Below are 140,628 nucleotides of genomic sequence, written 5' to 3'. Positions count from 1 at the left end.
ATACTTTGAACAGACAAATGAAGTAGTTAAAATTCCTGACAGCTGATCTATAATTTAGGACACTTTCAGTTGTACCTAAACTATGTGCTAAAGGGCTAATAATATTCCTACTTATAAAGAATCTCAAAGAATTGATAGTAAAAGGCAAACAACTCAAGTAGGAATGGCAGGACATGTGAGGGTAAGTATCTAAATGGGAAGTGTCAGTGGCTAGAAACTCCTAGAAACCTAACTTTCCTTCCTGGTAATTAGGAAAATGTACATGAAAACAAAAATGAGATTCCATTTCCCCTCAACAGATTGGCAAAGATGAAAAAGAACAGCCCTCTTTACTGGCCATGAGAATAAGGGAACACAGACCTTTTTCTGGGGCAATGGGGAGAAACCTCGTTTTTAAAATCCCAGCTTTTCATTCTGAACTGTGCTTAGCGTTGTTTCTAGGCACTTTATAAATGTGTGAACATTCTGAATGTCCATCACTTGGAGAATGTTTTAATTAGTTATTATGTATTTAATAGTATGCTGATGAAAAAAATGGTTAGAGCCGCGTGAATTATCTCAGAGGAATGCCCATGACGTACTGTGGTAGAGAAATCAAGTTGTGTATGGTGTGTCTCCACTTGTGTTTCTTAAAAAGGCATACAAACAGCCTCCCTCCCCAAGAAGTCTCTATGTATATATTAAGATAGAGGTGGGTACAGACAAACTTTCAATATTGGTTATCCTGGAAGGGTGGGCCTAGCGAGTGTCTGTGTGGTTTGCTCTGTTCCCATGAACTTGAAGTGCCTTTGTAATAAAAATAACCTGATATTTGAGAGATTAGCAGCAGCTCCCTAAGTTAAAGGAGCAGAAGGTAGGCAGCGTAGACGTGGTCCTGCCCTAATTGGACTGTGGTGTTTTCTACTTCTCTAATGTGTGGTGCCGATGAGTGGCCCACCTATGGAGGTCACTGTGTTTGAGGGGTGAAGACAAATGAGATTTAATAGTGAAAGACACTGAAATGCACACTCCTGGCCTCACGAAAATACCCAGATGTTCTCTATTTGATGCAGGTGACGAAAGCTCCCGAGGAAGCCGCCTCCCTTCCCAATGGCGACGTGGTAGGAGAGGCGGAGAGCTCTGCAGAGGTAAGGGCCGCGAGCTGGAGCTCTCTTCGGGACGGCCACCGCGCCTGTCTGTCTACCTGTCCCCGTCTGTCTCTCTACCTGCCCATCTGTCTGTCTAGCCACCTATATGCCTGCCTGCCAGTCTGCCTTCTTTCCTTCCATGTCTGTCTGTCTACTTCACCTAGCTGCTCTTTCTTCTATCTTTTTAAATAGCCTCCCTCCATCCAAATCCTAGCCTCCCTCTGTGCAAATCAGAGACAACAAACCCTGTAAGTATCGACTGTTTTGAATTCTCTTCATAAGCCCTAATGAGTGATGGCGACTCCTCACTCCTGGGATGTGCTGGGCCACTGCTGCCATCGAAAGTGGCCTTGTAGGTAGACAGGAGGTCTGAGTTTGCGTCCCTTCTGCGTCATGTTTCTCAAGAAGAAGTCCACAGCCAGAGTCGCTGGGCCTCCCTTGGGAGCTTCCCAGTGTTAGTGACACCTTGGGTTTCCTTTATGACCAGGGGGCAGAGAAAACCGAAGAAGGTGGAGAAACCGAGGCGGAGAAAGAGGGCAGTGAAGACGCGGGCACCGCCCCCGAACCTGCAGAGAAGAATGTAAGTGTCGTGCAGTGCTCACAGTGCTAAGGGGAAGCTGGGACAAGGGCTCTGATCAAGGCTTCCGTAGCTCGCTGTCTAGTTAGGTTTGTGTTCTCTGTCAGACAAAGGCCCTCACGTTCTGATTGTGCTTCATGACAGATGCTACCCTCCAGCACCCAGGAGCCCTGCCTGCTGGGAGACAGAGCTGAGGACTGGGCATATTGGGGAGATGCTGATGGGAACCCGGGGATGAAAGGGGCCTTTGTGGAGGGAAACTGACATTCAGCTCAAGGCCCATCGGGGAAAAGCGGGTCCCAGCGAGTCCAGGGCGTGGGCTCTCACTCTGGGGGGTTCTCTTTCTGGGCTCAGGATGGCAAGTGGAGTGGGGGAGGAGGGGAGGAGGTGGGATGGATCAGGAAGCTCTGAGCTAAATGGGGTCCGAGGGGCTACTTGTTCATGGAATTCAGGAAATGGGGTTGGGGCCCAGGCGAGAGGGAGGCCCTGGCTGCCCTGGAAGGCAGCTGGAGCGCAGGCATCACACCCCACTGGGGCTCCCTGTAGGACGATTTCAGTGGGGACACCAGGAGCACTTTATCAATGCTGGAAACATTGCAACATTGTTCGTGTTGGTGACTGGCATTTATTAAGGTAAAATTATTTCAAATTGTATTCCTTTAGAAGATTTATTTATTTATTTGAAAGGTAGAGTCACAGAGTGAGGGAGAGACAGAGACTGAGATCTTCCGCCCACTGGTTCACTCCCAAAGTGGCCACAACGGCCAGGCTGAAGCCAGGAGCCAGGAACCCGGAGTTAACCCAGGTCTCCCACATGGGTGCAGGGGCCCAAGCACTTGGGCCATCCTCCACTGCTTTCCTAGGGTTGTTAGCAGGAAGCCAGGTTGGAAGTGGAGCAGCCGGGACTCAAACCAGCTGCCGTATGGGATGCCAGCTCGCAGGTGGCCGCTTTACCCGCTACGTCACAGCGCTTGTCCCTCAAATTGTATTCTTTTCTTCGTCTAAAATCACTGAAACCTGGTTGTAGTTTCATCCTGTTCCACTTCTTCCGAAACTGGCCTTGAACTTTGCTTTTTCAAAGGCAGCTCCGGGGAGCTTGCAGATCTAAGGCCGAGTCCCTGGGGCGACCAAGGATAGAGAGAAACCTCGCTCCTGCCTCTCCCCTGCACCTGCCTGAGGCCAGCTGTCCGCTCAGGCCACAGTGGGCCGCCCTGGGTATCCCCTCACGTCTACTGCCCGCCACTCAGCACCGCTGACACCTGCCCTCCGCTCCGGCCATGCACTGTGTCAGCAGCCTGCTTCCCTGGCCAGGTTCCCAGCAAAAATAGCTGCTGTGAAAGCTTCCAAGGGCCCCGCCCCCGGAGCTGCCCCTTCTCGCCTTCTCAGAACAGGGGGTGCCATGGCTCTAAGATGCCTGCATCCTGAAACACGTGCTTGCTCCCCTGTGTGCCAGGAGCAGTCCAGAGCTGGGCCCAGTCACGCAGGCCGTTCTAATGACCTTGCACAAAACACTCTGTCGGTAGAGTTACCTGCCAATCATAAAAGTCACTGTACATAAGCGGCATTTAAGGATCTGCCTGACGGAGGTTGTGGAATTCAGGGAGCTAAGTTTGGCAGTTTAAGTGCTTTTAAAAATGAATATAGCTCACCTTATGCCCAGTGGGACTGGAGGCAGAGGTAGGGTTACGTAGATGCCTCCGCTCAGTGTCTTAGTGACAGATTGAGTGCTGCCACATGCCAGGCAGAGTGCCAGGGGCTGGGGAGGAGCAGAGAGACGGGCAGCAGCTCTGCTGGCCCAGAGCAGGTGTTCTGGGAGGGGTAATGCCCACAGGGCTTCGCAGCCTCCTCGACCTTTTGAGGTGAAGTATTTCTAGAAATTCACAGAGCAGTTCCTTTCTCTAGTTAGCATATCCCTGAGAAGTTACTGCATTCAGCTACTGTTAGAGACAAGGTCCCTCTGGAACTGCTGTTAGCGGCTCTGTGAGAGCGGGAACGAGTGGTCATTCCTGGGGGACCCCACTGCCCTCTGGGCTGGCTGTAAGAACCATGACACCGTTGTTGATTTATTTAAAGCTATGCTTTAAATATTAAATGAAGATATTTATTTGAAAGGTGGAGTGACAGAAAGAGGGAATGAGAGAGAGGGAGAGAGGTCTTCCATCTGCTGGTTCTCTCCCCAAACGGCCACAACGGCCACAACGGCTGGGGCTCTGTCAGGCTGAAACCAGGAGCCGGATCTCCCTCTGGGTTTCCGACGTGGGTGGCAGGAGTCCGTCTTCCCGGCTTTCTCAGGTGCCTGAGCAGGAAGCTGGGTAGAAGCGGAGTAGCTGGGACTCCAGTGGCACTCAGATGTGGAGAGTGGGATTCGAAGCAGCAGCTTAACCCGATGTGCCGCAGTACCCGTTCCCTGATTCCACTTCTGCTGGTACCTTGTGAATTCCTCTGCTTCAACTGGATGCAAATAAAAATAATTGAACCTGGAAGAACATAAAACTCTGCACAATTAATGATTCTGTGCTGCAAACAGTGAATTTTATTCTGATCCCATGTGGATAAGAAAGTTAATGTTCTTCGAGGTCCAAAGTGTGATCAGCAGAGTCCGTGGGTTTGTGCCTGCAGTCATTACCAGCGTATTTCTCGCACTTATACCTTCTTTTCTGACAGTGGCTGTGTGCTGGAGGCCCCCAAATGGAAAAGACACAGGCCTTGCCCCCAGGGAGCGCACATGCAGACTGGGGAGGCAGATCAGGCAGTGACAGGCAGGGACAGGCAGATCAGGCACAGGGACGGATACAGAGGCCCCTGACTCACCCTGATGGCTCAGCGCAGCCTTCTCTGGGAACCGGATTCTGAGCAGTCTCCTGCAAGGCACTGCCAACCTGAGAGAGTTGCACATGGGGCTGACGCTGTGGCGCGGTGGGTATAGCCTCCATCTGCAGATGGCGTTGGTTAGAGTCCTGGCTGCTCTGCTTCTGATCCAGCTCCCTGCTAATGCCTGGGAAAGCAGCAGGAGATGGCTCAAGTGCTTGGGCCCCTGCACACAAGTGGGGAGACCTGGAAGAAGCTCCTGGCTCCTGGCTTTGGATTAGGTCCAGCCATTGTGGCCATTTGGGTGGTGAACTAGAGGATGGAAGACCTCTCTCTGTGTCTCTCTCTCTCTTTCTTTCTCCCTCTCTGTCTCTCTCTAATTCTGTCCTTCAAATAAACAATAAAAAACTTAAAGAAAGAAAGAAAGAAAATTGTATGTGATCTAGGCTGGCTGGAGAGTAAGGGGAGGGACAAGGCCAGAGGAGTCAGCAGATGGCTGACCCTGCGTCCTGAGAAGATGGGAGTTTCTGGATGCGAGGGCCGCACGGTGCCTCTGGTGCAGTGTCCAGGGCAGACTGGGCTGGTGATCACGTGGGGATGCCTTCCAGCCAGCAGGGCAGCACTGATGGTGGCGTGCTGGGTGGGACAAGAATGGGCAGGGCCAGGCCGTCTTCAAGAGGTGCAGCCCATTCATCCCTGTGAAGGCAGGACCTGAATTTTGTAACCAGAGCCAGACTTGGTTTCCCTGGACATTATTTTAGCCCTAACCCTCGGTGCATCGTCAGCAGGGGCATCTTGTGAAAAGATGACTTTGGAGAGTCCCATGGCTGGAAAGATCCTCATGTCCTGGCTGTGTCAGGTGCCCATGTCCAGTCTCAGAAATCTGCAGGTGTTGTTCTTGCACTGGCTCACGCCGTGGGCTAGGCCAGGAATGAGAGCTGTGCTGGATCCTACCCCATGACTTGCCCTGTCTGCTTTTGCCTTCTTTTTATTTTTTCTGAAAGACAAATTTATTTGAAATGCAGAGAGAGAGAGAGAGAGAGAGAGAATATCTTCCATTTGCTTGTCTACTCCCCAGGTGGTTGCAGCAGCCACAGCTGGGGTAGGCTAAAGCCAGGAGCCAGGATCTCCATCTGCACCTCCCATGTGGGTGGCAGAGGTTCATCTGCTGCTGCTCTCCCAGGCTCATTAGCAGGTTGCTAGCAGGAAACCAGGATAGGAAACTGAGGAGTCAGGACTCAAACTGGCGCTCTGATCCGGGATGCCAGTGTTGCAGGTGGCAGTTTAACCCACAGTGCCACAACGTCGTCCTCTTGCCTTCTCTTACCCTGGTGACGCAGGGATGCCACCGAGTCAGGATCAGCAGACTCCCCGAGTCCTGGCTGTGTTGTTTACTTGTCTTGTGACCTGTGACAGATGAGTTAACTCTGTGGTCCCAGTGTCCTCTGCTGTCCAAAGAAGGGGCAGGGAGAGAGGGTGTGAGTGGCTCCAAGATCCCAGGAGCTCCCTGACCTTGCTGTAAGGCCTTAGGAGTTTCTAGAAGCTGTTCGGAGGACCCTACCTCTCTAAGTAGTTGCAGCACAGTGGCCCCAGGGAGCTCTGAGGTAGGGCCATTTGGGGAAGGGACAGAAAAGTTTTTATTGGGGCCGGCGCCGTGGCTCACTTGGTTAATCCTCCACCTGCGGCGCTGGCATCCCATATGGGCGCCAGCTTCTAGTCCCAGCTGCTCCTCTTCCAGTCCAGCTCTCTGCTGTGGCCCGGGAAGGCAGTGGAGGATGGCCCAAGTGCTTGGGCCCTGCACCCGCATGGGAGACCAGGAGGAAGCACCTGGCTCCTGGCTTCAGATAGGTGCAGCGCTGGCCGTGGCAGCCATTTGGGGGGTGAACCAACGGAAGGAAGACCTTTCTCTCTGTCTCTCTCTTTCACTGTCTATAACTCTGTCAAGTAATAAAAAAAAAGGAAACTTTTTATTTCCTTCTTAGAGTTGCATCTCCAGGAGAGACAACTTGCTTCTGTCACTTCAATCTAGGGAAATGGAAATGGCCGTGGGCTGATGGTGTGGGAAATGGAGACTTCACCCATTCCTACCTCAGAATTTTTTTCTGTTACGAGAAATCAGTGTTTAAATACCACATAATTCATAAATGATACAGTTTTCAGTAGAGGGGTAGTTTTTGATCTGCTTTTATTAACTGGTTCAAAGCCAAAGGAAGGTCATGCACAGGAGGGCATAAAGGCAGGAAAGCATTTTTGTTCGGATTTCGCACTTGGTTTCCTGTACAGTATGGGTTTCACTCCATAGCTCTGAGCATCTTTGGTATTCTTTGCATATAGAAACAAAACTATAGATATTTTCACTCTCTCAGTGGGTGAGTGTGGAAAAAAATTCACTCCTATAATGCTCTGAGGGCTTGAGATACTTGTAATACATGAAATAATTAGGATCACTCAGTGTTCTATCTTTGCTGCCTACGTATGGTATGGTCCCTTAATGTGGTGTTCATTCTGATGAGCTTCTATTAGTTTGCTTAATTTTCAGATTCAACTTAAAGCTTGCTTAAATTCCTATATTTTCTTTCCTTTTGACTTCTGGACCTAAGGAGGAAGAGGGAGAGAAAGCCACGGAAGAGGTACGTCTGTCTTTGACGTTGTGATTAATTGGTGCCCTTGCTCGTCATTAAGCAGAGGGGCTGATGCGAACCACACTCCCAGAAAATCCTCTTGCAACCTGCGGAGGAGGGAAACGCGTTGGGGATGAATCTGTGTGAGGGAGGTGCCTGGAGATATAAGGGCTCGGCTAAAGCCTCCTGCTGTCGGGGGTGCGGCTGGCCCCGTGACACCTGGAAGTCTCATGTCCCGCTGGGATGTGGCCAGTGGCTGCAGGACTTCTGGTGGGGGTCCCTCCAGGAAGAGCAGGATGGACTGGGATGGATTTTGAACCTGCCCCCCCCCCCGCCCCAGCTGCACAGGAGGGGACTTCAGGAAGTTCGCAGAGAGATGGAGTCAAAAGATAAAGCATACTTTTTTCATAATATGTATTTTTCCATGAACTTTTTAAAGGCTCCTCTTATAAATTCAGTAATATAAAGAGTTTAAGAAAGAGGTGTCTCAATCACCATCAATCAAGGTAGGATAAGAGCAATTAAAATACAAGAGAATAAAATTACACAAAGATAAGAAATTAAGAATTGTATAAAACAGGAAATAAGTATGAAAAAATTAGGAGTGCGGAGGATACGACTTAGAAGTACAATGAAAACAAAACAGAAATGAGGTCAGTATAAAAGCTACAAAGGGTGGGTGGGATCTGACCTGGCAGTCAGCACGCAGGTCAGGACATCCGTGTCCCACACGGGAGGGCCTGGCTCTGGCTCCTGACGCAGCTCCCTGCTCCTACAGACCCCAGCAGGCAGTGGTGACGACTCAAGTGCGTGGCTTCCTGCCATCCTCTTGCAAGACCTGGACTGAATTCCTGGCCACTGGCTCTGGCCCTCGTCGGGAGTTGGCAGTGGCTCTAAACTCTATTTCCCTCAGTTCTCTCTCTTTCTGTGTCTACGCCTCCCAAATAAATAAAACTGAAATAAATAAATGAATTTTAAAAGCTTATTAAGGGTAAAATGTAAAGGAATACATTTTTTCTCCAGTGCTTACAATTTAACATGCTTATTTATGTCACAGAGTTTGTACTTAAGTTACAGCCAGCATCCCTGAGTACAGCTGAAGACTTGCTGTTCCGTATTGGAACCGGAGGTTACTTGAGCAGCTGACGAATTAAAGTGATACATCTTAAAAACAGAGGCCTAAAAACTTTATTTGAACTTGAAACATCTGTTTACTCTTTTAGGTATAGGGCAAAGACTGTTTTCTTAAAATACAAGAACAGAGATTGGAATGATCTGTTGTTTCTCTTATTTTTTTTTTGAGATTGATTGATTTATTTGAACGTCAGAGAGGGAGAGACAGAGACAGAGGAAGAGATCTTGCATCCACTGGTTCACCCCTGAGGTGGCTACAATGGCCAGGGCTGGGCCGGGCAGAAGCCAGGAGTTTCATCCAGGTCTCCCAAGTGGGTGTCAGGGGCCCAAACACTTGAGTCACCTTCTGCTGCTTTCCCGGCTATTAGCAGGAACTGGATTGGAAGTGGTGCCTCCAGGACTTGAACCGACGACCATATGGGATGCTGGCATCATAGGCAGTGGCTTTACCCTCTGAGCCACAACACCGGTCCCATTCTTTTCTGATTTGAAAACTTTAATTATTTGTATTTGTGTGAAAGGCAGGGTGACGGAGAGAGACGTGCAGAGAGAGAGAGAGCTCTCCTCTCTGCTGCTTCCCTCCCCGAGTGCCCACAACAGCTGAGGCTGAGACTGGGAGCTGGAAGCCCAGTCTGGGTCTCCTAAGAGGGCGGCAGGGACCCTAGTGAGTGTCGCCTGCTGCTTCCCAGGAAGCTGGACCGAAGTGGACTGGGGAGTGCAGGTGCTCCAATATGGTATGCGGGTGTCATACCCACAGAGCCAAATGCCTGTCCCCGCCTGTTGTTTTCCTAACGTAAATAGGCTCATTTGCCTGTCTAGAAATTCCAGTTTTGGTTTCTTTAAAACAGAGCAGAATTTTAAAGACAATCATAAAGTCATCTAGATACATAAGCTGTCTGGACTTTGTGAATTCTGACACTCCAGTTTTGTTGACACATAATTTGATGACAAATTTATTGTTAAAGATTTATCTGAAAGAGTTATAGAGAGAGTAAGAGCGAGAGTTGAGAGCAAGAGAGAGAGAGAGAGAGAGGGAGGGAGATCTTCCATCCACTGGTTCACTCCCAAATGGCCACAGTAGCCAGGGCTGGGCCAGGCTGAAGCCAGGAGCCAGGAGCTTCCCAGGTCTCCCACGTGGGTGCAGGGGACCAAGGACCTGGGCCATCTTCCTCTGCTTTCCCAGGCCACAGCAGAGAGCTGGATGGGGAGTGGAGCAGCGGAGCAGCCCGGACTTGAATCCGTGCCCATATGATGGATGCTGGTGCCCCAGGCAGTGGCTTATCCCACAATGCCACAACAATGGCTCCTTGATGACAAATTTTTAAGTTGATTTAGATGTGTTGAGTTTTCCTAAAGCATTCCACTAAGTCCACATAGAAAAAAATGTTCTTTCCCTACTCTGTGTGTTCTTTTCCCTCACTGTGTGTGTGTGATTTTTGGCATGTGTTGTATGGTGAGTGGGTTGTGTGATGTGTGTATGTATGCTATGTGGTGTGTGGTATGTGCATGTATGGTGTATGTAGGTGGTTTGTGGTATATATGGTGTGTGGTCTGTATGGTGTGAACATGTGTGGTGTGTATGTATGTAGTATGTATGGCATGTGTGGTGTGTGGTCTGTATGGTGTGAACATGTGTGGTATGTATGTATGTAGTATGTATGGCATGTGTGGTGTGTGGTCTGTATGGTGTGAACATGTGTGGTGTGTATGTATGTAGTATGTATGGCATGTGTGGTGTGTGGTCTGTATGGTGTGAACATGTGTGGTGTGTATGTATGTAGTATGTATGGCATGTGTGGTGTGTGGTCTGTATGGTGTGAACATGTGTGGTGTGTATGTATGTAGTATGTATGGCATGTGTGGTGTGTGGTCTGTATGGTGTGAACAAGTGTGGTATATGTGTGGTATGTAGGATATGTAGTGTGTATGGCATGTGTGGTGTGTGGTATGTGAGTGTGTCTATGGTGTGTGGGTGTGTGGTATGTGGTATGTATCGGTGGTTTGTGGTGCATGTTTGGTGTGTGGTGTATATGGTGTGTGTGTGGTATGTATGTGTGATATGGCATGTATATGGTGTATATGGTATGTGTATATAGTATGTGGTGTATATTACATGTTTATGTTGTGTGCCATGCATGGCATGTAGGGCATGTGTGGTATGTATATGGTATGTGTATGGTGTGTGTGATATGTATGTGTGATATGTGGTGCGTATGTGTGTAATGTGTGTATAGTATGTGGTGTGTGTTGCATGTGTATGTTGTGTGGCATGTATGGTGTGTAGGGTATGTGGTATGTGGTATGCATGTTGTGTATATGATGTGTGGGTGTATGGTGTATGGTATGAGTGTAGTCTGTGTTGTATGGTATTATGTGTACAGTACATGGATGTGTGTATGGTATGTGTATATATGATGTGTGGTGTGTGGTCTGTATGGTGTGTATGATATGTTGTATGGTGTGTATACTGTGTGATGTGTATGGTGTGAGCTGTGTGTAGTGTGTAGGGTATGTGGAGTGTATGGTGTGTCCTGTGTATGGTGTGCATGGTGCATGTGTGGTGTGTAGGGTGTATGGTATATATGGTGTGTGGTGTGTGGTATGAGTGTAGTATATATGACATATGGGTGTGTGATGTGTTTGTAGTGTGTGTTGTGTGGTATATATGTACAGTATATGTGTGGATATATAGTATATGGTGTGTGCTGCACATGTGTGTACAGTATGTGGTGTGTGTGTGGTACAAGTGTGAGGCATGTGGGGTGTGGTGTGTGTATGTGTGGTATGTGGTCTCTGCATAGTGTGTGGTGTGTATCTGGTACATGTGTGTATAGGATGTGTGTGTATGGCACATACATGTGGCATGTAGGTTGTGGTGTGTGTATGTGTGGTATGTGGTCCCTGCATAGTGTGTGGGGTGTGTATGGTACATATGTGTATAGGATGTGGTGTGTGTATGGTATATGTATGTCATGTAGGGTGTGTGGTGCATATATGTGTGGTATGTGGTCCCTGCATAGTGTGTGGGGTGTGTATGGTACATATGTGTATGGGATGTGGGGTGTGTATGGTACATATGTGTATGGGATGTGGTGTGTGGATAGGATGTGGTATGTGGATAGGATGTGTGTGTATGGTACATGTGCGTATATTGTGGTGTGCATACAGTGTGTGTGTGTATAGGATGTGCTGTGTGTATGGTATGTGTATGTATAGGATGTGGTGTGTGTATGGTACGTGTGTGTATAGGATGTGGTGTGTGGTACGTGTGTGTATGGGATGTGCTGTGTGTATGGTATGTGTGTTTATGGGATATGGTATGTGTATGGTACCTGTGTGTATAGGATGTGGTGTGTGTATGGTACATGTGCGTATAGGTTGTGGTGTGCATACAGTACGTGTGTGTATGGGATGTGGTGTGTGTATGGGATGTGGTGTGTGTATAGGATGTGTGTGTAGGATGTGGTGTGTGTATGGTATGTGTGTGTATAGGATATGGTACGTGTGTGTATAGGCTGTGGTGTGTGTATGGGATGTGGTGTGTGTATAGGATGATGTGGTGTGTGTGTATGGTACATATGTGTATAGGTTGTGGTGTGTGTATAGGTTGTGGTGTGTGTATGGGATGTGGTGTGTGTATGGGATGTGCTGTGTGTATGGCACGTGTGTGTATAAGATGTGCTGTGTGTGTTGGGTGCCAGGTGGGGCTCCCTCTTCTCGCTCTGAGGTGCGTGTTCTCTGGTCCTTGTGCCTCGGGTGCTGCGTGTGTGGGTGACAGTGCTTTTCTCTTGGAAGGAGTCGGAGGAGGTAGCGGAGGAGGAGGGTGCAGAGGCGGAAGCAGAGGAGGAGCCGGGAGACGAAGGAGAGGAAGACTCCTAGGCCTGCACTCACTCACTCACCGTTCCCAGGTAACTGCAGGGTGAACAGCTTGGCCCGGCCCCTGGGTTAGCTTCCTGGGTAGGAGGGCTGCTTGTCTCAGGCCACGTGTCCCTCCGAGACCCCATCTGCACTCCCTCCCAAAGCCATCGAGCTGTGGTGGCTGGGATTTTGGGGGAGAGGCTGTGAGACCAGGGCGGGCTTGTTCCTGCTCGCTCCCTCCTCCTCCTCGTGGCCTCTCTGACCAGGCACAGAGGGCGCTGCTGTCAGTGAGAGGAGGAGGAGGAGGGTGATAGCATCGAATGACGAGCATGACAGGTCTTGGGGACCCGGGGCGCTTGCACAGTGGGGGCGGCGCCCGGGCAGAGTGCATGGTAGCCATGGGAATGTTGCCTTGTCATTAGAGCGAACTCGAGGACAGTGATGTCAGGGCCGTTAAAAGGGTGCTTTAGACTCTTTCATGAGGGCCCCAGACCTCCGGTGAGGAACGTGAGCGCGGGGCAGGGGCCAGCTGGCCTGCAGGGGCCGGCGGGGGTGGGGGCACCCCGGCATCCAGCACTGGCTCGGTGGTGGAGCTCGGCCCTGCGTGGACTTACCGGCAGCAGCGCTTTGTGTTGCAGAGACGCTTGGACTTGGGGGTGGGGCTGCCCTTCTGTGAAACGCGGATACCCCCAAAACGCCCCGCTGTATTATTAGGGCGCCTCAGAGCTGGTGAGGGTGGCTGTCCCCCTTTAGGACTGGGCCATAAAGCTTTGATGACTCGTTAAAATCCCAGAGCAAATCAGCCTATGACTGGCTGTGTCCCCGAATTCTCTCAGCTGTCTCCTTTAGGGCCAGCTGATGGTCCTGTGGGGTCTCGATCCCATTACTAAGGGATCCATTTTTGAAAAAAATAAAAAAAAGAAAGAAAAAATAGCAGCTTATTTTAAGAAATTCTTCCTGAAGAGGAGGGGAAGTGGAAACGTGCTGGGAACAGGAACGGAACCCAGCGAAACCCACGGGAGGAGACCCCCAAGTGATGTTTACATCGGCCGCTGGCCCCTGGCTGTGAGGCTCTTTAAAAGTCCTGCCATTGTGAGTCACATTGTAGAAAAAAAAAATAATAATAACAGGTGTGACACAGCTGAGAGCATCGTCCTCGTGGACAGCTGGCTTCAGAGGCAGCGCAGGTCGGCAAGGCACGGCTGGGGGCCACGTCTGCCCGCTCCTCGCAGGGCCCCTGGTCGTCTGTGGTGAGGCCCGAATGCCGGACAGCGCCCGAGTGAGCTGGGTGGCCCTGAGCCCGGAGACACTCAGTAGCCTTTAAAAATGCTGCCTGCACAGCCAGGCATTCTGCAAACCGCCCACTGCCGAAGGCAAAACCGTGTCCCGGCCCCAGCCATAGACAGCGCTGGCGTCTCACTTGGAAAGATGGGTTCCGGCAGAACTCAGCAGCCAAAAACGCGGGCAGAATCCTCGTTCGGAACTGGAGGCAGAAATGAAATTGCTGCTTGGGTCCCCGGAGAACAAGGCTTGGGATTCCGTCTCTGCAGAGGCTGCCGGTTACAGGTTCAGCATCCCCCTGTCCCCTCCAGCTACCAGCCTGTGAAATTTCCTCTCCGGCCTGGAGCTATAAAGCCGGTCTGGATTTTCCCAGGAAAATGCAGCAGGGAAGCTGCAGCTGCAGGTGCTGGCTTGATACCTGTTAGCTCTGAGAAAGGATGCCAGCCTGGCTCAGTTTTCCAGGGGAAAAATGTGTTTTTCCTGCCTTGCACTGGGGAGCAGAGGATGAGTACTGGTTTAAAGGTATGGGGGGGGGGGGTCCAGGATGCTTGAGAACAGAAGTGTTTCCGATTCTGGGTGATTTGCACGGACCTCACCGGTTGAGCATCCCTTTTCTGAAAACCCCAAATGCCCCCAGATCGGAAAAGGACGCCTTGGGTTCATTTGCAGCATTTTGCATTTGGGCGCTTCAGCTCAGGGCTCCTCAGCCTGCCCTTGCCTTTGACGTGTGTTAAATCCTGGAGGTCATGTCTTCTGTCTCTAACACCCTCTCCCTCACCCTTCCCCTGTCTTTCAGAAACCCCAAGCCACGAAGCAGCACCTCACACGCCTCCCCTCAAAGCACACGCAGTGAAATCCTTGGGCCGGAAGCCAGCACTTGGGGTTTGCTGAGGACGTGTGCCCCCACCCCCATCATGTGCTAGATGCACTTGAATCCACCTACGCACTCCTGTCAATCTGAAACTCAGTGTGACGGCGACAGACGCGTGGCCTCATGTGCCTGTCACTCTTGGCTTCATTGCTTAATATTTTTTTTCCTCTGCATGATGAGGTTTTCTTGTTCATGCTCTGAAACCCTGCCCGGAGGCTGCAGACCTCTGGGGGACCCCCGGCAAAGCACTTCTTCATGCCTGCCTTAAGCTCCGTGTCTCAGAGTTAGCTTGTGAGAAGGATGCGCCTTCCAGAGAACAGCCAGCTAAATAAAGACGAATGGCACCTCTCTCGTCCCAGGGGGCGTCCTTTCTTTGCTCTCCGTCCATCCACCTGCGGCGGCGCCTGCCTGCCCACCCTGGAGGGCTGTTTGTGCCTGCCGTGATGATTCACCCGTCCACACTTTCAGGCAGCTCCGATCGCTCGTCCCATCAGGCTGTGCCGCAGACGCACCGCCGTCCACTTTGTCCTCGTAGCCTCCCTGCCCCCTTGTCCGCGTGGAGGGGGTGCTGGGTGTGTGTGTGGGGGGGAGGGAGGCATTTGCAGCCTGGGGCCTTTGCATACTTCTGAGCTGCAGGGAGCCGCCGCCGCCTGTGTCTGGCGCCACTGCGGACTTGCAGTCATGGCTGCTGCATGCCATGCCCGGGATTGTAGTTTTGCCTCCGATGGCCAGGACTGTGTGCTCCGCATCCGCACGTCCAGCTCCCGCGACGGCACCCCAGGTAGGTTTGGCGGCGCCGCTGTGCTCACCTGCCCCGCCTTGCCGGTCAGGAGCTGTTGTCTCTGTCTGGGAAGTGTTTGTGGCTGGCCCTCCTCGCCTTGCAGATCTCCTTGCAGCAAAGGCTGCTCTGTGTCACTGGGGAACCCGGTCTCTTGGCTGTGCCTTTCCCTCTTTCCTGGCCGTTATGGAAATCCACAGGGGGTGCCATGAACTCTTCCCCTCCTGAGTCCGCCTGTTGGTGTGGCAGCTGAGCTGTTTGTGTCTTCTGGGAATGCAGGCTAGGGTCGCACAAGTCCAGTGACCTCGGGAACTCTGCGGGCAGCCCTTGTCTTGTTACCATAGTAACAGGAAAATACATCTCAGGTGCTCTTTTCCCCAATGTTGAAGTCGTCTACTTTAAAAACATTCCTCCCCCTGCTGAAAATAAGGCAGAGGGCTGCAGAAGTTCATATAATTAAACATTAATTTCTATTTTTGTTTCATTATTTCAAGTTATGTCTTATCTAAAAAGCCTGCATTTTTTTTTTTTAAATCACAAAAATCCCACACACAAAGAGGCCTTAAGCTTTTTGCTGTGGCTTAGGGCTGATTTTGAGCCTTTTTGTGGGGAAGGAGAATGGAGATGGATTTGGCTAGATGCCAATTTCCCTCCCATTGCTCATTTTTTTTAAGTGAAAACAAGTATTTGTGCTAACAATAAGCAAAAATAACAAACCAGACCACTTATTTAAATCAAATGAATCTTTTCTCATACTGTCTGCTTTCCTGTAGTTGAAAATTAGCATCCTAGGAGAGTATATTTATTTGCATTTCATTTTCTTTAGGGCATCATTGAAATGCAAAATCACTTAGATCAATAATGCCGAGCAAATAGTCTCTGTCCTCGTCTGGTTTCGGTTTTGAGAGTCTCCCGGCCTCAGTGCTCGGTGGAAATGTGGGGACGGTGATGCTAGAACGTAGTTATGCAGTGCGGTTAGAAAACCCACCTGGGATACTTCCAGAAGTGAAACGCATTGGAATCAGGGAGAAGCAACCGTTCAGGAGAAAGCCCCATGAATAGGCAACATAATTTTGCAGAAAAGAAAGGAAGAAAAGAGACATGGAAGAAGCTGATGCTGATCGCAAGTTGAGGTTCAAGGGCTTGGGTGGAAGGCGGTGTCTCTTCTGCTGTTTTAATTTCAGAGAGCAACACATTCCTTTGTGTGTTCCAGCCGCGGAGCCCTAAGAGCCCTTCTCCCTCCTCTGTGGGCTTACATCTTCCTCTGTTCAGGAATCCTGCATCCCCTTCGTGTTGGGGATGGCTCGCGCTCCTCCTTGAGCTCGCGCTGTCTCCTCGATTACAGGTCAGAGGCACAGGAAGACCCCGGAGTAGACTGACTGCAGAGGTTCTTGGGGAATATTTCCAAACTTTTCCTTTGAAAACCGGTTTGACCCTGCAACCTGTGCAGGTGTGCGGGTGTCCTGTCTCTAGCGTGTGGTAATAATAGAGAATGGCCAGCAGGTGGTGATAAAGGACAAGCCTCTCCGTGTGGCGTCGCTGCCTCCAGCGGCCCTCTGGCCGCGTCCTAGAGCCCGGCCACTGTAAGTTAAAACTGGAAGGCAGCACGTGTTACTTGTCAATGAGACAGAGAAGGAGCTCCAGTGGGCAAATTAATTAGTGTATGGTTTATAATTCTCTCATATAAGGTAATTTATTTTGGGCAACATATGAAGTCTTTTTTTTCTTTAAGATTTATTTATTTATTTGAAATGCAGTTACAGAGAAGCAGAGACAGAGAGAGAGTCTTCCATCTGCTGGTTCACTCCCCAGTTGGCCACAACAGCCTGAGTTGCACTGATCTGGAGCCAGGAGCCTCTTCTGGGTCTCCCACGTGGGTGCAGGGGCCCAAACATCTGGGCCATCTTCTACTGCTTTCCCAGGCCGTAGGAGAGAGCTCAATTGGAAGTGGAGCAGCCGGGACTCAAACCGGCACCCATATGGGATGCTGGCACTGCAGGTGGCAGCCTTACCCGCTGTGCCACAGCACTGGCCCCACGAAGTCTTAAAAGCTGTTAGAATCAGTAACTGGGGGGAGGACTTTGGCACCGTTGTTGTGGTGCTGCTCGGGGGTCCTGCCTCCCGCCGTGGAGTGTTTGGGTTTGAGTCCTGGCCCTGCTTTGACTGAAGCTCCCTGCTGATGCAGACCTGGAGGCAGCAGGTGATGGTGCAGGTCTGGGCGCCTGATTTCAGCCTGGGCCAGCCCCAGCCGTGTGGGGCTTTGGGGAGTGAACCAGCGAATGTGAGAACTCTGCGTGCCTCCGTCTCTCTGCCTTCCAAAATCAAATAAATGCAAACGTTTTGAAAAGCAACAAAACCCCCAGTAAGCGGCGAGAAACACATCCCGGTTTTCTTTCTCTGCAAGGAGCAGAGTCAGCTTCTCCAGCCTTCTGCTTGATTAAAAAGGACATCTAAAGCTTGAGATAGGATTAGGCCAAATCCACCAAAACGCAGCTTGCAGGCTCAGTCAGAGGGGTTAACACAGGGTTCCCATGGTACCGGGGGGGGGGTGGTGGAGACAGGAGGCCGGAGGGAAACTGTGTCCGAGGCCTTCCCCTGGGGTTTCCTGAGCCCCAGCAGGGTCTCAGTGGGTGTGATCAAGTTAAGATGAGGTCATTAGGGTGGGCCCCATGTCCTTATCCAGAGGGGAAAATGTCACTTAGGGAAGCAGGACGCACAGGGAGGCAGCAGCCGCAAGCCCAGAAGACCAGGGATTGCTGCTGCCCCGGCTCCTGGAGAGGCCAGGGCGGGGTCTCATGGGGTCTCGGAGTGAGCGCCGCCCTGCTGGCTGACTTGATTCCCGGGGTCCATTCCTGCGGTCCTCAGCCCTCCAGCCTGTGGTGCGTGGTTACAGCAGCCCCAGGACACCTGCGCACCTGGCTCTGTGGGACTTCTCCTTTCCTGCCTGGCCCTCTGCGGTGTTGCGGCCTTGTCTTTCTCTTCTCGGCCTTTAGATAAGCGTGTTTCCGAAGGGCCGGTCTGGGACTTTCTGTTCTGTACCTGTGCGTCTCCACTTGGCGACTTCCTCCTTTTGGTGGCTTTGCCATAAATGCTGAAGATTCTCTTGTCCTCATGTGTGTTAGACTCCGAGTGGCAAGGGAGGGGACACCCTCAGACCACCTTTACCGCAGGACGCTTACCCCGTCACACACGGTCGGATGGCACTTGCAACAGCAGAAGGTGACCCGTGTCGGTGAACCCTGTGTGCTGTTGGTGGCACCCTCGCTATGGAACCCAGCGTGGAGCTCCGGAAAAAAATCGAAACGAGAATGACCATGACTCAGCAATTGCACTCCAGGGCTTTAACCCAACAGTGCTGCCAGCAGGGTGTGGAACAAGCCTTCGAGCGTCTAGGTTCTTAACGGCACAAGTCGCAATCGCTAAACAGTGGCAGCAACCCCAGGGTCCCACGTTAGACAAGGGAGGACACGGCGTGGTGGCGGGTTGTGCAGCTTTCAGAGGAGGGAGACCCTCTGGGTGAGCCGGGAGGACCCTGTGCCGCGTGCAGTGAACCAGCGCAAAGATGATGCCCCTGTGGGTCTGCTTAGCCCAGGTCCCCAGAGTGGCCACGCTCAAAGGCAGACAGCAGGGGCCGTTGTTGTGCAGGGAGTGTGGGGTTTCTGCAGGATGAAAAGACTTCCAGTGATAATGACCATAAAGACCAAACAAGGCTACAAAGACCTACTGTGTGTGTGTGTGTGTGTGTGTGTGTGCAGGGGGTGAGGGGGGCTAGGGCAGACTTCAGAGCCCAGAACTCAGGAGGCCCTCAAATGCGTCTACTGCAGCCATGGTTCAGAGTGTCCACTGCACGCCTCCCCCTGGATGTCCCTCGGGTCCCGCGAGCTCAGTGAAGCCAAACACCCAGCTCATCTCCATTGCCAAACCTTGATGCGCTATTTCTGTTGAGATTAAACTCAATCTTCCAGCCATCGCACTTTCAGCCTTGGTACTGTCTGAAAAACATGTTCTTCTTATTAAAAAAGTAATATGTGCTCATAAAACTTTTAAAGAAAATACAGACAAGTAAAAAGATAAGCATAAAATCATCTAAAATCTCTCTGCCTGGAAACAACCGTTAATATCTTTTTATTGCATTTTGCCATTATTTTTCTACACACTTGTTCATCTGTTTAGAAATTGTCTTTTGCAAATTTATTTTTATCTGACTCTGACTGTTTTCTCCTGTGTCGCTCCCCCTCTTCACGGAAGAACGACACAGGACCCTGCGCTGTTCTTTCGTCTGCTCGGCCCTCCCCGGGTTTGCTGCTGGTTCTTCCCGGGTTGGCTACTGTCCCTTCCACCTCCGTGGAAGGGCAGTTCCCCCTGCCACATTCCCCACTTCCGCAGGGGAGCAGCACACCACCGGCCGGCTCTCTCGGGGGCTGCACAGGTGTTCCCCTTAGATGTTCCTCTTAGATGTTCCTGGTACATGCCGTCTCTCTCCTCCTTTATAGTCCTCCTCCGCCAATCCCAACTCGGCTGCCCACACGCCGAGTACGCTGCTCTCCTCCAATCAGGAGCAGGATCAGCTCCTGGAGGTCATCACTCAAGTTGGCAAGAGGCAGCTGCATAGAAGCTGTTTTCTCCTCTCCCAGCGCCATATTGTGGGAGAGCAGATGCATAGAATAAGTCTTAATTCCAGTAACTCAGTCCAGTCCGGGTTGCTCCCCACAGATCCCCCTTTCTTTTTATTTTTTGGCGTTGATACGCGCCTGTCTTCGGTGCCCCACGGCACACACTCTGCTCTGCTTGCTAGAGTTACCCACAGGTGCTTACAAGTCCTATCAATCAGGCAAACCGAATCCGGGTCCTCTCTTCGCCATGTTGTGAGGAGGTTTTTAGGCGCTGATGCGTGCCTGTGTTCGATGCCCTGCAGCGCCTGCTCTGCTCTGCTAGAACTGCCTGCAGGTGCTTACAAGCCCAATCAGGCAAACTGAACCCAAGCCCTCTCATTGCCGTCTTGTGGGGAGACTTATTGGTGTTGATAACATGCCTGTCTTCGGTGACCTGCAGCTCATACTCTGGTCGAGCTACCTGCTGGTGCTTACCGCCTTACTAATCAGGCAGACCGAATCCAAGCCTTCTCATTACGGTATTGTGGGGAGACTTATTGATGTTAATTCGTGCCTGTCTTCGGTGACCTGCGGCGCATAAGCTGCTAGCCGCCCGCAGGTGCTCACCACCTCCCTAATCAGGCAGACCGAATCCAAGCTCTCTCATTGCCATGTTGAGGGAGGCCTTATCTTTCTCCATTTCTCTATCTCCGGGCATTCCTATCTCTCCCATTTTACTTTTATCTACCAGCATTTCTATTTCTCTCATTTTACTTCTAAAACTTCTGTTTCTCTTATCCCTGCGGCTTCCCGGCGCCCGCCCCGAGGCTGCTTCTCGGCACCTCGCCCCGCGGCAGCTTCATGGCTCTGCACGGCTTCCCGGCGCCTCGCCCCGCCGGCGCCCACCCCGAGGCTGCTTCTCGGCACCTCGCCGCCCCGCGGCGGCTTTCCGGCTTTGCGTCGCTTCAGCCCGCGCCTCTCTCATCTGCGTGGCTCAGCTTCGCGCGCTCCGCGGTCTCCGCCCTTCGCGTCCGCACCACGGCCTCGCGCTAGCCCCACGTTCCCTATCTATTCACGCCCCATGCTCTCTCTGCACACGGCGGCTTCCGCGAGTCACACAGCCCCAGCTCACGTTTCCGCCACTAGTATTCAATCTAAGTTCCCCGGGCTAACCTGGCGAATTCAACCTAGCTCATGCGTCTGCGCCTTTCGGTCTGGCTTCCCGTCCTTTGCTCCCCGGGCTAATCTGACGGATTCCAACCTGGCGGCCCACGTCTCTGCCTCTGGTTCCAGATTTTCGCCTTTTGCCCCCCGGGCTGACCTAAAGAATTCCAAACTGGCTTACGTTTCCGCCTCGGCCTGTCCCCCATGGCTTCAATTTCCCCAACATTTCTCTCTACCCGGTATATTTCCCCAAGTCCTCTTCCAACAATATTCCTCCCTCATTTCTCCTGGCTTCTCCCCACAGTCCGTATCCAAGTCTGTCTGTTCTAGCTTTCACTTTCACTTTCGACCTCCTAGCTTCCCCGCCATAGTCCGCATCCGAGTCTAAGTTTCTTCTTGCTTTCACTTTAAATCCTAACTTCTTTCCCACAGTCCGTATCCAAGTCTATGCCTAGGCTTTCAATAGCTTCTTCCGGCACCTTTCTCGTCCGGCTTTCCCCTAGGCTCTTCGCTAGTCTCTCTCTCCGGTATTTTCCACTTCTTCCCGTTTCTTCCCTCCTAAGTTTCCTATCCGAGTCACGGCACCATTATGTCGCTCCCCCTCTTCACGGAGGAGCAACACAGGACCCTGCGCTGTTCTTTTGTCTGCTCGGCCCTCCCCGGGTTTGCTGCTGGTTCTTCCACCTCCGTGGAAGGGCAGTTCCCCCTGCCACATTCCCCACTTCCGCAGGGGAGCAGCACACCGCCGGCCGGCTCTCTTGGGGGCTGCACAGGTGTTCCTCTTAGATGTTCCCCCTAGATGTTCCTCGTGCATGCCGTCTCTCTCCTCCTTTATAGTCCTCCTCCGCCAATCCCAACTCGGCTGCCCACACGCCGAGTACGCTGCTCTCCTCCAATCAGGAGCAGGATCAGCTCCTGGAGGTCATCACTCAAGTTGGCAAGAGGCAGCTGCATAGAAGCTGTTTACTTCTCTCCCAGCGCCATATTGTGGGAGAGCAGATGCATAGAATAAGTCTTAATTCCAGTAACTCAGTCCAGTCCGGGTTGCTCCCCACACTCCTGTAATTAAACCGTCTTCAGCAATATCCTATTTACTGCTATGTAACAGTCTATTGTGTGAATGCACCATAGGATCTAAAAATCTCCTAATGCTGGGTTGAATTTTTGAGATCGATTACAGCGCTGTGGAGAAGGTCTCTGCAGTGTGGTCCTTCTTTGTATTCATAATCAATTCCTTAGGAGGAACTCGCAGAAGTAAAATGATTTGCAAGATTAAAAGGCATGTAAATTTCTCGGGTACTCATTTTAATTTCCCTTCACTATTCTTTTAATTCCTTTGTTAATTTGAGAGAAAAAGATACTTCATTATTTTTTCAATTTGCATGTCTTTATTAGTAAAGTGGTTGCGTGTCTTAGCTGTATTGATTGCATATTTTTGGTGTTTTCCTTCTGTGGCAACTGACTTTCCATGTTCTTTGCCTGTTGTTCTTTCTCTAACACTTTCTTCCACTGTCCTTAGCCCCTCTTCCAGATCTACACAGCATGTCCTGTGTGTTAGCTAGGGCTCTTCAGAGAAACAGACCAGTAAGATACAAACACACCCCACACCACACACACACAGATCCTACACAATACACACCCCACACCTTCCCCCAACACACAGTGTGTCAGCGTTCATGGAAAAATGGATTTTCTTTTTAAAAAACATTTCCTTCCTTCCTTCCTTTAAAAGGTAGAGTTACAGAGAGACGAGGAGAGACAGTTTTGTTGACAAATAATTTGATGGCATATTTATTTTTAAAGTTGTATTTATTTGAAAGAGTTAGAGAGTGAGAGCGAGAGTGAGAGAGCAAGAGAGAGAGGTCTTCCATCCACTGGTTCACTCCCCAGATGGCTGCGACGACTAAGGCTGGGCCAGGTGGAAACCAGGAGTCAAGGGCCAGAAGCTTCTTCCGGGTCTCCCACGTGGGTGCAGGGGCCCAAGCACTTGGGTCATCTTCTGCTGCTTTCCCAGGCCACAGCAGGGAGCTGGATCGGAAGTGGAGCAGCCAGGACTCAAGCCAGTGGCCATACGGGATGCCTGCAGTGCAGGCGGCTTAACCCGCTGTGCCACAGTGCTGGGCCCTTCCTCATTCGTTTTTTAAGCCACAGAACTTGTCCAGATGGAAGTGCAGTATAAAGATCAGAGGCAGAGCTGCCCCAAGTGCAGTTTACAGAGACCTTGAACCCCAAGAAGACCCACTTTTGAAAACCTTGGGCTAAATTATGCGATCAAAAAACCAGTTCTACTGAGATTCACTTTCCGGGGCAGCAGGCAGCCACTTTGAGCGTGCAGTTAGCTGGGTTCTGACAAGCGTGTGTGTTCACCAGTATTAGGGCCGGGGGCGTCTCCCGCATCCGGTGGGGTCGTCTTGCGGTGCTGTGCGGCCTTCCTCGCCCTGCACCCCGGCGGGCGCCCGGTGCTCTGCCCCTGCTCCATCCCGCCTAGCCTTATCCTGTTCTCGAGGGTCGCATAAACGAGTAAGGGCTCCTGTGGTGTCTGCTTCCTCCCCCAACGCACGATCTTTGAGCCGTGGCGGCACCATTGCGGTTTTGGCAGCTTGCTCCTTCCTGTGGCTGTGGCCACCCGGCTGGGGTGGGCTCGCTCTTCACCCCGCTGCTCAGGGGTTTGAATGCAGTGTCCGGTCTGGGAGGCGTTTGAAGGAATCTTCCAGGGACATCCGCACAGAGTCTTTCTGTGTACGGATGTCTTTACTTCCCCTGAGCAGTTACCAAGTGGGGAGTCCAGGTTGTAGGTTGCTGAGGGCGAAATCTCCAGCCCACTCGTTTTTGTGACCCAGAGCTCAGCGCCTTGGGCTCAAGTGTCAGCAAAGGGAAGGAATCCACACTGAATCTCCCCTGCGCCAGGTGCTCTGGAAGGAGTCACTTACAGGTTGTTGAGTGGCTGGCAAGTGGCACCCGGCGAGCACAGGTTCTAAGCCCTACCTTGGAGACCTCCTGTGTACTTTTTTTAAAAAGATTATTTATTTATTTATTTATTTGAGAGGCAGGGTTACAGAGAGAGAGAGAGAGAGAGGGTGGGAGAGAGGGAGAGAGAGAGAGACACCGAGAGAGATTTTCCATCTGCTAGTTCACCCCCCAAATGGCCTTAACAGCTAGAGCTGGGCCTATCTGAAGCCAGGAGCCAGGAGCTTCTTCCGGGTATCCGACGTGGATGCAGGAGACCAAGGACTTGGGCCATCTTCTGCTGCTTTCCCAGGCCACAGCAGAGAGCGGGATCGGAAGAGGAGCAGCCGGGACTTGAACTGGCGCCCGTATGGGATGCCGGCGCTGTGGGAGGGCGGAGGCTTAGCCCACTACGCCGCAGCGCCGGCCGCCTCCTGCGTGCTTTCAATCATCTCTGCTTTACCTCTGGTACCGACTGCAACGTGAGCGCTGGGTAACCCACTGTCATACTCTGCTGGGAAATGATGACAAGGCGGAAAAGCCTGCCCAGCTTCAGTATGGGTAGAGTTTTTTGGTTTTGAATATTCTTGGTCCACGGTGGTTTGAATCCACAGATGCGAAGGAAGGGCCATGTGTGCTGAGTCCTTCCAATAACCGCAAGACCTGAGTGTTATCTCGACAACATTTTACTCCTGGAAGTAGGCTGCCTTGGCGGGCGCAGCCAGGAGATGGTAGAACCAGGAGTCAAAGAGAGAGCTGGCTTCCACAGGCCACGTCCACCTGTTTCTACCGTTCGTGGCTGCCTGGCCAGGCAGCTGAGTCCTTCCGCTCCGCGAGCGCCTCGCTGGGGCCCGCTGAGCCGCTGCGCCCACAGCAGGGCCAGACTCTGCTGCGGTGAGGTCGGAAAGCCAGTCTTTCGCTCCGGGGCCCGGCCGGGGCACTTTGCTGGATCACTTCCTATGCAAAATAGCATCAGCGGAATCCAAGCACACTGGCCTGCGGTTCTTGTGGAAGTTTTGGCGAATTCTCTGGCTCATCACGCGCGGACTTGAAGCAGAAGAGCCTTCCCGCGGGGCCCGGGCCTGTGTGCAGCCTGGAATCTTTCCAAGGAGAAGAGCTTATTTATTTATTTATTTATTTGACAGAGTTAGACAGGTTAAACAGTGAGAGAGAGCGACAGAGAGAAAGGTCTTCCTTCCGTTGGTTCACCCCCCAAATGGCTGCTACGGCTGGATCTGAAGCCAGGAGCCAGGTGCCTCTCCTGGTCTCCCATGCGGGTGCAGGGCCCGAGCACTTGGGCCATCCTTCACTGCCCTCCCGGGCCACAGCAGAGAGCTGGCCTGGAAGAGGAGCAACCGGGACTAGAACCGGTGCCGCAGGTGGAGGATTAACCAAGTGAGCCACGGCGCCGGCCCCCGAGAAGAGCTTTGAAGGGAGCCAGTGTTCTCGGAGACTCCATCCATCCACGCCCTCCAAGTGCACCGGGAACAGCTGCTGGCCGCAGCTGGGACACGCTGGCTTGTCCATGCGAATTAACCCAATACTGAACTACCTGTCTTGTAGGTAAACAGTCCGTGGCCCTGGCTTCCCTGCAGGGTCGCTGTTCTCTCCAGCATCCCAGAACCCAGCAGGCAAAGGGTTATGCAGGCATCTCCTCAGGGGCCTCCTGGACCTGCCCAGGGCCTTGGCCACCGGTTGGCCAGACTGGTGGCTCGGTCTGAATGAAGCTCCTGTCTCAGTGTGACCTGCAAACCAGGAATGTACAGGCGGCTCGACCATACCAGAATCCAGAATTCTGTGGAGAATGGAACAGGAAGATGTTTATTTTGGTGCAAAAATATTTGAAATCCGTGCATGCTTTTCTCATAACGCACGTTTTCCTGAGCGTTTCGAAGGCCCTTTATGTGCGTGAACTTCAACATGTCTTGCACCCAAATAAACATAAATTAATGACTTTTTGCACGCAGCTTTTGAAGTACTCTTGTATTATCTCACTGTCAGTATGAACAAAGTCATTTTTGGCTCTTCCCAACTCAAACGCATGCTTCCAGCAGAGACAATTTGGTTACAGTCTGTTTGCAGACTGCCTGGAGTAGGGGAGGAACACGGTGAGTTTTCCAGACCTTGCGATTCTCCTCTGAGAGGGACTCCCGGGACACAAAGCAGACGATACGAGGGAAACAGAGGTGTGTTAGTGTGCATGAGACGGGACTCGCTCTCCGAGAGCTGGGTGAGAATCCAGGGTACCAGCCTCAGCTGGAACAAAGACGAAGGGGCCGGGCAGGAGGCCAACCAGGAAAAGCGGGTGCAGGGCCCGCGGTTTCCTGTGCAGGTGGCGCGGCGGGCGCGCTGCTCCAGACGCCCAGGCTCACCCTTGCCTCCGGACCGTGCCCTCTCTGCCTCACACTCCCCGCCCCCGACACGTGGGGCTTGTTGGGTCACCTCCTTTAGGGGTCTGCTCAGTGTCCTCTTGTCACAGAGCCCCCCACCCCGGGGCCACGCAGTTTACCATGGGATTCTCTTACAAGGCTAGAGTACCGTGTGGTTACTGCTAGCACCACCCCTACGTGTCTACACCCAAGAGAGGCAGGAGCCGCCACGCACACGGGAATCCCCGGCATCACTGCCGGGACACAACTCAAACGCCGTTCGCGAATGAACACGCGCTGTGCTTACAATGGGCTGCTATTCCGCCACCGTGGGAACGAAGTGCTGACGCGTGCTGTGATATGGTGCTCATGGAGAGAGGCCCTCATGGGGTCCCAGGGACGTGGAGTGTCCCCAGTGAGCAAGTGCAGAGAGACGACAAGCAAGTGAACGCCAGCCTGGGCCTGGGGGCGAGGAGGCAGTGAGAATGACTGCCTGCCGGGTGCTTTCTTGTTGGGGGGTGGGGGGGTGTCCTGGGGCTGGCGCTTCCACCTGCGGCGCCGGCATCCTGTGTGGGTGCTGTTCCTGTCCTGGCTGCTCCACTTCTGATGCAGCTCCCTGCCGCTGCGCCTGGGCAGGCAGTGGAAGAGGACCCTGCACCCTCGTGGGAGACCTGGAGGAAGTTCCTGGCTCCTGGCTTCGGCCTGGCCCAGCCCTGGCCGTTTTGGCTATTTGGAGAGAGAATCAGTGGATGGAAGACCTCTCTCTCTCTCTCTCTCAATAAAATCAATCTTTAAAAAATGCCCTGGAGGTAGACAGTGAGGATGGTTCCAATAATTCTCTTTTAAAAATACTAAAAAAAATTGATTTCCATTATTTAAAAAGGGTGAATTTTTATGAATTCTATTTCAATAAAATAGTTATAAGGAAAATTTGAACTTATTCTTCTGTAAGATCTTTGTGTCCAGGAAGACACTGAAAAAATGGGAGGACTTTGAGAAGTTTGTGGCAAATGGAATGAAAATTTATTTGGGTGCAAAAAGTCTTGAAATCGAAGCATAGATTTTTCAGAGTGCGTTTTCTCAGAACTTCTGGAAGAATCCTCATTCATATGGCTGTCTACATGTGTTTGCCCCCTAATAAACTTGTTTTTTGTTCTATTTTCCACAAACTTTTTGAAGCACCCTTGTCCTAAGGTGACTTGAGCGTATGTGGTTGTAATGTACACGGAGACTCCGTGTTATTCCTTTCAGGTGTGCTGCGAAATCAGTCAACACACTTATGGACTCTTCCTTGATGCTTGGGTCCAGGCCCCGGCGTCCAAGCGCTCGTCTCCACAGGCCTGCTCAGGCTGGCATGACGGAAATGACGGAGGCCGTGAGTGCCTGTGCTTGGGCTTTGGTATTCTGGCCAGCAGGAATCTTGACTAGGGAAAGCGTTTGATATGTGCGGATGTGAGGGTCCACTTGCAGCAGTCTCTATGTTGTACTTCAAGTGCCCGCTCTTTCTCTCTGTCTCTCTCTCTGTCACACACACACACACACACACACACACACACAGGTGCAGGTACCCGTGGTTGGATCTGTCACACACACACACACAGGTGTGGCACACATGGTTGGATCTGTCACACACACACACGCAGGTGCGGGCACCCGTGGTTGGATCTGTCACACACACACGCAGGTGTGGCACACATGGTTGGATCTGTCACACACACACACAGGTGCAGGCACCCGTGGTTGGATCTGTCACACACACACACACAGGTGCAGGCACCCGTGGTTGGATCTGTCACACACACACGCAGGTGCGGGCACCCGTGGTTGGATCTGTCACACACGCACGCAGGTGCGGGCACCCGTGGTTGGATCTGTCACACACGCACGCAGGTGCGGGCACCCGTGGTTGGATCTGTCACACACACACACACACACGCAGGTGTGGCACACATGGTTGGATCTGTCACACACACACACACACACACGGGTGCAGACACACGCAGGTGGGTCTGCCATTCCAGATCCTGAAACGGCACAGCCAGCTTGCTCTTGCAGTCAAGAAAGGAACTTTGGTTCTTAGTTGGTGTCTTTGGCCTCGTGGTTAAGATACTGGTGGAGACGCCCACACCCACATCCCAGTACCCTGATTTCACTCCTGGCTCCAGCTGGGAGGCAGTCGGCGATGGCTCCAGTACCTGGGTCCACACCACCCGCTTGGGAGACCTGGACTGGTTTTCAGGCTCTGGGTGCCAGCCTGACCCCGCGTTGGCTGTTGCAGGCATTTGGGGAAATGAGCCAGCAGATGGGAGTTCTCCTGTCTGTTCAGGCTCTCTGACAAAGAATAACAAATAAAATATTTTAGAGAAATGACTCAGTGAGAGATTTAAAAAATCAGGGCGGCGTTGCTTCCGCAGGCACTGTTTGGTAACCTTTGCTCCCCGCCTTCAGGCTCAGGGCGGCACTTGCACTGGTTTCACTAGGACGGTGAGCCATGGAGCAGTCTCGGCAGCCCTCCTGTTGGCGGCGCGCTGGAGAGTGGGCGTGGAGCAATCTGCTGTGCAGAGACGGTACGGTAGAGATAGAGCAGGAGGGTGTGACGGGCAGTGCCTAAGACACCCCAGCCAGAGCCTGGTTTGGCTTCCCAGGTGATATTTGGGCTGCAGCGGGAGGGGGTCAGGTGGACTCCCTCTTTCAGTCCAACCGCAGGATGGTGATGAATTCCGGGGTGAGTGGGGGTGGGCTCTGTGGGGGTCGTGAGCGTCTCCGTGTGGCCGTCAGGGTTGCGCCCAGGTCAGCCCACGCCTGAAGCGCCCGAGTCGCCTTCCCCAGCCGTGTGCGAGCAGAGCAGGGAGCCGCAGCTGCTGCGGGCGCGCTCCCCCTGCCTGGTCGCTGCTTCTTCCTCCCGCTGCCTCCTCTGCCTTACTCCCTCTCGCCTCCCCCTGCATTTCCCCTTCCCTCCCTCCTCCCTTCCAGCTACCACCTACTGAGTGTCTGCTGTGTGCAGCGCTTTCTCCACAGGCTCCCATTCAGTCACACGACCGGCATTGCTGGCCCTGTTTCACCACCAGGAGACTGACACGCAAACATAGGCTGAAGCTCTCCCAGCAGGGAAGAGCCGCTGCATGCGAAGCTGGCATCGCCAAGGGCTGCTCCACTTCTGATTCAGCTCCCCGCTAGTGCACCTGGGGAAGACTGAGAGACCCAGGTGGGGCTCCAAGGGCTTGGCTTTGGCCTGGCTGAGCCCTGGTGAGTGCAGCCATTTGGGGCAGTGAGACAGCAGGTGGAAGACCTCTCTCTCTCTCTCTCTCTGTCTTTCTCTCTCCCCCTCTCTCTCTCATTCTGCCTTTCAAATAAATAATCCTTTTTTTAAAAATGGGGGAAGCGGCCGGCGCCGTGGCTCACTAGGCTAATCTTCCACCTTGCGCTGCCGGCACACTGGGTTCTAGTCCCAGTCGGGGTGCCGGATTCTGTCCTGGTTGCCCCTCTTCCAGGCCAGCTCTCTGCTATGGCCTGGGAGTGCAGTGGAGGATGGCCCAAGTGCTTGGGCCCTGCACCCCATGGGAGACCAGGAAAAGCACCTGGCTCCTGGCTTCGGATCAGCGCGGTACACCGTAGCGCGCTGGCTGCGGCGGCCATTGGAGGGTGAACCAACGGCAAAGGAAGACCTTTCTCTCTGTCTCTCTCACTGCCCACTCTGCCTGTCACACAGACATACAAAATAATAATGGGGGAAGCTGGGTGTGATTGTGACCAATACACTAACTGGAGATGCTAATAACAGGGGAAGTCGGGTGCGGGAACATGGTGCTGTTTCACAATTTTTGTTTTGTAAATTTCAAACTATTCTAAAATGAAAATTTAAAAATCAGAAGCTCATGCTTCTAACTCATTATTTACTTTTCCAGTGGGTTCATTATGCAGAGAAAAAGCTCTCCATTCCCCGCTTTGTAGGTTTGCAAAACCCCAGGAACGCACCTGCTGTGGGTGGATTTGTATGCCCGTGGATGGGGCCAGCTGAGCCCCCGAGCTCCAGCAAGGCGTGGGCCCTCACACGCTCTGTGCTCCGCGTGGCTGCGCAGAGGCCCAGGTTCTGAGCCTAACTGCTGGTGGGGCTACTCCAGCAATGCCTGACAAGGAATTGATGTCTACAAAAACAAAAGTATTTTTAAAAATGGGGGCTGCCCTGTGGCACAGCAGGTTAAGCTGCCGCCTATGACACTGGCATCCAACATGGGACCTCTGGTTCTGCCCCACTTCTGATCCAGCTCCTTGTAACGTGCCTGGGAAAGCAAAGGAAGAGGACCCAAGTGGGAGACCCGGATGGAGTTCCAGGCTGCTGGCTTCAAGCCACTGTAGCCAGTTGGGGACTGAACCAGTGGGTGGAAGACCTCTGTCTCTCTCCCTTTCTCTCTGTTGCTTTGCCTTTCAAATAAATAAATAGATCTTTAGGAAAAGATTCTGTAATTTTTTTACTGTTACGTATATCAGTGATGCATGTTTCCCTATGGAAGTAACTTGTTTCAGGACTCCCTGGTGGGAAGCTCCCCCAGGACACAGGATCGACACAACACAGGGACGTTTATGGAAAGGCGCAAATGCCACGTCCTCAGGCCACACCCGGAGCCCAGGCCGGGAAGATCCACGCTGGTGTTCCTGGCGCACTCGAGTGTGGTCTGAGGCTCGGCTGCTCTGAGGCCAGGGGGCCCGAAGGTTTCTAACCCAAGAATAAAACCACCAGAAACGCAGGAAGCCGGGGTGCTGAATGGGGCCTGAGACCTGGCGATCTGGTGCTCACGGCAAAGCCCCTCACGGTGTGGCAGTCACAGGGACTCCCCATATCCTGTGCTCGTCCGTGCGCGTTGCAAACACGTGACCCTGACAACGGGTAACGCAGGAGGTGGCTCAGCCTCGCGCTCCCTTTGTCCCTGCAGCTCTGGAGGCGCTGCCTGGTAACCATGGCAACGACACTGCCACCGACCCAAGGCACTGGGGTCCAGAGGCTCATTCCGGCAACAAGGGCTTTTCTGTGCACCAGTGGGCACGGGAACGCTGCTGCCCGTGATGTGGTGGGGGACCAGCCTTCGGCCCGGGGACCCACGGGGCACCAGCGTGCCACTTCCCCCTTCACATGCTTCATTGCTTAAGTGCGGGCGATGGAAGCCCAGGGCAAAGCTGACGCGGGTCCCCGCACCGCCCAGGCCGCCTGGCCTGCACTCTGACCTGGCTTCCTGGACCTGCCTACCAGGTGCGTGGAGCATGTTCCCGCAACAGTCGCACGCACGCCTGGGACTCCGGGAGGGAGGGTTGAAGCCATCGTTTCAAAGGAGTTTGCTTTGAAGTCGCCGCAGTGACTGGGAACGCTGCCCTTCCAGGAGGCAGTGGCTGAGTTGACTCTGTCGTCTGTCCCTCCACGGCGAGTCCTGAGACGTCTCTGGCTCCCGGGCTCCCTGAGGGTGGTTAGAGTCGGCCAGCCGCGTGGACACACTCAGGACAGAATACAGCCCCTTAGTGAAGGGCCGGGGCTGGCAGCCTTGAGTCCGGTTTCACTCTGCGATCTAGAGAAAGCCAGTGTTCATTTGGAGAACTTAGTGCCGGGAGAAAGGGGTCTGGATCCCGCTTCCTTTGGGTCGGTGACAGCAGCTGCTTGGAGGTTTCGAAGGCAAAGTCCTAAGCCTGGCGCTTCGATCTCAGTTCTTATTTTCTGGGTGAAGAATCCAACCTCTTTTGTGGGTGATTCCTTAGTTCTAAGATGAAGCTAAAACCCTCATTCCAGAGCTCGGAACGCCGTGAGAGGAGATGATTCATGTCACACACTCAGCTCCGGGACCGCTCCGCGCTCAGCACGGTTTTCTGGACGGAGTGCTCCACTCAGCGGCTCAGGTAGGGCTCCGCTGTGTGTGTCCGTCTTTGGAAGGCATCGTTCTACACGGATGTGATGCTGGAGGGGTACAGTTAGCCCGTGTTGGCGTGGGTCTGGAGATATTAAAGATATTAGCTGAAACCTCCCAATTTAAAATTTTTACAAATGTATTTGAAAGGCAGAGAGAGAGAGAGAGAGAGAGAGAGAGAGAGATCTATGCCCACAACAGCCGGGGCTGAGGTCAGGAACTGGGAGCCCCATCCAGGTCTCGTATGTAGGTGACCATCTCCCAGCTGGTTGAGCCATCACTGCTGCCTCCTAGGGTTCGCGTTTGCTGGGAGCTGGAATCAGAAGTGGAGCCAGGACCCGACCCAGACACTTCAAATAGGATGCAGGCGTCCCGAGCGGCTTCGCCAAGTGGAGCCAGGACCCGACCCAGACACTTCAAATAGGATGCAGGCGTCCCGAGCGGCTTCGCCAAGTGGAGTCAGGACCTGACCCAGACACTTCAAATAGGATGCAGGTGTCCCGAGCGGCTTCGCCAAGTGGAGTCAGGACCTGACCCAGACACTTCAAATAGGATGCAGGCGTCCCGAGCGGCTTCGCCAAGTGGAGTCAGGACCTGACCCAGACACTTCAAATAGGATGCAGGCGTCCCGAGCGGCTTCGCCAAGTGGAGTCAGGACCTGACCCAGACACTTCAAATAGGATGCAGGTGTCCCGAGCGGCTTCGCCACCGCTGCGCCCGCAGCCCACCCACCCTAAACTTCTGGATGTTAAAGATCGTGATGGGATTTGCTGTGGGGTTGGTGGGCCACTCTGCTTCCTACGCAGCCTGCTCCTCTGGGGCAGTGGGGGGGATGTGGGGGAGACAGGTGCATCTTTCCCAGGTGGGGCAGGTAGCGCACGCGCCTCCGTGTGCTTGCCTGAGGTGAGCAGGCTGAGCAGCTGCCCGCCTGGGGCCTGCCCAGGAGAGTGAGCCAAGGGCGAGGGGTTGCAGACGGGGCCCGGGCGCACCCTGCCTGGCCCCGGGACTTAGAACCGTGGTGCCGATGTCTGACAGCAGGGTGGCCCGGGGCTCTCACTCAAGGCAGAAAGCATTCGAGCGTCTGACTTTGTCTCCCGTGGACGGCTTGGGCTTTGGTTTCTTTTTCTTTCTTTTTTATTTATTCATATGTAGCTCATAAATACCATTTGGAACCTAGGATTTCTTCCCACGGTACCCGCCCTCCCACCCACTCTCCCACCCCTCTTCCCTTCCCTCCCCTGTTTAGTCCAAGAAAGAAAAATAAAGAGAAAAATAAATAAATAAATAAAATGGAAATTGGCTCTGGTTTCTAAAGTCACAAGAGCAGGGCCTGCCAGGGGCTTGTGGTTTCGTGTTTAGGGCTCCAGCGTCCGGGAGAAGGGGCGGGGCCTGCCTCCTGGCTCCTCTACCTTGCAGCTGCCTGATCTTGGGCGATGGCACTGGGTGACCTCAGTGTCACCAAGGAGCCAGGGCGCATCTCAGTGTGGTGTGCGAATTCTCTGAAAACACGCTGCACGTGCCTAGCACGGCCGCAAGTAGGCGTGTGGTCCCTCGTGGTGCGTGGGGGCCTCCGACTGCCCCCGCTCCTGCCTGTAGCCCTGACTCAGGTGAGCTCCCTGTGGGCTGGGCAGGCGGTTGGGGGCTGTGAGATTTTCTCTCTCTCTCTCTCTCTCTCTCTCTCTCTCTCTCTCTCATTTCCTCTCTCTGTGACTCTGTGTCTATCACTTTCTGCCCCTCAGGGGTGTAGCAACAAAGCCATAGGACACAGGCACATGAAACCACACTCCAAAAACAATCAATTAACCATATCCCAGTGTAACGACCATCCAGAGAAGGTCAAGCACGTCCTAGAAGTAAAGGCCCGGACGTGTGGGGTTGTCCATAACCAGGCTCCCGAGGGCAGAATCTGTAAGTCTGACCAGATCCACCGTGACTTCCCATCCACCGTGACTTCCCAGGTGAGGCTTCAGTGGCAGTGGCACCTTTGAAACCATCACACACGAGCAGGCGTGGGCCGTGGTGGCTGCGGCGCCAGCGGGGACGCCAATCCCTGTCTGGGTCCCTCTGATTGGGTTCCCGGCTCTGCTTCCAGGTCCAGCTCCCTGCTGACAAGCATGCCGGGAGGCAGCGGGCGATGGCTCAGGTCATGGGTCCCTGCACTCATGGCAGACCCAGACGGAGTTCTCAGTTCCCGACGTTGCCTGGCCCCGCCCAGGCTGTCTCCAGGTCTGGGGAGGGACCCGGTGGACGGGAGCTGTCTCTCTGTTTCTCAAGTGAAACAGAAATTATATATAAACTTGGTACATGCTTGGGATAACAAAACTACACAGAACAAAATGTCAAAATTCCCTTCTCTCTGGTCTTTCCTCTAGTGGTTAGTGCCCAAGATCAGGCAGCTGCAAGGTAGAGGAGCCAGGAGGCAGGCCCCGCCCCTTCTCCCGGACGCTGGAGCCCTAAACACGAAACCACAAGCCCCTGGCAGGCCCTGCTCTTGTGACTTTAGAAACCAGAGCCAATTTCCATTTTATTTTTTTTCTTTCTCTTTATTTTTCTTTCTTGGACTAAACAGGGGAGGGAAAAGGAAGAGGGGTGGGAGAGTGGGTGGGAGGGCGGGTACCGTGGGAAGAAATATTTAATTATTAAGAAATTATTAGGATAATTAACACCAGTAATGCAAATAGATTTCACTTTTAATAAATTATTCAGCTATTAATATAGTTCTTGCATATTATTTTAGAATTCAAGTATATGTACTTACTATAAGTGAAAAAGCGAGTTATAGACTATATAAGAATATAGTATACCATGATAGTGTATATGTGGGATTATACATAGTTTCTTTTTTTAAAAGATTTATTTGTTTATTTGAAAGGCAGAGTTACAGAGAGGCACAGACAGAGAGAGAGAGAGGTCTTCCATCCGCTGGTTCACTTCCCAATTGGCCTCAACAGCCAAAGCTGTGCCAATCCGGAGCCAGGAGCCAGAAGCCAAACTCCCCAGTTGACCACAACAGCTGGAGCTGCGCTGATCCAAAGCCAGGAACCAGGAGCTTCTTCTGGGTCTCCCATGTGGGTGCAGGGGCCCAAGTACTTGGGCTGTCTCCTGCTGCTTCTCTAGGCAAATTAACAGGGAGCTGGATAGGAAGTGGAGCAGCTGGGACTCCAACCAGCGCTCGTACAGCATGCTGGCACTGCAGGCAGAGGCCTTACCCTCTACGTCACTCTCCAGCCCCAGTTTGTACATTTTTAGTACATTCCTTAGATAACACTGTAGCTGGATCCCAACCCACAGTGTACAAGGGTCTATCGACCATGACTAAATTAAAATCTTTTTCAATGTTGAAAGTAAATAGTATTTGTTATTATTATTTTTGTCTTAATTTCTTTCTGTGTCACTTTGAAAATCCTTTCTTATGCTGGTTGGCCATTTTAATTTCTTCTCTGTGAACTACCTCTTTTAATTTCTGTTTTTCCCCCCTTGGGCGGCTCCTTGCTGATTCATAAGAGCTCCTTTTACAGTGAAGATATAAGCCTTGGTTATTTCCGGCTATGTGTACTGAAAATAGCTTAATTGCTTGGCGTGTGTCTTACGTCTTGGTTCAGCTGTGTTTATTGCTTCTCATGCAGAAGTTCTAAAGGTTGTTTTTTCTCCCCTTCATTTGAGAGGCAGAGATATACAGAGTGCATCTCCCATCCACTGGTTCTCCCTCCAAATGCCCACCACAGCTGGGGCTGGGCCAGGCCAAAGCCTGGAGCCTGGAACTCATGGGTGGCAGCAACCAGAGGACTTGAGCCATCATCCGGGGCCTCTCAGGGTGCACACCAGCGGGAAACTCATCGGGGAGGGAGCCCAGGCACTCTGATATGGGCTTCCCGACCACCAGCCAATGCCCGCCCATCAGCCCCTTTTACACTTTGTGGGATCAGTACAATCTTTAACTTGTAAGGGAGCAGAGCCCTTTCCCAAGGCTGGCCTTGCATGACCTTGGTGCCAGAGTTGGGGTGTTGGACCACTATGGCTGCCAATCTATTTTAGGGCAGGAGGTCTCGCAGGCATCTCTCCGCCCTTCCGGTCAGTTCCGCCAGGCGTGGGTGAGGTCGCTGCAGGCGTTGGCGATGCCGGTCCGCTCCACGTGTTGAGTGCTGTGCCTGGCCTTGTCCCGGTTACAGGGCAAATTCTAGGTGACCCGGCTGCCTGGTGAAAACCCCAAAGGGCAGGTGTAGCAGGGCAGCCTCTCGGATGCCTCCGCTCTCCTTGGGCACCTGGACGAGTGTTCAGGAGACGCCCGGCCCCTCGGTGGTTCCACAGGACTTGCTCTCGAGGGACACAGAATGGGGTTAATGAACTGCACTGGTGTGCACTGGGCGCTGGACAAGCTTGGCCTGGCCTTGAGTTATTCTTTCCGATTGATTGCTTGCTTCAGGTTATAGCAGGTTTCCACGACGGCTCAAATCAGCTTAATGTCTCCAGGTCATTTAATCCAACTGTGTTTGGTTCCTAGGTAGCAGGTGACTTCCAACAGCAAAACTGTGTTTTGTTTTCTCACCGTGTTGGAGAGCAGGGTCGGCCGCACCCTCCGAATCTCCGGGCAGGAGGGGCCCTGTCTCTTCCGGCTTCTCAGCTCAGGCGGCCCTGGCGTGCGGGCCCCCGTGCAGTCTCTCCCTGTCCCCACAGATCCTCCCCTCCTGCAAGGGCACCAGCCATGGGCTTTGCAGGCCTCCTTGAGACAAGGACGCCTCATCTCGCGATCCTTAACCCAGTCACACCCACAAAGACCTCGTCTCTACATTACATCACATTCTGAGGTTCCAAGGGGGACATGAATTTTGGGGTGACATCATTCAATCCACTGCCCCAGCTGTGGCAAATGATCTCAAATACTCAGTCAACTGTAGACGAATTGTCCATGCTTCTGACAGCATCAGCCGTGAGTCGCGGGCAGACAGCTTACTCTGCTGAGACGAGAATGTGAACCAGCGCCACGCGCTCCCAGAGCTGTCTCGAAAGGAAATTCACCACCAACAGAACCTCCCCTAAAACGCAACGCATGCTCACTAGAGCTCTTGGTCCCAGATCCTTGGTCACACCCCATAGACAAGTGGATCCTTCATTGCTTGTGTGACCTTGGCTGAGAGTCCCGGAGTCCTTATCTGAAACGTGGTGATGGCGTCGGGATCTCTTTACTGGGGCTGTGCGTTTGGTGCGGCGTTTGGCCTGTTGTCAGCGCTCAGCGGAGGCCGGGCTGAGACTGTTTTCGCGTGGAGGAGGGAGTGCAGCACAGTGCAGCAGTGAGGAGTGGGCACGTGCCGGAGTCCAGCTCCAGCAGGTCCAGGGGTCCCGAGGGTGTGGGAGGCGTCGGCGACACATGGACGAGGGCCCCACACAGAGAGGAGTCGGCTGGATCTTATTCTCATGACTCCCGCTGGGTGTTACCAACTTCGCCAGCATTGGCAGAGGGCGAGAGGATGTGGCGGTCACGGTGGCTCCCTGTGGCGGTGTGGGATGGCTGCTCATGTCCTCATCCCTGCCAGCTCGCCGGGGCTCTCCCTGTCCTGGGAACCCTGGGCTTCTGTCACCGCTTGCCAAGGGGATGTGACCCCGATGACTCCTCCCGGGGAGCAGCCGTCTGCTCCTGTGTGAGCTCCTGGCTCTGAGGACCCTGGGACGGAGTGGAGTCTGTTCTCACAGCTCCGCACCGCACAGCTGCCCATCCAGCTCCCTGCAGCCCCGCCCTCCTCCTGTAGGACCCCCGCCCCCAGCTCTCCCCTCCGTCCGGGCTCCCCTCTCTGTCCTTTCCCTCCTCCCTGCCCCCGCCTGCCCCCTCTCCTCCCCTCCCCCCACCCGTCTGTGTCTTTCATTCTTACTTCAACCCCAGGGTCAGAGGGCTGAGTCAGTCACACCGTTGGTTCTCGGCACATTTTCAGCACACTGTGTGCGAGGGTCTTCCCTGTTTCAATTCACTTTTTTATTTTTATTTTTTGACAGGCAGAGTGGACAGTGAGAGAGAGAGACAGAGAGAAAGGGCTTCCTTTGCCGTTGGTTCACCCTCCAATGGCCGCTGCGGCCGGTGTACCGCGCTGATCCGATGGCAGGAGCCAGGTGCTTTTCCTGGTCTCCCATGGGGTGCAGGGCCCAAGCACTTGGGCCATCCTCCACTGCACTCCCTGGCCACAGCAGAGAGCTGGCCTGGAAGAGGGGCAACCGGGACAGAATCCGGCGCCCCGACCGGGACTAGAACCCGGTGTGCCGGCGCCGCAAGGCAGAGGATTAGCCTAGTGAGCCGCGGCTCCGGCTCAATTCACTTTTGTTTTACTTGTTTTAGATTTATTTATTTGACAGAGAGAGAGAGAGAGAGACTTGAGAGAGACTTGAGAGAGACAGAGAAAGAGATCTTCCATCCACTGGGTCACTCCCTGAATGGTGGCAGTAACTGGGGCTGGGCCAGGCTCATCAGCAGAGGGGTGATCTGAACTGGAGCAGCCATGACTCGAAGTGGTGCTCCCACGTGGGATGCGGTGCTGCAGGTGGCGGCCTAACCTGTTGTGCCATAAGGCTGGACCCCCTTTAACTTCCTTTTGCAGTAGCAGCAACCATCACCAAAGCTTCCCTCCCCTCCCCTCCCCCTCCCCTCCCCTCTCCCCTCCCCTCCCCTCCCCAAGCCTGTGATTGAGTGTGTGACATTGTTATATGTTCTTGTAAAATGGGTCTCACTCTTTTGTAGTCATTTAAAAACAGGCACAGGTTATCACGCCGTAAATCTGTTTCTCATTTTCTCCAGCAAGTGACCTGTCAAAGATTCATCTCCACGAATGTGCACGTCCCTTCAACCCGCTACTCCCCTATTCCTGGAGGGACGTGTCCCCCATCCTCTGGCCCGGCTCCCTGTCCTGCAAGGGAGCTGCCTGCCGCTTCTGTGATGTGTCCCCACAAGGGGCATGCCAGCGTCTCTGTAGCTGCCTCGCATCTCTGGGCCCTGGGGCTGCAGGGACTGGTTTGTCCATGCCGGGCCAGCCTGTGTTCAAGAATGACTCCTACTTCCCTCCCACCGGCGGGCACAGTTCCAGGGTCCCCACATCCCTGCCAACGCTTGGCGTCAGCCGGCATTTGAATTCGTGCCAGTCATATAGGTGTGAAGTGATTTTCTGCAGTATTAATTTGTGTGTCTCTGACCGCTAACGATTCTGAGTGCTTCTCCCAGTGCTGCCGCCTTTCCCAGCTTGCTCCGCGATAAATTGCTTCTTTCTCTCGTTTTACCAGTAGGACTGCTGGGATTCTCCTGTTGGCTGCAGGGGTTGTCCCCTTCTAAGTTTTTAAAAAGGATTGTTGTTTCTGCATGTGAGAAGTGGATCTCCCATCCACTGGTTCGCCCCACAAGTGCCCATCATGGCTGGGACTCGGCTGAAGCTGAGAGCTGAATCCGGGTCTCCCACGTGGGTGGAAGGAACCCAGGGACTTAAGGCATCACTGCTGCCCCTGGGGAAGCTGGAGTCAGGAGCTGCAGCCAGTGGTGGGACCCAGGGACTCTGATGTGGGATGTGCGTGTCTGCACCACTAGGCCACACGTCCCGTCCCTGGCTCTCCATTCTTATGCCCTGTTGATTTTATGTATTGAAAAATCTCCTTGTCTGTTGTGTAGTATCTTTGTCCTTCATTTCCAGGAAGTCACATTTATTAATGTTTTTGTACACTTGAAGTTTTAAGAAGCCTGCTGCCCTTGTAAATCATAAAGGAATTTTTTTTTTGACAGGCAGAGTGGACAGTAAGAGAGAGAGAGGGGGGAAAGGTCTTCCTTCCGTTGGTTCACCCCCCAAATGGCTGCTGCGGCCAGCGCACTGTGCTGAACTGAAGCCAGGAGCCAGGTGCTTCTCCTGGTCTCCCATGGGGTGCAGGGCCCAAGCACTTGGGCCATCCTCCACTGCACTCCCTGGCCACAGCAGAGAGCTGGCCTGGAAGAGGGGCAACCGGGACAGAATCCGGCGCCCCGACCGGGACTAGAACCCGGTGTGCCGGCGCCGCAGGTGGAGGATTAGCCTAGTGAGCCGCGGCGCCGGCCGAGAAATTCTTTACCGTCTCCTTGTGCTGACTCCGTAGCGTCCCTTCCTCGAGCGGGCGCTGCGTTCGAACAGGACCCACCGTAGTGGTGCACAGGTGGGACGCAGTTGCGATCGCCTTCACCCGCTGACGGTTCCCCCCACCGTCTACCAACCACTGCTTGTCCCTGATGAGGCTTCTGACTGCTTTTCTCCGCGTCAAACCCCCTGGGAGTCAGGGCTTCCTCTGCCTCCTGTTCTCTCTTTGATGTATTCATATGAGATACCTCAAAAAGCTCAGGAAAGAGGGAAATTGTTTTTTAGAAAGCTTTTATTTAATAAACACAAATTTCATAGGTACAACTTTCAGAACACAGCAGTTCTTCCCCCCCACACCTGCCCTCCCACCCCCAAACTGTCCCTCCTCCTGCTCCCTCTCCCATCCCATTCTTCATTAAGATTCACTTTTTTAAAAAAAGATTTTATTTATTTATTTGAGAGGTAGAGTTACAGACAGAAGGAGAAACAGAGAGAGGCCTTCCTTCCGTTAGTTCACTCCCCAAATGGCTGCAACGGCTGGAGCTGGCCTGACGCAGCTTTGGCCCACCCCTGGACCAGAACTGCCCTCTCCCGACCCAGGAGGTGCACATGGGACACACGTGGGACTCTAGGGAGGTGCACACGGGACACAGGCATCGACACTGTGTTCAGGTCCCCGTTGTCTTAACCACATGGAGCTGAAGATGCCACCGCGGTGGAGAGCCGGCTGCGCTTAATCGGGGTGCGACTTTGTCTCTGTGCCCTGCACAGGTGGACTGCCACACACTCCTTGCCTGTGCCCTTAGGGCAGAAGGGGCTGGGGAAAAACACACAGCACCCCTTAAATTCAGGACCATGGACACGGGCGGCCCGTCCAGCCCTGCGGCCAGGCCGTGACACTGTGCCTGCCTGGTCCGTTCGCTTTCTGGGAGTCTCCTCTCTTCTCGGGGTCCCTGTCGCCTGTTCCTAGCCGATGCCCTTGTTTCTTGCCAGAAAGCACAAAAGGGAACATTGCCGAGACGCGTTGTCTGTGCTCCTGGAGTGGACAAATGCACCTGCCTGGGTCTGGGGCCGTCCTTGCTGCCGACTCCGGCACGTGGCTGCGTCTGCCTCCCTCCCTCTGCACCCTCACTTCTGCCGTCCTGTCTCGGTCGGTGCCACGTCTTCTCCCGTCTCTTAAAGCAATGCCAGTGGCTCCCATGCTCCTCCCTGGCTGCCGTCAGCTTCCTTCCTTCCTCTTAGAACAGAGCCTCCCCACCCCCAACACTTGTCCCGACTGCCAGTGCCTAATTCCTTTCCTCTCATCCCATTTTGTGGGTCAACATTTTGTTTTGGGATAATCTTAGAGTAACACAGACGTCGCAGTGGTCATCTCAGTCTGTGTTGAACCCGACCCAGCTGAGCATGGCTTCCTGCGCCTCTCCTTGGCTTTCAGGCCCTCACCTGCAGGGTTTCTCCTGTCTGTCTCGCCAGCTGCCCCTTCGTGGATTGCTCCTCCCCTCCGGGGGTCTCGGTCCAGGGTCTTCTCCTCTTGGTCTACACCCGCTCCCTCTCCTGCACGCACCTGGCTTTCCGTGGGAGTGACATGCACACGACTCACACCTTCTTCATCTCCACTCCCTCCACACCAGAACTCCAGACCCCGGAGTCCCACCTGCTCCCTGTGCTCCCCGTGGGGATGGCTCGTGCACAAAGGGACCAGTCCACAGGACCGCTGGCAGCCTTGCCCCGGGCCTGCCCCCCCACCCCCCGCCAGCCTCATTCTCCGGTTGCTCCGGCCTCTTGCCTGCTTCTGTTTCCCTCCCAGCGCACAGCTCACTGGTCAGGAGCCCAGCAGCTGACCATGTTGTACCGTCTCTCGGGCACCCTCGGTCACCCGTGCTGGTTCACTTCCCAGATGGCCGCAAGGACCAGCGTTGGCCCAGGCTGAATTCCCTGCTTTGCTCTTTGTCATTTGCTTGGAAGGCAATATTATTTTAATTCTCTGTCACGGAGAGATGCAGGGAGATTTGCTGATAGCAGCTTCCATCTGACCTTCTCCACAACGCGAGCTCACGGAGCGCTCGCCCACAGGAGTGAACCAACGTGGGGGTTCTGCTGGCTGTCAAGTGTGTCTGGTGCAGTGATGTATTTGGGGGCGAGGAAACATTCCTGGGTGGTCTTTGGATCCAGAGGATCCACTGGGACCTGGTCCTAATCAAAGGCTCTGTGTTTTTTTTTTTTTTTTTTTTTTTTTTAACCTGATGTCTAGAAGCGTCTACTCTAAGTTGGGGAGGTCATGGCAGTTCCCTGGGGGCCAATGTCATCTCGGACAGCGTCCATTAGCCTTGAAATGCTCAGGAATTTCTTTCTCTGGTGTGTGCTCACTTGAGAAAATGACCACAGATCCACTTGGAGAAGGACCCGGGGAGTCATGTTGCACATACGCCTTGGTGTTGGAGGGTCTTTCCTTGTGGGTCTTCTACCCTCCTTTAGTCAATGGGTCCTGGGACGGGGAATGGCCCAGGTAGAGAAACTGGGCAGGATTGTGAGGTGGCCCAGGTAGAGAAACTGGGCAGGATTGTGACTTGTTACTGTGGTGGCTGCCTCTGACCTTCTGTTTATCTGTCTTGACTTGTTTTGGTTGTATACACTGAGCAATGCTTGCTAGCTGCCCAGCTGTCTTGCTTTTGGCAATGCCAGTCCTATTTACCTCTCTTTTATGTGTCTTGCTTTTCATGCACTCTCAAGAACTCTTTGCCTGCGTATTACAATTTTGTTATGAAATATTCTTGTTTTTGTTTATTTCTAGATGTTTTATGCTTTCAGTTTCATTTTTACCTTGGATATAGGGTTATTTGGGAAGGTGTTTATTAATTTCTTCTATTTTAAATGACACTTTTCACATACATTTTTAATTCCATATTTGTGATATAAGATGCTGTTTATAAAAATCGCCCCTTAAAGTTTTTTATAAAGCTTTTATTTATGGCATGAACATGGGTGCTTTAAAATTATTTAACAAGAGAAGGATCTACATTGTGTCCATGTTGGTTAGTGTATATGTACTTTCTACACCTATCTCTTAAGTTGAGTGTGGCGGTTACACTTGTTGTGTACTGAGAATACCACCTGGCGCGTCGTAAGCACAGTGCAGGTGTACTAAAATGTGTGCTTTTAATAGGCATTTGTGTGCTATGCTGTAGGACGCATAAAGGTTATATTTTCTCTATGGATTCTACCACATTGCAACGTGACCTCTCTCTTGCCTTGTTAATGCTTTTGACCTTGAATCCCAGTTTATCTACTATTAACCATGCCACTCTAGCTTTCTTTTTGTTCATCTTTGTCTTATACATTTCCATCGCTTTATTTCAATTTTTCTTTCGTTTTATTGTGCTCTTATAAATAATACACACATTGCTATATGGCTAAGTAAGCCCCTGCTGGACCCAGTCCTCCAAAAGATAGCAACAATCAACTCTGGACCCCAAGGCAAACAAACAAAGCAAAAACAAATCAGTAACCTACATCTGAAGGACAACGAGGAGGGGCAGACGCAAGCTGCTGCGGTCAGATCTGACATGGGCGACGAGAACGGCACGGGATCAGTTTTGCATTTCCAGGGCCCTTAGCATGAGAATTGGCCTAGCTGTGTGAGCAGGACAAAAACTCCAATGAAAGTTCCTTATTCTTTCCCACCTGAAGAATCAGAGGATAGATTTTGGTGGAAATCACAGCCACGAGGGGCCACATGGCAAGCCCTGGAGAAGACAGAGCTAAGGAGGGATAAGCCCAGTCTGGCCATGAACTTCAAATTCCCGGCTGACCCCTGAACCACACATCTGTGGGACACATCCCAGCTGAGCAGAAAAGAATGACCTGAGAGATGAGCTACACTCCGAGTCCAGAGAATTGATGACTTGTTAAAAACAAAAACAAAAGCAAAAACAAAAACAAAGAAACAAACGAAAAACCAGCTTTGTTGAGAGGAATATGAAGGGGTCTTCACAAAGCTAATGGAAAGTGAACATTATGGAAAAAAAACTCCATAGATTTCAAAACAGTTTTTGCATCCAAACAAGCTTATCTTTTCCATTTTTCCTCATTTTTTGAAGCACATTTGCATAAAGCACTCAGGCCCCAGAACACGGCTCACCATGGCCAGAATACAAGCCACAGTTCTTTGGAACACTTTCTTTAAAAAAAAAAAAAAGATTTATTGGGTCCGGCACTGTGGGTAAAGTCACTGCCTGCAGTGCCAGCATCCCATATGGGTGCCGGTTCGAGTCCCAGCTGTTCCACTTCCAATCCAGCTCTCTGCTGTGGCCTGGGAAAGCAGCAGAGGACAGCCTAAGTCCTTGGGCTCTTGCACTCACATGGGAGACCTGGAAGAAGCTTCTGGTTCCTGGCTTTGGATCAGCACAGCTCCAGCCATTGCAGCCATTTGGGGAGTGAACCAGTGGATGGAAGGTTTCTCTCTCTCCCTCCCTCTCTCTCTCTCTATCTCTCTCAGCCTCTCTGTAACGCTCTGCCTTTCAAATAAAGAATTAAATATATCTTTTACTATATATATATATATATATATTTATTTATTTGAAAGGCAGAGAGTTACAGAGGGGAGGGAGAGACAGAGAGATCTTTCACCTGCTGGTTCACTTCCCAGATGGCCGCAAGGACCAGCGTTGGCCCGGGCTGAAGCCAGGAGCCAGGAGCCAGGAGCCAGGAGCGCCATCCCAGTCTCCCTGTGAGTGCCGGGGCCCAAGCACTTGGGTCATCTTCCACTGCTTTCCCAGGCCGTTAGGAGGGAGCTGGATCACGGAAGTGGAGCAGCTGGGACTCGAACCAGTGCCCATGTGGGATGCCGGCGCTGCAGGCGGTTTCACCAGCTACCACAACCCCCGCCCTCTTCGGAGTGTTTTCACGTGCTTACTTCCCTTCTCACAGCCTCTGAGCTTCCTGAGCCTGTTGACAACCCGACTTCACTGTCGCTCACGTTTCCTTCCAGACCCGCTCCTCAGCAGTGGCAGCCGACGGGTCCACCTGCGCCCCACCCCCGAGACCCGGCTGTGCCTGGGCATGCGCAGGTCTCACAGCTCCCAGGGGTGCCATGTGCACAGGGTGGAGGCGACGCCAGGCCTGACCTTCTCTCCCGTCCTCTCGGGTAAGGGCAGCTCCCTGGGGCCTGCTCTGCTCCCAGCCAGCCCACGTCCACTGCTCTGCCCAGGCAGGCCACCTCTGCTGAGCCTGCCAGGACACTGGGCAGCGTGGGGTGGGGCGAGAGGGCTCTGCCTGCCAGGCCCCTCCTGCAGCTGCAGCACAGCGCCTGGGGGGAAGGAGGAGGAGGTTTCCCTGCGCAGGCGCGAGATGAGGGCTGCAGGCGGAGCTGCCCCAAGTTCAGCTGGGAGACCCCGGCACCCCTCCTCCCACCTGCCCTTCCCGTGTGGTCTTCTGTTCTTTCTGGAGCCCCTCTCACCCACACGTGAGGCACGTGAGACCTCCCACGTCCGACGCCAGACTCCTGCCGTCCGCTCCTGGCTTCCCTTCCTCTGTGTGGGATTTCCCAGTGGGTGCGTTTCCCTCTCTGGTTTCCTTGCGCTGCAAGGTGGACCTCAGCGGCGCCCGTTCTCTGTGCTGCTCGTCCACTGTGGTTTGAAATTGGAGAATTCCAGACCAAGTTCACGTCTCTTAGGATTCCCACAGATGCTCCTCCACGTCTCCTTCCACCTCTTCCTTGTGCGCTCCTTGGGCGGAAGGCACTGTGGTCAGCTTGGTGCTCCTTGGGCGGAAGGCACTGTGGTCAGCTCGGTGCTCCTTGGGCCAAAGGCACTGTCGTCTGCTCGGTGCTCCTTGGGCGGAAGGCACTGTGGTCTGCTCGGTGCTCCTTGGGCCGAAGGCACTGTGGTCAGCTCTGTGCTCCTTGGGCGGAAGGCACTGTGGTCTGCTCGGTGCTCCTTGGGCGGAAGGCACTGTGGTCTGCTCGGTGCTCCTTGGGCGGAAGGCACTGTTGTCTGCTCGGTGCTCCTTGGGCGGAAGGCACTGTGGTCAGCTCTGTGCTCCTTGGGCCGAAGGCACTGTTGTCTGCTCGGTGCTCCTTGGGCGGAAGGCACTGTGGTCTGCTCGGTGCTCCTTGGGCGGAAGGCACTGTTGTCTGCTCGGTGCTCCTTGGGCGGAAGGCACTGTGGCCTGTTCAGTGCTCCTTGGGCCGAAGGCACTGTGGCCTGTTCAGTGCTCCTTGGGCGGAAGGCACTGTGGTCAGCTCTGTGCTCCTTGGGCCAAAGGCACTGTGGTCTGTTCAGTGCTGCTTGGGCAGAAGGCACTGTGGTCTGCTCGGTGCTCCTTGGGCGGAAGGCACTGTGGTCTGCTCGGTGCTCCTTGGGCGGAAGGCACTGTGGTCTGCTCGGTGCTCCTTGGGTGGAAGGCACTGTGGTCTGCTCTGTGCTCCTTGGGCCGAAGGCACTGTGGTCAGCTCTGTGCTCCTTGGGTGGAAGGCACTGTCGTCTGCTCTGTGCTCCTTGGGCGGAAGGCACTGTCGTCTGCTCCTTCCTGTGCTGGGAAGTGCTGTGCTTACTTGCAGATTTTGCCATTGCCAAAGTTGTTTTCAAAAGGAGTTCACTGATTTTATCAGAATTGAGTATCAAAGCTTTTAGTCACGAATACCTTTCAGAGAAAAATGCCGTTATCCAAATCCACCATCCATGCCTACTCAGCAGGGCTGGAGGTGTCCGAAGCACAAGCCCATCTCCCCGAGGGGAAGCCACCGTGAGTCCGACCGAGGGGGCTTTGAAGCCTCCTTCTGGATGCCAGGGATCCTGTGGTGAGGTTTGGAAGTGGGGATGTGCTGTGGGTCTCCCCAGGCTCGGATGTAGAAGCCCTGGTCTCAGCACTTCTGGGGTCAGGGGCTTTACCACGCTAAAATGCAGCATGCAGGGTGTCCTCGGATCCAACGTGCCTGGAGGTCTTACAAAAAAAAGGGGAATCTGGAGACAGACTGACATACCATGCACACCTGAAGGCAGCCATCCATCCCACCCCAGGGGAGAGGCCTGGGACAGGTCCTCCCTCTCCACCCTGGAGGGGATCCGGGACCTGCGAGGATCTGGGACAGAGCAAACAGAACCACTCTACACAAGGCTGTGAACGAGAGCCTGTTGCTTAAGGCCCCCATGGGGGGAACTTTGTTATGACAGCTCTAGGCCACTCCACAGGATGACTGACAACGTCAGAGCTGTTTACAAAGACTCATGGTCCACGATGCGAGTGATGGCGAGGAAGAGGGAGTCTCTGTGTGTGGCTGCATCAGCACAAATGCACGTTTACACAGTCTGATTCTGTTCGCCCTTTCAACAGGGGGAACGCACCTGCCCCTCCGCAAATGACCAGATGGGAGCTCAGCGGCCGTCCCCTGTGCTCCGTGGAGGTGGCTTCTGCAGCAATACGATGAGGAGCTTCTTCAGTCTCTCCCCCGGGGTAGGTGTCCTGTGGGCCGAACAGCTTACTTATCAACAGTTTTGTCAGCGTTGGTCTAGAACATTCTGTTTGCCATCTCTGATGCTTCTGATCTCTCTGTCCCAAAACCACATTGGAGTTTTTTAGATACACTAACGACTGCAGTGGAGAAAGCTTCCCATCTCAGGGGACACACACACACACACACACACCTCGCTGTGGTTCGTCTCTGTGTGGCGGTAGGAGGCATTCGCAGTACTTGGGGCAGGTGTGGAAGGTCTGGATGACTTCACAGCAGGAGTGGGTGCTTTGGTGCAAGTGTGGGAACAACCACGCACTTCTCTGCTTTCCTCCCAAGAATCCCTTTTACCTCCTGATGATGACAGAGTGGCTTCCTACTTGTGAAGCTCTTGTCCTAGACATTTTGAATGTAGTCTGTTATCATCAGCCATGGCTCTCCAAATTATTTTTTTGTCCAAATTATTGTCTCCTGTCTGGACATAATTTTCCCTGCTTACTTGATTTTTCTATTCTCTTTATTCTTATTTATTTATTTTTGACAGGCAGAGTTAGACAGAGAGAAAGAGACAGACAGAAAGGTCTTTCTTCCATTGATTCACCCCCTCAAATGGCCGCTGTGGCCGGCGTGCTGTGCTGATCCGAAGCCAGGAGCCAGGTGCTTCTCCTGGTCTCCCATGTGGGTGCAGGGCCCAAGCACTTGGGCATCCTCCACTGCACTCCCGGGCCACAGCAGAGAGCTGGACTGGAAGAGGAGCAACCGGGACAGAATCCAGTGCCTCGACCAGGACTAGAACCCAGGGTGCTGGTGCCACAGGCAGAGGATTAGCCAAGTGAGCCGTGGCACCAGCAAATTCTCTTTATTCTTAAAAGATTCTAGAATTCAGTTGCTCTGACTGCAGACTCTTGAAAGAGATATTTTCTCACAAGGAATTGAAGACTTGAACAAACAAAATTATTTAAAACTTGTGTTTATACTGAGGGGAAAAATGTTTAGATACGTTTAGAAGTCCACAGGAATATTTTTAAGACAAGATTTGAGGAATAACAGGCAAAAAGTGGAAGGAGCTGGTGTTTGACCCAGGTGAAATAAGGCAGGGGGCCGATGAGAAGTGGGTCGGGGTGACATGGGGCCCAGAATGGGGGAAAATGAGCTGGAAGAGTTTTCCAGAATTTCTGCTAGCCCTGCCCCTTAACTCCACTCACCTAGATGCCAGTGCAGTACGCCTGCTTTCCCATGGTGCACCTGTCTCCCACATTGGAGAAGGCACCTCGTTGATTACATGTACATAGAGCTCCACCCAGAGATGCCATAAAATTTTCCTAGAGGAACTCACACACACTAGGCCCCACCCAAACTCCTTCCCTTGTATGTTCAATTAGGGCACCATCCCTACCCCCACAGAAGGGACCACTGGATGTGGGAGCACCCCCCAAGTATCTCTCCTGTTGGGGTTGCCCCAACTCCTGCCTGAGTATATGTCCACTCTCACTTTAAATAAATTCTACACTTTCCATACGTCTCTGCTTTGAAGATTCTGTAATACAAACTGGGGAGCACATTCCTGCCACAAGAGGCTGAGGGGGCAAGCGACCAGGAGGTGCAAGGTCTTGGAGGAAGATGCTCTGGCCCAACAGGACGAACAGAGCAAACAGAACCACTCAATCTCTATTTTTTCTTTTTCTCAGATTAATTTATTTGAAAGGCAGAGTTACACAGAGAGAGGAGAGGCAGAGAGAGAGAGAGAGAGAGAGAGAGAGAGAGGTCTTTCATCAGATGGTTCGCTCCCTAGATGGCCGCAATGGCAGGAGCTGTGCCAATCCGAAGCCAGGAGCCAGGAGCCAGGAGCTTCTTCCAGGTCTCCCATGCGGGTGCAGGGGCCCAAGGACTTGGGCCATCTTCTACTGCTTTCTGAGGCCATACCAGAGCTGGATTGGAAGTGGAGCAGCCAGGACTAGAACCGGTACCCATATGGGATGCCGGTGCTTCAGGTTAGGGTGTTAACTCACTGCGCCACAGCACCAGCCCCTCAATCTCTGTTTTTTCAAAGAGGGTCTTCTGGATGGAAAAAGTAGGACAATAAAGGACGGTGGACACGGGGTCTCGGGAGGTCAGAACGTGCAATGGGCATTTACCTCGCAAGCTGAGCCTTCAGTCGCAGGGAAGTTACATCCCTGAGTGTGTCCCAGAGCTTCTACAAGTGCTTGTGATGTTCATGGACACAGCCAAGGGCTCCACAGACCAGGAAGTAGCCTGTGGGAGTTTTGCCCTTGAGAGGGTCAGCAGTGGTCTAGGTAGGGCAGTCCCTGGTGGCTTCTGCAGTGGTGTGGGAAACAGATGGCTTCTACCATTTACCACTGAGTGCTGGCATAGGTTCCTGGTGTACACAGTCACTACCAACCAGCTTTATCTTCCTTCTTGTTCATAAGTGGTGAGTTTAGGAATACTTTATGCATGTCTTCAGCTCATAAAACAATTGAAGTTTCTCTTCGGAGTGTTCTTGGATAAGGTGGAGGAGTGGGGAAGTAAGTCTACATGCTAGAAGATGGATTCTCAACTGTGGAAAGACTCTCTTTAAATATGAGAGGTTTTCAAAAAGTTCATGGAAATTGCATATTGTGAAAAAATTACACATGGACTTCATTTTTTTTTTTGGCACCCAAATAAACGGAACTTTCCATGAACTTTGGGAAGTTCCCACTTAGTTAAGGACAAGGTGTCAAGATTAAGGGGGTTGAGCTCTTGACCCACACGTCTCTGTCCCAGGCTTGGTTTGCTGTCACTTATACGGAGGGAGACTTAGTAGGTTTGCTTATGAGAAGCCAGATATCCCTGCAAGCAGGCATTGTAATTTGTAGAAATTCATGTGCTACATGAGGTCTTTGCTAATAGCTTGTGCTTAGTGGCTTATCAGCAAATATTTAAGTGAATAAATGACAAATCAGGGTGCCCATGAATTAAATTTGCAAATTTGGCAAAGACAAATGGAAATCCCCATTGATACTCAAGAGTAACACATTTCTCTTAATATTGGAACCTTTGCCAGAAGCAAGGATCAGATTAAAAAAGAGTGAGTATAAATTTCTGTAATTGATTTCTTTTTTCCCCCCAATTGCATGTGCTATGCACATGAGGAGGAACTGGAGACTTTACTGAAACGTAGGTTAAAGATGGGATAAGAGGCAAAGCGATGAAGTTCAGTTTGCACTGGTGGAAAATGGTATCTGCTTATTTCCATCATGGTCTGTGATGCGCAGACCACACCTAGCGTGTGCGGTCCGTTGGTATGTGTGACATTCTCAGAAGGGCTGCCAAGACTGGACCAAGTCCTAAAGTCGAAAACCATCATATTGTGGAAGCAGTTAGAAGGAGGAGGAACATTAAACCATGGAAAAGAGAAATTTAGGATGAACTTGGAGCCGGAACAGTGTGCTAGATTAATGCTCAGCTGGCCCCATCTACAGGCTCCTGGCGTTGGCCTGGTCCAGCCCTGGCTGTTGTAGACATTTGGGGAGTGAACCTGAAGATGGAAGACCTCTCTGTATATCTCTGCATCTCTGCCTCTCAAATAAGATGAAAATAAACAAATAGAAATGCTTTAAAAAATAACTCTTCTTGGGAAGCCCACCAGCTTTGGAGTGAGGTGAGACCAGGCTGAAGCAGCCCAAGCCACTGGTGATGAAGCTGCAGGAAGAGCCTGGAGGGAATCCAGCTTGGACCCCTGTGGGGGTAGTGTACCTCCCAACTAGAGGAGAAATAAAAAGGAGGGGCACGTTTCCCATCAGAAACCCTACAGGCTGAGAGAATGATGAGATACACTCCAAGTCTGAAGAGAAAACTACTGTCAGCCTAGAATACTATACCCCATACACATCTCATTTGTGAAGGAAGGTGAAATAAAGACCTTCCATCACAAACAGAGAATGAAAGAATTTGTCACCACCTGTCCAGCCCTACAAAAGATGGTTAAAGATGTGCTAAACACAGACACATGGTCATCACTATGAAAGAAGGTAGAGGAATAAATCACCAGTAAAAGTACAAAGGAAATCCTAAGTAAAAAATAGGAATATTTATAGAAAAATGGCATGGCAAGTCCATTACTTAGCAATAGTCACCTTGAATGTAAATGGTCTCAACTCCCCAGTTAAAAGACACAGACTGGCCGAATGGATTAAAAAAGAAACCCATCTATCTGCTGCCTACAAGAAACACATCTCACCACCAACGACACACACATTCTGAAAGTGAAAGGATGGGAAGGTATTCCATGCTAACAGAAACCAAAAAAGAGCTGGTGTGGCCATCCTGATATCAGACAAAATAGACTTTAGCAGAAAAACTCTTAAAAGAGACAAAGAGGGGCACTATGTAATGATTAAGGGATCAATTCAACAGCAAGATGTAACTATTGTAAAGGTATATGCATCTAACTACAGGGTATCTGGCTATTGAAAAGAACTGTTAAGGGATCTAAAGGGAGACATAAAATCAAATACAATAGCAAAGGGGGACTTCGATACCCCACTTTCAGCAATGGATAGATCAACCAGACAGAAAATCAGCAAGGAGACAAGAGTTAATTGACACTGTAGACTAAATGGACCTAACAGATATCTACAGAACTTTCCACCCTACAGTTGCAGAATACACATTATTCTCAGCAGTGCATGGAGCTTTCTCTAGGGTTGACCACATGTTAGGCAATAAAGCAAGTCTCAGAAAATTCAAAAAACCAAAATCACACAATACCTCTTCTTGGAACACAATGGAATGAAGCTGGAAATCAGCAACTCAGGAATCTCCAGAACATACGCAGACACGTGGAGGCTGAACAACATGCTCCTGAATGAACAGTGGGTCATAGGAGAAATCAAAAGAGAAATTAAACAATTTCTGGAAACAAATGAAGATGACAACACAACATATCAAAAACTTATGGGATACAGCAAAAGCAGTGTTAAGAGGAAAGCTTATAGCAATAGGTGCCCACATCAAGAAATTGGAAAGGCACCAAATAAATGAGCTATCAATGCATCTCAAGGATCTAGTAAAACAACAGCAAACCAAACCCAAAACTAGTAGGAGAACAGAAATAATTAAAATTAGAGAAGAAATAAACAAAATTGAAACAAAAAATACAAAAGATCAGCAAAACACATATCTGGTTTTTTTGAAAAAAATAAACAAAATTGACACAGCATTAGCCCAGCTAAATAAAAAAAGGAGAGAGAAGATTCAAATCAATAAAATTAGTGATGAAAAAGGAAATACAACAGCAGACGCTACAGACATAAAGAATCATCAAAAATTACTACAAAGAGCTGTATGTATGCCAACAAACTGGGAAACCTAGAAAAAATGGATAGATTCCTGGACACATACAACCCATCTAAATTGAGCCATGAAGATACAAAAAACCATAACCAACATCAAAATTGAATCTGTATAAAGACCTTCCCAACAAAGAAAAGCCCAGGACTGGATGGCTTCACTGCTGAATTCTACCAAACGTTTAAAGAAGAACTAACTCCATTTTTTTCTCTAGCTATTCAAAACAATTGAAAGGGAGGGAATCCTCCCAATTCTTCCTATGAAGTCAGCATCACCTTAATTCCTAAACCCACATAATATGCAACTGAGAAAGAGATCTGCAGACCAATTTTCCTGATGATGCAAAAATCCTCAACAAAATTCTAGCCAAAAGAATCCAACAACACATCATAAAGTTCACCTACCCAGACCAAGTGGGGTTTATCCCTGGAATGCAGGGATGGTTCAACATTCACTAATCAATCGATGTGGTACATCACACTAACAACTGCAGAACAGAAATCATATGATTATCTCAATAGATGCAGAAAAAAATCATTTGATAAAATACAACACCCTTTCATGATGAAAACTCTAAGCAAATTGGATATAGAAGGAACATTCCTCAATATAATAAAGGCAATTTATGACAAACCTATGGCCAGTGTCCTATCGAATGGGGAAAAGTTGGAAGCATTCTTGCTGAGATCCGGAACCAGACAAGGCTGCCTACTGTCACCATTGCTATTCAATATAGTCCTGGACATTTTAGCCAGAGCTATTAGGCAAGTAAAAGAAATCAAAGGGATGCAAATTGGGAAGGAGGAAGTCAAATTATCCCTATTTGCAGATGACATGACTCTATATATAGGACTCCACTAAGAGACTATTGGAACTCATGGAAGTGTTTGGTAAGGTCACAGGATATAAAATCAATACACAAAAATCAACAGCCTTTGCATACACAGACCATGCCATGGCTAAGAAAGAACTTCTAAGATCAATTGCATTCACAATAGCTACAAAAAAATAAAATACTTTGGAATAAATTTAACCAAGGATGTCAAAGATCTCTATGATGAGAATAACAAAACTTTAAAGAAAGAAACAGAAGAAGATACCAAAAAAATGGAAAAATCTTCCATGTTCATGGATTGGAAGAATTAATATCATCAAAATGTGCACACTTGCAAAAGCAATTTACAGATTCAATGCAATATCAATCAAAATACCAAGGACATTCTTCTCAGATGTAGAAAAAATGATGATGAAATTCATATGGAAACACAGGGGACCCCGAATAGCTAAAGCAATCTTGTACAACAAAAATAAAGCTGGAGGCATCATAACCAGATTTCAAGACATACTACAGGGCAATAATTTTTTTCTTTTTTTTTTTTTTTTACAGGCAGAGTGGACAGTGAGAGGGACAGAGAGAAAGGTCTTCCTTTGTCGTTGGTTCACCTTCCAATGGCCGCCGTGGCCAGCATGCTGTGGCCAGTGCACTGTGCTAATCCGAAGGCAGGAGCCAGGTGCTTCTCCTGGTCTCCCATGGGGTGCAGGGCCCAGGCACTTGGGCCATCCTCCACTGCACTCCCGGGCCACAGCAGAGAGCTGGCCTGGAAGAGGGGCAACCGGGACAGAATCCGGCGCCCTGACCAGGACTAGAACCCGGTGTGCTGGCACCGCTAGGTGGAGGATTAGCCTATTGAGCTGCGGTGCCAGCCACTACAGGGCAATTATAATTAAAACAGCCTGGTACTGGTACAGAAACAGATGGGTAGACCAATGGAACAGAATAGAAACACCAGAATTCAATCCAGGCATCTACAACCAACTTATATTTGACAAAGGAGCTAAAATCAATCCCTGGATCAAGGACAGTCTCGTCAACAAACTGGATTTCCACAGGCAGAAGCATGAAGCAAGACCCCTACCTTACAGCTTACACAAAAATCCACTCAACATGGACCAAGATCTAAATCTATGACCTGACACCATCAAATCATTAGAGAGCTTTGGAGAAACCCTGCAAGACATTGGCATAGGCGAAGAGTTCTTAGAAAAGACCCCAGAGGCACAAGAAATCAAAGCCCATGAGAGCATTTCAGGGATGGAAAGACAAGACACCGAAGCTAAAAAATGTCCTACGTGAAGGATCTCTGAGACACCAGTGGAAAGAAGTGCTCATCAAAGAAGGAGGTACCTTTCTCTGAAGGGAGGAGAGAACTTCCACTTTGCTTACAGCCCCGTCTAAATACTGATGGAGTTTGTGGATTCAAAAGGCTTCCATAGCCTTGGCAGTTCATGTCAAGAGCCTCGGGTGATCACTGACATCATACATAAGAGTGTTAATTGTTAAATCAACAAGAGTCACTGTGCACTAACTTCCCATGTGGGACCTCTGTCCTCAAAGAGTTGTATTATAATTATGTCTAAGTGCGCCCAAAAGATGTATCATTCTTAGGTGCTTTGTAAAAGTTAATTAGTTTCTAAAAAAAAAAAATAGAAGTGAAATTAACTTTAAAATACGATGACTTTGAACAGCCCTTTTTTGACTGTTGAAGAACAGTTTTTTTTTTACTGTGCAAATTGTTGAACTCTTTACTTAGTATAGAGTTGGTCTTCTGTATATAAAGTTAATAGAAAATGGATCTTAGTGGAGAATGGGACTGGGATTGGGAGAGGAGGGAGGAGGAGGGTTAGGAGAGTGGGTGGAAGGTGGGTATAGTGGGAAGAATCCCTATATTCCTAAAGTTGTACTTATGGAATGCATGAAGTCTGTGTTCCTTAAATAAAAGGTTTCTTTGGGGAAAAAAAAAAGCTGCAGTAGAGAGAAGAGCCGGGCTCACCCCGGCGTTCCCGTGCCCTTTGTTCCCGTGACTCTGTAAGACGCGGGCTGGCATTTTCCCAGTGTTTCCGTGAGCTGAGGCCCAGGCACTTGGAGGCACTTGGCACAGCCACACAGCTAATGATGGCCCAAGCCAGGACGGGATCCTGTGGGTTGTCCTCCCAGGGCACCCCTAAATCTTGGGGAGAGAGTGACTGTCAAAGCAGACCGCTAGGACCCCCGCAGGAGTGAGCACAAATCAAGACATTTGCAGAAATGAGAAAGACGACTGATAAAAAGCACGGATCACGTAAAATAACCAACAAAGCCAGGGCTGATTGTGGGTGATAGCGGTACAGGTGCGATGCGGTGCAGGATCACAGGGCCCGGGACCCTGGGGACACTGGCCCTAGCTGCCAGTGACACCTGCACCCCCCAGGGGGACCAGAGAGCCTGATTGACTGTGAAAGTCACGGAGGCCTCATCGAATTTCATTGATAACCAGCCAAGAAACGGAAAGAAAAAGGATCACTTTCACACCGGACCAGGGGGCGAAAGGACGCAGATGGAACCTGGTTTACCTGATTCCCATTCTGACAAAACAAAGCTGCCATGATCTCTTCTCCTGGGTTTTTATTATTGGGTGTGGGTCTCAGGTGCAGGGGGAGGGTGCCATGTGTCTGGCTTATGTTAGCGGAGTTAGCCTGCTCAGCACACCCACCAGGGGACCAGAAGCCAGGCTCAGGGAGTTGCGTAAGCTCTCACAACCGTCCAGCTTCTACGGGGCAGGAAATAGCGTCAAAGCCCACTGTTGTGACTGCACCCCGGAGGATCTCTGCTTTACGGAGGTTGCCAAACGCCCGAGGAGCAGAGCTGCCAGCCCCGAGTGTGGCCGGATCAACAACCTTGCCTGTGTGTCTTGCTCTTTGGGGAGACCCTTATGAAACACAGGGCACAGATTTGTTTAAAATCCGGGGCTTCTCCCCAGGGTTCATCCTCAGCTTCTCAGGCAACCGGTGCTACCGTGTGAGGGATCCGGGACCTCCGCCGCCCCTCCCTTATTCCATGTAAAGAAGCAGACAAGGGGCTAGCGTTGTGGCGCGGCGGCTAAGCCACTGCCCAAGACGTTCCCATCCCACGTGGGCGCCGGTTCGTGTCCTGACTGTGCCACTTCTGACCCAGCTTCCTGCTCACACGCCTGGGAAAGCAGTGGACGATGGCCCAAGTGCTTGGGCCCCTGAACCCATGTGGGAGACTTGGATGGAGTTCCTGGCTCCTGGCTTCGGCCTGGCCATTGCAGCCATTTGGGGAGTGAACCAACGGATGGAAGATCTTTTTCTCTGCCTTTCCCTCTCTCTCTGGAACTGCATTTCAAGTAAATAAATAAATGTTAAAAAGGAAGGAAGGAAGGAAGGAAGGAAGGAAGGAAGGAAGGAAGGAAGGAAGGAAGGAAGGAAGGAAAGCAATGGGGCCAGCTTTGGGGCATAGCAAGTAAAGCTGTTGCCTGTGATGCTGGCATCCCATATAGGTGCTGGTTCAAGTCCCGGCTGCTCCACTTCCAATCCAGCTCCCTGCTAATGCACCTGGGAAAGCAGCAGAAGATGCCAAGTGCTTGGGCCCCTGCACCCACGTGGGAGACCTGGAAGAAGCTCTTGGCTTCTGGCTTTGGCCTGGCCCAGTGTTGGTTGTTGCAACCTCCAGGGAGTGAACCAGCAGATGGAAGACCTCTCTCTCTCCCTCTCTGTAACTCTGCCTTTCAAAAGAAACAAATAAATCTTAAAAAAAAAAAAGATGCACTGCCGGCATCCCATATGGGCACCGGTTCTAGTCCCGGTTGCTCCTCTTCCAGGCCAGCTCTCTGCTGTGGCGTGGGAGGGCAGTGGAGGATGGCCCGAGTGCTTGGGCCCATGCACCCGCATGGGAGAGCAGGAGAAGCACCTGGCTCCTGGCTTCGGATCGGTGCAGCTCCGGCTGTTGCGGCCATTTTGGGAGTGAACCAACGGAAGGAAGACCTTTCTCTCTGCCTCTCTCTCTCTCTGTCTGTAACTCTACCTCTCAAATAAATAAATAAAAATCTTTAAAAAAAGGAGCAAATTCTTCTTACATGGAATCTGTGGGAGTCCCTGAAGTTTTCGCCGAGGACCCTCAGTGACCACAGGGCATTTGCACTGTGATGGGTGCTTTGTGCAGGGGGCTGATGCACTGTCAGAAGGGCAAGCCTCACCTTCAGCACTTTCCCGAGAGAAAGCCGAATGTACTTCAAAAGTTCGTGAGAAACGGAATGAAAGACAAGTTCATCTTGGCACTCCCCACATTGAAATCTGAGCAAATGAGGGGTCTCAAAACATTCAGACAAATGCACATTATGAAAAAAGACCATGCACAGTTTTTAATATTTTGGCAATAAAGTGAACATCTTTTTCATTCAATTTCTAGAAATTTTTAAAAAGTGAGAACTAGATCAGAAGCAGAGCAGCCGGGACCCGAACTGGCACCCGTGTGGGATGCAGGCAGCACAGGCGGAGGCTTAGCCTGCGAGGCCACAGCGCCCTCCCTCCTCCCCAGCCACTGTGGCTAATCTTAATATTTGTAGTTAGCAACAAAGGATCTAAAGAAGTCTCCATCTGCATTTTAACACGGTCAGCTCTGTGTCTCAGCCCAGCCTCATTCATTCATTCACCCATTCCTCACCGACCCTGAATCCAGCCCCCCACCCCAGCTGTGCAAATGGCTCAGTCAAGGTGATGCGTCTGCCCTGGGCAGGTCTTTGCCCGTGGATTTGTCTCACCGGTCCTCCTGTTTTGCTGGCACGTGTTTTTACTCAGTGTCCTCTTTCTCCTTGACAAGTTGCAGAACCGCCTGCGCTTTGCAAAGTGCACTGTGCGGTGTTTGCTTTGCTGGGACTTCTGGCCCCGCAGGCGGTCTGACCTGCTGGGCTTCTGGCTGAGCGCTGCCGTGGGTTGTGGGTCGCGGAGCAGGTGGCTGACTGAGCAGACGGTTCGGGCTGACTTCTGTCCTCACAAGGCCGCAGCTGTGGGGGGCCAGCAGCGAAGGTGGAGGCTGTGGCACGGCTCACGGCGTGGTCTGGTGTGTGGAGTGTGGCAGGCTCAGCCAAGTCCACATCCGTCCAAGGGAAGCAGGCTGGGAGACAGATTGGAGTCAGAGCATTTGACCTTCAGATCTGGACTCTGCCCCTGGGCAATGACTTCCGAGCACGCGGACCCTCCCTTGGCCAGGGGTCAGCTCAGCTTTCACCGATGCCTGTTGTATCCTGGTTCTGCCTTGCCGAGCATTTGTGTTCTCTTTACCACGGAGTCGAACCAGAGAGACGACTGGCAGTAAGCTGGCCCTCTTTTTCCTGGCACTCTTTCCTTCTAAAGATTTTTATTATTTGAAAGGCAGAATTAGAGAGAGAGAGAGGAAGATACAGAGAAATCTTCCATTTGCTGGTTCACTCCCCAAATGGACAGGGCCAGGCTGAAGCCAGGAGCCAGGAGCTTCATCCAGGTCTCCAACTTGTGTTCAGGGGCCAAGGACTTGGTCCATCTTCTGCTGCTTTCCCGGGCATATTAGCAGGGAGCTGGATCGGAAGTGGGGCAGTCAGGACTTGAACCAGTGCCCATATTGGATGCTGGTATTGCAAGTAGAGGCTTATCTTGTAGCACCACAATGCCAGCCCCCCTGGGCACTCTTCAATGATGACAAAAATGGAGACGCTGGGCCCTGCTGACTGCTTGAGGTATCCGCCAGTGGATCAGCGTCCTGGCCAGCTTGATGACAAGGAATGAAGTCCCAATGGTACCAGCAGGTGCGGTCCCTGGGAAGCGGAGCAGGGGGGGTTAGGTCAAGGTGCACCTGTAGCAGCAGGTGCTCAGTGCCCCTGCCAGGCTGCCCCTCAGGCCAGCACTGAGCCGATCACTTTGCAGTCAGACATTAAAGACGCGGCAGGCTCCGCCAGTGGGGAGCCTGGTGCGGGAGCACGGTATAGCTCCTGTGTGCTTCGATGTGAGACAGCACACACACACCTCAGAGTGCTGGCGGACCAGTGGCCCTCACAGATGGCCCTGCGGTGCTCCCCACGGCTGTGAGTACAGCGAGTGACGTGGCGACAGGGAACTTGGGGCTGCAGGTGGAGTTGCCCAAGCTGGTCAGCTCGTAGGGACTTAGGGAGATGAGCCGGGGTTAGCCTGGTGGGGCCAGTGGAGCCGCGAGGGATCTAAAAAGCGCAGCAGGGAGCTGAAGGGAGGTGACAGCACGAGAGGACACAGCGGCCGGTGCTGGCTTTGAGGATGCAGGAGGAGCCATGAGCCAAGGAATGCAGGCAACCTCTGGAGGCTAGAAAAGGCAGGGAAGTGGCTCAGCCTCCGGGAGTCCAAGGTCCCTCACCCAGCTGGCACCTCGACGTTAGCCCTGTGAGACCCTGTGAGATGTCTGACCCCAGGAAGTATTATAACTCATTTGTGTTATCCGGTGCCGTGGCTCACTAGGCTAATCCTCCGCCTAGCGGCGCCTGCACACCGGGTTCTAGTCCTGGTCCGGGCGCCAGATTCTGTCCCGGTTGCCCCTCTTCCAGGCCAGCTCTCTGCTGTGGCCAGGGAATGCAGTGGAGGATGGCCCAGGTGCTTGGGCCCTGCACCCCATGGGAGACCAGGAAAAGCACCTGGCTCCTGGCTCCTGCCATCGGATCAGCGCGGTGCACCGGCCGCAGCGTGCCGGCCGCGGCAGCCATTGGAGGGTGAACCAACGGCAAAGGAAGACCTTTCTCTCTGTCTCTCTCTCACTGTCCACTCTGCCTGTCAAAAAAAAAAAAAAAAAAAAAAAAAAAAAAAACCCAAAAAAACACATTTGTGTTGTGTTTTTTAACAATTTACTTATTATTTATTTGCAAGGCAGAGTTACAGAGGGAGAGAGCGAGAGAGTGTCCCTCTGCTGGTTCACTCCTCAGATGGCCACAATGGCTGGGGCTGAGTCAGGCTGAAGCCAGGAGCCTGGAGCTCCATCCGGGTCTCCACATGGGTGCGGGGGACCCAAGCACTTGAGCCATCCTCCACGGCTTTCCCGGGTGCTTTAGCAGGGAGCTGGGTGGGAAGTGGAGCAGCAGAAACTTGAAGTGGCACCCATCTGGGATGCAGGCGCTGCACGTGGAGGCTTAACCTCCTAAGCCGCAGTGCCGGTCCCTGTGTTGTTTTCAGGACTAGGTTTGTGGTCATTTGTCGCTGTGGCCGTGGGGAAGGATGACACTTTTCTATGGGGGGAGAGCATGGGGCTTAGACTCAGGCAGATCTGGGTGTGCACCTTGCTTTTGTCTTAGCCAGCTGCCCATTCTTGGGTAAAAACAAAAAACCAGAACCTTTCCTAGGTCCCAATGAGCGTGACATTTTCTTGCAAGTGGGAAAGTTAGCGTTATTTAGCTGCCAGTAAGAAGTTAGTGATAATCAAATACAAAAAGCTGTGCTCTCGGCAGGCAGGGATGAGACCAATCGTGTGCACGGTTCCTCAAAAGAAGACAACTGGCTGGCCACTGGGCAAGAAATCATCACTTTCCAAACTCCAGACAGGAATTGGCGGTGTGGCGTAGTGGGTAAAGCCATCGCCTGCAGTGCCGGCATCCCTTATGGGCACTGGTTCAAGACCTGGCTGCTCCACTTCCCATCCAGCTCTCTGCTGTGGCCTGGGAAGGCAGTGGAAGATGACCCAAGTCCTCGGGCCCCTGTATTACATGGGAGACCTGGAAGAAGCTCCTGGCTCCTGGCTTTGGATCAGCGTAGCTCCAGCTGTTGTGGCCATTTGGGGAGTGAACCAGCAGATGGAAGCTCTCTTCTCTCTCCCCCCCCCTCTTTCTCTCTCTAACTCTACCTTTCAAATAAATAAATAAATCTTTAAAACTTTCTAACAAGAGCCAAGTGTCAGACAAGCGATGTGCTAGTGCTGCTACAGTGTTTTACGAGCCTTCCTCCTGTCCCTCCACGCCCTGCCACGGGGTGACCCTGGGAAAGGAAGGCACATTCCGTCCTTCCAACTGTCCTCTTGGCTCAGTTTGTTCCAGAATTAGGATGGCCAGAAAAGTAAGAAGTAGAGCTGTTGGGACGGCATTATGATATAACAGGTTAAGCTGCCGCCTGCGACGCTGGCATCCCCTGAGTCCTGGCTGCTCCACTTCTGATCCAGGTTCCCGCTAATGAGCCTGGGAAGGCAGTGTAAGATGCCCACGTGCTTGGGCCCTGCATCCCTGGGGGACCTGGCCCAGCCCTGGCTGTTGCAGCCATTTGGCCACTGAATTTGTGGAAGGAAGACCTCTCTCTCTCTCTCTCCCTCTCCCTCTTTCTCTGTAACTCTAAATAAATCTTAAAAAAAATAGAATGTCATGAAGGAGAAAAATTGAGATGTGAACAAAATGCATATATAGATTTATTATGTTCAAAAAAGATGTATTCATTATTTGAAAGAGAGAGAGGGAGACAGAGAGAGAAAATGAAAAGAGAGAAAGTGCTTCCATCTACTGGTTCACCCCTCAGTTGGTAGAAATAACCTGGACTGGAGCCAGGAGCCAGGAACTCCGTCTCCCGTGTGGGTGGCTGGACCCCAGGCACTTGGGGCATCTTCCAGTGCCTCCCCCGGAGCTGTAGCAGGGAGCCAGAGCGGAAGCAGAGCAGCTGAGACTCAAACAGGCGCTCTAACAGAGGATGATGGCATTGCAAGCACGCCTAAGCTGCCGCGCCCTAACGCTGGTGCCAACAGCGTCGGAACGAGTGTAGGTGTGCGTCGCTGTTGGAGTGGGAACATCACAAACTGCCTTGCGGATCGTCCGTGCTCGGCTGTAAATCAGGAAGTGTACTGCGATCATCCTCAAATGGAAGCAGTCTTTCCTGAAACAAACTGATTGGCAGACAGTCGACTGTCGACTGTCAGGTTGGTACAGGCGCATGCACACCCTCCCTCTCAGCCTGAAGCAGACAACCACTGATCCAGAATGGGTTCCCGGGGCTTGCTTCTTTTTTTTTTTTTTTTTTAACTTTTATTTAGTAAATATAAATTTCCAAAGTACAGTTTATGCACTACAATGGCTTTCCTTCCCCATAATTTCTCTCCCACTCGCACCCCTCCCATCTCCCACTCCCTCTCCCATTTCATTCACATCAAGATTCATTTTCAATTCTCTTTATAGACAGAGATCAATTTAGTATATATTAAGTAAAGATTTCAACAGTTTGCACCCACACAGAGCATAAAGTATAAAATACTGTTTGAGTATTTTTTTTATTTAGCTAATATAAATTTCCAAAGTACAGTTTATGGATTACAATGGCTTCCCCTCCCCCTATATTTTCCCTCCCACTTGCACTGCTCCCATCTCCCACTCCCTCTCCCATTCCACTCACATCAAGATTCATTTTCAATTATCTTTATATACAGAAGATCAATTTAGTATATATTAAGTAAAGATTTCATCAGTTTGCACCCACACAGAAACACAAAGTGTAAAATACTGTTTCAGTACTAGTTATAGTATTACTTCACATTGGACAACACATTAAGGACAGATCCCACATGAGAAGTAAGTACACAGTGACTCCTGTTGTTGACTTAACAATTTGACACTCTTGTTTATGGCGTCAGTAATCTCCCTAGGCTCTAGTCATATGAGTTGCCAAGGCCATTGAAGCCTTTTGAGTTTGCCAAGTTTGATCTTATTCCGACAGGGTCATAGTCAAAGTGGAAGTTCTCTCCTCCTTTCAGAGAAAGGTACCTCCTTCTTTGATGGTCCCGTGGGATCTCACTCGCAGAGATCTTTCATTTAGGTCTTTTTTGTTTGCCAGAGTGTCTTGGCTTTCCATGCCTAAAATACTCTCATGGGCTCTTCAGCCATATCCGAATGCCTTAAGGGTTGTTTCTGAGGCCAGAGTGCTATTTAGGACATCTGCCATTCTATGAGTCTGCTGTGTATCCCGCTTCCCATGATGGATCGTTCTCTCCCTTTTTGATTCTATCAGTTAGTATTAGCAGACACTAGTCTTGTTTGTGTGATCCCTTTGACTCTTAGACCTATCAGTGTGATCAGTTGTGAACTGAAATTGATCACTTGGACTAGTGAGATGGCATTGGTACATGCCACCTTGATGGGATTGTATTGGAATCCCCTGGCATGTTTCTAACTCCACCATTTGGGGCAAGTACGATTGAGTATGTCCCGAATTGCACATCTCCTCCCTCTCTTATTCCCACTCTTATATTTAACAGGGATCACTTTTCAGTTAAAATTTAAACACCTAAGAATAACTGTGTGTTAATTACAGAGTTCAACCAATAGTACTAGAACAAAACAAAAAATACTAAAAGGGATAAAGTATTACATTGTACATCAACAGGACAAGAGCTGATCAAGTCACTGTTTCTCATAGTGTCCATTTTATTTCAACAGGTTTCCCCTTTGGTGCTCAGTTAGTTGTCGCGGATCAGGGAGAACATATGATATTTGTCCCTTTGGGACTGGCTTAATTCACTCAGCATAATGTTTTCCAGATTCCTCCATCTTGTTGCAAATGACCGGATTTCATTGTTTTTGACTGCTGTATAGTATTCTATAGAGTACATGTCCCATAATTTCTTTATCCAGTCTACTGTTGATGGGCATTTGGGTTGGTTCCAGGTCTTAGCTATTGTGAATTGAGCTGCAATAAACATTAATGTGCAGACAGCTTGTTTGTTTGCCAATTTAATTTCCTTTGGGTAAATTCCAAGGAGTGGTATGGCTGGGTTGTATGGCAGGGTTATCTTCAGGTTTCTGAGGAATCTCCAGACTGACTTCCATAGTGGCTTGACCAGTTTGCATTCCCACCAACAGTGGGTTAGTGTCCCTTTTTCCCCACATCCTCTCCAGCATCTATTGTTGGTAGATTTCTGACTGTTAGCCATTCTAACTGGGGTGAGGTGAAACCTCATTGTGGTTTTGATTTGCATTTCCCTGATTGCTAGTGATCTTGAACATTTTTTCATGTGTCTGTTGGCCCTTTGGATTTCCTCTTTTGAAAAATGTCTATTGAGGTCCTTGGCCCATCTCTTAAGTGGGTTGTTTGTTTTGATGTTGTGGAGTTTCTTGATTTCTTTGTAGATTCTGGTTATCAACCCTTTATCTGTTGCGTAGTTTGCAAATATTTTTTCCCATTCTATCAGTTGCCTCTTCACTCTCCTGACTGTTTCTTTTGAGGTACAGAAACTTCTCAATTTGATGCAATCCCAAATGTTAATTTTGGTTTTGACTGCCTGTGCCTCCAGGGTCTTTTCTAGGAAGTCTTTGCTGGTACCTATATCTTGCAGGGTTTCTCCAATGATCTCAAATAATTTGATGGTGTCAGGTCATAGATTTAAGTCTTTAATCCATGTTGAGTGAATGTGTAAGGTGAAAGGTAGGGGTCTTGCTTCAGGATTCTTTCTTTTTTTTTTTTTTTTTGACAGAGTGGACAGTGAGAGAGAGAGACAGAGAGAAAGGGCTTCCTTTGCCGTTGGTTCACCCTCCAATGGCCGCCGCGGCCGGCGCACTGCGCTGATCCGATGGCAGGAGCCAGGTACTTCTCCTGGTCTCCCATGGGGTGCAGGGCCCAAGCACTTGGGCCATCCTCCACTGCCCACCCTGGCCACAGCAGAGAGCTGGCCTGGAAGAGGGGCAACCGGGACAGAATCCAGTGCCCCGACCAGGACTAGAACCTGGTGTGTTGGCGCCGCAAGGCGGAGGATTAGCCTATTGAGCCACGGCGCCGGCCGCTTCATGATTCTGCACATGGAAATCCAATTTTCCCAGCACCATTTATTGAATAGACTGTCCTTACTCCAGGGTTTGGTTTTAGATCCTTGATCAAATATAAGTTGGCTGTAGATGTTTGGATTGATTTGTGGTGTTTCTATTCTGTTCCATTGGTCTATCCATCTGTTTCTGTACCAGTACCATGCTGTTTTGATTACAACTGCCCTGTAGTATGTCCTGAAATCTGGTATTGTGATGCCTCCGGCTTTGTTTTTGTTGTACAAGATTGCTTTAGCTATTTGAGGTCTCCTGTGTCTCCATATGAATTTCAGCATCATTTTTTCCAGATCTGAGAAGAATGTCTTCAGTATTTTGATTGGTATTGCATTGAATCTGTAAATTGCTTTTGGGAGAATGAACATTTTGATGGCATTGATTCTTCCAATCCATGAGCATGGAAGATTTTTCCATTTTTTGGTATCCTCTTCTATTTCTTTCTTTAAGGTTTTGTAATTTTCATCGTAGAGATCTTTAACATCCTTAGTTAAGTTTATTCCAAGGTATTTGATTGTTTTTGTAGCTATTGTGAATGGGATTGATCTTAGAAGTTCTTCCTCAGCCGTGGCATTGCCTGTGTATACAAAGGCTGTTGATTTTTGTGTATGTCCTGCTACTTTAGCAAACTCTTCTATGAGTTCCAATAGTCTCTTAGTAGAGTTCTTTGGATCCTCTAAGTAAAGAATCATATCGTTTGCAAAGAGGGATAGTTTGACTTCTTCCTTCTCAATTTGTATTCCTTTAATTTCTTTTTCTTGTCTGATGGCTCTGGCTAAAACTTCCAGAACTATGTTAAATAGCAGTGGTGAGAGTGGACATCCCTGTCTGGTGCCAGATCTCAGTGAAAATGTTTCCAACTTTTCCCCATTCAATAGGATGCTGGCCGTGGGTTTTTCATAAATTGCTTTGATTGTATTGAGGAATGTTCCTTCCATACCCAGTTTGCTTAGAGTTTTCATCATGAAAGGGTGTTGTATTTCATCAAATGCTTTCCCTGCATCTATTGAGATAATCATATGGTTTTTCCTCTGCAGTCTGTTAATGTGGTGTATCACGTTGATTGTTTTGCGAACATTGAACCATGCCTGCATGCCAGGGATAAATCCCACTTGGTCTGGGTGGATGATCTTTCTGATGTGTTGTTGCATTCTATTGGCCAGAATTTTATTGAGGATTTTTGCATCTATGTTCATCAGGGATATTGGTCTGTAATTCTCTTTCAATGCTGCAACTTTTTCCGGCTTAGAAATTAAGGTGATGCTGGCTTCATAAAAAGAATTTGGGAGGATTCCCTCTTTTTTGATTGTTCTGAATAGTTTGAGAAGAATTGGAGTTAGTTCTTCTTTAAATGTCTGGTAGGATTCAGCAGTGAATCCATCTGGTCCTGGGCTTTTCTTTGTTGGGAAGTCCTTTATTATTGTTTCAATTTCTGTCTCAGTTATGGGTCTGTTTAGGTTTTCTATGTCTTCCTGGTTCAATTTAGGTAGGTTATGTGTCCAGGAATCTATCCATTTCTGATAGATTTCCCTGTTTGCTGGCATACAAGTCCTTGTAGTAATTTCTGATGATTCTTTTTATTTCTGTAGTGTCTGTTGTTATGTTTCCTTTTTCATCTCTGATTTTATTGATGTGGGTCTTTTCTCTTCTTTTTTTAGTTAGTTGGGCCAGTGGGGTGTCAATTTTGTTTATTTTTTCAAAAAAACAGCTCCTCGTTTGGCTGATTTTTTGTAATTTTTTTTTTGATTCAATCCTGTTAATTTCTTCTCCGATTTTAATTATTTCTCTTCTCCTACTAAATTTGGGTCTGATTTGCTGCAGATTTTCTAGATCTTTGAGATACATTGATAGCTCATTTATTTGGTGCATTTCCAATTTCTTGATGTAGGCACCTATTGATATAAACTTTCCTCTTAACACTACTTTTGCTGTATCCCATAAGTTTTGGTATGTTGTGCTGTTATCCTCATTTACTTCCAGAAAGTTTTTGATTTCTCTTTTGATTTCTTCTATGACCCAGTGTTCATTCAGGAGCATGTTGTTCAATCTCCATGTGTTTGTGTATGCTCTAGGGATTCCTGAGTTGCTAATTTCCAACTTCATTCCTTTATGGTCTGAGAAGCTGCATGGTATGATTCTAATTCTTTTGAATTTGCTGAGACTTGCTTTATGGCCTAGTATGTGGTCAATCCTAGAGAAGGTTCCATGTACTGCTGAGAAGAATGTAAATGCTTTCTGTGTAGGATGAAAAGTTCTGTATATATCTGTTAGACCCATTTGGACTATAGTGTCATTTAAATCTAATGTTTCCTTGTTGATCTTCTGTCCTGTTGATCTGTCTATTTCTGAGAGTGGAGTATTGAAGTCCCCCAGTACTATTGTATTGGGGTCTAAGTCTCCCTTTAAGTCCCTTAACAAATCTTTTAAATAAACAGGTGCCCTGTAATTAGGTGCATATACATTGATAATCGTTATATCTTCCTGTTGATTTGATCCCTTAATCATTATATAGTGCCCAGGGCTTGCTTCTGTGGGGCCAGCCCAGCGGGGTCAGGGTTCTCTTCCGACTTGTCGGACTTTCGCCCCCACCCCCGTTTCTGATAAGCAGAAGAGCACGCACACGTGCCGCTGTTGCTGCAGTAAAACCTGGGGCGTGTGAAACAGCTCAGTTGTCGTCACTCCTCCTCTAGGACGTGGAGGAGCCGGTATCCCGTTACCTAATGACCGTCCAGGGAGCCCCAGAGACACTCTAGGCATGGGGGCAGCTTCCCATGTGTGACTGTAAACTCGCAGCCTGATTTTGCAAAACAGCACTCAGGTGATTTCTCAGGACAGATTGGCCAGGGAACAAGGAATAGGTGTTAGCTGGATGTCCTCACTCACAGGGTGAACGTTCAGCATTTAAAATGAACACGGTGGGCACAAAAATAACTCAAATTAGTAACAGCAAGAATTCAGATGAGTGACAATAAAAATTCAGAGGAGTAACAATAAAAATTCAGATGAGTAGCACAATAATTCAGATTAGTAGCACAATAAAAATTCAGATGAATAACAATAAAAATTCAGATTAGGAACACAGTAATAATTCAGATTAGTAATACAATAAAATTCAGATTAGTAGCAACAAAACTCAAATTATTAGCAATAAAAATTCAGATTAACACTAAAATAAAATTCAGATTAGTAACACAATAATAATTCATATTAATAGCACAATAAAAATTCAGATTGCTAGTGCTTGCTAAGGAAGAATACTCATGTTTCATCTAAAATACCTAAGACACATACTTCCAGTGCTGGCCAATAAGGGTTCAGCCTGGTAGTTTCTTACCTTTTAAATATCTAGTCTCTGGGGGCCTGCACTGTGGAATAGTGGGTAAAGCCTCCACCTGTGATGCCAACATCCCATATGGGCGCCTGTTCAAGTCCTGGCTGCTCCACTTCCAATCTACCTCCCTGCTAACATGCCTGAGACAGCAGCGGAAGATGGCCCAAGTCCTTGGGCTCTTGTACCCATGTGGGAGACCCAGAAGAAACTCCTGGCTCCTAGCTTTGGATTGGCCCAGCTCCAGCAATTGTGGCCATTTGGGGAGTGAGCCAGTGGATGGAAGACCTCTCTCTCACTCTGTCTACCCCTCCCCCTCCCATAATTCTGCCTTTCAAATAAGTAAATAAATCTTTAAAAAAGTCACACACATACACAAGAAAGATTTATTTTTATTTGATAGGCAGAGTTATAGGCATACACATTACAGATCTTCTCTTTGCTGGTTCACTCCCCAAATTGCTGCAACAGCTGAGGCTGGGCCAGGCTGGAGCCAGGAGCTTCCTCTGGGTCTCCCATGTGGGTTCAGGGGCCCAAGAACTCAGGCCATCTTCTACTGCTTTCCCAGGCCACAGCAGAGAGCTGGACTGGAAGAGGAGCAGCTGGGACTAGAACCGGCGCCCATATGGGATGCCAGTGCCACAAGCAGAGGGTTAACCTACTGCGCCACGGCGCCGGCCCCACAGGTGGCCTCTTAATCCTCAACGCTGCCCCCTGCAGCTTATTTCTAGCACAGATTATATCTAGAAAATCTGGCCAGAACACAAGAAACAATTATCTGACGGCTCTGAAAAAAAGTGGCAGGGACATTCGGCAGAGGGCGCAGAGCCTGAGGAGGTGGCCCACACGAGCCTTGTTTTCTGATCCGTGGCCTGGGTGGTCCTCGTCGAGGCTGGTGGGGGAAGATGCAGGTAGTGCACACTGGAAGAGAAGTCCCGGTTTTCTGGTTAGAGTGCCTAGGAAGGGGGGCGCCGCGAGCCTGGGCCTGGGGGATCAGCCATTCACTTTCCCCCCGCAGTTTCCGTCCTGGCCGTGTCTCAAGCTGTGGCTGCAGTGGGAAACCACCCGGACACAGCACGGGCAGCTACACAGGTGAGAGGAACCACGTCTTTGTGGCCAACAGGAGGTGGGAAAAGCTTCCCTGTGTCCCAAAGACTGCTTTTTCCTTCTCCTTTCCCTCGCCACCTTGCCCTGTGTAGAGCCCCATCTGCGCAGAACCACACAGCAGCGGCACGAGCAGCTCAAACTGGGGCAGAAGTTTGCTTTTCTGGACAGAAGAATCGGAACGGGGGAAGACATAGAGAAGTGGAGAATGCGGAGATGATTCTGCCTGAAAGCTGAGCTGACACTGAATCTCCAGGGCCAGCAAGACAGAACTTGGGGTTTGCATGGGTGTGAGCAGGTGCGCAGGCTGCTACAGGAATGCAACCACCCACACGCTCCAGGTGGGTTTCATCCGACCCCGAGTCTCACATCACAGCATCCGAGACACAATACACGGGATGCGATCGCTCCACACACAGAGAGCCAGGGAAATGTGACCCATTCTCGAGGCAAAACACAGTCAACTGATGCCAACTGTGAGAGCCCCCAGATGTTGGAGTTACCAAAGACACTAACACAGCTATTATAATGATACTTCATGCAGTAAAGGGAGTGCTCCTGGAATGAGTGGAGACTTAGACATGCTCAGCAGAGAAATACAAAGTGTGGGGCACAGTCCTTCGCCACCTAGTGAGGGGAGAGACTGAGAAATGCATCACTAGGTGATTCCACCCTCTTGGAACATCGGAGGGTGCGTTTGCACAAACCTGGCTGGTATAGCCTACTGCACACCTAGGCTGGAAGGTCTAGCCTGCTACCGCTAAGCTACACCCCTGTGTGTCGCATTCCTGTACTGAGCACAGGTAGCTGGGACACAACGGCAAGAGATTGCTTCCCGCCCATCACAAGGGCCGAAGCACAACGGCGCCAACACGCCGGTGATGGCAAGACACCGCATCACTTCCATGCCGCTGGCGGGAATGCAAGCTGGAAGCGAGGCGTGAGGTGACATCCTTCCCGAGAGGTGCAGGGGGTTCAGGTTCACGTTAGCTGAATGCATCTTCAGGATCTTAACAAGCATGGAGCCAATGCTGGCACAAGACCAGCGAAGCCAGCACAGGAAACGCAAGGGGCTCAGACGAATTAACGGAGCTTCCTGAGCAGGCAAACCCAGGTCAGCCGAATGTTTACTGAGATGTTGTGTAAATCGGAACACACTACCGTTCACCAAGAGGAAGATTACCAGAATGATCTAAATTTTTTTTTTTTGACAGGCAGAGTGGACAGTGAGAGAGAGAGACAGAGAGAAAGGTCTTCCTTTGCCGTTGGTTCACCCTCCAATGGCCGCCGTGGCCGGTGCACCGCGCTGATCCGATGGCAGGAGCCAGGTGCTTTTCCTGGTCTCCCATGGGGTGCAGGGCCCAAGCACCTGGGCCATCCTCCACTGCACTCCCGGGCCACAGCAGAGAGCTGGCCTGGAAGAGGGGCAACCGGGACAGAATCCGGCGCCCCAACCGGGACTAGAACCCAGGGTGCCGGCGCCGCTAGGCGGAGGATTAGCCTAGTGAGCCGCGGCGCCGGCCAGAATGATCTAATTTTTAATGTTTCATCTTGATTAAAAATATTACTTGAAAAATCTCTCGGTCTCATCCTGTATGTACCTCTGAATTGCTAACGTAATGAGTCAGCTGCATTCCTTCTTATCTCACAGCACAAGCACAACTAGCCGCGCTGCTCAGTCAGCTCCAGCTGAGGCTTTCCGCTTGCTTCCAGAAAGGCAATCTCAGGAAGAACTTTTACTCAGACGAACCAAAACATGTGGAGCTTAGCAGTTAACTTTTAAAATTATGATGATTTTTTTCTTTTTAAAAAAAAAGATTTATTTTATTTATTTGAAAGGCAGAGTTAGAGAGGCGGAGGGGAGGAGAGAGAGAGAGAGAGAGAGAGGTTTTCCATCTGCTGATTCACTCCCCAAATAGCTGCAACAGCTGGGGCTGGGCCAAGCTGAGCCAGGAGCCAAGAGCTTCATCCGGGTCTCCCACATGGGCACTTGGGCCATCTTCCACTGCTATCACAGGGGCATTAACAGGGAGCTGGATCAGAAGTGGAACAGCCGGGGGCCGGCACCGCGGCTCACTAGGCTAATCCTCCGCCTTGCGGCGCCGGCACACCGGGTTCTAGTCCCGGTCGGGGCGCCGGATTCTGTCCCGGTTGCCCCTCTTCCAGGCCAGCTCTCTGCTGTGGCCAGGGAGTGCAGTGGAGGATGGCCCAAGTGCTTGGGCCCTGCACCCCATGGGAGACCAGGAGAAGCACCTGGCTCCTGCCATCGGATCAGCGCGGTGCGCCGGCCGCAGCACGCCGGCCGCGGCGGCCATTGGAGGGTGAACCAACGGCAAAGGAAGACCTTTCTCTCTGTCTCTCTCTCTCACTGTCCACTCTGCCTGTCAAAAAATAAATAAATAAATAAATAAATAAATAAAAAGAAGTGAAACAGCCGGGACTTGAACAGGTGCTCATGTGAGATGCGCGTGCTGCAGGTCAGGGCTTAACCTGCCGGTCCCATATTATTATTATTATTATCAAAAGATATATTTATTTATTTATTTACTTATTTTAAAGGCAAAGTGGAGGAAGAGAGGGAAAGACTAAGAGATATAGAGAAATCTTTCACTTCCCAAGCGGCTGAAGCCAGGAGCCAGGAACTCCATCCCAATGTCCCACGTGAGTGACAGGGACCCAAGCACTTGGGCCATCCTCTGCTGCTTTCCCAGGTGCATTGGCGGGAAGCTGCATCAGGAGTGGAGCAGCCGGGCCTCAGATTGGCACTGCGATATGGAATGGCAGCACTGCAGGTAGCAGCTTAACTCTGCACCACGACGCCAGCCCCAGGAGTTAACTGTTTTCCCCGTTGGAAGCTATTTTGAATTCATAAGTGCTGAAAAACCTCTAGAAGGCAATTAGCACAAGAGACTTTACTATCTGACTTCTCAGTTTTCTCCTGTTGAGTGCTGCCTCTGCCTCCTGGGACTAGAGGTCCCTAGAGCCTGCAGATACTTCACTGTAGAAAGGGAATCGCTTCATTAAGGGGTCACGGGGGGCACGGACCTCGCAAGCTTCCCCACCCCATGCTGAACCCACAAGACACAGAGGGCATCGCCTTGATGGCTGAAAGACGGACCAAGTTCAGGACGGGGGCAGGTGCCGCACTTCTGCTGATGCATCACAGACCACCACGGCCAACCAAGACTGGAATGTCAGCGGGCACAGTGCCAGAGTGAGAGGACGGCCAACGGGACTCACGGGCGACTCCTGGGCTGCGGTCACTTGGGCAGCTTTGCTTCAACACAAAAAGGGCAGAGAACGGGGCTGGCGCTGTGGCGGAGTGGGTTAATGCCCTGGCCTGCAGTGCCGGCATCCCATATGGGCACCGGTTCGAGACTCGGCTGCTCCACTTCCAATCCAGCTCTCTTCTATGGCCTGGGAAAGCAGTAGAAGATGGCCTAAGTCCTTGGGCCCCTGCATCCACATGGGAGACCTGGAAGAAGCTCCTGGCTTTGGATTGGCGCAGCTCTGGCCGTTGCGGCCAACTGGGGAGTGCACCAGGGATGGAAGACCTCTCTCTCTCTCTCTCTCTCTGCCTCTCCTCTGTGTGACTCTTTCAAATAAATAAATAAATCTTAAAAAAAAAAAAAAAAAGGGGCAGAGTGCCCAGGGCTCTCCAAGGCAGTAGGTGTCAGGGTAGGAGGGCCCGGAGACTGCCTACTCATCCAGGGCCCCTCCCCCCGGAGACTCCCCCAGCTGTGAAATAACAAAGCAAAGACCACTGGTGACATGGAGTTGCCTGTCCTGTGTTGACAAAGAAGGGCGAGCACGAGAGAGCGGAGCCGGTGGTGCAGCGTGGCGGGGACTTGGCAGCCGCCTGATGCAGCTCGGGTCCGGGGGTTGCTGCGGGGGTAGCCTTGGCTGTGATTAACACAGAAATGCCCGGGTCCTGAGTTCGGTGCCCTCCACGCGGCCGGGAGCCTCCTGGAGCACAGAGCGGCTCTGCCTCCCGCTGTCTTCAGAGGCAACCTCGCCCTGCAGGTGATGGACTTGCCACCTCCCCAGACCTGGGGAGCCAATTCCCTGGAATCTCGCTCTCTCACTCTCTCCACATCCTGTCGCTTCTGTTTCTCCCAAGGGCGCGGGATAGTACAAATGCTTCACTGAGTGGGAAATGCGGGGGCTTTGACCACCAGGAAGGGGGGAGTTCGCGGTGGTCATGCTGAGGAAGCCTGTATTTTTGTCTCCCAGGGGGGATGAAAGGACACCACGGGCTGTGTGCTATGGGTCAACAGAAGCCACGTGACTGTTGGTGCAGGAGACCGTCTTGCTGGTAGAAGTCGGGCTGTGGACCTGAACGTGGGAGGTGATGCTGGCTTATGCGAGCAGGTGCAGTCTAATCACAGGGGCCCTGAGAGGTGAGAGAGGCAGGGGAGTGGCAGGGCGAGAGGGACGTGGCCTGCCGTCCCAGCTGGAAGACGAGATAGGCCATCAGCCAGGGAGGGCTGGCGCCCTAGAGGCCGAGAACAACTCAGCCACCGGCCAGCAAGGAACAGGGGTCCAATGGGGTCTGACTCGCTGGTACCCCTCTTCACCCTCTACCTGGCGGGGGCCTGCAGAGATAAAATACGACGTCCCTTCTGATGACTCCTTGCAGGTGCTGCTGGGCGGGGGGACAGCATGTGTCTGCTCCCATCCAAAGTTCTGATTCACTCTTCCTTGATGATTCTATAGCTGTACAATGGCTATAGGAGAAAAGGACTAGACTAAAAGGAAGACAACAAATTCCTTTTTTAAAAATATTTATTTATTTGAGGGGCCTGCACTGTGGTGTAGCAGGTAAAGCTGCCACCTGCAGTGCCAACATCCCATGGGTGCTTGTTCAAGTCCGGGTTGCTCCACTTCCAATCCAGCTCCCTGCTATTGTGCCTGGGAAAGCAGTAGAAGATGGCCCAAGAGGCCTCTGTACCCATGTGGGAAACCCGGAAGAAGATCCTGGCTCCTGGCTTCAGATCTGCTCAGCTCCAGCCATTTGGGATGTGAACCAGTGGATGGAAGAGTTCTCTCTCTCTCTCTCTCTCTTTGCCTCTCCCTCTCTGTAACTTGGCCTTTCAAGTAAAATAAATAGATCTTTTTTTAAAAAAAATCTTGATAATTTCTTTTAAGATTTATTTATTTGGAAGTCAGAGTTACACAGAGATAGAAGGAGAGGCAGAGAGAGAGAGAGAGACAGAGAGAGAGAGAGGTCTTCCATCTGCTGGCTCACTCCCTAGTTGGCTGCAACAGCCAGAGCTGCGCTGATCTGAAGCCAGGAGCCAGGAGCTTCCTCTGGGTCTCCCATGTGGGTGCAGGGCCCCAAGGACTCGGGCCATCTTCTACTGCTTTCCCAGGCCACAGCAGAGAGCCGGATCAGAAGGGGAGCAGCTGGGACTAGAACTGGCGCCCTTATGGGATGCTGGCACTATAGGCGGCGGCTTTATCTGCTATGCCACAGTGCTGGCCCTGATAAATAAATCTTTAAAAAAATTATTTATTTAAAAGGCAGAGTTTCAGAGAGAGAGAGAGAGAGAGAGAATTTTCCACCCACTGATTCACTGACCAAATGCAACAGCCTAGGCTGGGCCAGAGTCAAGTCAGGAGCCTGGAACTCCATTTGGGTTTTCCACATACGTGGCAGGGGTCCAAATACTTGGGCCACCTTTTAAAAATTTTTTTTTTATTAAAGATTTAATTTATTTATTTGAGAGGCAGTGTTACAGACAGAGAGAGGCAGAGACAAAGAGAGAGGCCTTCCATGTGCTGGTTCACTTCCCAAATGGCTGGAGCTGAGCTGATCTGAGCCAGGAGCCAGGAGCTTCTTCCAGGTCTCCCACATGGATGCAGGGGCCCAAGGACTTGGGCCGTCCTCCACTGCTTTCCCAGGCCATAGCAGAGAGCTGGATGGGAAGTGGAGCAGCCAGGACTCGAACCAGCCCTCACAGGGGATGCCGGCACTGCAGGAGGCAGCTTCACCTGCTGCACCACCACGCAGGTCCCAGACTCGCCACTGTTCTCCTCTGCTGCACTGATGTCTTTTAATGTCGAGCTGGGTCAGAGGTCCTCGAGGCACGGGGGGTTCAGATGACCTTTGGCCCTTGTTCACCTGCCTGAAGCCTCAGTTCAGGAACTCCAGGTGTTACCAGCTGAACTGTGCCTCGTTCCCAAAGTCTTAAAATGCGCTCACCCCCAACGTGGAATATTGGGAGCTAATGAAAGTAACTGAAGTTACAAGGTGAGGCCTTAACCTGAGGAGCGGTGTCCTTATTGGAAGAGAGAGAGACACCGGAGCTTGCTCTCTCCCTGTCTCTCTCTTGTTGCTGAGCAAGGGAGAAGGCCACGTGGGGATGTGGGCCATCCACAAGCCAGGACCAGAGCCTCGCTCCAAACCAAATTTTCCAGAATTGATTGTTGTCTTCTAAGCCACCCGGCTGTGGTGCTTTGTGGGGGCTTCCTCTTTGGGCACGAGGCTAGGGACACCCCTGGCCCAACCTTTGCCTGTGCTTTCCTGGAACGCTGAGTCTGTCAAAGGCTTCAAGCTTCCTCTGTCACCAAGAGGCCATCACGCTATGGCCGCCCAGTCCTCCTCTTCCTGCCTCCCCTTCGCTCTGCTCCCTCTCTTCTTGCACACGAGAGATGCCCTGCCCCAACTCCTGAGCCCTGTGAATGTGCCGCCTGCCGCGGCAGGAGACTTTGCCGGTAGAAGTCGGGCTGTGGACCTGAACGTGGGGAGGCGATGCTGGCTTATGCGAGCAGGTGCAGTGTAATCACAGGAGCCCTGAGAGGTGAGAGAGGCAGGGGAGTGGCAGGGCGAGAGGGACGTGGCCTGCCGTCCCAGCTGGAAGACGAGATAGGCCATCAGCCAGGGAGGGCTGGCGCCCTAGAGGCCGAGAACAACTTGGCCACCGGCCAGCAAGGAACAGGGACCTCCTTCCCACACATCTGAGCTCTGCCAACAACCGGAGCCACCCTGGGGGCGAGGGCCTTCCTCTCGCAGCTGCGGGCCAAGCCTCGTAAACCCAGGCTGAGTCAGTGAGCTAACATCCCTCGGGAACCAGGAAGCGGGACCAGTCTGCTCTACACACCCTGCGTCTTCTTCCTGCTCCGCGGCCCATCCCGGGGATGGCGAGGGGCCCAGGAAAGCTCCAGGTAGGGCCGTGGGGCAGTCGGTCCTGCGGCCTGAGAACCGGGCTGCGTCTCTCCTCTCCCAGCTCCCCTCTGACGGCACCTGCATTCACACGATCATGGCTGATGTCTCATTCATTCTGATATTCGATCCCCGTGACCCACCAGGGGCAGTCCCCGGAGCAGAGCAAAGGGGATGTGTGGTCGACTTATTTGAAAGATCCCTGGGGACGGTCCCTTGCTTTCTAAGTTAGCTTGCGGCCATGACTGGTGAGCCTTAACTTTCATCTTTCTTGAACATGGATATTTACTTACATTGGCGAGTGCAGATTAAAATCGCACCTGTGCCGTCTCTGTCTTTGTGCCTTCTGCTTTGACGCCGTCTGGTCTGAGTCATGATGTATGATTTGCTTGAAGAAACTTTAAAGCTTTGTTGTGCTTTAGTTTATTTTTCTCTTTTAAACTTATCTTCTTGGCCCAAGTCCTTGGGTCCCTGCACACATGTGGGAGACCCGGAAGAAGCTCCTGGCTCCTGACTTTGGATCAGCATAGCTCTGGCTGTTGCGGCCATCTGGGGAGTGAACCAGCGGATGGAAGACCTCTCTCTCTCTCTGCCTCTCCTCTCTCTGTGTAACTCTGACTTTTAAATAAATAGATAAAAAACCTTAAAAAACTTTTTTATTTCCACCTTTACAAACTTTAAAAATGATTATTTAATTAGTTATTTCAGAGGCTGAGCAACAGGGAGAGAGAGAGAGAGAGATAGAGGAAGAGATGTTGTACCTGCTGGTTCACTCTCCAGATAACCTTAACAGCCAGACCAAAACCAGCAGCCAGGAGCTCTGAACTCCATCCAAATCTCCCTCGTGGGTGCAGGAGCCCAGGTGCTTGGGTCATTGTATGCTGCCTTCCCAGGCAGGTAAGCAGGGAGCTGACTCAGAAGAGCTGAGACTCGAACCCACACCCTGGAATAGGATGTTGGCGTCTCACGTGGCAGTTTATTCCACTGCACCACAGCTGGGCTCTGAGCTGGTGTACAGAGTCCCAAGGCCAAGGCCCAGTGTTGACCAGAGACGAGGAGATGCCTAAGAGCGAGACAGTGGAGTCAGGGTCCCCATGCTGGGAGGAGGCAAGAAGGAGAAACACACAGAGGGACACACACACACAGGTCTTCCATCCTCTGGTTCACTCCCCAAATATCAGCAACAGCCAGATGAGGGTGAGGCTGAAGCCAGGAGCCGAAAGCTCCATCCGGGTCTCCCACATGGATGACAAGGACAAGAGCACTTGGGCCGTCCTCTGTTGCCTTCCCAGGTGCATTAGTAGGAAGTTGGATCGGAAGTGGAATAGCCAAGACTTGGAACCGACATTCCCGTAAGTGGTTGCTTACCTTGCTGTGACACAACGCCGGCCTCCTTTGCCTAATTTCTGGGTTAAGATTTCTCACGGGTGTGTCTGTATGGGAAAACACACGATCTACTCGGGTCTGGTACTCTGTGGTCTTAGGCATCCGCTGGGGGTCTTGGGCTGTCTTCCCTGAGGGTAGGAGGGGCCTCTGGCCCTTCTGGATTCCTGAGCTCCTGAGGCAGGTCAAGTGTAAGGGCTGTCAAGATGGGGGCTGTGCGCCCGCTGGGCCTGCAGAGCCCTCCAGAAAGGACCGGGCTGAGCACGCGACTGGGCGGCTGCTGCTTCTGCCAGGGCCTCTTCAGGATGCCACCTCTAGCACAGGAGACAGGTGCTATGAGACGAAGAACGTTCCGTTGAGAGGTCGGAGAGTGTAGGCATTAAACGCTTAACCCATTTTCTCCTGCTGCAAGGTTAATGCCCTGTCACGTTAGGGTCCCCTTTTCTGACATGAACACCATGGGTGTGGACAAGGCTGGCTACTGGCCTGGCTGGGGGATCTCAGTGAATTGCTTTGGTCTCTCTGTCCACCGCAAAGTTCGCTCCGCCCTCTCGTTGGCTCGGTTCCCTAAAACCATTGCTTGAGCTCCAGTGCTTGGACAGTCCCGCTCTCGGAACCCTGCTTCCTTACCGAGGGAGCCCCTCGCCGGCTGGGGACGGCTCTCGGAACCCTGCTTCCTTACCGAGGGAGCCCTTCCTTCGCCGGCTGGCGACGGTCCGAACCAGCGGAATGCAGGCGGGCGTCCTGCACCAGCTCAGGGCTCCTGACCTGACCGAGTGAGGCTCCCGACAGGACGCAGTGCTCAGAGCCGCACTGCCCAGCGCTGCTGCTTTGCAGCAGATGAGCAAGAAACTGCTCTGGGGACGAAATGATATCCAAAAGTCCTCCCATGTGACCAGGGCCGGAAGTCAGCGACGCGATCAAGAAAGAGCGCACCCCTCAAATACGAATCAGATCCGGGGTGTTCGTGCAGAGGCATGCGAGGGGCTCGCTGCCTGTCCGGGGCTCCCGTCCCTGTCCCTGGCATCCTTTCCTGGGGGTTCCCAGGACAGCTGCCCCTCACCCTACTTTATGGGGCTGGACGTGGCTGTCTCCAGCAGGGTTATGGCTGCCATAGCCACTGCCCCCCACTGAAAGGCATCTACTGTGTCCTAGCCCGCAGTCTTCCATCCATGCTGCCTTCCGCAAACCGCACTCCGGTTCAGCACAGCTTTTGCACGGGTGAGCCTGAGGCAGTGGCGCCGGCTGTGCCCAGCTAGCGATGGGCGTAAGAAACCAAAGCACAAAATGTGTGCAGACGCGGGAGGTCAGTCTAGCGGGGACAGCAGCGGGCAGGCCGGGATGTCCTCAGCAGCCACTCGCGCACTGCCTGGCCCTTAAACGCCGTGACGCCCCGCGAGGCTCAGGGACCCAAGTCACGACGTGAAGTTTTCTTTCCTGCAGTGAGGTGGCAGTGAGCGGATGGGGCAGCCCCCAGGAGTCACGTGGCGAGGGACAAAGTCACTCACTGAGCCAGGGAGAGGAGGGGGCATGTGCCACAGGCTTTGATGGCTCAACAGGAGCTTAGGGGGAAGGGAAGAGTGGGCAGCACAGAGCTGAGCGAGGCTGGGCAGTGCGGCTTGTGACAGCGGCTGTGCAGTGCCTGGCGCCGGGGTGAAGCGGAGTGGGCACCTTGCACGCTCCTTCACGCGTGCACCCCTTTGGACAGGAGCAGTAGAGACGCATGCACGGGCCTGCTGGGACTGGGTCAGATTCCAGTGACCGCAGAGCTCGGTGGGAAGGCCGAGGAGGAAGAGGGTAGCGGAGTGTTTTTCATTGATGGGGAGAACTGTACCCGGGTGGAAGCAGGAGCTGGACTCACGACACCTGCTTAGGGAGAACTGGCCGGTTTGGGGACGGAATCGGGGAGAGGACAGACGGGGGCTTCTGCTCCCGCTGTCAGGATGGACAGTGACTCTGTGCACCAGACAGGCCATCGTGGGAGGTCCTGCTGGCCAGGGGGAAGCTGGTGGGAAGGACCCACACCTGTCTGCTGCGTTTCATCCCTTGTCCTGCCTTCGACTGGGTATCGTGAGCCATGGTCATCGTTGGACAGTCTCTCAGGGACAGGAACTTGGCCCCCCGTGTGTCCAAGCTGCCAGCAGGAGGTGTGTGGCCTGGCATGACCCGCCCATGTGTTCCTTCTGGCAGGGAAGTGTTGGTGCCGGCGTGTCCACCTCTGTGCCTCCTGTACATGGGGCTGGTCCAGGGCCAAGGGATGGGGTCTCGTGCAGACGGGTGGATTGAGTTTCCTGCTTTGTCCGTTTTCCATTGCTATAACTGAGCATCACAAACTGGGTGATTGATAAAGAATCAAGGTTTACTGAGCTCCTGGCTGTGGCACCTGGGAGGCCCAGGGTTAGGGGTCCATATCTGATGAGGGCCTTTCTGCTGGTGGGGACCCTGCAGAGTCCCTGGGGGTCACAGCACATCCCATGGTGAGGGGGGTGCATCCAGGAGACAGGCAAACTGGCTTTCCTAAGTGCCCACCCTGAAGACCACTCATTAACCCACTAAGCCATCAGCCCGTCAACCTGTGGTCGAACCTCATGAGTCACTCAACGCTTCAAGGCCCCACTTCTCGGCACCTCCCAGTGGGGATTAAACGTAGAGGGGGCTGCGCGGCCCACAGCACAGCTGTCCCTCTAGCTTTGTCTCGGGCGGGGCTTGGAAGATGCTTTCTTCCCTGGCTCTCCCAGCGGGTGCGGCAGGGTTCTGGCTCAGGGGAGAGCGATTCGGTTCCCGGTGCTGGCGTCTCCTTCCTGCCACTCACCTCTGTTTCCAAGCACAGCAGCTGTTTCCAGCCTCGGGGACCTGGGGGTGGCGTGGCAGCTCCACTAAGATCAGGAGCACACGGCTCCCCTGGCGGGTCCCAAGGGCCTCCCACAAGCTTCCTCTTGTCCCTGTTTGTGAACTTGATGGTCAGGTTGCCAGTGGGGCTCAGGTAATGGCAGAAATGACAGGAGCAGTAGAGTTATCTTTTTATGTCTCCTGGACTCCGCTTCCTTTAAACACGCTCACCCAAGCAAGGGGCTTGAAACTTAGGTACCACGACACTTTCTTTGAAAAAATGGGCGCCAGGCCGGCGCCGCGGCTCACTTTGCTAATCCTCCGCCTGCGGCGCTGGCACCGCGGGTTCTAGTCCCGGTTGGGGTGCCAGATTCTGTCCTGGTTGCTCCTCTTCCAGTCCAGCTCTCTGCTGTGGCCCGGGAAGGCAGTGGAGGATGGCCCAGGTGCTTGGGCCCCAGCACCCGCATGGGAGACCAGGAGAAGGCTCCTGGCTTCTGGCTTTGGATCGGCACAGCGTGCTGTAGTGGCCATTTGGGGGGTGAACCAACAGAATAGCCTAACTAGCTGTCTAACTCTGCCTGTCAAAAAAAAAAAAAAAAAAAAAAAAAAGAAAAGAAAAATGGGCGCCATTTCAAGCAAGTTTGGAAAAGGCCGTGGTCAACATGCCTCTCCTGATCACTCACAATTCGTGATGAAGGCTCTGAAAATGTCCGCATTAAAAATTATGTAGACCCTGGACTTTTTTTTTTTTTATTTCTTTCTAAAGGTACTTTTGGGGGCTGGCATCGTGGTGTATTGTCTTAAACCAACACCTGCAACACCAGCGTCCCGTAAGATTGAGGGGTGGAGTCCCGGCTGCTCTGTTTCTGATCCAGCTCTGTGTCCCTCCCAGGGAAGGGGCTTGGTTACAGTAAGACAGTCTCGGTCCCTGCCTGTGGACCCATTAGTGGGAAAGGCAGACGTCGAAGGACGAAAAACCCGAGTTGTTCAGTATTCAGCAAGCTCAGGGCGCCACAGGAATTCCCCGCCTTTGGACAGCCCATTTCTCCACCACGGGACAGCACCCCTGTGTTCACACTCATTGTGTGGATGAGAAAACCAAGGGGTGGGACCAGCCTAGCGTGAGGAGGTGACAGAACCAGGTTGAGGCGGGGGTGGGAGTGCTCCTTACCCAGCATCCCCACTCCCACCTTGGCTTGCAGGCTCCATCCTGACAATTCCAGGAGGGTCTTTGTTTTCACAGACCTTAGAATCAGCTTCCGGTGAGACCCTCAGAGCTCCTGGAGACGTCAGCCCCAGGTGACGGGGACTCCACCGGGGCTGGAGACACAATGAAAAGCTTGCCTGCGGCTGAAAGCCAGTGCGTACTTTCAAGTGGACTTGGGTTTTTCACGCTCTGTGAAATGGCCTTTTTCTGGAATAATCCACAAATTTAAAAATATGTGAAAATTAAATTAAAAATAAGGGGCAAGCCTTGTGTTGCAGAGGACTAAGCTGCTGCCTGCGGCGCCAGCATCCCCTGTGAGCACCAGTTCGAGTCCTGGCTGCTCCACTTCCCATCCAGCTCCCTGCTATGCCCTGGGAAAGCAGCAGAAGACGGCCCAAGTGCTTGGGCCCTGCACCCATGTGGGAGGCCTGGCTCCTGGCTTCGGCCTGGCCCAGCCCTGGCCATTGTAGCCATTTGGGGAATGAACCAGCAGAGGGAAGGTCTCTCCCTCCCTCCCTCTCTCCACCCCCACCTTCCTTCCTCTCTCTTTGCCTTTCAAATAAATCAATAAGTCTTTTGAAAACACCGTACTGATGCAAGTTTATACACTGAGTGCTGTGCTTTTCTTTGGACCTCAGAGCTGGTTTTTAGAGATGCCCGGGGGCCACCCAGAGGCAGCCCCTCCATTAGTCCGACCGGCTGTTAACCAGCGCAGGCTTCCCTTTGTGGTTCCACTCTGAACACGGATCTTTGTTATCTGGGCAGGTGTAGTCCTGATACGGGGCAACTGGGCAGGAAGATCAGGGAGGAAGCCATGAGCTGGATTTCTGCTCCACTCCCTGTCAGTCCAGTACGCGGTGACTCACCTGCGTCTCACCCCGGACGAGGAAGGAGGAGATGCCATGATGGCCATGAGGAAGTTAAATTCCCCGTGGAGGCGCCATGAAGCCCCCAGAAAGCCTCACCCACACTAGACCCCGCCCTGTTTGTATACTCAATGAGGGCTCCACCCCCATCGCATAAAAGAGACTGATGACGTGGGAGGGGCCCTGCTGTCTCTCTAGACCATGCTTATGGCTCCTCCTCTGGCCTCCTCTGTCCCCCTCCTCTGGATCGCACATGGCAGGGGTCTCTCCTGTGGGGTGGCCCCCACTCACGCGAGAATGCATATCCACACACACACACACCTCTCTCACTTTCTCTCTCTTAAATAAACCCTGTTCTCACTTGTGCACTGTGTTTGTGCTTCTGCTTTGAATTCTCATCTGGGGGAGGGGTGAGAACCTGGAATGAAGACGGAGATACTTGGGCCCATTATTGTCCCATGTCCCATCCACTCGCAGGCAAGAGGAGCCCCCTCATCGCAACCCAGAGGGGCAGACTGGCCATGACCTTGTGTCTCAGTGTAACTCACAGCTGCTGTGGTCTGACTGTGCGGGCAGCCCTGTGACAGCACACACCAGATGCAGGACCCACCACCCTGCCTGGGAGGCGGGGCCAGCCCATGGGGGCAGAGTGTCCCCAGTGGAGCAGTGATGCGTCTCCAGGGGCCCCAGGATGGTGGCCCCACTCCCTGCACGCACACCAAGACTATAGAGCAGCCACTTCCTCCCCTGCTTCTCAGTCCCCAGGCCTTGCACCTGCTCTACCGGGGAGCTTTGTTGAACATTTCGAAAACTGCTGTGGGCCTGGGAAGGGCTCCAGGCAGTCACGCTAATTAGTAGAGTGCTCAGTTCCCTAAATTTGTACCAGGGTCCATGGGATTTGGTTGGTTCCATTAAATTTCTTTCAATTAATTTATTGGGGGGGGGGGGAGTGTGTGAGCAAGCTCTTATCCTCTGGTTCACCTCCCAGTAGCGGGGACTGGGACCAGCCCAACCAGGGAGCCGGCCAGGAACTCAGCCAGGTCTCCCACATGGGTGGCAGGGACCCAGTCACTTGAACCTGCTGTCTCCCAGCTCTGCAGTAGCAAGATGCTGCAGTCTGGAGCTGGAACCGAGAGTCACCCCCATGTACGCCGATGTCCTACCAGGTGACTTCACTGCTAGGCCAACGCCTGCCACCCACTCGGGCTCTGGAATAGGCAAGACAGGGGTTTTCTGCGGCGCTTCTCTGAGATGAGTGAAGAGCAGGTGGCTCCCTCAACAGTGCGAGCACCCGACCAGGCCCAGGGCGGAGGGAAGGAGCAGCTTGTGCCTTGGTTGCCTGCAGAGAGGCCCCGCTTCCTCCCTGTCCCCGCTGCTGCAGCCCTGATGCCCTCGGCCAGCGGCTCCAGCATCCACCTTGTGCAAGGTAGGAAGCTAGAAATTAGCTTAAGGAAATTAGCTTAAGGAAATTAGCCCAGGAAAATACCATTTGCAGGAGCTCCCCTCCTGCCCAGGGTTTCACACTGCAAAGTCCTGCCCAGACCCCGTCACCTTCCAGGTGGTCCCAGCCTCCCCCCAGGGAAGCTCCCAGGACAGTCCTCTCTCCCCAGCACCACAGGGGTCACCTGGCCTGGTAACACAGCAACAAAACCATCACAGCCTCCCCCCAAGGCAGGGCCCTAGGGGAGGCGCCTCTGCCCGGGGCTCCAGGTGGGCTCCCCCGTCTGCCAGCACTGAGTGGTGACCCCTGGGGAGGAATTCCACCTGCTTCACTCGCGGCAAACCCTTCATCCTGGAGGAGGAGGAGGAGGGGAAGGAGAAGTGGTGGTTAGACTGGACCCCTTTCCCTAGTAAGCCCCAGTCTGCACACAGACTGCGTGCGCTCAGCTCTCAGCGCTCCTGCGCCGCCCTCCTGGCCGGCCAGCTGTGTTCTCTCCATTTAACTCTGTAACCTTGCTTTCCCGTTCTGAATGACTGGGCACTCTTTCTGTTCTGACGGATGCCCTACCCCCAATAAACCTTGCTACCTTGCTGCCCACTGCTCTCTGTCTCATGCCTGCATTCTTCTTGCACAAGACAAGAACCCCACTGGATCTCCACTAACACCAGCCTGAGGACTCGGCTGGGACGTGCGGTGCCGGGGAGACGGCGCACACAGGTGTCCATGGCAATGTCAGGGAGAAGCACTCAGCCGGGGGATAAAGGGACCGGGAGTGACCAGGTGCATTAGGCATGAGGCCAGGGAGGAGGGGTTGGGATCTAAAGCGAGGTCTGGGCGACACCAGGCTCCTGGAGTACCAGGCAGAAGAGCAGGTTCCCAGGCTGGAGGGAAGAGGCAGCCCGGGGATCCTGAGACAGGAATGAGCCAGGCCTGTTCCAGGGGGCAGGAGGCAGGGCCCGTGCCCTATCAGATGGCGTGGCCGTCTACTCCTCAGTAAGTGCTCCTTTTTGGGGGGCACTGGAGCTGCCATTCTCCCCTGGGGCACTCCCCACCAGACACTCGGCAAGCCTGGGGAAGCTTTTGGTTGTCACAACGTGTGTGTGTGTGTGTGTGTGTGTGCGTGCGCCTGGCTTACAGCAGAGGCCAGGAACCCCAAGAAGCATCCTACTGGGCGAAGGCTCCACCACAAGGAACCCTGCCCCCGCCTTGTCCAGCCCGGTTTGGAGTCCCCTGGCCGCGGGAAGCCTCGATCTTTTGACTGGCAGGCAGTTGTGACCGCAGTCACTGGCCCCAGGAGGTGGTGTTCCGGTGAGAAGATATTATGACCTCGCTTCTTCGTCTCACATGGAAGAATTCCCACGCGGACAAGCGGGGAGTTAAAAGGAAGCTTTATCAGTCAGAGCCTCCAGCCAGAGCGGCATGGAGGGGCTCCAACGGAGGAAAACACCAGAAGTGGCTGGTGGCACAGCGGAGTTTTTAAGCACAATTTTGAAGAAAAAAAAAATTGACACTCAGATTGACATTCAGTTACAAGGCAGGGACAAAACCCATCAAAAGGCCTGATTTGCCATCTTTTCTCACCATAAAACAAAGAGCCATCAGGAGGGTGGGATACCTAGTTTACTTTACAATGAACCCCAAGTTCAATGCCCATCGCCACTCCCTTGCTAGTCTCCTAAGATCGGAAGCTTCCACGGAGCGGGCAGGCAGGCACTTCTGATCTTGCTGAAGACAAGCCTGCACCCCGGATTTCCAGGGGGACCACCCTGCCTAGGAGCCCACCCGACTCTCACTGCAGCGCGGGGACGCAGGAGGAAGTGCCACAGCTGCTGCTTCTGCAGAAGTGGTCCCGGAAGGGAGGCTCTGTTTTGCATGGCCCAACACCCACGCCCACCGACAGCGAGGCAGCAGATGGCAGCCTGGGCCTCTCTCAGTTGAGCAGAGGCCAGTGTCAGAGCGCTGGACCACGAGGGTCATTCCACTTTGCTCACAGGTGTGTGCAAGGCCCACGGCCGGGCAGGGCTAGCTCATCTCAGGGGCGTCAGCCGGGCTAAGCTCCACCCCCCACCGGCCCCCGGCCTCTTGAGTTCCTGCACCTTCCCTGTACCCCTATTACAAAAATCTCACAGGTGGCCAAATGGGGTCCAGGGAACTGCCCCAGCTAAGGTGACCACGACCTGCACAGAACCCACGCGCTGCTTTGTAGGGCCTCGGGGAAGGTCTGGGAGACAGAGGGCAGGGGGCTGGGCCCCACCACCCTCCCCGCCTCTTCCAGCCCTCCCTGGCCGGGGGCCACGCCCCTTTGGTTGCTCCAGGAAACGGGCCCAGAGCGCAGCGCCGCACTGCACGGAAACGCGTGGGAGTTTAGTGCTGGGCTGGCGGCCGTGCCCCACCGGTACCGAGCTCCGGCGCGCGGGAGGCGCTCCGCAGGCCCCCCCCTGCGCCCTGCCTCCCCCCGCCGCTCCTCTTCTCCAAGTCGGCTCCACAGTCCCCTCATTGGCGGGGACGCCCTCGCCCCACTCCTGCATCTTTGGGGGGCCACAAAGGTCAACCTGGGGAAACAGGCAGTGGCATTTGTTCTGAGCGATTCAAGACCCGAGACTGCCGAAAATAAGCCAGGTTTATTCAAAGGCGGGGAGCAGGGGTTCCAGCCGCACTCAGGGCGGGGGGAGGGGGGCGCGGAATGGGACGGCACGGCCGTGATGCCCTTAGAACGCAGGTGCATATTTTTGCGCGTGGGGGTGTACGATTATGGGAGTGTTTTGCTCGGCAGGGAAGAGTGGAGTCCACTGCGTCGTGCCCAGCCCCGCGGCCCAGCCCCGCTCCGGGCCCCTGGCCCCCGCGCGCCTCGCTTTTCGCGTCTGCAGAATGGAAGTTGTCCCGGGGGGGTCCAAGCCGCCCCCGCAGCTCCCCGCGCCGTTACCCGACCTCGGCTCGCTCACGGCTCGCTCACGCCTCTGCTAGGGAAATAGCGCCTCTTCCCACCGCGGCGCGGGGCGGGCGGTGTCAGTTCCGGGGGCCGCAGGACCCCGGGGCCTGCTCCGCTCCGCTCTGAGGCGCCCTCGGGGGCTGTCCCCCGGGAAGAGGCCTTCGGGGATCGGCCCCGGAGCCCGTGGACCAAGGCGCCTCACGCCGGGGCGCCTCGGGCCGAGCCTTCCCCAGGCTCCAGCGCCGGGGTCTCGCCCCTTGGGGAGGCGGGCGCCGCCCGCACCGCGCGCCGCAGCGCCCCGGCCCCCGCCCTCCGCCGGCGCCTCACCTATCAGAGTCCCCGTGCGCATCGCGCGCCGCTCCGCCCACCCGCGAAATGCGGAGCGAGCCCTGCGGCCCGCGGCCTGGAGCCAGCGCGCCCCTGCCCCCGGCTGCGGCGCCGAGCCCGCGGGGATGCCGCGCGCACGGTAAGGGCCGGCGGGCGGCTCGGGGTGGGCCGGCGCGCGGGGGGCGCGGGCGCGGGCGCGCACTCCTGGTTTCTTCTTCTTCTTAATTATGGAAAAGACCACATTTCATCCGACTTGGTGGATCGTGCGCTCACGTGCACAGCCTTAACCCGAGGTAGTTGTGGTCCTGGGTGGGCGCAGGGCGGACCTCGGAGGACATTCACATCCTGCGGGGACAGCGCACGGTTAGGAAACGAACCCACTCGGGAACCTCCCGCAGCCCCGCCGCAGCCCGCCGCGGGGCCGCTCCGCAGAGCGGGGGTGGCCGCGGGCAGGGCCCTGAGTGACAGCTGGGCTTTGCGCGGCGGTGGCGTCTCGGGGGCCGCGCTGGATGCGGCCAGGTACCCAAAGGTTCAGAAACTCAGCCTTTTTTCTCCTGTTCCGGCTGTACCTGTGCGTGGGCAGCCCGCACGCAAGTGTTTCCACTTGCAGGACTGCCCCAAGCCCCTCCTGTTCCTGTTTGTCTGTTTAGGTTTCTGACTTTGGGTGCTTTTAGTCCAACTCCCAGATAACAGAAAGCCTGCGGTAATCAGATGCTGTAGGATCGTTTTCCACTCTGGCTTTGCATATTGCCACGGCAAACATATGTGTATCCTCACGCACACGGCGACCTCCCGCAAATATTAGCATTTTCTCCTGTCTGCGTCTCTGTCATTCCCTGTTCCCGTTCTTGCTGAAGGAGGAGGCAGAGGAGTGGAAATCAGAAAGGGGGGGCTCCCGGGAGACGTCCCGTTCCCTGACTGCTGGGCTGGGGGCGCTGCTGGCCCGTGTTTTGTGGATGTGGGCGATTCTTTGTCAGATGTGCGGGTAAGCCTCGCTGACTCTGCCCTGTCCCTTATGCATAGTGAATTATCTCAGTTAAATTCCACAGTTTTGGTGATGCCCCGCCTTTTGTGCGTGTAATCTGTAAACCTGGCTGCATCTGTGTTAATGCCAGTTTCCTACCTTTCATTTTTCCCATCTCGTTCCGCATGGGCTCGTTTTCTCTAGGATTTTCATCAAGGTCAGTTTCCAGATACTCAGCCCGCGGTGGTGTTTAGGGAGGAGCGCCCTGTGAGGTCCACTGGTCCCGGAAGTGCATCTCAGAAAGCGGAGACTTCCCTGGGCTGCCGCCTCCGACAGTGGACAGGGACTGCTCGTCCTGTCTCTGCGAAGGTCCTTCCGTGCAGAGTGTCCTTTCACTGCGAAGCAACAAGGTCCACCTTTAATATTTGATGCTATGAGATTCTGTATCCCTGCTCTGGCCAAGTGTCCCCGTGTGGCTGCTGCTCTCCATCCCTTCTGCAACCGACGCCAGGGGGCAGCCTTCCCTCCCCAGGGCCGCTGCTCATGCTGAGCCGTGTCCAGGGCTCCATCCACTCCTTCCAGGGGCCTGGCCTTGCTTAGGCTCAGAGCCCAGACCCCGGTGTCCCAGGGGAGCCCTCCTCGCCTCTGTGCACGCTTGTCCATTTGACAGGGTCTTCGATCAAGTTGCGCCTTGGTATTCTGCCAGGACTACGTCGTAGTTCTGAGTCCTGGCTCCACTGGCTCTGAAACGCGGCCTGGCTCTTGCCATCTCTCTCCCCAGGCACCTGGGATGCTGACCAGGAGGGGGCTTTTCCTGGAACTGCTGGGCCGCCCGCTGTGGGATCTGGCTGGGAGCTCACGGCCTTGCTCCTGGCCCTGCCCCAGAGCCGGCGAGTGGCTGAGTCTGGGTGTGCAGCCTCCCATGGGACGTGGTTCTCTTGGCCTTTCTTCTTTGCTTCCCAGAGCTGCAGGCTGCTGCCCCTCCCTGCTCCCGGGAAACCCCCTGACTGTGGGCCCTTCTGAGTTTGGCTTAAGGAGGGGGCGCTGTTAAGCTACGAATTCGGCCCCTGTTGTGTTTGCAAAACTCTTTTCCTTATCTTGGCCTGTGCGAGGAGTTGTTTGGGTCTGTGCCCAGAGAGGCAGCATAAAGGCCAGGGCCCGGTGAGTTAGGACATTGACGGGTAGATCAGGAGGTAAGAGAGTAAAGAATGAGATTCTGTTGAATTGTACATGAGCCAGAACTTTGCTATCTCATTTAGAGCATCCTTAGTCGAAGACAAAGAGCCAGGAGCCCTTTGGAGACGGGCTAGGCAGACAAGTGGCTGATGGTTCATTCGCTTACTTGGGAACCCTGGCTCTGGAGCGATGCGGGGGTTCCAGTCCCAGATCTGCCTGGTTGCTTGTTAGAAGTCGGAGGTAACAGTCGCACTGATTTCACAGGGGTGGTAGTGGCAGCTGACTGGTTCCCTAGACATGAACCCTTCCGCAGTGCCTAGCATACAAGTGCTGCATAGACCAGAGTGATGATGGCCACTTTTGTGGCGCAAATATTCCGAACAGCAGAAGGACAGCAGTACGGTAACTGATACCCGGAGAACAGCATTGAGTTTGTTGTCTAGATTTCGGTCTTTGTCTTTTTTATTTATTCTTTTTTTTTTTTTTTTTTTTTTTTTTTGACAGGCAGAGTGGACAGTGAGAGAGAGAGACAGAGAGAAAGGTCTTCCTTTGCCGTTGGTTCACCCTCCAATGGCTGCCATGGCCGGCGCGCTGCGGCCGGCGCACCGCGCTGATCCGATGGCAGGAGCCAGGAGCCAGGTGCTTTTCCTGGTCTCCCATGGGATGCAGGGCCCAAGCACCTGGGCCATCCTCCACTGCACTCCCTGGCCACAGCAGAGAGCTGGCCTGGAAGAGGGGCAACCGGGACAGAATCCGGCGCCCCAACCAGGACTAGAACCCGGTGTGCCGGCGCCGCAAGGCGGAGGATTAGCCTAGTGAGCCGCGGCGCCGGCCTTTTTTATTTATTCTTTGATTCTTAATTATCTGTTATCTAATGCTATTTCTCAGTATTACTGTTTAAGCTTACAAGTCTGTTCTAATTTATGTTTCTAATTTATGTATTTGTGCTGTGGAAGTGTTTGGGCTATGTGTTTCCTGAATTTTGCAAGTTCCCTTTTAAATCCCATTTTATGTAAGTTTTCATGTTTTTCCAATATGTTCTTGATTTCTTTCCCCATTAATTGAGAGAGAGAGAGAGAGGGAGGGAGAGAGAGAGAGAATGTGTGCTAGCTCCCATCTGCTAATTCCCTCTCCAAATGCACACGACGGCAGGGCCAGGGCCAGACCCCGATGGCACGCGATCCATGTAGGTAGCAGCAATCCAGTCCCCTGGGCCATCGCCTGCTGCCTCCCAGGGTCTGCATTAGGAGGAAGCCGGAGTCAGGAGTGGGGCCAGAATTGAACTCAGGGACTGCGGCGCCGGGGGCGTAGGTGTCTTACCCCCTCGGCTCAGTGCCCACTCTCCCTGTTGGTCATTTCTTGCCGCGGACAGCGATTCCTTTGTGACAACTCTCCCGTGCCCTGTTTTCCTCCAGGGCGGCTTCTTCATCTTCCTGTCTTCCTCCTGTGTTTGCTCTGCGGTTCCGCCCGTGTCAATCACAGTTAACAAGGCCGCATGCAGGGTTCAGCACACCCTCACTTGCAGGCTGATGCACTGTCCTTGACTGCTTCCGCCTCTCGTGGGCTGTATTCCCTCCCTGGAGCTGGGCGCTGTGCTGGGTTCGGTGGCACCGCAGGGGAATTGTGAGTGATCACGTTGGGTGGATGTAGTCGTTTTTTTTTTTTTTTTTTATTAAAATTTGTTTTCACAGTGTACTCAGGTTTCAGGTTGATCAGTAAAGATAATCTCAAATTCCGCAGTATTTGGGAATCAGACAAGCCTCGCGAGAGTCCACACGCCAGCTTTGTTGAGTGCCAACTGCCTGCATCTTGCTTCCAATCTAAAAGGTAGGACCCGCAGCGCTGGCTCCTATTTTTTCATTTTTAATCTGGTTAAATTTACCGAGTTTTCATTTATGACTTGTACTTTTTCTTAAGGAGCAGCTTTTTGTTGTAAACGATTCTTTTCCCTGCCAGGTTTTAAAGCTCTCGTGTGTTTTCTCTAAATGTCCTCACGTTCTGCCGTTCCCAGGTAGATTTTCTTTAAGCTTCTTTGGATTTATTTTTTGTCTGTTGTGAGTTAGGCGTTCAAATTTAATTTTTCCATGTGCACAGTCAGAAGTTTTGTATCATTAATTTAATACATGAGTAGTTCTCCCCGATGGCTTGTGATCCCAATTCTGTCAACTATATGTAGATCTGTTTTTGGGCTGCTTATTCTGTTTTATTGGTTTTCTTGGTCTACCTGGGCTGTGGGGACAAAATACCATACAGTAAATGACTTAACGAACAGATGCTTATTTTCGAACATTCTAGAAACCTGAGGTTGTGGTTGGGTTTCGGTGAGGGCCGTCTTTGGGTGAGGCCGCACCTCTCTGGGTCCTTATGGGAGAGCAAGATTTCTCTACTTCTTCGAAGGCACAGGTCTGACTGAAGTTTTGAGGACCCGGCCTCTGACCTTACTTTGACCTTGATTGCTTCCTAAAAGCTGTGTGTCCAAATGTAATCTCACTCAACACATGAATTGTTCTGGTGAGTGAGGGACACGGTTCATTTATTTGTCTGTGCCTCACAAAGAGCTCATTGACTCCAACAGTGTATTTTAAGACTTGTAAGTCTAAATATCAGGACTTGCTAAGTTTGTACTTCACAAATACCTCATTGACTGATGATTGTATCAAGACTTGAGTCACTAATGTGTAGATCAATTTCTCTACCTGAATTTTGCTTTATATAACGTAGTTAGCTATTTGGGCCTTTCAGTCTACGTATGAATTTTAGGTTCAGTTATCAAGTTCAGTCCAAAAAGTTGTAGATCTACTTCTGAGATCTCTATTCTGTTTTGTCATGATTTTTTTTCCTACTTCTGTCCAGACACCACATTAAAAAAATTATTCTGTCTTTATAATATGTCTTGCTCTGGTAAGGTAAGATACCACCTTTCTAGCTATTGTCCAAGTCTTTTAGGTATGTAGAAAAATGACACCTTTTTTTTAAGATTTACTTATGTATTGGAAAGTCAGAGTTGCAGAGAAACAGAGAGAGAAAGAGGAGAGACAGAGAGAGAGAGAGATCTTCCATCCACTGGTTCATTCCCCAAATGGTGGCAACCGCCGGGGCTGGGCCAGTCCAAGCCAGGAGCCAAGAGCTTCTTCCAGGTCTCCCACATGGGTACAGGGGCCCAAAGACTTAAGTCACCCTTTGCTGCTGTCCCAGGCCGTTAGCAGGGAGCTGGATCAGAAGCAGGGCAGCGGGGACTCAAACCGGTGCCCACATGGGATGCCGGCACTGCGGGTGGCAGCTTAGCCTGCTACGCCACAGCGCCGGCCCCAGCATGACGTCTTCATGCTGCTGAGTCTTCCTGTGAGTGCAGGAGTCTGTGTGGTTTCTGTCTTCCATTTGTTGTGCTTGCTGTTTACGGTACTATTTGTCATATTGCTGAGTGTCTTCCGGTAACATTTTCTTTTTTTTTTTAATTAATTACTTAATTAATTAATTTTTGACAGGCAGAGTGGACAGTGAGAGAGAGAGAGACAGAGAGAAAGGTCTTCCTTTGCCGTTGGTTCACCCTCCAATGGCCGCTGCGGCCGGCGCACCGCGCTGATCTGAAGCCAGAAACCAGGTGCTTCTCCTGGTCTCCCATGGGGTGCAGGGCCCAAGCACTTGGGCCATCCTCCACTGCACTCCCGGGCCACAGCAGAGAGCTGGCCTGGAAGAGGGGCAACCGGGACAGAATCCGGCACCCCGACCGGGACTAGAACCCGGTGTGCCGGCGCTGCAGGTGGAGGATTAGCCTAGTGAGCCGCGGCGCCGGCTTCCGGTAACATTTTCAAGTGAAGCGGGCTCGCCTGCGGGTTAGATCCAGCCCCGTTACCTCTCCTCGTGGTTTGGATGCTCGTGTGTATTGTTTTGTGGCTTTTGTCTGGAAATATTTTTTTTTGTTTGGAGATAATTCTAGACTTAAAGAAAAGTTGCAAAAATTGTGCAGTTCCTGTATACCTGCTTCTCATGCATCTTCCTTAATGATAACATCTTAGATGATAACATAGTTCAATAGAGACTGGGAAATTGGCATTGATACAATATTCTTTTTTTAAATAAATGCTGTTTTTTAAAAAACATTTATTTATTTATTTGAAAGTTAGAGTTACAGAGAGAGAAGGAGAGGCAAAAAGAGAGAGAGAGAGAGAGAGAGAGAGGTCTTTCATCCACTGATTCACTGCCTAATTGGCTGCAATGGCTGGAGCTGCACTGATCCAAAGCCAGGAGCCAGGAGCTTCTTCTGGGTCTCCCACGCAGGTGCAGGGGCCCAAGCATTTGGACATCTTCCACTGCTTTCCCAGGCCACAGCAGAGAGCTGGATCGGAAGTGGAGCAGCTGGGTCTCGAACCAGTGCCCATATGGGATGCCAGCACTGCGGGTGGCAGCTTTACCCCCTACGCCACAGTGCCACCCCGGCACTTTCTTAGAGTGAAGTTATGCATATTTTTAGTAATAATACAGATATTTAATAGCTTTGATACAGGTTCTAATGGTTTGTGTGTAGATTGACCTGAATGTTTACGTAGGTCATTGTAGTAGCTATTTTGGTTATCTTTGTCTTTCTAACACCTAGGTCCTTATCCAACCTCTTGAAGGTAGGCATGGTCAGGTGACTTCTCAGGCCAATGAAACGAGGTCTGAAGTGACGTGTGCAGAGACATTGAATAGCAGGTGCTTCCTCTCCCAGCACCCTTTGCTCTGCATATGTGAGGTGCCATAGGATCCAAGTGCTGTGAAATGATAAACCAACGTAAAGGACAGGTGCCTTCGGCAGCAGCGTTGACTTTGGCTTATGTGAAAATAACCTTGCAGTGTTAAGACGCTGAGATTTTTGGAGTGTTTATGGCATAAGTTACCTATTTGGTATGAAGCAATAATCATATTGTCTGTAAATGAGACTAGCTTGATTCTCTTTTAATTCTTATATTTCTCATTTCTGTTTCTGATCTTATTGCATTGGCTAGCACCATGAGTACAGTGTTTAATAAAAAGTGGTGATAATATGTATTCTTGTCTTGATTTTGACCTTAAAGGGAGTATTTTTAAGTTTCATTGTTAAGTACAATGTTTATTTCAGATGTTTCATGGATACCTTTTGGCGAATTAAGAAAGTTTCCTTTTCAGTTCTGAATTTTGATATGATCATGCAGTTTCCTCCTTTAATTTACTAATATGTTTGTTGCTTCCTGATTTATTATCTAGGAATTTCCAATTTATGCCAAAAGAGACATCATTTATAATTTTCTTTTCTTTTGCTGTCCTTGTCTGAGAATTTCTTCTCTGTTTTCTTGAAATAGCTTGAGAGAAAAGAGACTTCTTCTCTCTGAAGTTTGGCGAAGCTCATTTCTAAATTTTCCTGAGTTGTATGTGTCTGTGGAGACAGGGAAGTTTTTTTTTTTTTTAACAAGCAGAATGAGACAGTGAGAGAGACAGAGAGGAAGGTCTTCCTTCTGATGGTTCACCCCCCAAATGGCCGCTACAGGCGCACTGCGCTGATCCGAAGCCAGGAGCCAGGTGCTTCTCCTGGTCTCCCATGCGGGTGCAGGGCCCAAGCACGTGGGCCATCCTCCACTGCCCTCCTGGGCCACAGCAGAGAGCTGGACTGGAAGAGGAGCAACCAGGACAGAACTGGTGCCCCAGCCAGGACTAGAACCCAGGATGCCGGCGCCGCAGGCGGAGGATTAGCCTAGTGAGCTGCAGCGCGGGCCGACAGGGGAGCTTTTGAATACGGATTCATTGTCTTCAGCTGATCTTTGTTTAGGTTCTCCTTGTTCATCAGTGAACTTTGCTACTTCACGATTTCCTGCAAAATTATTTCAACTAATTTTTGAAATTTTATTAGCATAAAACTAGTGTTCTCTGGTGATTTGGAATCTTTTTATTTTCCTGTGGTTGTGGACCTTTTCATTTTAAAATAAGGGCTATTTGTGCTCCTTTCCTCGTAAATCTAGCTACAGCTTGATTCCATTAGCTTTTCTAAAAGAGCACTTTCTGAACATGTTCATGTTTTATTTGGTTGCTTAATTCTCTGTTCATTACTTGGTACTCATATAATAGTTTCCCTTTGCTTATTATTTTAATGCTTACTTGGTTCTTTTTTTGTAGCTTCTAGAATTGGATGCTAAATTAATTTATTTTAAATCTTTCTCTTTTGACCTATAATCTTATTCCGAAGCACTTTTTGGTTACATTCCATAGGTTTTGCTTCATTGTTCTTTCACTGCTATTTGAAAATTCGTGTTGCGATTTACTCACTAAGTCATCAAGTTATTGTAGGTACACACTTGGAAGGTTAGGGACTGGCGTTGTGCTGCAGTGGGCTATGCCATCGCCCGCGGCCCCAGCTTCCCTTGTGAGCACTGGTCGAGTCCTGGCTCTTCTTCTGATCCAGCTTCCTGCCAATATGCCTGGGAAAGCTGTGGAAGATGGTTCAAGTATTTGGGCCCCTGCACCCACATGGGAGACCTAGACGGAGTTCCAAGCTCTTGGCTTTGGCCTGGCTCAGCCCTTTGGCCATTTGAGAAGTGAACCAGTGGATGAAAGATTTCTCTCTGTCTCTCCACCTTTCAAATAAGTAAATTTTTTAAAAATTTCAAAATATTCTCCCCCATCATGGTTTTTTAAAAATTTGTATTACTTTTTGTTTTGTTTTACTTATTTTTGAAAGGCAGAGAGATTCAGGCTAAGAGAAAGCGAGAAAGAGAGACAGAGAGGGAAAGAGAGAGAGAGAAAGAGAGATTGACTTTATACCTGTTGGTTCATGCCCCAAACACTTACAGCAGCTGGGACTGGGCCAGGCCGAAGCTGGGAATCTGGAACCCATTCTGCGTCTTTCATGTGGGTGACGGGGACTTGAGCCCACACCTGCTGCCTCCCAGGGTGTGCATCAGCAGGAAGCTGGAACCAGAGCAGAGCCGGGGCTAGAAACCAGGCACACCTATATGGCGCGAGCACATATCAAGCACTGTTTTAACTGCTAGCCTGGTGTCTGCCCTCCCATTATGTTTTTTTTATTTTTTTTTATTTTTTTTATTTTTTGACAGGCAGAGTGGACAGTGAGAGAGAGAGACAGAGAGAAAGGTCTTCCTTTGCCGTTGGTTCACCCTCCAATGGCCGCCGCGGCTGGCGCGCTGCGGCCGGCGCACCGCGCTGATCCAATGGCAGGAGCCAGGTGCTTCTCCTGGTCTCCCATGGGGTGCAGGGCCCAAGCACTTGGGCCATCCTCCACTGCACTCCCTGGCCACAGCAGAGAGCTGGCCTGGAAGAGGGGCAACTGGGACAGAATCCGGCGCCCCGACCGGGACTAGAACCCGGTGTGCTGGCGCCGCTAGGCGGAGGATTAGCCTAGTGAGCCGCGGCGCCGGCCCCATTATGTTTTTATTGTTGATTTTTAAAAAATGTATCTCATAGGCAGAATGACAGAGAGAAGGAGAGAGAGAGATCTTTCATCCTCTGGTTCACTCCCCAAATTCCTGCCACAGCCATGGCTGGGCCAGGCTGAAGCCGGGAGCCAGGAACCAATCTGTACCTCCCGTGTGGTGACAGGAAGCCAAGTTCTCGGGCCATTATCTGCTGCCTCCCAGGCCCAGCAGCAGGAAGCTGAGGCCGAGAGGAGTGGGACTTAATCCAGGCACTTTGTTACAGGGTGCAGGTGTCCTGAGTGTGACGTAACCTGCTCTCCCACAACATGCACCCTGTGGTTGAGTTTTAATCCCCACAAATGGTATGTGTGCAACTGAGGATTCTTACTATTCTCTACATGCTGATTAAATGAAGTTTATTATTTTTGTCAAGTGATTATTATTAATTTTTGGTCTGCTTGGTTATATACTTCTGAAGGAAATATATAAAAGTCCATTATCTTATGAGGCTGCCAAGATTTTGCTATATGTTTTGAGACTCTGTTGCTAGATTCTTACAAATTTCTAAGGATTTATATAATCATATTATGTGGTGAATTCCTCTGTGGCTTTGTTACTGGAGAAAGCAAGGGTTCTTGTCTTCACGCAAGGAAGAATTCAGGCGTGAGAAAGAGATTAAGTGGAAAGCAAATAGCAAGGTTTATTAGGGCAGGGACATGCGTAAGAACGGATGGGCACCTCTCCGGACAGGACCTGAGAGAGAGCCCAGTCGCTCAGACTGGGGGAGAGCGAGGTTACATGGCTGAGTGGAGAGAACACACCTGGGCAGGCCAGGCGGGTGGCTCAGCAGAGAGCAGAGAGCTGAGCGTGCAGTCTGGTGGAAGCCAGGAGTTTTTAAGGGGATGGGTCTTGCTTCTCCACCTCTGCTCCTCCTGGAACAAAAGACTTTTTGGATGTAAATACCAAAAATTCCTTTCTGAGTTTTCCCCTGAAGTTATCAGACTGGGGGAAGCCTGGCTGGTGTCACCCCGCCTTAGGGGAAGGATGGTTATGGGGTAGAAGGGGCAAGGCATTTGAAGTGCAGATGCTGGGCTGCACCTGGAAGGTTATCAGGATGACTTTGAGATGCGGATGCTGGACCCGGATGTCAGCTCCTGGATGTCAGCTCCTCAGGCCTTTGTCACACACATAAGCTCATTTCTGACTTCCTACCTAACAGCTTTTACACCTTTGACTTCAATTATTTTTGTACTACACACTCATTTATTTTTCTTTGCCCTGTTCCTGCTGTTTGCTGATAACTTTCCTATGTTCCTCCTGTATTTCTAGCTTTGCGACATTTAACTCAGCTATAGCTGGATTTTTTCCAACCCAGTAATTCAGTTTTTAAGTAAGTGAGTTTAGTTCATTTACAGTACTTATGATTTCCAAGGCACTTGGGCTTAATTTTATTATCAATTATGTGTATTGTCTTTACCAACTTTTTTTTCTGTATTTTATTTTTTCTGGTCTCCTATTAGGTTAATCAAGTTTTCTATTTTTCATTTTTCTCCCTTTGCTGGTTTTCATGCTATAGGCTATAAATTATTTTACTGATTATTTTTAACTTTAGTAATTTAGTATTTTTAATTTTGAGTCATATTTTTTAAAGATCATATACTTATTTGAGAGGTAGAGTTACAGTGAGAGAGAGACAGAGAGAAAGGTCTTCCTTCCGTTGGTTCACTCCCCAAATGGCTGCAACGGCTGGAGCTGCACCGATCCGAAGCCAGGAGCCAGGTGCTTCCTCCTGGTCTCCCATGCGGGTGCAGGGGCCCAAGGACCTGGGCCATCCTCCACTGCCTTCCCAGGCCACAGCAGAGAGCTGGATTGGAAGAGGAGCAGCCGGGACTAGAACCGGCACCCATATGAGATGCCGGCACTGCAGGCAGAGGATTAACCCACTGTGTCACAGCACTGGCCCCTTGAGTCATATATTTTAACCATATGCAATTTTCACTATTTCTGTCATTTTCTTTATTATGACTAGGGCCTGTAATCATCAAACAACCTGTTCCCCTTTCCTGTAACTGTTGCCTAATGTCAGGTTTGAAAATTCATTTTATGGGCATAAATTAATTAAATACATATTTGGTCAATTTCTGTGCTCCTTTTTGTGTCCTGTACAAGCTTGTATCTACCAGTAATTCTTTTTTTTAAATTATTTTATTTATTTGAAAGGCAGAGTTGCACAGAGAGAGGGAGACACACACACACACACACACACACACACACACAGAGAAGTCTCACATATGTTGTTTCACTCCCCAGTGGCTCCAATGGCCATGGCTAGGCTAGGCTGAAGCCAGGACCCTGGAACTCCATCTGGGTTTCCCATGTGGGTGCAAGGGCCAAGCACTTGGGCCGTCTTTCGCTGCTTTCTCAGGCAAATTAACAGGGAGCTGGATCAGAAGTGGAGCAGCCGGGACTCCCAACTGGAGCCCATATAGGATGCCAGTATCAAAGAAGGCTTAACCCACTATGCCACGTCCAACCTGCTACATGTGATTTTTTTTTTTTACCATGGCTACAGAGGTGGTACCTTACTATTTGTGTGCTCTAACATGTCTTAATTAATTAGGGAGTTATTTTTATATGCTAGTTTAGCTAGGTATAAAATTTTAGATTGGCAATTATTCCCCTCTAATGTTTAGTAGACATTGTCTGGCTTATAGATCATAGGGTATTGCTGTGACTCTAGTTGTTAGTCTTTTGTAGATAATTTGCCATTCTCTCTAGTAACTTTAAGATTTTCTCCTGGAGTCGGCTCTGTGGGATAGCAGGTAAAGCCGCTGCCTGCAGTGCCGGCATCCCATATGGGCACCTGTTCAAGTCCCAGCTTCTCCTTTTCCAATCAGCTCTCTGCTATGGCCTGGGAAAGCAGTAGAAGATGGCCCAAGTCCTTGGGCCCCTGCACCAGTGTGGGAGACCCGGAAGAAGCTCCTGGCTCCTAGCTTCAGATCCACTCAGCTCTGGCCATTGTGGCCAACTGAGGAGTGAGCCAGCAGATGGAAGACCTCTCTCTCTCTCTCTCTCTCTCTCTCTGTAACTTTTTCAAATAAATAAATAAATCTTTAAAAAGAAAAGATTTTCTCCTAATGTTTGGTGTTGCACAGTTTCATGGTTTATATTTGTCTTTATCACGCTGGGTAGTTAGGGGAAAGTTCTGGCTTGGGGGTTAATACTTGCAACTCTGGAAACGTCTCAGCTGGCCATTCTTCACATGTTTTCCTGCTTTTCCTCGATTCCTTTCTTCAGGAGGTAGTTGGCCCTCGTCACTGTCCGCTGCATCTGCTGTCCCCCCTCAGTCCTGGTTGCTGTTGGAGGTGGTCATCTCGGGGGAGAGATGCTGACTCCCTGCAGTCACAGCCTCCCTCCTCATATTTTTTCTCCTATTTATCTCCTCTGTTCATGTTTCTGCAACCTGAGAAGGGAGTCAATTTCTAGATTTCTCAGAATTTCAGTTCCTCACCTTTTCCCTGCTTTCTCCTTCCCCCAAAAAGTTAAATGTAAAAATCGGGTGTGTCGGTGTTTTTCTCCCCTGGTCACTGCATTCAAGAACTACACTGGGAGTCGAGTACCTCCATTTGAGTGTGGTTTTGGCCCTTACTCTTTCGTTTCACCGTGCACAAAGTAGGTAAACAGTTGCTTCAATGCCCCACTGCACAGCTGAGCCACACGAGTTGGGTGGTACTCAGCCCATCAGCAGTAGGGGGCAGTGTGAAGTCTGGCATAGCGTTCAGGTGTTGGGCAGCTTTGGGGAGAAACAGATGCATACTGGACATGAATTCAGGAGCTGGGGAATTTGGATGAGGCCAAGAGAGCTGGCTGCCCTCCCTTGGCAGGATGGGAGGTGGTAGGCGTTCTCTGGACGCAGCCTTCAAGAGGGTTCCCAAGCTCTCAGGGTTTTCTGGAGGACGCATAAAGGACTGGAGTTCGATTGTTGTGGAACATTCTGACGTGACCTTCTCAAGGCCAAAAAGCATCTTTGCTAGTTGTCAGCTAATCCGTTTATGTAAAAACACAAAACTGTGCAAATAAAATGCATTGTGCCAGGGCTGGAGTTTTTCCTCTCCCTACTCTTGCTCTGTTCACAATCTGATGTTTGCTTTTGTTCTAAGACTGCCTCCCATGAGGGAGCACAGCTAAGTCCACGCAGAATCAGGCCCTTCCCCTGGGCTGTGCCTGGACCCATCTCCCCTTCTGGTTGTAGACTAGAGTACAGCACTCACGGCTGAGCTTACAAAGGCCTTTCCAGTTTCCTCTCTGACACCTCTTTCTCCACGCTATTTACATGTGTTTAATGAGAGCCTTAGGTCATCTGTAGCAACCTGGAGCAGGAAACAGCAAAGTGGTTTGCATGTCTTGTCCCATCAGGCAACAGAAAGAACTTTTTAAGGTTAATAAGAACCAAGAATACCCGACATCCTGTGGTGCTGTGGTCTGTAGGTAGCTTGAGAATTGTGACTGACGGTATCCAGGATAAAGTGTTAAGAAGGTAGAATCTTCATGTGACTCCTACAGAGGTGGGGTCCTTGAGAAATCGGAATTGGATGAGGTTGTGAGAGTGGAGCCCCATGGTCCAGTCCTGGCGGCTTCATAGGAAGAAGGAGAGAGACCAAAAGACACACACGCACACACATGCACATGTATACACACACATGCATGCAATACCCATGCACGTGTATGCACATACATGCACATGCACACACATGCACATGCACACACATGCATGCACACATATGCACACAGACATGCACACGCACACACACACACTCCCTCTCTCACCACACAGTGCCTCACCACCTCTGGGCTCTGTCAGCAAGAAGGCTGTCACCACAGGTGGCCTGGGATCTTGTACCTGCCAAGCTGTGGGTCAGAGAAAACTTGTCATTATAAAGCTGCCTGCCCTCCGATATTTTATTATGGCCGTAAACAATGGATGACTCCCAATGTTGGAGAAGAGTTGTGTCGTTACAAAGGTGATTTTCCCAGGCTCTCGTCACCTGGACTGTTGGGGCCTGGTGGATCTGCAGCTCCTGATTCACCTGCCTTCGGTCTTGACCCAGCGGTGACCTACTCAGTCAGTCTTTTATCCACCTGTTTGATTCCCACCTTGGTGTGTGGGAGTGTTTCTCATAAACTCTCTGAAGCCGCATTTGGAAGTCTGAGGGCTTCCCGCTCTGGGGTTTTCTGTAGACCTGACTTTCCCATCCCCTCTGGAGGCTCCTGTGGTCCCTGGGACTCCTCTCTGTGCAGTAGGGTCAGGATCGCAGACTCGGGGGTGCCTCCACCTGGCTGCGGGTGCTGTCTTTGCCCGTGCGCGCACTCTGGGGTCCAGGCTGGTAACTTCAGCCTGTGGGTTTCTCAGGGAGGACGTTGGCACCCGCCTTGCAGATGTGCGGTGAGGACCGGATGGGCCGGTGGCCGGTGACAAGAAGCGCTGTCAGCGTTGCCGTTGCTGCTCCTGTTTTCTCTTGTTTTCTCTTTCGTACCTGGCTGACCCCTCGTCACCTCCGTTTCCCCCTCTTAACTCCCATTTTCTGAACTCTGGCCTTGGCTCTCGGCCTCCTCCTCACTGGTTTGGCAACTCTTTCCATGTAGGCAGATTCTAACCAGCCTGGGAGCTTCTCGCAGCACAGAACTGCGCCGTGCGGACACTGGGCTCTTGTCCATCGCTCCCGTCAGCATCCCTGCACGGGCCCCTGCCCGGCCGTGTCCGTGCCACTGCAGAGGGGGAGGAATTTGACTGGTGCTGTGGCTTAGTGGGTAAAGCCGATGCCTGCAGTGCCGGCATCCCATATGGGTGCCAGTTGGAGTCTCGGCTGCTCCACTTCTGATCCAGCTCTCTGCTGTGGCCTGGGGAGGCAGTGGAAGATGGCCCAAGTCCTTGAGCCCCTGCACCCACGTGGGAGACTCAGAAGAAGCTCCTGGCTCCTGGCTTCGGATTGGCGCAGCTCTGGCTGTTGTGGCCATCTGGGAAGTGAACCAGTGGATGGAAGACCTCTCTCTCTGCATCTGCCTCTCTGTAGCTCTACCTTTCAAATAAATGAATAAATCTTAATAAAAGAGGTATATATGTGGATATTTTAAAAAAATCTATGGCAAACTTAAAATACATTTATTTTAATGAAGAAGAATTTGAAATACATGCATAATTTTTCATAACATGCATTTTCATGAACTTAAAAGTTATTTGTTTATTTGGGAGGGAGGGAGGGTGGGAAGGGGGGAAGGGGGAGAGAGAGAGAGAGAGAGAGAGGAAAGCAGACAAAGGGGACTTCTGCCTGTTGACTCTGTCCCTAAATGTCTGTCATGACTGGGGCTGGACCAGGCCAGAGCCAGAGCCAGGAACTCAATCTGGATTTCCCCGAGTGGGTGGTAGAGACCCAGTTGCTTAGGCCATTACTGCTGCCTCTCAGCAGGGAGCTGAAATCAAACCCTGGCACCCCTCTGTGGGATGCAGGTGTGCCGACCACTGCCTTACCTGCTGGGCGACCACTGCCTTACCTGCTGGGCCGATGTCTGTGCCTCCAACGCCTTCCGGAGATCCTTAAGATGCAAGGATTTAAGCTTTTTGCACCCAAAATGAGCTCATCTTTTATTTCGTTTTCCAAGAACTTCTTGAAGTACTCCCCTATAGTTGTAATGACAGCAGTGCTGGTGTACCCTGGACATGGTTCTTATGCATCCCTCATTTTTCACATAAACCGCAGTTTTTATTTTTCCAACTGACTTGTAGAGTTCAGATGGAGTATAGATTCCCAATGAGACTCCCAGGGCAAATAGTTTTGGTGTTTATGGGCAAACAGTCCCAGCACTAAGAGCTCCATACCTGTGAGAAGATTAAGAGGCGTCTTTAAGTTTCATGGGACAAATCTCTAGCAAGTCTATCAATATTTAACAACGTTCACAAGCCTTTAAAAAGTCTCATGTTTGCCCTGTGAATCATATCACATTAAGGCCCGTGTTCTTCCTGCCGGAGCTGTGTTCAATAGCAGCCTTGAACTTGCAGCTGGATTTGGAGTGTGAGTGGAGCGGGAGGGAGCGGGGTGTGTGTGGAGCCCTTGGGGCTGCCCCCTTCGACCATCTCAGCTGCTCTCCCATTGCAGGGAAGCACTCAGAACCCCTGCCAGTCGGTGACTCGGGGGCCTGGACTCCCCCTCCCCACGCCCCAGCCCCTTCCTGTTCCTCTCTCCTGTGTCCCCTCTGCCACTCCTTCCTCCCTCTCCCCTCTCCCCTGCCCCCCGTCGCCCCGTCCCCCTTCTCCGAGCCTCCTCCCTCAGTTCTTGGCTTCTGTACTGGGTTGATGCTTTCTAGAGAGAAATGGGGGAGGTGTCTTGCGTTTGCGGGAGGGGGGGACTTTTTCTGCCAAGGGCCAGTTGGATGTTTGCAGCGTTCATCTGCAGGCCACGCAGTCATCAACTTAAAAATGAGCCTGCTGCAGATGTATGGAATTTCGAGTCCCGCCGGTGGCTGTCTTGACAGGGCCACATGATTTCGCAGGCCTGCGGTGGCCCGTGGGCTGGACTGTCCCCATCCTGGGAGGAGATGACGTTGTAGATGTAGCTTTTCTTTCCCTTCAAGCTTCCTGGGCGAGTTAGGCTGAACTCATCTGGCTTCGCTACGGCGGCTGCCTGCAGGTGACCCAGGAGAGAGCAGGGTCGCTGGGACGTGAGCCCAGGCGGAAGTCCCAAGGGCAGGGGCTGCACAGCTCCACGGAGCACACAGCTTTCCCGGCCTTTAACCCACCTGTCAACTCTTTGAGAACTGTCTCTACCTGTGGAGTGTTCTCTAGACGGAAACGAACAGATCAGCCCGGGGAGAAATCACATGGACAGCACCATGTGTCCCCTTTCGGAATATTCCAGAGAGAGGAGGCGGTGCGAGGACGGAGCTGAAGGGGACGTGCTGTTGTGTCTGCTACTTAGCGTGGTCGGCGGCTTGCGGATGTTCAGGTATCCAGTGCTGCGCGTAAGTTCATCCCTGAGTCCTTGCACTCCCCTGCGGGTGCTGCTCAGGGTGAGGGGCCTGGGTACAGCATGCAGCGCCTCCGCACGTGAGAGGGGAGCCACGCGGGTGCCTGGGGGCTGCGAGGAGGGAGACTGTTTGGCGCTTCTCTCCTGGCGTCTGGTGGTTTGCCGGCAGTGCTGGATGCCCCGTCCCCGCTGTCATCATGACACGATGTTGTCTGTGTGTGTGTCCTGAAATTTCCCGTAATTATCAATCAGCAGCAGGGACCCATCTTAGTCCACTCTGACCTCCTCTTAATGAATCCAGTCATCTGCAAGGATCTTGTTTCCAATAAGTTTGCAGCTCAACTCATGACACCAAATATTTCCTTAAGTTTTAAATTTTTTTTTTTTTTGACAGGCAGAGTGGACAGTGAGAGAGAGAGAGACAGAGAGAAAGGTTTTCCTTTGCCGTTGGTTCACCCTCCAATGGCCGCTGTGGCCGGTGCGCTGCGGCCGGCGCACCACGCTGATCCGATGGCAGGAGCCAGGTGCTTCTCCTGGTCTCCCATGGGGTGCAGGGCCCAAGCACTTGGGCCATCCTCCACTGCACTCCCGGGCCACAGCAGAGAGCTGGCCTGGAAGAAGAAGGGCAACCGGGACAGAATCCGGCACCCCGACCGGGACTAGAATCCGGTGTGCCGGCGCCGCAAGGTGGAGGATTAGCCTAGTGAGCCGCGGTGGCGGCGACACCAAATATTTCTTAACTGACCGGGTGAATGTTTGCTGAGTATCTGTTTATGTGCACTGTACTGTGTGGGGTGTTGAGATTTGAGTTAATATGATAAAGTGGTTCCTGGGCTCGAGCCACTTACAGTGAGAAGTAGAAAGACACAGAAGCAAACAGCAACTTTAGTACGGCAGAGTGAGGCGCAGGTATGGGCCAGGGACCCTGCGGGGACCCAGGAGGGAAGTCGGCCAAGTGTGCTCACCTAGGAAAGTCAAGGAAGGGGCAAAGTTTGAGCCGGATGTGGAGGGAGGGGTCGGCAGGAGTTCTCCAGGTAGGGGAGGGGCATCGGGGGTGGGGTGCACTGTGGGGGCTGAGTGCTGGAGCCACTTGGTCCGGTTTGGTATTTGACAGAGTTCTTCAGAGGCTGTGGGCTGTGGGGTGAGGAGGGAGATGGGCAAGGGGCTACGAGATCCCCTGGCCTGGGGGCCTGCAGGCAGGAGTGGAGTTTGAGACGCCCGTGGGATGCCCGGTTGGCATTTGGGTCTGGGGAGGCGGCGCCTAGGCAGAAGGTGGGGAGGGGAAGCGAGGATGTGGGGAGCGTCTGGGTATCACCACGGGAGACGGAGGGAACCCCGGGAGGAAGAAGAGCTGATGGAGGAGCCTCGGGGTGAAGCATCAGAGGCAGTGGGGGCGTCCCGGAAGTGAGGGCACTACAGAAGTCCAGGGCCTTGGTAGTTACAGGAAGAAACACTGGGCGGGACCACCCATATCACAGACAGGCGTGGAAGGTGAAATCCTCGCAGAGCCAAGGGGCCTCGTGGCCCAGGCTTGCCCTCCCGCCTGGCCACGCCTCATCTGATACTTCTCGGAGCTGTCATTAGGATCTTCACGGTAGCCTGTCAGAGGAACCCAAAGATAAGTCTGTTCGTCACACCCAACAGTGTTCCAAGGCTGTGTTCCAGGCAGGCTGGGTCTCTGTTCCAGCACCTCCTGGTTCCCGGCCCCCGTCTGCGGGAAGTCCCTCTGATCCAGCTCTCTGACCCCTGGTCCCCCAGGCTCCCCCATCGCCCAGGTTCTACCTGTTCTGTGGGCAGCTTTTTGGCACATTGCAGTTCACCTGTCATCCATGGCACGTTTCCGTGCGAGGGATGAGCCGTGAAGGCAGTATTTCAGGTAGTTGGAGGGTGAGGACTTGGCTCCGTGAAGTCCTGTGCTAATTGTTTCCTGGCCAAAGCAGCCTGTTGGTGACCTTCCAGCTGAGAGCTGGGAGTCGGGGCCAGGTTTTGGTGGGTTGGGCACGTTACTCGGTGCGTGAGGCAGCCCTGGCGAAGAGAAGAGCCTGTCCATTCCAGAAGCTGGATTTGGGAGGCAAGGAAGACTGGAGACTGACCAGAGGTGTCGCGGTGAATTTCAGCTCTGGGGTCACACTTACAGTAGAACTTCACATAAGAACTGGCTCCCACCGTAGTAGACACATCAGTACCATTTACATAGCTTATTATTCATACGTGTTACTATTCTAAAAAGTCTGAGAGCCGTTAAAGTTAACCAAGTTTATGTGAGCAGGAAGAAAGTTCTAGAACCGGACAGCATTCCAGACCTAATTGGGTTCGGAATGCCCCGTCCCACCACATGTGCAGGAAAGATGAGGGGCTTCAGAAAAATCATGGAAAATGAAACTGAAAGATCATGTGACTATTTCCATGTTTTGAAGCCCCTCCCTCTCTCCCTCCCTCCCTTCCAGTTTATGTGAAAAGTGAAATGACAAAGAGAGAGAGAGAGAGAGAGAGAGAGAGAGAGAGAGAGAGATCTTCCAGCTGCTGATTCACTCCCCAAATGGCTGCAACCACCCAGGCTGGGCCAGGCTGAAGCTGGGAGCTCAGAACTGCATCCCGGAGTGTATGGCTCCGGATCCAAGCGGTTGAGCCATCCCCTGCTGCCTCCCCACGTGCACATTAGCAGGAAACGGGATTGGAAGTGGAGCCAGGACTCAAACCCAGGATGCAGGCATCGCAAACAGCAGCCTAACTGCTGGCCCGCCATGTTTGCCCCCGAAGCTCCTTCTCTGTAGCCAGAGGAGTGGAGGTGCTGTCAGAAACAGCCTGATTGACAGCTGTCTGTGTTTGCCCTATGGGGCCAGGGTGTGATAAGGCCTTTGCCTTCCATAGGCGGGGTCTGATTGGTTTGCTTGGTTGGCAGCCTGGGAGTGATGGAAACTCATTGCTTGGTCACAAGGTGTGCTCTTAGATTTGTTTGCAGTTCAGGCTGCTTAGGGCCAAGCTTTATGACTTTAATAGACGGATGAGGAAATAACTCGCAGTCCCACCCGGCCAGACGCCCAGAGCCTGGAGTGTGGATGCTTTTTCTGGAACGCAGTGCTGGCCGGGACGGAGGTCTGACCGTGGCACTCCCGGGAGGAAGTGATGGGCAGAGCCGCAGAGCTCAGTCATGCAGGGACACAGCACCCTTTCTTTTATGGTTCTAGACTTTACCCAGATTATGCATTTCAGGTGATTTATTCCACAAATATTTGTGCATCTCCAAATACCTGGGCAGGGGATGGTTGTCCTGGTTCACCTGGAGGGGGGCGGCGATCGGCAGGGAAGCTGCATCGTTGCATGGGGTCCCCCGGGGCCTGCTTTCATCTTGACCACGATCCCTTTGTAAGGGGGGAATCACAAGAGTAGCGTGCGTGGAGATCCTTGTCTCCTGGGACAAGGCCTTCCCGAGTCTAGTGGAGCAAATGGCGTTCCCCATGAGACCTGGCAGGGCATGATGGATAGCAGCATGCTACCCCCAAGGCACCTTGACAAGATCTGTAGCCAGCACAATATGTGTACTCAGACGGCAGTGGTGAAATTCACCTCTAGGGGGTTACGTTATCATTTGCTTTCTTATTTATTTGAAAGAGTTACACAGAGAGAGAAGGAGAGGCAGAGAGAGAAAGAGAGAGAGAGAGAGAAAGGGAGAGAGAGGTCTTCTATCCATTGGTTCACTCCCCAACTGGCCACAATAGCCAGAGCTACGCCGATCTGAAGCAAGGAGCCAGGAGCTTCTTCTGGGTCTTCCACGTAGGTGCAGGGGCCCAAGCACTTGGGGCATCTTCTACTGCTTTCCCAGGCCCTAGCAGAGAGCTGGATCGGAAGTGGAGCAGCCGAGACTTGAACTGGCGCCCATATGGGATGCCAGCACTGCAGGCGGCGGCTTTACCCGCTACGCCACAGCGCCGGCCCCTCATTTGCTTTCATAAATGGACTACAAAGATGTCCCCTCGAATCTTTACTTCTGAACTTATCGGCGGTCTTTGTCTTGTGGATGAAGCGGGGGCTCTGCGGTGGCCGGGGTTTCTCCTTCTCTGGACGCCGAGAGTCCTCCCGCCGAGAGGAGAGCTTTAGTCCAGAATGGAGGCTCCGCACGCGCAAAGGCGTTGGTTTCGGGGAGCTGCTGGCACTTGCCAGGGTCTCCCTGTTTTACAGATTGGTTTCAGGTCTGTGTGTCTAGTGCTGCCCTCCTGTCCGCCCTGTCCCTCGCTGTCACCCTTGTTTTCTGTTTGGATACGCAGGGGCTCTGGAGTTCAGGAAGCTTGGGCAGAATCAGAAGTCTAGGATGGGCTGAGTGCTGGTGCCCGAGGCAGTGGGTGCAGGGCTTTCTATCTGCGCATGATGCGGCTCAGGGCTCTGCATCTGCATCGTGTCTTTCGTCTCTTTAGCGCCACAGTAAATTCCTTTTACGTGATGACTCAGCGCACACCCAGGACCCACCAATGTTTGCCTTTACCGTTCACACACTTTCTAGTATGTCATCCTATTCCATTCTGCTTTCTTATCGGCGCTTGCTCTAATTAAATGAACTTTATGGTGCATTGGTGGACTGTGATGCAACACTTGAAAAAGTTATACTCACTCGCTTCCCTGAGAAGTGGAGGAAGTGGAGGGTGGTGGGAACGCGCTGCTGTGTGTGTGTATCTGGGATGGGCCGGGAGGGACGTGCTCTTTCATGGTGTGCTTCTCGGGTTTCGCTGCACCTCCCTGCCGCACTGTCGCAGGGTGGGAGAGAGCTGGGAGGCTGGGATGGAGGGGGCACGGCGCTCTGCCCGGCCTCCCGTTCCTGGCATTGATAGCCGGCTCAGTCTGCCCAGGCGCTGTTAGCTGCCAGTTCCTTACACCTGTCCACTGTTTTCCTGTTGATTGCTCATGACTGTAAATGGAGAACCAAGGTGTGTAGTCCAGAAAGTTTGGTGAAACCACATGGCAAGTGTGCTGCGCTGTGTTTGAGTTCCTCCGGGGAACTCACCCCTTCCCTGTCCGGGGATCTCTGGTTCTCGGCTCTGTGTCTTGGCCTCCAGGTGTTGTCCAGGGTGTGGGCCTGGGGCTCTGCCTCGGGCCAGGCTGCATAACTTTCAGCCTGAGGAATAGCAGTTGTGTCTGCATTTGGAAAACAACCACAGGTTCATTCTCCGGTCAAGTCTGGTCAACAGAATCTTCTCACTTTTCCACAGACCAATTAGTAGCAAGTGCTGGAGGCTGGGGAGGCTCTCGGAGGAGAAAATGCAGGCGTGGGAAAGTGCTGTTGCCTTGACATTGAACTCGCCCACCTTTTACAGGGGCTAGAAGCCACTGGGAAATCAGAACCAGCTCCCAAAGCTGAGGGCCCCAAAGGCGGCCTAGCCTGGGGCAGAAGACTTAACTGCAGTCAACAAACACATCTCAAGAGAGTGCCTGCTGCGTGGGCGAGAGGGCTGGTATTGGAATTTGGTAGGGTTGCAGTGAGATCCGCAGAGAGAGTTTTCCTGTAGCTAGGAGAAGTAGCAGGCTGAGGGCAGTCGACGTGTGCCATGGAAGGCGGAGGTCTTTGGCTCACATGATCCTGTGCAGGCGCAGCTGCTTCCAGAAACGTCACTTCTGGGGTTCCCCATCCGAGCAGCTGTGACCTTGGGGTTCCCCGTCCAGGCAGCTGTGACCTTGGGGTTCCCCGTCCAGGCAGCTGTGACGTGTTATTGTGTGCACAGTGTTTTGAAACCTGCTTTGCATCGCCATAGGCCCACGTCCTGGGACAGCCGACTCCGTGCCAGGTGCTCGCTGCGTTCGTTCTCCTCTGGTTTTGAATGCCATGGCTGTGTTCTCAGGGTAGACTTTTATTCCCTTTGACCCAAGAGTAGAGTTTTTCTGGGGCTGGGACTGTGTCTTCTGCTTCCTCTTGGCTTCTGGGCAAGTCTAATGGGACATTTTCTGCTGTGAAGCTGACAGGGCATCTTGGGAAATTCCTGTCTGTGGGCGTGACCCTCATGAGCCACAGGAGTCCAACAGTGCAGGGTTGATGGTGGGGGCAGGGTGCTCCACACCTGCCCGGCTCGGTTCCTCAGCTGGGGTGGGCAATGGGGCGCCATGGCTGGGCTGCCAGTTGGGGTGCCGCGTCCTGTATCAGAGTGCCTGGTTTCAGTTCTGGCTACTCTGCTTCCAGTCTAGCTTCCTGTTAGTGTTAGTGTAGACGATGGCTAGAGTACTTGAGTCCCTGCCACCCACGTAGGAGACCTGCATGGAGTTCCAGTCTCCTGGCTTTGGCCTGGCCCAGCCCTGGCTGTTTCGGGCATATGAGGAGTGGACCTATGGATGGAAGATCTCTCTCTCTCTCTCTCTCTCTGGGCTTCCAGGGAGTGCTGGGACGTCGTCTGTGGTGTCTCAAGGTCTGGCAGAGACAGAGCCCCGGCTTCGAAAACTGCAGTGCCATGAGTCACTCGTGGCCTTTGTAGCGGATGCACCTTCTGCTACGCGATGCCACATTGCCTTTCTGTGTCCCTGGGGAGGCGACCTGTGCAATGCCACTGCCGGTCTGACGAGGGTTACGGGAAATCTAAGGGAAGGAGTTGTGTGCTCAGTGCCTCTCCAAAGGGTGAGACTGGATGCGGGCGGCTCCAAAGGTTCCTGGGAAAATGGAATTAGAAGATCAATTTATTTTGTTGCAAAAAATATTTGTTTTTATAACATGTGCATGTTTTTCCATAACTTTTTGAAGGCTTGGACTTTCAAATTTTTTGTACCAAAATCAGCTTATCTGTTAATTCCTTTTTCTATAACTTGTTGGGAGTGCCTTCCCACCCCCAGCCCACCCACCCCCAGACCCAGCAGGGGCACGAGCACAGCAGGGTGACTTCCTGGTGAAGCCCTGCTGGCATAAATAGTTGTGTAACGTGTTCTTGTGTCAGCAGCCGTCTGGAGTCTGTCGACTTCCAGCTCACAAACCTCCCCTGCTTCCCTGCGCTCTGCGGGAGCCACCAGGCGGGGAGACCCCTGGCCTCGCCCTCTCTTGCTCCCTTGTTCCTGATGCTGTGAGGATCCCTGGGCCGAGGCCTGGGTGCATCTCCCCTCGCTGCCCTGGGCTCTCCTGGCAACACCCTTCCTGCTCCTGCCTCCTCCACACACCGCGCAGTCCCCTGCGCGATCCGCTCAGGCTCTCGTCCAAGACAAAACTCAGTGACTAAAGGCCATTGACTCACGAGCTGGCCGCCGGGGAATCCGTCCGCCCTGGCCCTCCCTTGAGCGCTGGGTCGAGGGTGCTGGGTGGAGGGAGAGTGACTCCCGCGGAGTGAGAGGGGCGGATGGTGGGCCCACGTTCGTGCTGCCGCGGGGTGAGTGTGCTCTTTGGGGTGTAGTGGAAGAGGAGGGTGTGTTCACTGTTAGGGGTGGCCGGCCGGTTCCCGGAGCAGCTGGTGCTCAGAGCCTTGTGTTTCCACTACACTTGTTGCCTGCAGGTGATGAGCCATGGTTCTGGCTCGTGCGTCCGTGGACATGGGGGTGGTGGCGGTGATGGCCGCATCGGATGCTGGCGATGCTGGCTCTGCCAGCGGCAGCCCTCTGCTCTTTTTGGTAGCAAGCTAGAGAGAGGCAGGTGAGGGGGCGAGGGCTTCTTTCCCACAGCCTCATGAAAAGGAACCCGGTTACCTTCCCTGTAGACAAGCAAAGCAGGCCAGGTGAAGTGCCAGCCGCTGCCCAGCTTGGCCTTAGTGGAAAAAGTAAACTGTAAGAATGTTCCGGAGGTGCGATTCTGTTCCCCTCCAAAGCAGCTTCAGGCAACTGGCATTTTCCAGTGCAGTGGCTCGAACCAGGACCAAGCCCCTGTGCCCCGTACCTGCTGCCAAGGCTCCCTCCAGGACGCAGGACGTAGGCCATTCCTGCAGGTGGGGACAGAGTCTCCGAGGAGCAGAGAGCGAAGTGCCGGTGCACGCCTGGTGCTCCTTTCCATCGGGCTCCATGCCTGGGGTGTGGCTTGGGACGGCTGACGCCCCCTGGGTCGCTGCCTCCGGGGGCCGGAGTTACTGACCGTGTTCCCATTTGCCAGAGGCAGCAACTGAAGTCCTGAGATGTTATATAACCTGCCTGGTATCCCACCGTTAGTCAGCTGGCTCCCCACCCCTCTGGGGGTACCACGTGCCCCAAACCATGGAGGGTCCCTCTAGGGCTGTTGTGGCCAATGCCACGCCGAGTGTCCCTGGCCGACCCCTCCTGTCGGGGTTGGCTCATCCTCCGAGGTGGGGACGGAGGCACCCGGTTCCCCCAGCCCTGCCCCCAGATCCCTTTCTTCTGCCTCCACCCGGCTGAGCCAGCCGTCACCACCCTCCCTTTTCCCACAGCTGCCCGGCTCGATGCTGGAAACCTCAGTCGGAGTCTGTTTGCAAGGTTTTCAGAATTTGGCTGCATCCTTAAAAACTCTCAGATATATTCTGAAGTAATTAAACGATTATTTGCCAAGCCTATAAGGCCATGGGAAAGAGTTCATGGAAGGTGGAATTGAGAGGTAAGTTTGTTTTGGTGCAAAAAACCTTGAAATCTATGCATGTTGGGGGGCAGATCTTCAGAGAGTTCATGGAACACGTGTGTGTGTGTGTGTTTTAAACACTGTGCATGGATTTCGGAATTTGCACCAAAAGCAGCGTCTTTTAATTGCACCTTCCATGAACTTGTTCAAATATGCTTGCATTCTGGACGTGAGAGCCGTGAGGGCTGACCTGAATCGATTTTTTTGATGACAAAATTGATTACATCAAGCAAGATGAAATTATGCCATTTAATTGTTTTTAGCCTAAAGACTGGGGAGCGATCTACTTGTGAGGGAGAGACAAGACGGCACAGGCTCACTACAGGAGTAGCTGATCGAGCAGTCAGTTCAGGATATGAAAAAAAAAGCCAGAAACCAAAACAAAACCCAAGGTGTGGCTCTCCCATAGCTTACAGAACCATGTGCTGCCTTTGAAACATGTGGGGGGAGGCCGAGCTGCCGTGGGGGAGGCCGAGCTGTGGGGGGGGAGGCCGAGCTGCCCTGTGGGGAAGCCGAGCTGCTGTGTGTGGGGGGGAGGCCGAGCTGTGGGGGGGGGGAGGCTGAGCTGCCGTGGGGGGAGGCCGGTGCTGCCCTGGGGGGAGGCCGAGCTGTGGGGGGGGGAGGCCGAGCTGTGGGGGGGGGAGGCCGAGCTGCCGTGGGGGGAGGCCGAGCTGTGGGGGGGGAGGCTGAGCTGCCGTGGGGGGAGGCCGAGCTGCCATGGGGGGGAGGCCGAGCTGCCGTGGGGGGAGGCCGAGCTGCCCTGGGGGGAGGCCGAGCTGCCATGGGGGGAGGCCGAGCTGCTGTGTGGGAGGGGGGAGGCTGAGCTGCTGTGGGGGGAGGCCGAGCTGCCGTGGGGGGAGGCCCAGCTGCCGTGGGGGGAGGCCAAGCTGCCGTGGGGGGAGGCCGAGCTGCTGTGTGTGTGGGGGGAGGCCGAGCTGCCCTGTGGGGAGGCCGAGCTGCCATGTGTGGGGAGGCCGAGCTGCCGTGGGGGGAGGCCCAGCTGCCGTGGGGGGAGGCCGAGCTGCCATGTGTGGGGAGGCCGAGCTGCCGTGGGGGGAGGCCCAGCTGCCGTGGGGGGAGGCCGAGCTGCTGTGTGTGGGGGGGGAGGCCGAGCTGCCCTGTGGGGAGGCCGAGCTGCCCTGTGGGGGGAGGCCGAGCTGCTGTGTGTGGGGGGGAGGCCGAGCTGCCGTGGGGGGAGGCCGGTGCTGCCATGGGGGGAGGCCGGTGCTGCCGTGGAGAGCTGCCGTGGGGGGAGGGGGAGGCCGAGCTGCCGTGGGGGGGGGAGGCCGAGCTGCCGTGGGGGGTGGGAGGCCGAGCTGCCGTGGGGGGAGGGGGAGGCCGAGCTGCTGTGGGGGTGGGAGGCCGAGCTGCCGGGGGTGGGGGGTGGGGGGTGGGGGGTGGGAGGCCGAGCTGCTATGGGGGGAGGCCCTGCACAGGTGCCCCAGCAACCAGCCTGCTTCTGTCTCAACACGCTGCCTCCTGTTGCCTGCATTTCCTCCCTGCGAACAGTAGGGGGCGAAACCCCTGCTCTTGCTTCCTCGTCCACGGAGGTAAGGCAGGTTGCCTTCCTTCCCAGAAGTGGAAACTTGGTGGAAAATGCTTCAAGTGTCTGAAAAGCTCTGTGAAGCATTTCAGCCTGAGGCCAGGCCGTGTACACCGGCGTTTGTCTTCACGTAGGGAAATGTATCCGTGCCCTACAGGAGCATAATTTGGCTTTTGGAGATATGGGCATCTTCCCTTCCCAACTGTCCACTGGGCACCCGTGTGCCAATCCTGTACACTGGCCAAAAAAGAAAAATACAAAAGCAATCCGTGCCATCCTTAGGGAATTACTGGTTAGTGGAAAGGCGGGTGATACCAAGAATGAACAAAAATGTAATCCACTAGTCCCAGGGTTTGCACAAAGCGTTAATCAGAGACCACCTGGGAATCAAGTTTAGGCACTGCAGCTCAGCCCCGAAGGGCCTTGCTGAGGGGTTGGTGGTCAGGACTGAGCCTGTGTGTGGTGTGGGGAGAAGATGGCCCTGGCCAGGGAGCAGAAAGGGGACAGGTGTGGCCCGAGGGCGGAAGGCGGGGGTCACCTGGAGGGGTGAGCAGGACCCGTGAGCCTCAGGCGTGTGTCAGAGCCTGGCGGCTTCAGGTGGCCTCACAGCACGTGCGGTGTCACTCCCGCTGCCTCTTCGCTGATGCTTCTAGAATGATCTTAGTCCCTTGCTTTAAGTCCCCTGTGGCCTGCACGCCGAATTCCTGTCACTGTTCAGCTCTTTGTAGGGATGTCCCCCAAAGCAGCCTGGGTGCTGTGGCCCACCCGAGAGGGCCACAGACATCCTGAGTCATCTGGGAGAAGACGCTCCTTACGGGGCTTCTTCTTCTTCTTCTTCTTTTTTTTTTTTTTCAAGATTTATTTTATTTATTTGACAGGCAGACTTAACAGAGAGAGAGGGAGAGAGAGAGAGGGAGAGAGAGAGGTCTTCCATCTGCTGGTTCACTCCCCAGATGGCCACAACGGCCGGAGCTGTACTGATCTGAAGCCAGGAGCCAGGAGCTTCCTCCAGGTCTCCCACATGGGTGCAGGGGCCCAAGGACTTGGGCCATCTTCCAGTGCTATCCCAGGTCATTGCAGAGAGCTGGATTGGAAGAGGAGCAGCCAGGACTAGAACCGGTGCCCATATGGGATGCTGGCGCTTCAGGCCAGGACGTTAACCCGCTGAGCCACAGCGCCGGCTCCGGGGCTTCTTGTCTTTATTTTCAGTGTGTTCCGCAGGACCGCTTCATTTCACCAGCCCCAGGAGATCCGGGAGTGTCCACAGAATTTCAGGAGTCTCTGAGCCGGTTGGTTGTGCCAGATGAACAAAGGCTGTCTCCGAGACATTCTGCCAGTAACATTGTGCCATGTTATTAATTTGTTTGATTTTCTGGGCAGAGGACAGACCCCAGCACTTTGCTTCTCATATCGAATAATCAAAAGCTTATTTTTCGATAAACTTTGTTCTGCCTACGGGCACCGTATTTTAGTTCCTTTAGATGCAGTGGATAAAGTTGGGTAAAATTGCTCAGTGCTATTTGAGCTGTTGTTTAGCAAAGAATCAAGTTGCAAAATCTGTTGAGTTGTGGTTGTGTCTTGGCTGCTTAGGTCTTGGCCGCTGTACCTCAAGGCACCATATGGAATTTAAAAACAACACAAAAGAGGGGGGCGGCGCTGTGGCGCAGCGGGTTAAAGCCCTGTCCTGAAGCACCGGCATGCCATATGGGCGCCGGTTCTAGCCCTGGCTGCTCCTCTTCCGATCCAGCTCTCTGCTATGGCCTGGGAAAGCAGCAGAAGATGGCCCAAGTGCTTGGGCCCCTGCACCCACGTGGCAGACCCGGAAGAGGCTCCTGGCTCCTGGCTTCGGATCCGCCGAGCTCCGGCCATTCTGGGCCATCTGGGGAGTGAACCAGTGAATGGAAAACCTCTCTCTCTGTCTCTACCTCTCTCCGTAACTCTTTCAAATAAATAAAATAAATCTTTAAAAAAATTTAAAAACAATGCAAGAGAGAAAGCTTAAGCAGGGCGTAGATGCAGGGAGAGAGCCGAGCCCCGCAGAGGGACCGACTGCGCCTGGCGTGTTCACGGCTCTCCCACGCCGAGTCCAGCGGCTGTGTCCAGCCAGCTCCTCCGTGTTCAGGAGAGAGAGGGAGCCTGAAGGTCCAAAGGTGGCTTCCCAGCAGGAGGCAGGCTGATGGCCTGGGAAGCAGCCGTTCTCTCCCCTATAGCAAGTGCGGGAGGCAGACCGGCTGTGTGCAGCTGGGGGAGCTCCAAGAAGACCTCCACGACCGGCAGCATCCCCTTTGTGGGCGCTTCAGAAAATGCCAGGAAAAACAGAATTGAAAGACAAGCTTGGCCGGCGCCGCGGCTCACTAGGCTAATCCTCCGCCTGTGGCGCCGGCACACTGGGTTCTAGTCCCGGTCGGGGCGCCGGATTCTGTCCCGGTTGCCCCTCTTCCAGGCCAGCGCTCTGCTGTGGCCTGGGAGTGCAGTGGAGGATGGCCCAAGTCCTTGGGCCCTGCACCCCATGGGAGACCAGGAGAAGTACCTGGCTCCTGCCATCGGATCAGCGCAGTGTGCTGGCCGCAGCGGCCATTGGAGGGTGAACCAATGGCAAAGGAAGACCTTTCTCTCTGTCTCTCTCGCTCACTGTCCACTCTGCCTGTTTAAAAAAAAAAAAAAAAAAAGAAAGGCAAGCTTATTGCGGTACCAAAAATAAAACCAAAAGGAAATCCATGAGTAGTTCTTTTTTTTTAATGTGCATTTTCCATGAGTTTTTGGTTCAGTAGGTGCCCAGTGACTGCTGGTCCCTGCTGTGCCCTGAATCTGGCCTCCTCTAATTCACATGCTGAAGCCTTATTTGGAGAGATTTACTTATTTATTTGAAAGGCAGAGTGGTGGTGAGGGGAGGGAGAGTGAGAGAGGTCTTCCATCTGCTGGTTCACTCCCCACATGGCTGCAGTGGCTGGGGCTGGGTCAGGCCCAGACGGGAGCCAGGAGCTTCATCTGGGTCTCCCACGTGGGTGCAGGGCCCAAGGACGTGGGCCGTCTCCCACTGCCTTCCCAAGTGCATCAGCAGGGAGCTGGGTCCAAGTGCAGCAGCCGGGACTCTACTGGCAGCCATATCGGATGCCGATGCTGCAAGTGGTGGCTTCAGCTGCTATGCCACAGTGCCCGAGAGGAAATTTTGGAGGGAGTTAGGGGTCAATGAGGCCGAGAGGGTGGGGCCCTCATGGTGGCATTTGTGCCTTTATAAGAAAAGGAAGAGACCAGAACTCGCTGTCTCTGGCATGTGGCGATCCAAGAAGACAGCCCTCTGCAAGCCCGGGCACCAGTGTCAGACTCTGGCCTCAGAGCTGCAAGAAAATACGCTTCCGTCATGCCTTGTCCCCAGCGAGGGAGGGGGGTGGGGAAGCATTTTGTGCCAGCGTCTGGTGATGGCAGCCCAGGCTGAGACGAGCCCTGCAGCATTTTCCAGCTCTGCATTCGTCCGTCCTGAGCCCAGCGCGCGTTTGCGTCAGTCTCTGGCCTTCCCCTCAGTTGTCACTGGAGCTGTTCAAGCACTGAGGCAACTCCTCTGCTGCACTGTGGTGGGGAGAGAGGCCCCAGCCGTTCCCAGACTCGTCAGCCTGCAGGAGCCTGCTCAAGTCCGCGGACCCCGCCGTGTTCCCAGCCTGCAGGGGCCTGGTTGGGACTCAGACCCCGCCATGTTCCCAGCCTGCAGGAGCCTGGTTGGAACTCAGACCCTGCCATGTCCTCGCACATTGCACTGCTTCTGGAACCTTCCAGGACCTTCTGGTCCCCCCCCCCCAGTGCGCATTGGCCCTCTGAGCATCCCCAAGTGGGACCTCCATTTTCTCCCTGCCCTGTTGCCAGAGCGGGCGATTGTGAGGGTGGAGAGAGCGGATCTCATTGGAGCTGCTCCCTGGTTACAAGTGGGCTCCTTCTGTGGCCAGCGCGGGCTTGTGGTTTTAGCTGAGGCGTGGGTGCAGAGTGACCAAGGAGGGGCTGGTGGGAGGCAGGGATTCTTGCTGAAGACAGGCCAGGGGGTGAAATCCCAAACAGTGGAGGTTGGGGATCCCAGCTGAACCCGGTGAGCAGGTGTCACGGGCGTAGTAATGGCACCGAGGCTGTGTGGTTCCAGTAAGGATTTTATTGTGCAGTGGGGAAGTCACACATTCCAATTCACACAGTGCACCAGGCAAACCGACCACCCAAGGTTCCCAAGTACCTCCAGTGCTGCACAGGACGTGTCTTAGCCACTGAGAGGGATTCTCACAGCGTCCGCACGGGTGGTGCCTCTGAGCCGAAGAATGAAGGGTGAGCAGGCTTTCATCGTCGGGCGAGCTCAGAGCCTCGGCATCGGGCAGGCCCAGGGCTGGCCGGGGGACTCTCGGGGAGGTCTGAGTGTGGTGGGCTGACCCAGGGCTTTCACCCTGCCGCTCCCAGGAGAGTCTGTTCAGAGTCTCCCTGGGCCTGGTCAGGCTGCGGTTTATGTACACTGTTGGGGGCCGGCGTAGGGCTGATGAGGAGGGTGTGTGCGGGCCATGGGTGGCTCTTACCCAGTCCGGGCAGATCTCATGCAATCAGTGTAGCTCTTGCGTGATTCTTGTTAATATCATGGTGAGGCTGTTTAATGGCTGCTCCTTCCAGCAGGATTCTTGCCAGAATTGGGCCGATTGCGAAGACAGAGAGGAGGAGGGAGGATGGAGGTCGAGGCCCAGCTGGGAAGAGGGGGCAGAGGAGCTGCAGCAGTGGCCCGCGGCCTTCGGGGTCTCACAGCCACAGGGCCTCCTTGGGCTCTCATCCTCTGCAGGGCTGTGGGCTCCTCCGACAGCCCTTTCATCAAGGCGTGGCTTGGCTTTGTGGTGAGGCCTCCCGGGGGCGGGAAGCAAAGGGTGAATGAGATCTCTGTCCACAGTCCTTGGCTGGGCTGCCACGAGGGCCTGGGAGAGGCAGAGAAGGAAACCGTCCGCGCCTGGGCTGGGTCGCTCGGAATTCCCCTCTCCCTGAATAGGAGGCCACAGGCGCCCCCTGAGACCTCTGTGGGCCCAGGACGTCTCGTGTCCAGGGGCTGCGGAGCTGCCGTGGGGACCCCGACGAGATGGGAAGCATCTCTTAAGTGGGGGAGTTGGCGGCTAACTTTGCTAAGTAGGAAAAGATTGAAGAAGCGTCTGACCACGTCATCCTTCTTTTTCACACGGTTGAAAGATGGCATTTGCCAACACATGTGGCAAAAATGTGCAGGCCACCAATGTCCCAGTCAACTGCTCCCTGCCCCCCTCGGCCCCCAGACCCTCACTGGCCAATCAGAGCAGCGCAAACAGAAGAACCTGCTGGGAGTGTCCAGAAATGGGCGGGCGATCCTGTCCCGGGCCTTGTGTGGCTACAGTGACCCCTCCCAGCCTTGTCCTGAACTGGCTTGGGTGGGGGCGGGGGCAGGGGTGGGGGTGCCTGGTGCCTGAGCCCCTGTCCACCCCGGCTCACCACCACTGCTAGAAGGTGCTGAGCCCTGGGGCAGGACTGATGACCTTGGGGTCCAGGACTCCGGGGGTGGGGGGAAGAAAGTGGCACCCTGAGTTTTCCGAGCTGCTCACTGAATTGGGGCACTTCCTGCCACCGGCAGTGTAGCACTTGCTGTGTGCTGGGAGGTTTGCCCTCCACACCCAGGCACGGGTGCTCTCACACCCCAGTGGGTTTGCTACAAACGCCAGCCCCACCTCGGCCTGTCCGCCAGCCCTCAGCCTTCCACCTTCCCTGCTGGCTGCCGCCACGGGAGCTCCTCACCCGGTGTGGGCCCCTTGATGGAGGACGTGCCAGCCTCCGGCACTCTGCACACTGTGCCAGCCTCTGTCCCCGTGGATTCCCCAGCCCGTGGAATTCTGCTGGAGCTGCACCGCCGGCCCTGGGACAAGTGCCCACATTGCTGGTGGCAGGAAGTGCTCAATCTGAGTGAGGAGCTCAGAAAACTCAGGACGTCATTGTAACCAAGTGAGGCCGAGGTGTCGGTGGGGCTGCGAGGGCAAAGCCATTCCAGGCCTCTCTGCTTGTTTCCGATGCTGGCAGTCTGGCTTGTAGACACACTGTGCGCCATTCTGCCTTGTTCCTCACGCTGTATTCTGTGTGTGTGTGTGTGTGTGTGTGTCCTTTTAAACATGCGGAGTTTGGGGCCATCCTGATGCCTTCACTGGAATTTGGTGATGATCCTATCTCCACCAAGATCACTGCACTAAACCTGTCTTAGGCCGTGTGTTGGTGATGTTCTCGGCACATGAATGAATTGTGCGTTTCCACTCCGGTCCAGCCCCCAGGAGTGTCTTCTTACGTGTGTGCAAGTATTCTGTGAAGTCCTGGGGACCGCTATAGGACAGGAGCTCCACAGGGGCTCTGAGCTGAACAGAAGCGTGGCTGAGTCTGCCTCTAGGAAGAGGGGCCCATGAGAGGGAGCTGGTTCTGGAAAGATCCACGATTCTTTCCTTCTTCTTCTTTTTTTTTTAATGATGAACCTGTTTAGACCAGAATTTTGACTTCATGAAATAGTGAGGTACTCTTGCCGTCAGCGTCACCACCCCTTAATGCCACTGTGTCAGTTTTCTCTTCTTGCTGGCCCCTCTGTCCTCTCATCCAGGGTTAACGTTTATAAGACACAGCTATGGTGTTAAAAACTGATGGGTGTCTCCCTCGTGCTAAATTCCATGAGCATCAAGGCCCGGTGTTGTGGTGCAGTGGGTTGTCACAATACTGGCATCTCATATTGGAATACCAGTTTGAGTCCTGGCTGCTCCACTTCTGATCCAGCTCTCTGCTAGTGCACCTGGGAAAGCAGCAGAAGACGGCCCAAGCGCTTGGGTCCCTGCACCCACGCGGGAGACTTGGAGGGAGTTCTTGGTTCCTGGCTTCAGCCTGACCAGCTCTGTCTATGGTGGCCATTTGGGGAGTGAACCAGAAACTGAAAGATTCTCTCTCTCTCTCTGTGCGCCTCTCCATTTTTAAATAAATAAAGTAAATCTTATGAATTCTTTAAGCACCAGCCCCAGACTGCTGTGCAGGTGGTCATTATCTGGATGAGAACTTGGACCGTCACTATTTTATGGGTCCAGTTTCCTTAAAAAGCTCTGAGGTGCTGTCCCAACCCCCTCGGCCCAGAGGATTCCCAGGTGTTTGCGTGTTGTCTTGATGGGCGGACAGGTGAATCCTGAGGCCTTCTCTTGTCTTGATGGGTGGACAGATGAGTCCTGAGGCCTTCCCTTGTCTTGATGGGCGGACAGGTGAATCCTGAGGCCTTCTCTTGTCTTGATGGGCGGACAGATGAATCCTGAGGCCTTCCCTTGTCTTGATGGGCGGACAGGTGAATCCTGAGGCCTTCTCTTGTCTTGATGGATGGACAGGTGAATCCTGAGGCCTTCCCTTGTCTTGATGGATGGACAGGTGAATCCTGAGGCCTTCTCTTGTCTTGCTGGGTGGACAGGTGAATCCTGAGGCCTTCTCTTGTCTTGGTGGGTGGACAGGTGAATCCTGAGGCCTTCCCTTGTCTTGATGGGTGGACAGATGAATCCTGAGACCTTCTCTTGTCTTGGTGGGTGGACAGGTGAATCCTGAGGCCTTCCCTTGTCTTGATGGGCCCTATTTCACAGCCCCTGAGGCTGGCAGTGGGGCCCAGATGCTGGCTCTGGGTCACATCGGGCTGGCAGAGTGGCTGTCAGGCACAGTGGCTTGTGAAGACGTGCGGGACTTGAGTGATTTGATGTTTTTCCTCCCTGGTCCTTCCTGAGAGAAGCGACCGTTTTTGGTAAACAAACCCGACCTGCAGCCTGTGTGGACGTCCACTCTGGCGGCTCTCGGGAGCTCATTGTCTTTCGGCTTTACCCGAGGCCTGGCTTTCAAGGAGTTTACTCCCTCTAGCAGGAAGCGAGGTATTTTGAGATATTTGGTTTCTGGATGTTGTACTGTCAACCTGGGTAACCTGGGCCTTGTTGGGAACAGCAGGCATGGGTGGGGAAAGACGGAAGAACCAGAGAGGAAACTGCAAAATGGAGCCTGAAGAATAAATGACGACGGCCAGCGGGGATGGCGTTCCAAGGTGTTCTTGCGGGTCAGAACTGGACTTGCTTCTCTGGCATGTACTTCGTTAGATCAGAGAAATGCACACGGTCCCTCCATGTAGAGCTAGAACAGGAGGCTCCCTTCCGTGTAGATCCAGAGTGCGTGGCTCCCCCCGTGGGATCCAGAGTGTGTGGCTCCCCTGTGAGATCCAGAGTGTGTGGCCCCCCTTCATGGGATCCAGAGTGCATGGCCCCCCTTCATGGGATCCAGAGTGCATGGCCCCCCTTCATGGGATCCAGAGTGCATGGCCCCCCTTCATGGGATCCAGAGTGCATGGCCCCCCTTCATGAGATCCAGAGTGTGTGGCCCCCCTTCATGGGATCCAGAGTGTGTGGCCCCCCTTCATGGGATCCAGAGTGTGTGGCTCCCCCCGTGGGATCCAGAGTGCATGGCTCCCCCGTGGGATCCAGAGTGCGTGGCTCCCCCTTCATGGGATCCAGAGTGTGTGACTCCCCCTTCATGGGATCCAGAGTGTGTGGCTCCCCCCTGGGATCCAGAGTGTGTGGCCCCCCTTCATGGGATCCAGAGTGCGTGGCTCCCCCTTCATGGGATCCAGAGTGCGTGGCTCCCCCTTCATGGGATCCAGAGTGTGTGGCCCCCCTTCATGGGATCCAGAGTGTGTGGGCCCCCCGTGGGATCCAGAGTGCGTGGCTCCCCCCTGGGATCCAGAGTGTGTGGCTCCCCTGTGAGATCCTGATAGTGTGGAATCCCTCGTGAGATCCAGAGTGCGTGGCTTGAGTCCTCCAGGCCGTGGAGCTGCAGCTCCTTGTGCAGGTCTGGCCCCATGTCCTTTTGGACAAGGATTCCAGAAGGCGCAGAGGCCAAGGGGCTGCCTGGACCAGTGCCAGAATCCTCGTGCTCTTTGTCTGACACTGTGGTGCGTGGAGAGACACTGGCAGCCTCCGTACGTAAGCACAGCACTCCACTCCTGTACACACAAGCTTCAGCCCAGGCCTCCTCATGCTTTAAAAAAAACTATTTAAATATTTTTATATATTTATGGGGTGCAGTATGATAATTTTTTTTAAAGAAAATTTATGTATTTATTTGAGAGAGTTACAGAGAGAGGGAGAGCAGAGAGAAAGGTCTTCCATCTGCTGGTTCACTCTCCAAATGGCTGCAACGGACGGAGCTGAGCCATGGTGCAGGTGCAGGGGCCCAAGCACTTGGGTCATCTTCCTCTGCTCTTCCCAGCCATAGCAGAGCTGGATCAGAAGAGGAGCAGCTGGGACTAGAACCAGCACCCACATGGGATGCACTGGTGCCCGCCCCATGGTGTGATAATTTGCTCCACGCACACCGTGAGTGATGACCAAACCAGGGGAGCTAGCATTTGCCCCTTCGTGACCACTGCTGATTTCCTTGTGTTGGGAGCACAGGTCCTCAGTGGCCCCGTGACCGTGCTTGGGAGCCCGTTCCGCCCGCGCGCTGTTGGGTCTGACTCTGGCTTTCGCTCTTTTCAGATGGCTTTCCTGAAGACGCGGGTGCTGTACGCCTGCCTCCTGGTTGTGGGCGCGCTCTGCGTGTACTTCAGCATGGACACTCTGGTGGCCTTCAAGGAAGGGCCGTTGGTTTACAAGAAGGAATTCGGGAAGTTCCTGCAGCTCCCGGATGCCGACTGCAGGCAGAAGCCCCCCTTCCTCGTCCTGCTGGTGACCTCGTCCCTCCATCAGGCGGAGGCGCGCATGGCCATCCGGGAGACGTGGGGCCGGGAGAGGACGGTGAGAGGGCGACAGGTGCAGGCGTACTTCCTCCTGGGGATGTCGGCCAGCAAGGCCGAGATGGCAGCTGTGGCCCGGGAGAGCCAGCAGTACCGCGACATCATCCAGAAGGACTTCGAGGACGTCTACTTCAACCTGACCCTGAAGACGCTGATGGGGCTGGAGTGGGTGTACCACCACTGCCCCCAGGCGGGCTTTGTGATGAAGGCCGACTCGGACATGTTCATCAATGTGGACTACCTGACCGAGCTCCTGCTCAGGAAGAACAAGACGACGCGGCTCTTCACGGGCCACCTGAAGATGAATGATGTCCCCATCAGGAACAAGTTCAACAAGTGGTTTGTGAGCAAGTATGAGTACCCGTGGGACAAGTACCCGCCCTTCTGCTCGGGCACCGCCTACGTGTTCTCGGGCGACGTGGCCAGTCAGGTGTACAACGTCTCGGACAGCGTGCCCTTCCTCAAGCTGGAGGACGTGTTCGTGGGGCTCTGCCTGGCGAAGCTGGGGATCCGGCCGGAGGAGCTGCACTCCAAGCGGACCTTCTTCCCCGAGGGGCTGCGCTTCTCCGTGTGCCGCTTCCGGAAGATCGTGGCCTGCCACTTTGTCAAGCCTGCCGACCTGCTGACCTTCTGGGAAGCCGTGGAGAGCTCCCGGGAGGAACAGTGCTAAGGGGTGTCGGAGGAGCCCTGCGGCACACCCAGACGGGCTGCGGAGAGACAGGGGGGCAGGGAGAGGAGGATGTGGGCGCGGGGGGTCCGCTCGCCCCCGACAGTGCCCCCGGCGACAGCTGCGGCCGAGTCGTGGTCCCCGAGCCATCGTGCCTGAGTTTGAGACACACCTGCGTTTTCTGCTTGCAGGGGTTGGGTTGGGGGGCATTGTGTCCCCATTTCATAGACAGGGACACAGCAGCTAAGGGAGGGGCAGGCACGGGTCCCAGGCCTCCCAGCCAACTAATGGTGGGTGGGGAGGAAAATCCAGCCTTCAGAACCCCCTCTCTGTGCTGCCTCCCGCGGGAGAGGGGGTGATGACCGTGGCTCGGGGGGAGCCCAGCGTCCCCCAGTCTCTTTCCAGAGTCCCCTGCTGTCAGCTCCCAATGCTTGTGCTTTGCAGGGCTGAGACCGGGGGTGACCTAACTCAGGCTCCCCTCACTTGCTGGCGTGGGTGGAGCCCGCCCCCCAGGCTCGGCACTGAACGTGCCTTGGCTGCAGCTCACGCCCAGCTTCAGACAGAAAGCGGCTTTCCTGGATTTGTGGATCGGGCTGGCCGTGCCGACTGACCAGGCGCTGGCCTCCCTGGAGGAGGCGTGATGTCACCCCTGAGCTGTCTGTGGCCTCTGGTCTCTTCGCCCCGGGTGCCATTTGTCTTCTATTGATGGGGACCAGAATGCTGCGAGCCTTCCTGGGAAGCAGCTGGCTCCAAGTCAGGGGGGTTTGCAAAGTCCCCCAGCTCGGACACCACACACCCAGGGGAACCCTGGTCCAGGGGGCTCCAGCCTGGCCCGAGCTCATCTTCACTGACCTCATCTGGCCAAGTGAAAATGGAGGTTTTGCAAACGGAGTTTGCCCTTCCTTCTCTCCCCGCTGCAGAGGTTCCTCTGAGCCTGTTCGGCAGGCTGGTGTGCAGACGAGGCCGTTCGTGGCTAAGGCTTTTGCCAAGTGTGATGTGCAAGGTGATCTCGCTGCAAAGCCTGGGGATGATTGCACTTTGCTGGGGACGTGGAGAGAGGCCTCCTGGCCAGGCTGCGCAGCGGGGGGTGCAGGCCTGGCTCGGCCTGAGCGCGGGAGGAGCTCTCTGCCGCAGGGTGCGTGGGGCAGCGCGGAGGGGCACGGGGTGGTCCAGAGCCCTCTTCCGCACGGGGTTTCTCTTGCGTGCGGGTTGAGCTGCCGCTCGCGATGCATTTCCCCATCCAGGCTGCTCGGAACCTGAATGCGCAGGGTCGGGTCAGAAAAGCCCCTTTCTCAGGTGGAAAATTCTGGGACTGAGCTCCCTTGTGGAAGCCCAGGTTTTGCAAGAGCCGTAGCCCTCGGCGCCGTAGCCCGGGTGCCCCGATGCTGAAGCCGGTGGTGGGCTTTGAGACGAAGCGGCTCATCTGGCGAGAGGCCTGGGCCTGCGTGGAGCTGACCGCCTTCTCCAGTGTGGGCTGAGGCCAGGGGAGCCAGCCGCCTCCTACAGATCAGCCCACAGCCCTTGGCCTTGGGCACACGTGAGTGGAGGCGTGGGTCCCCCCTGCAGCCTCTGTGTGTTCTTCAAGGATTTGCTACGAGACCCTGTTTCTAGCACTTCCTCTCTTTACCTTCTCCAGGGAGGAGGGATTCTGGGATTTGAGGGAGCGTAGAGGTCGTTTGGTCCTGTCTTCTTTCCTCTGTGGGATGTAAGCACAGCTCGGAGGGACCCGCACGTGGTGTAGGTCCCGGCCAGCTCACTTCTGCTCACTTCTGTTCGTCACGGTGTGGGAGTGTGAGTCAGCAGGCTAGGCGGCGCTTCCCCGTGTGGGGCCCAGGGGGCCCAGCCCAGCGTCCCCGGGCCCCACCAGGCGTCCAGAGGGTTGGTTTGGAAAGCCATTGCTGTCTGCCAGGTACAAACGAAAGACTTTATAGCTCGGACCGCACAGCGTTCTGTGAACGCTCCCAGCAGCTCTCCGGGGAGTGACCGCCGAAGTCCTTGGTGTGTACCTGAGCAGACGGAGCCCGAGAGGCTGCACGGCTCGCAAGCCGCTGGGTCTCCCAAGCCGTCAGCTGACCCCGACACCACACACCCCCAGCCTGTAAACCCCGCTGCTCCCCTTCCTGGGTGACCGTGGGGAGGAACCACTCCTGCTGCGCCAGCGCCTGCTCCCTGAGACTGGGTCGCCAGCTCCGCCTACCTCCTCCAGAGCCCGGCTCTGGGCCCTGGCCTCACCCTTGCTGCCCGCATCCCTGTCCACTGCCCCTACTGGTCCCTCCCCCGGAACACACACACACACGCTGCTTCCCCAGCACACACACACACGCACACACATACACGATGCTGCCGTAGTGCGTGCACACACACACAGACACACACACACATACATGCTGCTGCCCTAGTGCGTGCACACACACACAGACACACACACATACATGCTGCTGCCCCAGTATACACATACACGCACATTCACGCACACGCTGCTCCCCCAGCCCACAGACACGTGCGCACGCGCGCACACACACACACACTCACGTTTTGATATCCCGGCAACACAGTGAGCCCCCACCTCCCAGTGACCCTGCCCCTCCAGCTGCCCCCATTTCTGTCTCCGTGGTGGTGTGCCTCGCGCGCGGGGGCTCTGTCTCTGTGGTGGTGTGCCTCGCGCGGGGGCTCTGTCTCTGGTGGTGTGCCTCGCGTGGGGGCTCTGTCTCCGTGGTGGTGCGCCTCGTGCGGGGGCTCTGTCTCTGGTGGTGTGCCTCGCGCGGGGGCTCTGTCTCCGTGGTGGTCCGCCTCACACGCGGGCTCTGCTTCCTTGCTGTCTTCTCCCTTCCTTCCACTTGGTCTGGCCGGACCCAGGGGTCTTTTGGAGGTCGCGGGTGGGGTGGTGCCCTGGGACAGCCCTAAGTACTGCAGCTGCTTCCTGGACAAAGTCCCCCCCCCAGCTTCCTGTACCCCCACGTGCTGGGGTTCCCCCTCCCAGCTGGTGGCTGCTTCTCCATCTCCTTTGCCTCTTGCTTTCCTGTGCTTTTCCTGTCGGGGACTGGGGGGCCCGGGCTCTGCCTTGGCCCTGCCTTCTCCAGGGATCCAGGTTGTGCAGGGAGCACCCCCGGCTTCACGGCTCCTTTGTTACGAGGCCCATGGCCCCATCATCCCCAGCCCAGGACTCTCTCTCTGCGGTAGCCTGCACACTGTGTCCTTGATTTTGCACAACAAGCAGACCTAGGACTCCGCTTGCGATCGCTCCTTCCCGGCCTCGCGCTGTCTGCTATTGGCTCTCATCCTTCTGGGCTCAGGCAGAGACCCTGCTGTCCGCGTTGACTTCCCTCTCTCAGCTGCTGGGTCGGGGACCTCTGTCAGGTTCTACCTTCAGAGTCTACCCAGCAGCTAGCCGCCCGGCTCCACCGCCACCGCCCCACCCTTGCCCAAGCTGATCGCCTCTCATTCGCCTGCCTGCACCGGCATCCGACCTACTCTGTCGGCCCCTCTCTGTGTCCCTGTGACCTGTTTCCAACAGTGTCCTTTGAAAGTGCGCACCAGAGCTCCTGCTGTGGGTTGAAGCATTGCCCCAGCCCCACCTGTGGGGGGCTTACTGCCCAGGCCCACTGTCGTGGGAGGTGGGGCCCAGCGGGCACTGATGGCTGGCGAGGGCCCTGCCTTCCTGAGTGGATTCTTGTCGCGTTAGCCAGCTCACGAGTGAGTTGTTAAAAACACGCTTGTCCCCTCTCGCTGCTGGCCCTCACCCGCTCTTGCCTTCTGTGGCCTGCCGTGGGTGGTGGCATGCTGGCGCCACACTCGGGCACGCCCCAGCCCCAGGGCTGTGAACCAAATACATGTTGTGTCTTCATGTTTATACCAGGCTCAGGTATTCTGTTGAGCAGCACGGAGAGGACTAAGATCGCATCTCCCCTCGCTGCCCCAAACCCTCCAGGGGCCTCTTGTTTGAGTGGCCAGCCACGTCCTTTGTCCTGAGATCTGTCTGTCCTCAGCCCCTCACTCTCCTTTTGCTCACTCCTGCCTCCGTGCTGTTTCTCGGACGTCCACCCCAGGGCCTTTGCACTGGCTCTTCCCTCTGCCAGGAGGGCCCTTTCCCCCTTATTCTCAAGGCTCACTGCTTTGCGCCCTGCAAGTCTTGGATCAGGGAGGCCGACCCTGCCCTCCTCGTGTGAAATCACAGCTCAGCCCACCTCCCTGTCTTCTTGCCTCAGGATTTTCCCATTGCACTTAGCAGTTGTTCATGGAGCGTGTATAAGGCCTGCTTATTGTGTCTATTTTGTTTATTGTTAATGTTTCAGCCAACCCGAGTGTAAGCTTTGGGTGGGGGAGCCCTTCCTAATTTCTTTGTTGCCGCACTTGGAGCTGTTAGGGTGGTGCCCGGCACATGTGCTGGGTGGAACAGAATTGGCTGTTGTGCACTGCGGCTTTTAGAAGGGAGTAGGCGACTCAGGACCGCGAACATGCAGGATCTGAAACACGGCCCAGGATGTGACGCCCCGTGAGTCAGCGGTGGGGACCCAGGTGCGCTTTTATTGACGGAGTGACCTGAAAACCCAGAAGCGCTATAAACAGGGCTTGGCGGCTTCGAGCCCGTCCCTTTCCAGAACGTTGCTGGGAGAATTGCATCGCACAGGCCAAGTGTGAGAAAGGTGGACGGGCGCAGCTTCACCGGGAGGGGCATCCCTGGGCTTGGGAGCCGGAGTGCCACGTCCATCTGAAATCCGGTGAAGGGCCGTGATGCAGGACGTAGCTTCCCTTGGACACCTGCCCGTTGCGTAGACTTCGGGGTCTGTGCGAACAATGAAAATGAAAGCTTACTGGAGTTCGTCTGGCAGAACCCGTGCGTGTGAGGTCTTCCGAAGGCCTCACTGACCCTAGAGTTGCGGGAGGTAGGGGAGTGAGCCTTGACAGTGCCCCAGGAAAGGACGGCCCTGGCAGAGGGGGCGCTCCGTGCCGGGCCGGAGGAGACTTCGCACGGATCTAGGAAAATTGCTCCTACGAGAGCCCCTTCGCTTGCACTTCCCGTGAACTTGGCAGTGCCCTCCTGTGGACCGCGGTCGGAGAAACCCCTCAAGAGAAGCGCTTTGCTTTTGCACACTGCAGTCCGAGTCGCGTACGCGATCGCTGAAAATTGCTCTGGTCCCCAGGGGCTCTCGGTGACTTGGGAGGGGATCCTCGGGTCATAGCTGTTTCCTAGAGACTCCACTTTGTCCCCAGAGCTAAGTCACTCCCTTGCCCTCTGCAGTCCTGGCCCCAGCTCACTCGTTGAATGCGTAGGAAGCTTCGCTTGTCCTGTCCTGTCTACAACACAGTGTATTTCTCAGGGGTGTGTGTGCACCCCGAGTGCATTGGCTCTGGGCAGCAGGACCCCCGATTTCCAGCTCCCCTGTCCCTACCCTCTGGGTCCTGGGGGGTTCACACCCTCATTGCTGCAGGCGACAACTGGAACAGAAAGCAAGAACCAGGTTTATTTACTTATTTATTTTTTAAAGTTTTATTTATTTGAAAGACAGTTATGGGGATGGGGGAGAAACAGAAAGAAAGAAATCTTCCATCCACTCCCCAAATGGTCAGGACAGTCAGGGCTGGGCCAGGTCGAAGCTGGGAGCCAGGGACTCCATCTGGGTCGCTCATGTGGGTGCAGGGACCCAAGGACTTGGGCCATCTTCCATTGCTTTCCCAGGTGCATCAGCAGGGAGCTGGATTGGAAGTGGAGCAGCTGGGACTCGAACCAGAGTTCCCACTGAGGGTGGAGACACAGCCACTCACCCTTCAAATGCCGCGTCCTGTGAGCAGCCTCACCCTTCTCCCCCAGGCTCAGGGCCGCGTGGCCCCAGGAGGTGCCTCTGCTGCTCCTTCCTGGTCTGGTTGGTCCTTTGCCATCTGTGGCCTCCCAGGCCTCCTCTTCCGCTGGCCCCCTGCTCTGTCCTGGCTGCCTGAGTCTTGAGTTTACTCAGGTTGTGTTGAATGAGAACACAGGCCCCCCAGTCCAGCCCCTGTTCCTTCTTGTTCTATCCAGAGCCCCTACACAGCCGGCCTGTGGGCCCAGCACTCTGCTACCAGGCTCTGCCAGCCTGTGAGTGTGTGTGTGGTGTGTGTGTGTGTGCATGTGCGTGTGTGTGTGTGTGAGTAGTGTGTCCAAGCCTCACGCTGGCTCCACCGTCAGGGGCGGCTGCTTTCTGACATGCATGGCCCATGTGTATCAATTTAAAAGTAGGTGAGTGGATTAAACCTGTGCCTTAGGTGCCAGCATCCCATAGAGGCACTAGTTCAAGTCCCAGCTGCTCCACTTCCAGTCCAGCTCCCTGCTAACGCACCTGAGAAAGCATCGGAAGATGGCCCACGTCCTTGGGCCCTGCATGCATGTGGGAGACTGGGAGGAAGCTCCTGGCTCCTGGCTTTTTGGCCGTTTGGGGAGTGAACCAACAAATGGAAGATCATGATCTCTCTCTCTCTGTAACTCTGCCTTTCAAGCAAATAAATCTTAAAAAAAAAAAAAAAAAAGAGTCGACGAGACGGTGTTTCCATTTCCTCCATGTCTCCCCCATTTGGAAATATTTGCTTTCTCCTAACTCTTGGGGAAGAACCGATTTTCCACCGTTGTGTGGGGTCTGACGGGGAGGCCTTCCCGGTGGCTGTCCCGGGGCCTGGGGGAGGAGCCCCTCTCTATCTATTGGGCGAGGGGTTCCCAGCACTGCCTCGTGGAGTGGGTTAACGGATGCAGACGGGAAGTGAACCCCAGAGTCCCTTCCAGCACCGGCCTCCGAGGCCGCTGCTGTCACCGTTGGGGCCGCCGGGACTCCAGTGTCTGTGTGTGACGTTGGGAAACCACCAGCGGCCGAGGGGTCTGAAACAAAGGGTCAGCTGCATCTCTGTGGTGGGAGAGGCGCCCACGTGTTCCTTCGGGAACAGAGGGGAGGATTCGTGGGCACGGGGAGACCTGGCAAGGCTGGCGAGCAGGAAGGGACCCTGTGCTCCGAGGTGGCCGAGAAGCCGAAGGGTGAAGCTGGGGTCAGGAAGGCCTGGGCCAGCCCACGAGATGGCCGAGCGCCCACCCACCGCAAGATGGCCAAGCCAAGAATGAGTGTGTAATTAAAATGTTAGGAAGGATTTCCTGCTACTTCTCAGGTGAATACTTGAATATGAGTAATGGGTGGTTTCCACGGAACGGGGTGTTTGGGTCCCGCGTTCTGCCGCCTTGTTCGTCCGATGGGAACAAGTGTGTGGTGTGTGCGCGGTGTGGCTGGTGGGCACCCACTTGGCCTGGCTCAGAGCCTCTGCTGCCACCGTGGTGCTCCTGGGAGCCAACACGAGGCCCGCGGGCCCAGGGCTCCAGTCCTGCAGTCGGCTACCTTGTACTCTGGGAGGTGTCTGAAGGTGGCCTTGAACCTGGTCAGATAAGACCACGGCCACAACTGCACCGTGACTGGGAGCCGCTTCGCGCTGACCAACCGAGGCCACTGTGGGGTTAAAGTTCTTGCTCTTCCTAAAAAACTGGAGATTAAATTTTAAGTCGCTGAATGGTGTTTGAAACTGTTGTTTCCTTGTGTGTCTTGGGGATGCACTAGACTCTAACGCTATCATATTCTGGGAGTGGAGCCATGTATTTATTTATGATTTTGCTAATCACGGTATTTAATTAATAAAGATTAAATTGTTGAAATAGTGTAATGCACTTCCCTTGGTTATTTCTGAGTCGTGGATGGATGTGAGGGACTGGAGTCCTGAGAAGCTGGCCACGTGTGGTCCACAGTGGACAATCTTTTTTTTTTTTCACTTTGATGTTTTTCTATACTTATTTTGTGTTTGGAAAAATATTTTAAAAATTTGTGATTTTGCCGGCGCCGTGGCTCAATAGGCTAATCCTCCACCTTGCGGCACCGGCACACCGGGTTCTAGTCCCGGTCGGGGCGCCGGATTCTGTCCCGGTTGCCCCTCTTCCAGGCCAGCTCTCTGCTGTGGCCAGGGAGTGCAGTGGAGGATGGCCCAGGTGCTTGGGCCCTGCACCCCATGGGAGACCAGGAAAAGCACCTGGCTCCTGGCTCCTGCCATCGGATCAGCGCGGTGCGCCGGCTGCAGCGGCGGCCATTGGAGGGTGAACCAAGGGCAAAAGGAAGACCTTTCTCTCTGTCTCTCTCTCTCACTGTCCACTCTGCCTGTCAAAAATAAAAAAAAAAAAATTGTGATTTTATATGTTTAGGAAAACATGGCGAACAACCTTGACCTGCTCATCTTTGCGGGAGGCGGGGGCTTTTCATTTCCCTTGGTTTCGGGACAAAGCAGTGGCTCTCGCGGCCTGGAGCATCCTGAGTGGGCAGGTGACCTGGGTGGGTGTTCGGACCACCGGCTGGCGTGCAGGTTTTGGAAATGCAGCCTGGGGTGCTGTGACTGGGCATCCTCCACGCCCTTCCTGCCCCAACGCCGGAGTCCCGGGCTGACTCTGGAATAGCCTGACTCAGGCTGTGTCTGCGCCACCATCGCTGTCACCTGCGCTTGTGTGGGGCTCCCTGGCTCGTGGCTGTAGCACAGAGTGGTCACCCATGCGACTCTGCCGCTCCTCGTTCCAGAAGCTTCTGTTAGCTTCTGTGTGGACTACAAGGTCCTTCAGTGACCCTTCTGGCCCCCGAAGACCCCTCTGGCTCCCCACCACACCCACCCGGCTACAGCCATGCAGGCCGTGTTCGCCCAGCCAGCCACACCCCTTCTTCCTGCCCCATCAGCTCAAACGCTCCTCGGGGTCTTGCCATGGCTCCCTCCCGTGTCATTTAGGTCTCCCTGAATGTCCCTCTTGTTTCTCCGGGGCTGCTGTAACAAAGGGCCACACGCAGACGTGGCCCACACAGCACATGTTTGTGTCCGTCCTGGAGCCGGAAGTCCAAGCTTAGGTGTGGGCAGGGTCGGTTCTGCTGAGCCCCCTCTCCCTGGCTGTGTTCTCACGTGGCCGTGCCTCTGTGTGTGTCTGCCTCGTCTCCTCTTATGAGGACACCAGTCTTCTTCCGTGTGACCACATCTTACCTAAATCCCCTCTAAGCACCCCCTCTCCACAAGTGGCCACACTTGGAGATGCCAGGGGCTCTTGGCGTTCTAATTCTGGGTGGGATCCACTTCAGTCCTTAACAGTGCCCCGCTCTGTAAGCCTCCCTCTCCCACCCCCTCTGCGTTTCTTCCCTCGGCCCCATTCTTCCTTAGGCCACAGCGCACAGCGATCTGTCCGTTGTGTCTGCCCTTGGACTGACAGCTGTACACGAGCAAACACGTCGTCTTCCTCTTTGCTTCCCTAGATCAGGCAGTGTTTCTAACACCGAAGCCACAGTGCCGCACAAAGGAATGAGCCTGTGTTTGAGGGGACTCAGCCAGGGAGCGCTTGATTTTATGAGCAGGAGGGTGGGCCCGTGACTCCACAAGCCAGGGCCTCCCATCAGGAGAGGGTGCAAGGAGGGAGAGCAGTGGCCCCTATCTCCTGTCTCAGAATGTGCACCCACGGGTGGTGTGACCGGCCCGGGGCAACTTGCCTTCGTGTCTCTTTGCCTTAGCCCCGGGGGAGTGGCTGCCTCAGAGGCAACAAGACCCTCTGTTCCTCTCTCCGCAGCCTGGATGGGCAGGAAGAGGCCCTCACACACCAGGTGGCCATAGGGTCTCTCTCCAAGCTCCCCTATGTTGGAGGACCAGCAGAGGACAGCTACAGTGTTAGTTTCTCTAATAAGCCCATCAGAAATTCATCTTTGGGAGCCAGTGTTATGTTGTAGCAGGTAAAGCCACCGCCTGCAACTCTGGCATCCCATATGGGTAACGGTTTGTGTCCGGGCTGCTCCACTTCCAATCCAGCTCCCTGCTGATGGCCTGGGAAAAGCAGCAGAAGATGGCCCGAGTTTCAGCCCCTGCCACTTCCGTGGGAGACCTGGATAAAGCCATCTGGGAAGGGAACCAGCAGATGGAAGATGTCTGTTTCTCTTCTCTCTCCCTGTAACTCTCACTTCCAAAGAAATAAATAAATCATTAAAAAAAGAAGTCATCTTTGTTCTCACCAGTTTGTGTCACATCCTGCATTCTACCTGAATGTGGCAATCTTCCAGGGGCCAGACATCATGGGCCCAGGGTGCCTGCCGAGGGGGTGGGCTTTCTTGCAGTGTCTGGCTCAGACCCCAGGAAGCTCTTGGGCCAGCCATGTCACAGGTCCACGCCTGGGATGGATCGGTTCTGCGGAGGCACGGGGCACCTGTGATTGGCCTCACTGAGTTGTGGCCCACGCTGTAGCCCTGTGGTCTTGAAGCGTGTGGGCTGTGGTCGACACAGTTCATCAGAGCTACTGGGATTAATGAGGGAGAGAGTCTCTCATCCTAGGGGACAGATGCCATTCACACCGATCGCGTGTTGGGCAAAGACCCAAAACCCACGGGACTGAAGCTACAGGCGTGAAGCCGCACACAGCAGAGGCTCTTGGGCGTCCCTCGAAGAACACCTCCCAGGGAGCTGTCCAGAGGGCCGGCCGGTCATCAGCATTTCGCCTGTGTCAGACACTGATTCCAGTCACTATTTCATCTAGTGCCCATTTGGACAACTGCTAGAATCATCCCCCGTTCACAACAGTGGCTGGTGTCGGATTATTAAGAACCTCAAGGGAGAATAAATGTGACGTCAGCACTTCTCTCCGCCCCGGCCTGATGACTTGCTCTGCAGACACAGTACTGTCTGGACTCAGAAGGCCCTGCTGTTGACAGCTCATCCTCACTCGGCAGTGCTATTCGGTGCAGCAGAGGTGGGCATGGAACAGAAGGGCTCAGGCAGAAGACCACGGCGGCCACACACCCATCCCTGGCAGTACAGAGTCCTAGGGAGTTCCAGCCGGTCTGTTCAGACTTCACGGCCCAGGTCTCAGAGCCATGAAGAAGCTTCCTTTTCATCTTGGTCTGTGACCCGGAAGGTTGGGTCAGGCCGGCCACCGCCAGCCCCCGGGTGACGATGCTGCTATGGAGGCCGTGGTTGGTCGGGGAGAAGTTGGGCCCTGCGGGCTTCCTGGGCACTGGCCTGTGTCAGCACAGACGCAGGCAGCAACTCGGCAATTCGATTTCTTCCAGGCTGTGTTGAATGAGATCATGTTTTGATTAGCAGTGCCTTCCGTCATGCTCATCTCAGGTAAGCAGCCAGGAGCCCCAGGTGGGGAGCGATCCTGGGATTTAGCTGGTCCAGCGTCCCCATTGCAGACAGGGCGAAACCGAGCCTCTGCTGTGTCTCACGGACAACACCAGAAACGAGGCTGTCTTTTCTCTCGTTCGTCTCATGGCAGCTGGTTTGGGACTCTGAGTGCTTTGCTGTATCATAGCCTTCAAGGTGTTGGGCTGAAAACAGACTCCCATCTGCGCTGGTTGCCGATGCTGGCAATATGTGGGCGAATACCTGGAGCATGCAACCAGCCTATCAGGGACTCAGGAAATATAAAAATCTCGCCCAAGTTACACACCTGGAAATTAGGCCTGGAGTTCCCGCCCCTGCTCTACTGCATTCAAATCCGGAGTTCAAGTTGGAGTCAAGGGATGCGCCTTGCGGGAGGCACCGGTGCCATCGATTGTTCGCCCAGACTTCCACGTGTGGACTGACTGGAAACTGCTGCACGGATCTTTGTGGGTTGGACGCTATCACGTGCTGCGGTTCCTGCCCTCATGCAACTTACTTTCTGCTCATGAAAATGATCTGCAGAGAGATTTTGCAGTGCCTGGCGCACACAGAGAAGATGCCTATGGTATTCTTGGGATACAAGGAAAACCCAGAGAAAGTACAATCTGGCTGCACACCTGCGTAAGACCTGGCCACACGGTGGGAGCAGAAGGGCTCCCAGGAGGCGGGGAGTGCTGGGTGTGGACTGGGTCCGGTGGGCTGTAAGGGAGTGTTGCTCGGCACAGCAGGGTCACAGAGTCCAAGCGCAGGACTGAGAGATGGGACCGGGATGGGCCAGATGTCGGTGTCCTGGAGTTCATGTGTGGAGACCCTAAACCCCGACACGAGAGCACCCGGGGCTGCGGGAGGCTGTTGGTCATGAGGATGGGGCTCTCACGGGTGGAATCGGTGCTTCGGTGGAGAGACACGGAGTCGGCGCTGGCGTGCACTGGGTTAAGGTGCTGCCTGTGATGCCGACACCCCGTTTGAGCGCTCGTTCAAGTTTTGGCTGCTCCGATTCTGAGTCAGCTCCCTGCTAATGCGCCTGGGAAGGCAGAGGATGATGGCCCAAGTGTTCGGGCCCCTGTCAGCCACGTGGGAGGCTGGGATGCAGCTCCTGGATCCTGGCTTCGGCCTGGCCCTGCCCAGGGCCACTGTGGGCATTTCGGGAGTGACCCAGTGAACAGAAGATCTCTCTCTGTCTCTCCCTCTCTCTGTCACTCTGCCTTTCAAATAATAAATAAAAAGAAAACTTAAACAATTTGACTTTATCTGAGATAGATGAAGACACTATTAAAAGGTCAAATATGTCTTTTATTAGCAGTTATTTTAGAAGAACTTAGAATGGGCAGAAGGAATGTTATAACAATAATTAGGGGCTGACATTGAGATGCAGTGGACTAAACTGCTAACTGCGATGCTGGCATCCTACATCGGTGCTGGTTCGAGTCCCGGCTGCTCCACTTCCTATCCAGCTCCCTACTATTGCACCTGGGAAAGCAGCAGAGGGTGGCCCAAGCGCCTGGGCCTATGCCACCCACGTGGGAGACCCAGATGGAGTTCCTGGCTCCTGGCCAAATGTTGGCCGTTGTACCCATTTGGGTAGTGAACCAGCAGATGGAAGATTTCTCTTTCTGTGTGTGTCTCCCTTTCTTTCTGTCACTCTACCTTCAAATCAACACATCAGTCCTTTTTTTAAACTGTAACTAATATTCCCAGAGATATGAGCAGAAACAAAATAAAGAGAGCCACTAGAGAACAAAACAGGTTTCTTAGAAATTAGAAATACGAACAGACGAGGGAGCACTCCAGTGGAGAGGGGGAGGGGAAGTTGAGGGAGGCTCCCCGTCTCTGCTCTTGGGATGCGCCAGCAGGGGAAGCTGGGGTGGCTGAACAGAGAGCACGCCCCTCCCCGGGGTTGCGGGGGGACTGGATGCAGAAATTGCACCTCCACTTTCTTCAAGTCACAGCGCTATTACCCCGGGCTCTGCCATGGGTGGTGGGCGGCTGCTGGGGCTTCAAGGAAGGCACTGGGCGTCGATGCTGCTGTGACGGAATACCTGAGGCTGGGCAACCTGCGAGGACCTGGAGTTTGTTTCTCAGAGTCCTGGGGACGTAGAAAGGCAGGAGCAGGTGCCCGTCCCTGGCGAGGGCCCCTTGTTGCGTCCTCTTGGGGCTGAAGAGCAGTAGCAGGCAGGAGCAGGAAGCCACACACTGCGCAGAGCCTCTTTGAATGAATGAGGGAGGAGCCCTCTTGCCGTAATCACTTCCTCAAAATCCCATCCCCTGACACCATCCCGTTGGAAACACCTGAATTTTGGGAGAAAAGACATGTTCAAACAGCAGCATTTTATCCCTGACCCACCAAGACTCTCGTCCTGCACAGAGTCACCTCTGCCCATAGCCCGTAGCCCGTGTTGTACCTCTTCAATGTAGAAGGCCAAGTTCAAAGTCTCACTGAGGCATCTCATGAGTGAGACTCAGGTGTGGTTTGTACCGGATCCGTCCCTATTCCCCAGCTGTGAGTTTGTGACATCAGACAAGCTGTGTGCTTCCAAGACACGTGGTAGGGCAGGTGCACATGGACAGTCCCCATCCAAAAGGGATCTAAAGGAAAGAAGGCTCCAAGGAAGCCCCAAGCCCAGCAGATGACACCAACGTTAGATCATAAGGCTTGAGATACACTGGGGCGGGCCTAGGGGTAGAGACCCCTGCCCCCACGGGGCTTGTGGGTTGGAGTGGGGACCTGCAGCTCTCCCAGGCCGGTGTTGTCAGCTGGTGCTTCTGCGATTACAGTCTTAGAGGTGGCTCTGTCTCCAACAGCTCCACTACTCACTGGTGGGCTCTCCATAGTGGCATCACCCCGTGACTGCTTTCCCCTGGACCCTGGGCTGCCTGACACACTCACTGAGATGCAGGTGCAGAAAGCCATGCCCCCACGCTTCCTGCTCTCTGCACACCTGCCGAGTTAGAGCAAGGGGGACACTGCCAAGACTCCCTGTTGTGTCCTCTGGAACCAGGGCCCAAGCCACACCGGGCCCACTTGAACCACAGCTGGGACCGCTGGGGGGTATTGTGGGATAGCTGGGTCCCTTTTCCCCAGAGCTCTTCTGCCCTCCAAGCCCTGGCACTCTGGGCCTGTGGTGGGCGTGGTGGCTCCTGAACGGCTCCGGATGGCCTTCAAGGCCCCCTCCCACTGTCTTGATGAGTAGCATCTGGTTCTCTTCTGTCCACATTAATCTCGTTATCAAACGCCCGCCTGGCCATGTTCTTGGTTTCCTTTCTCACATGTGCCTGTGTTTCTTCACTTGAGCATTTCCCAAGTCTTTCACATTTTGCCTCCTTTTAGAGTCGGCCTTTACGTGGTT

At 53.3% G+C, this 140,628-nt stretch overlaps 2 protein-coding genes across 10 annotated transcripts in view; both read left to right on the top strand.

Moving 5' to 3' along the window:
• SH3BGR (SH3 domain binding glutamate rich protein) overlaps positions 1-14,625 on the top strand; it is a 66,103-nt gene extending 51,478 nt beyond the window's left edge. The window contains exons 4-8 of one of the 2 annotated variants that reach the window (XM_051833564.2): positions 1,053-1,127; positions 1,615-1,707; positions 7,113-7,142; positions 12,063-12,175; positions 14,203-14,625. In XM_051833564.2, coding sequence (XP_051689524.1) covers positions 1,053-1,127; positions 1,615-1,707; positions 7,113-7,142; positions 12,063-12,146 — 282 coding nt within the window. In that variant the 3' untranslated portion in view covers positions 12,147-12,175; positions 14,203-14,625. Of the gene's footprint in view, positions 1-1,052; positions 1,128-1,614; positions 1,722-7,112; positions 7,143-12,045; positions 12,176-14,202 lie in introns of both variants that reach the window. The other variant, XM_070071813.1, reaches the window with a different exon arrangement.
• A 72,657-nt stretch (positions 14,626-87,282) lies between these two features.
• On the top strand, positions 87,283-133,780 carry B3GALT5 (beta-1,3-galactosyltransferase 5). 8 transcript variants are annotated; one of them, XM_070071803.1, is made up of 3 exons: positions 88,083-88,184; positions 91,926-92,012; positions 125,192-133,780. In XM_070071803.1, the coding sequence occupies exon 3, from the start codon at positions 125,192-125,194 to the stop codon at positions 126,116-126,118; it is 927 nt and encodes a 308-aa protein (XP_069927904.1). In that variant the 5' UTR covers positions 88,083-88,184; positions 91,926-92,012; the 3' UTR covers positions 126,119-133,780. The 8 variants fall into 8 exon arrangements, with proteins under 8 accessions (XP_069927908.1, XP_051693986.1, XP_069927904.1 ...); XM_070071806.1 differs by lacking the exon at positions 88,083-88,184 and adding an exon at positions 91,670-91,808; XM_070071805.1 differs by lacking the exons at positions 88,083-88,184; positions 91,926-92,012 and adding exons at positions 104,569-104,634; positions 105,478-105,564.
• Positions 133,781-140,628: the final 6,848 nt, after the last annotated feature.

The sequence above is a fragment of the Oryctolagus cuniculus genome, chromosome 4 (assembly GCF_964237555.1).
Source record: "Oryctolagus cuniculus chromosome 4, mOryCun1.1, whole genome shotgun sequence".
Taxonomy (NCBI): Eukaryota; Metazoa; Chordata; class Mammalia; order Lagomorpha; family Leporidae; genus Oryctolagus; species Oryctolagus cuniculus.
This window is presented reverse-complemented; position numbering and strand designations above follow the sequence as displayed.

Excerpts from the sequence above, each read along its gene's own strand:
- B3GALT5 (XM_070071802.1), top strand. The coding sequence starts at position 105,440 with ATGGACAGCACCATGTGTCCCCTTTCGGAATATTCCAGAGAGAGGAGG. Across the intron at positions 105,581-125,191 it reads TCAGGTATCCAGTGCTGCGC|ATGGCTTTCCTGAAGACGCG; the intron begins GTAAGTTCATCC and ends CGCTCTTTTCAG.